The sequence below is a fragment of the Homalodisca vitripennis genome, chromosome 5, assembly GCF_021130785.1.
Source record: "Homalodisca vitripennis isolate AUS2020 chromosome 5, UT_GWSS_2.1, whole genome shotgun sequence".
Classification (NCBI taxonomy): domain Eukaryota; kingdom Metazoa; phylum Arthropoda; class Insecta; order Hemiptera; family Cicadellidae; genus Homalodisca; species Homalodisca vitripennis.
The window spans coordinates 41,258,419-41,402,597 of record NC_060211.1 but is presented as its reverse complement, the minus strand read 5'-3'; the positions used below and the strand labels follow the sequence as shown (position 1 = coordinate 41,402,597).

Here is a 144,179-nt window from a genome sequence, read left to right as displayed (position 1 = left end):
CAACATTCACAGACTACTCCTCCCACCAACCAGTATAACCAGTGTCTCGTCTTCCTCCATAGACATGTGCTGTGTCACCCAAGATCTCAGCGACATCGTCAAGGTCCGGGTCGTAAACGAAGGTATTTCAGACCACAGTGGTCAAATATGTGAGTTAGGGCTAACAATGGTTAGGACTGAACAACAAGTTCCAACAGTATGCCGAACCATCAACTCCAATAACTTAACAAATCTGAAGACTCTACTTGCGAACCAGGATTGGAGGGCCGTCCTAACAAGCGAAGAAGTTGATGAGGCTTTTAATAGCTTTTTGTCAATCATCACGTTAACTCTTAATGCTTCCTGCCCTCTAAAACGGTCTAGGGCAAAGCGACTCAACCCTATTAAACATGTTTTCGACGAGGAAGCTGCTAAACTGAAAGATTCTTTCCTTCGGACCCTTGATATTTATGTCCTAACAGGAAGCAATGAAGACAAGTGGACTGCCAATAATTTGAAGAAGACTTACGATCTAAAACTGAGATCATTGAGGCAAGAGACAACATCCAACTATATTTCCCAATCTAGCTGCAAATCTAAGGCAGTCTGGAAGGTCATAAATAGTGAAAGGTGGTCCAGGAGCCATGATCCCATGGTTACTGATTACGTGATGCTTCAGAATGGCACAAGGATAGATAATCCAGCTGAGCTCGCCAACGTATTTAATATCTACTTCACATCAATTGCTGAAGAAACCTTGAAGAGCAGTCAACAGGACAAGTCAGGAACTGTCAGACCTAGCATGCCCACCATTGCTTTCCCAATGACAGAGCTGGAACCAACGACCGAGAGTGAACTTCGGAGGATCGTCGGTGCAATGAAGAGCAAGACCTCATCAGGACTTGACGAGTACTCTTCTAAGATTGTCAAAACCTGTCTACACGAACTGATGGTGCCTTTGTTTCACATAATAAACCTTAGCCTTGTCATTGGTCGCTTTCCCAGTAGACTGAAAACCGCCAAAGTAATTCCTTTGCACAAGAAAGGAAACAAGCACGAGCTTGGGAGTTTCAGACCAATCTCCCTGGTGTCTACCTTTTCCAAGATCATCGAGAAGGTCGCTCTGGCCAGGATTGAAGATCACCTGAAGAAAAACAACATCGACTTAGAGAACCAACACGGCTTTTCGTAAGAAGAGGTCAACGATGACAGCTCTGGTTGAGTTGGTGGAGAGCATCCTTGAACACCTTGAGGATGGTGATGATATTGTCAGCATCTACCTTGACTTAAGTAAAGCCTTTGATTGTCTCAGTCACGATCTCATTCTGCGCAAACTGGAAAACCTTGGATTTAAAAACGTGGCTTTGTCCTGGTTTGAAAGTTACCTGCGGGGTCGGGACCAACTCGTTGAACTGAGGCAGAAGATCAATGGAACACTTACGGCTGTCAGATCATCTTTACTCCCAGTGACCAGGGGCGTGCCTCAGGGATCCGTCCTTGGCCCGGTCATCTTCATACTTTTCACCTTAGACCTTCCGGCGCACATAGAGAACTTTGCCAAAAACGATAATGTATGCCGATGACACGGTATTGGTGGCAGCCAACAGAAATGTCGAAGAGCTAGAATTGAGGTCATTCATATCCCTCGAGCTTGCCGTCGAATACTGTTCTGGAAATGATCTAGTGTTCAATGAAGGTAAAACCAGACAGCTCATAATGGGCAAGAACAAAGAAGAAGTTGCTGGAATCCCTAACATCGATTCTGTTCAAGCCATTAAACATCTAGGGATTACACTGGATGTCAATCTTAAGTGGGATGAGCACGTCGAGGTCCTCTGCAGGAAGCTGAGAGAGAGAGAGAGAGAGAGAGAGAGAGAGAGAGAGAGAGAGAGAGAGAGAGAGAGAGAGAGAGAGAGAGAGAGAGAGAGAGAGAGAGAGAGAGAGAGAGAGAGAGAGAGAGAGAGAGAGAGAGAGAGAGAGAGAGAGAGAGAGAGAGAGAGAGAGAGAGAGAGAGAGAGAGAGGAGAGAGAGAGAGAGAGAGAGAGAGAGAGAGAGAGAGAGAGAGAGAGAGAGAGAGAGAGAGAGAGAGAGAGAGAGAGACGAGGATCGAAATCGAGAGAGAGAGAGAGAGAGAGAGAGTGAGAGAGAGAGACGTGCTGGGACCGAAGCCCCTCGTTCCCACCTCCACCCCTGACACAAGTCTGTGACTTATTTGCCAGGCCTCTTGCCTTCTCCTCTTCTTTCTTCTCTTCGGGCTTCGGCCACTTAATCCTCTTCTCGACACTCTTGCTTGTGTCTAGCCTAACAGCACGTCTCCCTCATCTCACCGCCCCTGTGCGATGTGAATCATCGGGATATTAATTTATCTCTTCTAAGCTTTCAAACTCTGTTTCCCTCTCTTTTTATCCCAATCCTTCTTGTCGTGGTTCTGAGCTGTTTAATTGTCTCTTCATCGAAGTCAAAGTTGCCTCTTCTCCATTCTAGATGCTTCGATGTCATCACCTGCCTGAGGTCTCTTCTTTCCTCCTCAAACAGTTCACACTCCATGAGCACATGGTTTGCGGTCTCTAGCTCTCCGCACTCACACCTCTCCTCCTCCACCAGGTTAAACCTCTTGAGGTTCGCCTTGAAATTTCCATGACCAGTGACGAACTGTGTCAGGTAATGGTCCATGTCCCACTTCTGCTGCAGTCTCCTTCTGATGTCCGGCATGTATTCGAAGGTTTCCCTACCTTTTTCTTTATTTGGTGTTCACATTCTGCCATACGCCTCTGCCATTCTAATTTCCACCGAAGTCTCTTCTCGCTGCATGCGATCTCGCTGCATTGCTCTCAGCGGCGTCCCTTCCTTTTTCCTTATCCTCCCACCTCTTCACCTTCTCTTTTCTATTTGCAGGTCAATCGGTGTTACTCCTGCCAGCACTCTGATTGCGTCATGTGAGACCGTGTTGTATGCCTTTGCTACCTTCAGTAGAACTCTTCTTTGCATGCTCAGCAATTTCCTCTTCAGTGCAATCTTTTTCGGGCATTTTCCCCCCAGAACTCACAACCGTACAACATCGCCGGCTCTAACGCAACCTTTGTATAGCATCATAAGGTGCCTCCCTGTCATACCCCTATTGGCTCTTGCCTGTCCTGCCAGTTTGGCGTAGACCCCTTTCATTTTCTCGCACACCTCCTCCACATGTTTCTCAAAACTCATCCTCTGTCCTACTACCACTCCTAAGTACTTCATTTCCTTCTTGCAACGTATATATGGGGGGGGGGGGGGGTGGGGGGGGGGGGGGGTGGGGGGGGGGGGGGGTGGGGGGGGGGGGGGGTGGGGGGGGGGGGGGGTGGGGGGGGGGGGGGGTGGGGTCAGGGCCTTGATTCTGAGGGCTCAGGGGTAATAGCGGTTGGTGCTTTTGGAATGTGGTACTAAGGTCAACTGAACGCAAGTTGAATGAATGCGTGTGTGTCCCTTATTATTTATTGTAAATATGTAGAAAGTTACATAAATATAGATTTTTTTTTTTAAGCTACAGAGTCTTTATATGCGTAATGTTAAAATATAGATTTATCATTTTACGTTATACATGTATAAATATATATACTAACAGTTATGTGGTAGAGAGGACTTCATAAAATCTAATCTAACCTCTGTTAAATAATATTTTTCATTTCATTTTGTATTACCTTAACCACTGAATTTAAACTTATGATTGTCTAAGCGGTTACTTCGTAGCAAAAATGTTTAAAAAGAAAGGTAAAGCAAAGAAACATGTTTAAAAATTGCCCATCTGCACATCTGGAGCTCATATATTATGCTATAAATTTTTGAGTGAACCACCAGAAATATAGGATATAAGAACTACCTAAAGGAAGTTGGTCAGTGTGTTAAAGCATTCTTCCAAAGTTAAAAAAAGTGTTGTGCATTTTGATACATGACTGAGTAATTAACCCTTATAAATGATCTAAATAACACAGGAAATGTCCACTTGAACATGCTCCCACAGTTTAATTATCAAAGAAAAACGGACAGTTAGACAATCCACGCCCCACATTTTGGACTAACACAAGTTCGAGACACTCTCAATATGAACTTTCCCTGTCCGCTGGATCGGCAGCCCCTAAGAAAAAGTAAATTTTATTCTGTTTATTGCCCTTAAGCAATCACGAACTTTAGTAATCAATTATAATAATGATAATACCAATTTTTGGGAGTCTTATTTCTTACATGAGCTAACCTTGACCGTAAAAGGAGTCAAATCCTTAGTAAGTTTAGTTAAATTAATACTTCCAAAAGAATACCTTATAGAAATATAAAGCTTTATGGTTTAGTTTTTTTTTTCAATAGTAGCTCGTGTATCACAAGCTTTTGCGAACTTCATATCAATCGCAAATAACGATTGAATAAAATATTCCATTTTTTAGTAAAAATGAGTTATTTTACTATGCAAACCTATTTCACGACCTGACTAAGACGTCCACACTTTAGATCTAAGGTTAGGGATAACGCAGGTTTAAATACTATATGTGATAGTAGCACTTTTTCATTTCGTGCTACTAGCATCATTGACATCGACCTTTATATTGCATAGACTATCTTCTTTATTCTTCTAACAAGATCTTCGAACAGGCCAGAGGCCCTGTAGGACGAGGAGAAATAAAGGGAGCGAATTCATCTTAAATAGTAATTACAATTGGAAAAACTTTAATGGTCTTCTCTGCAACACGTACTATACAGGATTTGTCCTTGCAATTTCTCCCAGGTGGGAACCATTATTGAGCTAGACAACATAACAGTGTGTACAAGGTTTTCCCATTTTAATTAAATCTAAAGCTAAATTTTCTGGAATTGTTTAAAATATATTTTCCCAACTTGAACCGTATGACGATAAACACATGTGGGTGGAGACTTATGAGGTCGTAGTAATAAATACTCGAATTGCAAAGTTTACTTAGAAGATCAATTTCATTAATGAAACTTATACAAGCACCACTTTTAGTTGGTAAATAAAATGTATGCCTTGCCACGTGGCCTTGCCACGTTTGCTGCCCAATTTAGAGTCCAAGAACTAAAAATGTATATCTGGATAGGTGGGCCTAAAATATCCAAATGTTTCTATTGAATTATGCCTACGATAATTTACTTCCCTTCGCAAATATGTAGACTCACAAACCCGAAACCCGGGCGTCGGCGTCTTGGCACGAGACATTGAAGCTGTAGTCCTAAGAAGGGTTATTTCTAGTCGGTAATTACTAGAAGAGGAGTAGAAGTTAATGAAAAGTGTAATCCATCTTGCTCAAATAATAACGTGAGCCTCGCCTAAAACCGAAATTCGCGACGGTATTAGCCATTTAATGAGACAAAAAACTAATCACGACAACGTGCTTCGCCAGAAGGACGACGCCACAAGTTGTATCCATTTCAATCCAGTCATAATAAAAAGAATCTTCAAGGGTGAATTATACTTTACTATTTACAACTTTACTTTACGTTACATTCATTTTTATATGTTTGGCATCAAAGGGCTAATTTAAAAATACGAAAATCTAAAATTTTACTTACGGACATAGCGCGCGAGGAGAAATCGGTCACGTAGTTGGGCTGCTAACGAAGGGTTACAATAAAATATTCATAACGCGTGCCAATTAGGTATTTAGTCCGCCGAATTTACTTCCGGAACATTGGATAAAAAATAATACAAAGTTGTACTGGCTAACTAGGGTGTGAAATCTAGCATTATAAAAAATGGAACAAACTAACGGTAACAAAATTATGACAGGAATGTATAAATAAAAGAGATTGGGATAGTAAATTAACCACAATACACTAATATGCCAAAATCCCTTTCATGTCAACCTAAAGATTGTTAAAAAAATAGTTATCAACAATATAATCTTGATTTTTATTCTAGACACGGTTTCGTACCTGCTTACATATTAATACAATATGTGGTGTTGAACTTGGATGAATCAGTCGGAAAAGGTCTTGAGCAATTTAACATCAAAACTCTCTTCTGACCCCTTGACTGTTAGGACTTATCACATTAAAACCGAGCAAAATCAAGCAGCTCACCTCTGGTTTATCACAAGTGTCAAAGTCCTCTGTGTGCATACGCTGTTAGTCATCCTTTTAGCCCAACAAGGTTAAATATTCTTTTTATTTTGTATAATAATGTATAAATACCAAAGAGATTGAATATAGTTTTTAATTATTATTCCATTTACTCCTAGTATTATGCCCCGTTGTAAAAGTCAATTTTTTTAAATGATAGAATAGCTTCGAAGCAATTTTTGCGAGCACGCACGGTTGAAACTAAATATATCGATTACAAAATTGGTGAATGTTCTTTGCAACTGGGCAGTTGTTGTATAGTAACACTTTAATTTACACCTCCCGACATAGGTTTTCTTGTGTAAAATCAAGCAATAATGGTTTGGGTTTTCATATTAGATTTAAGTATTTGAAACTTAAAAGATAATAAATAAATGCCTAAAACGAGAAAAACTTTTGTTGATGTTTTTCTATTTCTGCGTATTCATTTTTACATAACAATAGTCTTGGCGAACAGCTGATAACCACTCCCTCGTTGGATAATCTTGTTGTTTGACCAAAATCAAAATTTAAACACTGTCTCCTATTAATAAATCACTTAATAATGTTACATACATTGTTTAAGTATTATGGTATTACGCATACCCGTAACCTAATTTTTGTAGTAATCTTCCCCCCTCAATCTTACCAATTAGTTTTATCTTAGGGCTGTGGTTACGAGAAGGGATAGTCCAAATTCAAGACGTTTTAATGTGAGATAAAAACTAGATAAGTCAAACAGAATTCGGCTAGTAGATGCACATCCGACAGTTCCAACCAATTTTAGTCCTCTGGGTTGGACCGTCAGATTGCAGACTGTGAACAAGTGTGGTCTCTGTACGCGAGCAATGTCATTAACCATCAGACATTTGTTTTTAATATCTGATATCATATGCCGTGGGTTAAAAACTTTGATACCAACTGTATCCTTGTATGTATATTATGTTGTTAACACATCCATCCGCGACTGCAGAATTATGTAGCCGACTTTAGGACAGCGGGGAGTAAGTAATGAAGTAGTCCACCGTAGTAAATTGCCTATGCCAGAGATGAAAGTTTGCATATTCGAACCGTGTAACAATGAAATTAGTAAATGATGAATTACAACAAGCCCAAGCACTTTCCTGGTAAACTTGTTCACCACCTTTTATGTAACAAGCTTCTAGTATGAGTTCTTTTTAAAATTATAGACATTTAGGTTTTGGAAATGGAGTATATTATTCAATCCAAGTTGTGTAAGAAATTCTATTTATTGTTATTACAATAAATGTGACTTTATTTAATAAATTTTTGTTGTACTTTTTATTATAAGATAATCTAATGTGGGCATATTGAGGATAAATAAGATTTTGTGTAGTTGCCGCCTGCTGTCGGAAGCCCAAGCTGTATTCACCACGAGGAGGTATGGCGAGCACTTTCAGTCAAGTAACTTTGGAAGAAGGTTAGGACTTCCAATCTCTTCCAGTCAAAGCGGGAAGGGGACAACGCTCCCTTGCGTTTAGGCTGTGTGCCTACCCGAATATCTTTATATCTAATAGTCTACATATCAATACAATTCATACCTTTACCACAAATTTTACACATGTGGTCAGTAATGTGCAGCTCCTAGACATCCATTAAGTGGCACAAACTATATGTCACAGACAAAGAAAGGATCAAGTTTCTTTGAAAAGACAAGCAAGTAATAATAATCAAAGATTTGTTATAATAATCTCAAGAGTTAATTTGTGTATGACCGTTTTAAACAACTAAATAAGAAAAGAAAACTAGCTTTGTTCAATTTCTTCATGAACGTATGATGATTATTTGGTTAGTTTTTGACACTTCTAAATTTTCGTACTCAAAATGTGCATTTACGTACTATGGCAAAACTGCTTAAACTCAAATTAATTCTACTAATATTCACTGAGAATATGAAAAATTTTGCTTCATTTTATCATTTTGGCAAAAATATTTAAACGCAAAATAAAACTATGATTTTGTGTGGTAAGATCTTTAATGATTTGATGATATCACATTTTCTAAGGCTCTGATCCTACTGAAATTACTAGCTGTAGAGACTTCGTCCTGTCGGACCAGGTCTTCCAACGATTCTGTACACTCTTTTAGTTCCCGGAGATCCTGGATATTCTTCCAGGGAGTCCTCTAATCCCCTTCTCCCCTTTCATACCCGGAAAACCTGGTATACCTGGAGGACCCGGAAAACCTGGAAAGCCTTGAATCCCATTTATACCCTGGTAGCCATCCAAACCCCTAAATCCACGAGGACCTTTCGGTCCTGGAGGTCCTGTAACAAAATTAATAAACTTCAATAACTAGAACGATAATCGATCAACTCACTGACATAAAAGGTTAGGGTACTTCCCGAATTTGGTTTGGATTTGAAACTAATAACTGATGAAAGCCAGGTTGCAAGTAGCAAGAAAAGTATCAAATTTCCAACCTTTTCTATTTCAAAGTGGTTATATAAGGTTTTAAAATAACAAAATAAGCACAATGGTCTAAATAGAATACGACGGCGTATATTCCAAATACAAGCTATAATATAGCGAAACAACATTCGAAGTTTAAAATACGCTACTTGGGAATTCTTTTAAAGTATTTGTATGCTCCTCGAAATAATTTGAAAAACTTGAGAAAATCAACAAAATCGGACAGCATATTCAAAATAGGAGGGTCCAAGATATTGGCTAATATATTCTGCAATTCACAACCCACCGTTGCTATTATTTACTTATGTTTGCTGAGTTTAAGTATTTAAAATTGGGTGGCTATATAATAAGATTATACGTTTTACTGAACAATGTCTTTCAATATAAAACTGATATTTTCATATTTTGCTCACTCTAAATTAGCTTCTCCAAACTCAATATACATTGAGTTTACCTGGTATACCTGGATTATTATTACTGGATAATATATATATATTATCTGTAAAATCATATATATATATATATATATGTGTGTGTGTGTGTGTGTGTGTGTGTGTGTGTGTGTGTGTGTGTGTGTGTGTGTGTGTGTGTGTCCTAATAATATAAAAATGTGAAATTGCCTTTGTTTTTTGGTTTTGCTTTCACGCATAAACTATTCAACCGATTGTATTGAAATTAGACAAGGACATTCTTAGAGTCAGTGGGATAAAAAAGGCGTATCCTTATTTCAAAATTTTCAAAACCTAGAAACAAAGGCAATTTCACATTTATATATATATATATATTATTATTAGGATTATAATGATTAGTAGATACAGTTTTGACTAATTGTAACAAAAATAAAATCATTTGTTGCGATGGTTGTAATATGTAAGGTATGACAAAATATCAAAATAATTTTGCAAACACACAATAATCCAAGTAACGTTTAATAATAATAAACATTATTCCATGATGGTCAATTCTGCTCATATATATATATATATATATATATATATATATATATAAGTTGCATTTTGGACGGTTTAAATTTTTTGTTGGCTGAAGGTGTCCTGCGAACCGCAACAAAATTTAAAAAACGCGCTACACGTACATTTAATTTATTATAAAGTCGTCTAACACTCAAGCTTTTAAGTCAAACAGAACATTATTTTAAAGACAAATATGCATCATAACTGACAGCCTTTAAATTTGTGTTTGGCTATTTTATGTACGTATCTGTAATGTGTAGTGTGTAATGTGCAGGCGCTTTGAAAACTAATATCGTCTCAATGTTAGTTGTGACTGCTTAAATTTATAAATCTAAACCAGTTTCGAATCCAATTGAAGATATACAAAAAAGTTTATACAAATCGGTCCCACCATTTAGGAGGGATCCAGTGACATATACACACACACAAGAATTTTCTATATATTATTTATTAATTCATATATATATATTTATTTATTTATTTTTAAAACTAAATTTTTATATCTTTATATCACTTTATGTAACAAAAATTTAAAACTTCTTAGTAAATTTATGAATGCGAGTAACTACTGAAAGCTTTATTAGATGGTTCTTTGTTTACAGTTTGTTATTGCCAATGTAAAAGTTACAAGAATAGTAGGAAATTTGACATTTGTCACCTTTATTTGTTACAAAAAAGCGTAAAACTACTTTTCGAGATTGAAATCTTATCATCTGCTCCACGTGTGAAGTACACACCTTATGAATGAAATACAAATAAACACGTTATGCAAGTTAATCTTGGCAATGGACTGCCAAAATTCAAAATAGCTACTTACTATATAGTCTATATTAAAATAACTAAGTTACACACTTGTAGAATATAGTACCTGTTTTATTAAAAATTTTCAAGTCTTGCGAAGAAGTACAAAAACTTTGTTTCTGATGCAGTTTGGCTAGTAAGTTTTTTTAAGATTTTAGAAAGTTTGAATTTATGCACTTAGAAGATCGACCACTAAACGAGAGAACCAAACTTCTTATCCATATGACTATGGAACTGTTATAGCTATGCACTCAATCTAACTATTTTGAAATTGAGGGTAAAATATAACGTCAAGATGAGGAAAAGGCGAAGGAATCTTCTCGTCGTCCAATTTCTTGAATATCTTTATGGGAGTATTTGAGCAAAAACCCCTACCTTCATTCAGTTCAAAACAAGAATCTGGTGGAGAGGTAAATCCCAATGAGACGGAGTTTTATAATCTTTGTTTGATCAAGCAAAGGTCTTGTACTCACATATAGATGTGCAAAGAAGAAATAAAAAAAAGTTGAATCGGATCTCAATATAGAAAACCTAAAAGTCAGAAATGAAATCATTAAACATTTTACGTATCATGTCAGGATTGTAGGATAAAATTAAAAGGATAGGCAGCAAATATAACGTTAGAACAACTTTTAGAACAGAAACTATTCATTTTAAAAATCTCGTAAAAAACAAAAGTGGCACACAGGACCCAAACATTTGTGTTTACCGTAAAACATATTTTTTAACGCTTAATTACCTATATTTTCTCAGTTTATAAGTAATTTAATGGGAGCGCCGTCGAAACACTAGCTCCCTAAAGCATATTTTATTTAAAACGTATTCCTGTGGATTTATTGACGTGTGTGACTAAAGTAGAACATCAACACACCTGGAATACAAGTCAGGCATACACCATCAGGGCCTCTGGCTTGAAGGGAACTAGGGCAACTTCCATAGAGGTCGTCGTAGCTTTTCTTGTTAATATCGTCATCTGTCAAACACAAAGTTTTTATTAGACGCTCTAATATTTAGTATGAGTCTATCAATCTAGGACTCCCTGTTATGATTAAAATATCTAAAGCGCTATATATTTAGTCATAGCTTAATAAAGAGTTTTATAAGTAAAACGTTTTAAGTAAAAAGTCCACAAACTTCCATGCACGCGATATAAATAAATAAGGATACCTTCCAATAAATATTATAAGGTGAGACGATTATGGTCATGGAGTTTCATTCAAAAGACAAATCACTTACTAAGGATGCTTAGGTATATCTCGCTGTACTAAGGATGACCAGTTGGCACTTCTGTTGGAAATCTACAAGTTTACTGGGTCTGTGAATGTAAGGTGAGGCATTATGGTCATGGAGATTTCATTTCAAAGAAACTATTACTTACTAAGGAATGCTTAGGCAATATCTCACTGTTAAAATAAGCTAAGGATGACCAATTGGCACTTCTGTTGGAATCTACACAAGTTTACTGCTATTTGAATGTAAGGTGAGGAGATTATGGTCATGGAGTTTCATTCAAAAAACTATTACTTACTAAGGATTGCTTAGGTATATCTCACTGTACTAAGGATGACCAGTGTGCACTTCTGTTGGAATCAACAATATTACTGTGTCGGTGAATGTAAGTAGAGGAGATTATGGTCATGGAGATTCATTCAAAAGACTATTACTTTTAACTAAGGATGCTTAGGTATATCTCACTGTACTAAGAATGACCAGTTCGTTCCTGTTGGAACTTACGACTTTCATTTTCAGTTAAGATTAGATAAAAGATATTGAAATGAAGACCCTTTCCATTGAATATACAGCTCATTTAAATGACCATAAGTTTGTTTCTAGCTGTAACGGCTAAGGATTAACAGGACACTTTCATGTTGAAAAAGTACTTTTCAGATCTAATTAAAGTGAAATAGAGAGATCTCTATTTCAATTTAAGGATACATATTGATTTTCCTTGTTGTACTTTACTTTCTTCCACCGCTGAGATCTGATAGAAATATGGCGGGATAAGGTTAGGAAATCAATTCTTTATCCGAATGCTTCTTATTGAAAACTAGCATCAAGATGAGATTGGTCCAGGATTTTTTTTATAATATATGCTCCGCTAAGACAGAAAGTTGAGTTTATTTTTTAATGTAGAGCGTAAAATTAAGTTTTTTCTAACAGCTGAATTGAATTATTCCATGTGACATATATAAATGTATTTTGATAACGTAAAATCTTTTTTCCAATATATTCCGTTTTATATACCAAACCAAATCGAGCTAGTAGAGGATTAAAAACAGTTTTTGCTACGGACTGGAAAAGAGTTTAGATCAGAAGAATTTACTCCTTAAGAAATTCATAATAAAACCATAAATGAATTTGTTTGTGTAGATAAGGCTATAATACATACAGGTTGTTTTAAATGCTTCTTTCCCAATTAGTTAAAGTATCTGTGTAAAAGAATAAGACCACTCATCTTATGAGTCGTATTCAATTAATTATACTAGATAACTAAGTTATATTTCTTTAACAAAAATAAAACTCGTCCATTTTGAGCATATTCTTTTTATAATTTAATTAATCTATATTACCTGTTCTCCGCAGTAACATCTCTCTCAGCCCTCAACGAGGTGTTCCGCGTCAACCTGAAAACTGTACGCCACTTAACCAATAGGTGTTAAAAAACTTCTCCACTGATTAAACTTACAAGCCAAACACAAAATTTTTTATTTTACACTGTATCTGTGTTAGCTACCTCATAACAAAATAAGTATTTTCTCAGCTTGTCACTAAAACTATTTATTTTCTTGGTGTATTAAACAATCGCTATTATTTCGAGAAATAAAACATAAAATTAATGACTGAAAAACCATAAAGAAAACTTCGTTGTAAAAATATATTTTATACAATTTATAACCACTTTCCGGTTTAGGCCCATAGGAGGCCCGGATTGGTGTTGGGAGTGAGAACCCACCACCTCTGGGTACGGACTATTGTGTTCTGTTTATGGTTACACTAGGCACACTACAGTGTGAATGATTATTTTATATGTGACCACATTAATAAATTCAACTAGCCCAGTACCTTTCTGTTGGAAAAAAAAACGGAATGAAACCGTAGAAGAAACAACGTACATACCTAATTTCACTGACATTAGAAAACATAGTCTTATTCATTGTAATAAATAATGAATTCAGTCCCCATATTTATTTATTAGTTTATGTTCATGTTCAAATAGGTCGGTGAGGGCAAAGTTAGTATATAAACTTCAAAATATGAACTTTAATTTGGTAATTGTTTTTATTAGGACAATCTGCATAATCTAGTTGGCAACAGTTTTTCAGAAAAGTCGATATAAAATAAGAATAATGTTAGAAAAATGTTTTGTATTTTTAATAGTACAATTATTAAAACACACTTCAAGATGTATTTATGTATATTTCTACAGAAGATGAATTGCAAAGTTTTTACACTTTTATTCAACTTTGGTTCTATTTTCCAATTCAACACTATCAGCATGTTAGCGAATAATATTCTCTGTATGTGATTGCGTGCATGAATGTAAAAAATACATTGCTTAAATTTAACCACCATGAGTATTACTCGATCTAACCTATAATTAGTATATACTGTATACGCAAACTAGCCATAACATTTTATAAAAAAACTTGACTAATTAATTACCCATGCTCCACCCCAATGGCCTCTCAGGTCGTAGAATTAGTCTGAATTTTGGTTCCAACGTTCAAACTAAAACGTTACATTACTAAAGCGATTTTATTAATCCATTTTTAAGTGTAGCTAGCATGGTGTAAACAAATAGAATAAAAACAAATGATACAAGAATTGCGATAGGTAGAATTATTGTTTAATGGGTTTACTGCTCTGTTGGAAAAGTATAGAGAGTAAAAAGAAGCTTATAATAAGAAAAGAGAGAAGTAGAAGCGTTTACGGTTAGATTAACTTAAAATGCGCTTAATTAAAAACGAATCACAATACTACCACGGATACGACTAAATGCTTATTGTCACCGATACATGTCAGCACGTTTCCGAGAACTGACTCAAACAAATGATAACAACTTACATCACTGATTTAGACACCAATCAAAATAACTTAGCACCCTGGGTTGCATAGGCCTTGTACAAACTTCAAGTCCTCTCCTCGTTCGATCATCAGGGTAGTTTAGTTCTGAAAATGTTCACGAGACTGGGGGTCACAATCTAGGTCGATTGCAGGGGTCTGGAGAGCCTAAGGTCGCTGGGGTGACGAAAAGATACAAGGAGTACTTCGGTACAGCAATCAACCTGTCATATCTTTAACTACTGTGGCCTCTAGTCTTATGAAGGGGTAAGGGGATTAGCTGACATTAGTTCGGATGATCCTAATGAGCTTGGAAAGTACCTCCCTACAGTGACACACAAGAGCAATGGGTTTTGACTTCGATAAACGCTATTTAAAGCGTCCTGCATGAGGTGGTCCCTGCTTTCGACACAATCCCAGCAATCTATCCCAGTTAACCAACGATCGGACTGCGAACCAATCTCACATGGAGTACCACATAAGTCTCTAGTGATTGGACAATTCCTCATACAATCAATACATTAACAATCTGCCGAAATTATTCAATAACCAAACAATCACAATGTACTCAGATGACATTGCCTACAGCCATTTAAGGAAAACATTAGAAAATATCGAAGTTAAACGTAATTTTGTTTTAATATCACACATATTTCAATTCTTATATAACATAGATTTACATTTTAACTTAAAAAATTGTTTTATTGAATTCTCTGACGTTCAAAAGTCAGGTATTTACCCATGCATAAATATTCATAAAGGGAAATTGGTAAGCTAAGGCCCTGGGTGGGGGGGGGGGGGGGTGGGGGGGGGGGGGGGTGGGGGGGGGGGGGGGTGGGGGGGGGGGGGGGTGGGGGGGGGGGGGGGTGGGGGGGGGGGGGGGTTGCTAAAACACAGGCAAGAATTTGAGATTGGGCGATAGTTAGCTTGCAAGGCAAGGATCGTCCTTTTTTGAAGATCGGGATGACTTTGGCCGTCTTCAGGAGGAGACGATTCCAAAGAAAAGTTTATCAGTTTTGTGAGTGGTCTCACTATGTGCCTGAAGCAACGTTTGAGAATCCACAATGACATCCCGCTTGCATCACACGTTTTTTTTTTAGTTCAGCCCTTGTATCACACGTGCTACCTCCCCCTCACACACAGGAGCCAAAGCCAAGGATGCAACTGGTTTAACAGCATCCCCCCGCCGAACCGAGGTTCAGTGAACGCCGAGTTCACTGTAGTAACGGAAGAGAAGTACTTATTTGAATTCGTTTGCTACTTGAGCTTGATTTTCAACAATTTTGTCTTCAATTCCTGATTGCGATTTCTTTGGTGTTTTTGCTCAAATTTATATCTCGAGATAAGTTGTTTATGATTTTCCCAAGCAGTTTTTGAGTAGTTTTTCTCAGTTACCCAAGGCTGTATTTACATCATACGCTTTAGGCTGCTCGTATACATTTTTTATAGATCCTTCGGTAATTTCCTGAAAAAAATTTTGAAATTTTCGTTTTGGATTCCAATAAAAATGTTGTAAAAAAATTTTAGCTTCTCTCGAGACACAAGAATTCCCTTAGTCAACCACGTACCTTTTTGTGGTTTGCGATTGACTTTGGTCCTCCTGAACGGACAAGCAACATCCAGATAATAGTTTAAAACCATCACTGAATGCTGCATACATGTCATCGACACTACCAAACTTGTCTAAAAACTGCCAAGGCTCGACTTCCAAAATCTCATTCAAGTGGTGAATATTTTGAGGCCGAATTGTCCTGGCAACTTTAAATTTAGAATTTTGACTTTCCAGTTTGCACCCATGAACCACGGCCTCCTGCGCATAATAGTCAGAGATTGCAAGTGTTCAAAACAGAGACTGTCAGGTCAGGAATGTTGGCGACGAAATTGACGATGGCAGTACTCGTTGTAGCGGTCACTCGTGTCGGTGAATTCACGGACCAATTTAAATTGAAAGAAATTAGAACATCACGAGGCCCCTGGGTGAGGTAAAGAAAGAAGTAAAATAATTTCTGAGTAAAAATATAATATAATTCATTTTAAATGCAAAATTCCCAGAAAATTGCAAATCTGGTTCAAATACAAATATAGTTTCGTTCTAAATGTAAAATAATTTCTTCAAATTTTGTTTCCTTATCGATTCATTTGATGCTTAATTTTATGAACCCATATCATTTATAGCCTGTTTGAGGTTTTTCAAATAAGTATGTACAATTCTCTGCTGGTGGGATTATTAAAATACGTTGCAATGAAAACCCGAATCTGTTTTATGTTTTCTATTGAAATAAAAGTTGGGACGTCGCGGATTGAAAAAAAGCGAAGGGAAGGAGAAACCGAGCAAAATGAAAACGGTGTTGATGCGATATGGCCTGTCCCGAGAGTGCAATCCTCTCCGAGCTTCTAGATTGACTGAATCTGAGAGAGAATCTTATCACTCCAGTTCCTTCATCGCGTATCAATGTGTTTTCAAGGATGTACATAACTCAGATGAGATCCTCACACAGGCCAGTGGCCCATGAGGACGGACAGAAACAAGGCTTAAAAGGGGAATCGGCCTCTCCTTTTTATGAAAAAAAGAGCAGAATGTTAATATTAAAATTCGGTGTAACAGTGATTTCTTTGCACTGTTGAGTTGTAGTACACTCCCTACCTCACAGGAATATTTATTATCCACACACTGCTATTACACCTAACCAAATGAGCAAGTATGTGAATTTACTATGTGTAGAATATCATAAAAAACATTTTACTGTAAACTTTGGATTTAGCATGAAAGTTAATTTCTTTATTATAAAAGTAATGTCTATGTCTATAATATACAAGAATGAGTTATATGGCGGTCTATATAATAACCATGGAATTTTACCTAACTTCATTGAAGCCTATATTACTCGGTAGGCTGAAACCAATTATCTTTGTCTGCCAGGGGATGTATATAATTTCTTTTTTGAACGGTGTTCTGTCTGTCTTTCTGGCCACATGAAGTCTCCATAATGAAAATTAACCCAAGACTTAAAATGTTGCCTATACCTTAGCGGCGGACTATTACTATATTAAAATACAATTAAATAAGCAATATTTTATAACTTAATTTTCAAAACTAAGGATTAAACTTTATAATAGGATATTCTAAGATCACAACGACAAAAACGAAGAATAGTCTTTTCCAGCTGTGGCATAATGCATTATCTAAATAACACGTCTAACTTTACACATCCCTTTCTCAGACTTATTCTTCTTCTATGGGGTGGCCTATTGTCATGCACACCTCGGAAACACACCGTGAGGCCGACCAGTCTACGGTTTCAGAAGTTATACAAACCACCGAAAACAACCGATCAGGTCCTCCTGGGGAAATTGGGCCACCTTTGTCCAAATAACTAAAGATGCCGTACCGCTTTCCGTGCTGTTGTAGGACTGTCAAAGAGCAGGATCTCAGCATTTTCCTCCTGCTCGTCACAATGGCCAGTTCCGTGAGTGTTGTGTTAAATTTGCCGCTCACAAGAATCACAATGTACCTCTGCGTATAGTAAACGAGCAGGTCGTCCTCAACTACGTTTCTACAGAAGAGGAGAAAAGATGCTACCCTAGGGACAACCCCTCGTAGTACTAGCACTGATGATTGCTTACATGAGTGGTGGTAACCACCCTGTCCTGTGAATAAGGCCCTTATGCAATTACATATTAGACTATCAAAACCACATCTGCAGACCGCATTAAAAATCGCCTGAGGTCCGTGTAATTCCACTTTGTGCTACTCCAACCTCCTTGACCTTTCATATCAGCGTTACATAAAATATGGTAAAGTTTTTTGACTCGTTTCTGGCTCGTTAAAATATGAACCCATCATAACTTGTCCGAAAGCAATCACACCAATAGTATGGTTTTAAGGAAGAAGGAAAATTAAGAAAGATGATTTTAGCCATGACCATTTTATCTAAGTTTTAACTGTTTTCACTACCGGCGGGGCAATAGTGAACCACACGGTACCATGATATATTAGTTTTATCACGTTTAAAAAATAAATGCGCCGTTTACAGTGCATTATAAAATATCAATAACAATAGCCACAAAAGAATTTGACGTTTTTAAAACATTTCACGCGGCAAATAATCACGAGAAACTAGACGGGTCTAGTGTGGACGGATCGATACATTTAAAGACAAACAAAAATGTACTTAATTCATTTAACCAGTAGAAATACAACGCAAACAATAACGAGAACTCAGTATTTATCATTTTCTTAATCACCCAAGAGTCACAGGTCAGAAAATCTTATCTGACTACTGCGATTGCATGGTCTTGACCTGAGATAAAAGACTCATTACTAAGAGCACTCAGTTAGTGGAAGTATCAAGATGTTGGTGCTTGCTTTTACTGTGTGCTACTACTTTCACACGTACAGTCGTATTATGTCAATTGCCCCGCTGGGCCCATGGGCCCTCGGGGGAAGAAGGGAAACCAGGGCGTGTAGGGGAACCAGGAAATCAAGGCAGTGTTGGAGAAAGGGGTATGCTAGGAGATTAGAAGGAATGCCAGGATGGCCAGGTCAAAAAGTGGGATAAAGGTGAAAAAAAGGTGAAAGAAGGAGAAGTACTGCAATTGGAAGAAGGGACTACCGGAGGTTCACAGGAACCTCACGGAGATACAGGATTGCTGGGAGAGGAGGCTTCTGCACGACCGGATGAAGTCCAAGGACCCTCTGTGCAGGTAGGAATTACCAGGAAAGCGAATTGAAGCAAGTTTTTTAATAATTATATCTTATATTCTGTAGTTATTTTTGTAAAGTTATTAATTGGGATTATGTAAGCAGAGATTACTCCATGTTAATTTTAACTCTAATTTATTTAACTATTTTTAGGGAAATATTGCCCTATAAAATAAATGTAAGTTAATAATGCTTATATATATATATATATATATATATCATTATATATATATATTATATCTTATTATATATATATATATATATATATATATATATCTTTTGCTTGTAAGACTATAAAAATTCATTTCAACTTACTAGTCATATTCGTAAAAAAAGTGAATCTACCAGTAATGTTAATAACATTATAAATATGTTGTTTATATACTTATAATGATGTGTCCATCTTGTAAAAAATGGACATGCTTTCCAATGCTGCCTTCAATAGGTCACTTTAAAAATTAACATTTTAATACCAATTTGATCTGTTTAAGAAATAAATAACATCGATACATTTATAATCGATGTAATATTATTATATCGATATAAATAACCGGGTGAATATGGTACCACATTCACCCGGTAAGTGAGAGATTCGGGGTCGAGTCCCGGCGGAGCAACGTACTTTTTGGCGATTCAATGTTTATTGAAATTAAATTCGGCTATTGCCACTTATACAAATTTAATGAATGTAAACAGAAGTCATTTGACAGGTATTTGGTCTTTCGATCATATGATAGTTTGGTTATTTCAACACATATGTGAAAGAAACGGCCAAATACAAAATAAAATGAATCGTAAAAAAGTGAGGGCTCTGTGGTGTAATGGTAGCACATTCACCCGGCAAGTAAGAGACCCGGGTTCGAGTCCCGGCGAAGCAAGAAATTTTTGCGATTCGATGTTTTATTGAAATTTTATATATATATATATATATATATATATATATATATATATATATATATATTTTGCAATAAGTTTGTTTATTGATTTTCAGTTGCAGGACTTGTAAAATGTGTATCAATAAAAATCTAAAACTAATTGTAACGCTACCTCTTGGTGTTTTTTCAGTCACGAGGTTATAGATCAGTTGCAGAGAACAAAAATTCAGGTAAAAATAACTGTTTCAGTTCGCTAAGAATTCGGTTCCCTGAGACCAATAATACAGGTAAAAATAACTTTTAAAATAATAACTGTTACCATTTCCAGAATTTCCATAAGTATTTTTCCGCATGAAAGAAAAACACTGAAATGGCATTAAGGAAGGTATGATTTTTAAACATACAAACAAGTTATTAAAATTAGAGGGTTTTAAAGGTATTTTTACTTGTTATCGCATTAAAAGATTTTTAATGTGTTTAAGAAACTAAGAAAGTATTAAGGTATTTCATTACTTCTTTATTCAGAAAGCATGGTCACTGTACTAGTTTAAGACTCTTGACAATTTCAGTTTGAGTAATTAATAGAGGAGAAGAATCAAAATCGTGTAGATAATAAAAATGTTAATGAGAAAGAGTTCATAATACAAATTTAATGATTAGCGGAAAGAAAGCAGGGTTCGGCAATTTTTATTGTAATTGTTGTAATACAAGGTTAAAAGAGCAATAACCATTCTATCCTTAAAAAGATCAAATTTACCCCCAAACCGCACCTAAAAAATCATTTTGAAACTGTTATAAACAGGAAATTATTTAACAAATCCATCAATGATTAATTTTCAAAAACTTATTTAAATTACTAATTGAATTAGTAAAATTAATTAGTTAAATTAAAAAATAATTTTAACTCTCATCCGAATATTTATGTTTGTACTACGTTTAGTATTGTAACATTAAAGCTTTGATTTAGGAAAATAAAAATGTATCACAATTTTATAGAGACCCCTGCGTTGTCATACATCGGGCCACCAGGGCCTCCCGGCCCCCAGAGGTAACCCGGGCCCCAGAGGTCCCATCGGCGTAACCTGGCGTACCCGGTATGATGGGATTGCAAGGGCGTAGCGGTTTCCCAGGATTACCGGGACTAAAAGGAATTCGTGGTGACCCGGGAGAACCAGGAGATCCCTGGAAGGTAAGAATACTGAACATGAAATAATTTACCACAGTGCATGACATTATTTGCCTCTCAGGGACGTGTACCCATTTATTGCAATAACCATATAGCTGCAATACAGTTACTAACAACAAATTACACAACAAATGTATATTCCTTGAAAATTTTTCACTTTGGGGGGGGGGGGGGGTGGGGGGGGGGGGGGGTGGGGGGGGGGGGGGGTGGGGGGGGGGGGGGGTGGGGGGGGGGGGGGGTGGGGGGGGGGGGGGGTGGGTATTACCCGATTCCAAATGAATACAGTAAAATCTTTCTCGAGATATCTTGCAATTAAGATAAGTAAGTAAGACTAATCATTAGCTAACCGTCGTTTAAAAGTCTTTTAATTAACGAACGCTTTATAAAAATGGGGGGGCTTTAAAAAACGTGTAAATCACTTGATCAGCAAATTTAAGATACTTTGCATAATTCTCTGCTACAAAACTTAAGTCGCGTGATGGATTCGGGGAGCGTTGGTCCCGAATAAAACCTGATAAGAGTTCCAAATCTAGAGGTCTACAGAGGCCGGAAGGAAATCTTCGAGGATAGAAAAAAATTCCAGTATCAAGAAAACCTTTGGCTGGAGTAAGGAAACTCCCAACCGAAAACCCCTATAACAAGTAAATATATGCCCCTGATTATAAGGAAAGTGTTCGTTAAAGTGCAGAAAAGAGAGTGGAAATTAGTCTAGTAGGGAGCCTAAGGAAATTAAATACATAAGCAAATTCAGAAATCGGAAATCTCATGGGCCATAAGTACACCATGAGTTCATAGCGTTGGCCCAAATAAGGGTGGGAAGGACTCATTTAGAGAAGAGAAAACCAATAGACTACAACTTTGTAAACTGACGTTTGCAAGTGACCCAAGAAGAGCTCTTTGATGGACAGGAATCCTAACCCACGAGAAGACTCATGATAACTTGCAATAAGTCTTTGAAACTAGAGTGCATCCAGAGTTTTAAGGAGAATTACTACAAGAAATCATTACTTAGAAGGGTGGGCAGAGGCATTCGGAAGACAGAATTACCTTGGAAACCATGTTGAACCCTGGATGAAGGATATACTCTCCGCGCTTTGGAAAAACCTCAAAAAACACAGTTATGTATGAAAAAAGTATATTTCGATTTTTTTTTTTACACAGGAAAAGTGTGAATCCCATCATATATAATCTAAGTTCTGGTGTGCTAAATCTTGTATTTTATCTCATATTGTAGTTAGTTAAATAACGTTAAATACTCTTTCATTCCAGTTCACTGGAAGGAGAGTTCAGTACAAATCCAACTGGTCACTTTGGAGGAAAACTATTTTTAAATATTACTGCACACCTCCTTTTCATTATTGTGTTTGGATTGCTAAAAATATAAATATTTTTACCTTTGTGGCATGTTATTTTTTCAATATCTTATTCGTAAATAACAATTCATTTAATTAAGTAGAGGCCCTAACTAAAATTACGACTCCTCAGCTCCAACCAAAGTAGCTTAGTACACGTCGATATCTGTGTGTAAATTTGTTTGTTTTGAATAGAACACTGGGCTATTATAGCGCATATCTAACTGTCAAAAATAAACATTTACTAAATTGAGTTTGATTAGGACTCAATCAATACAAAACCGACTAACAATGGTTTTAGTTTGTGTGTGTGTTTTGCCTGTATTTGTAACATATCGTATGTTATAATTGTTTCGTTAGTTAATTTTTGTTATAAATATATTTTTTGGGCTGTGAATTTTTTGTTGTGGTTTGCTGTAAGTGAAATTGTTAATTTTAGCTATACAGCTATTTGCAGTAATATGGAAACACACGCCCCCTGAGAAGCAAATACTGTTATGCACTGGGCCAAATTATTCCATTGTTTGATATTCTCACCTTCTCAGGATCTCCTTGTTCTTCCCGGCTCTCCAGGTTCTTTCTCCCACGTCTCCCTAGGGGGACACTGGCATTCCTGGGAGACCCATGTAACCCTCCCTTCCTCTTCTCTCACTTCGGACCCGGGATAGCCAGGCAAACCGGGCGGGAGAGCCCCTGGGCCCCGGGGGGGGGGGCCCTATAGGTCCGATATGTGGACCAGGCGATAGGGAGTATAGCGGTATGGTACCGATGTGATTATCTTATAAAAATTTATAATACTTTTGTAATTTTATATATTAAAAATATTTAATGCACAATTATGGAAACGTATCCATAAACATTAACATTAGGAAAAAATTAAAAGACAAACTCTTTGAAAACGCTTTTGTGATCCAACCTGCTTTAACAGAAGAAAACCTTTTAAGAGGGGGAACGCCTGACCTGCCTTAAACCTATTTAATTATTATCGAACGAGTTAAAAAAAATACAATTATCCTATTAGTTTATAACTCATGTACGTATCGTTACCCATTAGAAAAAATATATTTTAATTTAAAAGATATAAACCATTAGTATGAAACAGATAATTGGTTTTTGAAACAGTTTATTTAGGAATTTGAGACACCTAAAATCTAAATTTCTGGTGATACAAAACGATGTATCTTTTGAGATATATTTCCTTTTTATAACACTAGTTACAAGTTTTAACTGTTACATGTGCAAAACCGGGGGTGAGCTTGAATAATTAGGCTACCAGTGGTTTAGTTATTGCTAATATTTTCACGTCGTTTATATTTCAGCCATATGCCCGAAAACCAAAATTTCAGCTTTATTTACCCTTTATTTTATTGTACAGTTTTTCTTTAATAGTAAACATTTTTTTTTAATTCACTTCCTGATTGTATAAATTTTTCATCACCCACATGAGTTTTTTTCTTTAATTCATTCAAAATTTTAAATTAGGTATGGTAGTCATACCTCCTGAAATGAGCTTAATAAGGAAGTAAATTTTATACAATTTGTGTTTCCTGAACAATAATTGAAATTTTATTGGGGTATGTAAAACTAAATATTTTTAAGATTTTTATAATTTTTTTTTAATCTATGTTGTATCTGGGAAATTTTAATTACTTTTCGGTTCATTTCTATATACTCTATGTGTACGGACTACTTACAGTATTTTATTTTTGTAACACGATTGTAAATTAGTATTGAAAGTTATTGTTACCTGAAAATTTTTGTTCTCTGCAACTGATCTATAACCTCGTGATCTTGAAAAACACCGAGAGTTAGCGTTAGAGCTCTTCCATTTTAAAACTTCATTTACTACACATTTTACAAATCCTGCCATTGAAAAACAATAACTACAGAGCTATTGAATAAGTTAAATTAAGAAAATAAATAGTTAACATTTTCTCATGCAAACCTGTCTCGCCAGATAGACAAGAATTTAGTTGTTTAACAAATGATTCACATACAATTAGGTAAAAGTTAAATTTACAATAACGAGAACATGTTTTCATTACCCAAAATGTAAATTTTTCCAAATTGAATAAGTTGTGAAAGAACAAAAGTAATTTGTTATTTTAATTAATTATCGTTTTTTTAACGCAAAAATTGAATCTACGAGTAATATTCTACTAACCATTACAATATTGTTATTCAGATTATATTATAAAAAACTTTTTACTGCGATTTGTCGTTTTTTTTAGAAGTTTGAAAATGCTTCTATTGCTGCGCCTTTAAATAGGTAACAAAATCTTTAATTTAAGATATTCAAGTTGGTCTGCCCAAGAAATAGTTACCAAGTGTTGGCCGCAGGTTTTTTTTATTTTTAGAAATTTCATTGTGATTTATTCCAATTCATTAAATGATTTATCACCTTTTTATGGCACACGTATAGTTCACAAACAAGAAACCAAAGAAGAGCAGAAATTACATTAAATTTACGTTAAGTACAACATGATTAAATTATATTAAACTAAAGAGAAATTTATTTCCTGATATAAAAAAATTCCAAAAATAATCATTATAATACTTCGATCGTAGTCATCGAAACCTACCATATAAAATGTATTACCACTTAAATACATTATTAGCAAATTAATATAAACAAGAAATAATCTTCTGCTTCTATAAGAAATACAATAAGAAACGTAGTAATTATTATTAGAGAATGAAGAAATTAAACAAACTCAAGAAAGTTTAAAATTGTGAATAAATAAAAAAAAAATAATAAAAAAAAAAAAAAAATAAAAAAAAAAAAATAATTAAAAAAAAAAAAAAAAAAAAAAAAGACTTGCCCCAATTCGCTTCCCTAGTGGACCTACTGGCCCCCGGGGGTCCTTGGACTCCAACAGGTCCTGCAGGACCCTCCTCTCCCAGCAGTCCTTTATCTCCAGGTGGTCCCGGTGAGACCTCCGGAAGTCCCTTCTTCCAACAGTAATGATTCTCCTATTTTCACCTTTATTCGCCCTTTACCCGCCTTTAGCTCCTCGTATTCCTTTTACTCCTGGTATGCCCATTACCCCATAAGGACCTCTCTCTCTCCTGGTGTCCCCTACAGTGCCTCTATAAACCCTACATCACCTGGAAGGCCCCATGGGCTCCAGCGGGGCACACGACATAATATGATCGTACATGTTAAGTAGATAGAACATAATTAAAGCAGCAACCAACATCATGTTATTTGCACAAACTGAGAGCAGTGAGTAATGAGCATTTTTATCTGAGGTCAATCCAAGACCACAAAGTCGCACCACAACTGATTAAGATGAAGCTGATCCTGTAAATCTTCGGTGGTTAAATAAACAATAAATAGCAGTTACAATTATTGTATTTTTATTTTTTTAAACTAAAAAAGGTACATTCTTTTTGTGCAGACATATATATCGACCCGTCCCTGAGTCAGTAAATAATTTATGTTATCACCTTTTTTGTGATTATTCGTTCTTTATAATACACTGGACAAAAGACCCTATTGAATTTTTTTTTCAAATTCAAAAAAATTCAATTTTAATGAAACTAAGATTATTATGCTATATTTTAGTTCACTTTAGCCTAGCCGAGTAGTGGAAACAGCTGGAAACAACGTAAAGAAAGGTTGAGATCACCTTAATTTCCCTTCTTTTTGAAACTTTACTGATGGCGTAAATTTTACTGATTGCTTTAAGATAAGTTATGGCGGTCTAGAAGGGTCATTATGGTATGATAAAAACTACCGTAAATCTAAAAGAATGCACACACAAGGATGGGCTGGAAACTAATAAAATATATTGAACCACTTCTCAAATCAATAAGTTTTTTTAAAGTTGTAAATCATCAAAAATATATTTATACGTGACGAAGGAGTTTTGGAGTGATAGAGTTCTCTCTCAGGTTCAGTCAATCAAGAATCTCGCACAAGATTGCACTCTTGACTCGCTATAATGCATCAAAATATTTTCTTTTACTTGTTTTTTTTTCATCCCTTGTAACTTGAAGACATCATTGAATCGATCTTGTATTTGTACAAAGTATGTTTAATGCAATTTTCTTGGGTTACGTCAAGTACTTTTCGACATATTCTGCAGACAGTCTACTCTAATACTCTGGTAATCCAATAAAGGGATACGCTCCTTCAACAAATTGGATTAATTTCTTTGCAGAAATTATGTTGCTTGCAAAATTTAAATTCAATATATTATTCAAATCTCGAGATATTCGGCGGAAACCAGTCGTACAGACAAACACCAGAGCATTGGTGCCGGCTATCTAGTGATAGATAAATATACAACATTTTAAGCTTATGGCTCAATTCATGCTCAGATATCTTGCAGAATGTGAGCTATGTAGGCCGATGAGGAAGTCCTCAGACAAATCCTTAGAGGAGCATGCGTCATTATCGAAGTCAATATTACGTATATAGAATATAGAGTTTAAGCCTCATACAGCTTTTCAAGTCTTTATTTCTAGATATTGTGCGTGCAGATAGACAGACATTGAGAAGATACATTTTCCTGCTCTCTGTGATAGGTTCCACGTGGGGTGGGGGGGGGGGGGGGTGGGGGGGGGGGGGGGTGGGGGGGGGGGGGGGTGGGGGGGGGGGGGGGTGGGGGGGGGGGGGGGTGGGGGGGGGGGGGGAAGGTCAATATTATATCCACAGGGCCGTGTTTGAAATTAAATAGGCTTTTGGGATTTGTTTTACGACTCTTGCATTAATTTACTTCGAAACTGAGAAAACATGGCTAATAAAGCGTTAAAATGTAATGCCAGTTGCGTTGTAAATCAATGGTTCAGGAGGGATACAATACAGATTAGTTAGTTGAAAACTGTATGAGATTTTTTAATTATTAATGTACAACCAACCACTTGAAACTATAAAGTTAAAATAAGTAATATGTTTAAAAAAGACGTTTACCATTTAATAACTACCATCTATTGCAAAAAAATTAAACACTAAGTTTCAAGGACTTAAATCTAGCCCCTTCTTCGGGTCTATAAGGAGGGTAAAAATTACCATAAGACATTATAACAACTTAAATATGTAGTAATATACTGCCACTCAAAATTAAATTAATTATAAACTGATACCTGAGTAACTGCTTGAAGTGTAGACTGAATAGAATGAACCATAGCGATTTACAAGAGCCAAAAGCACAAGTACGTCAAATTCGAACTAACGAAGATGAAGCAATGAATAACAACTCATTGTCGGCATTTTCTGTGTAATCGCGGTGCGACATCTGAAGGAGAACAGGAAGGAGATGGTCATGGGGGAGGAGTAAAAGGCAACAGCCTTCAGCTTTATGTTATTCCTTTACTCTAATGTCATGGTAAGTGAACTAACTTTATTTTTTAAATGCGGTAGGTTTCCTAGTTAACCATTTTAAAAATATTAGTAGCCAAAGTAGGCTATCCTTAACCGAAGATTTACTTAGCGGTTAGTCCACTAATGTTATGCATGAATCGTCAATAAGTTTGTGTTTGAAAAAATCTCCTCTCGGTGAAGATGTTTAGACCAGCAGTATTGAGCAATTTTAGACTTTTCTACCTGACATTTTAGGTATTTTCTTTTATTCCCTTTAAACAACTTTGCCTGAGTACAAGCTTGTTGTTCTATGAAAGAGAATTCTTCTTTGGCAGATGTTTGATGGTCCGTTTCAAACCTTAGATATTGACTCGTGTGTTTTCTTACGATAAACTGTTGTCTTATGGACGTCCTTGCAATCCCTGAACGTATATTTGTTTGTAAAAGATAGACTTATAACGGTAAACGTGCAATTTTCTAAAAGGAATATCAGTTAATTTTATAATAAAGTCTCAAATTTCCAGTTTCTGTTATTCACATTATTTATGTTTTTGTCATTAACTACATTTTTACTATCATGATATTATTAACTTTAGAACATACAAAAATATTGTATTAATAGATTATGAACGCACCTAAATTCTTGAATTACTAAAAATATTTCCATAGAGGTTTTCAAGTGTTTAAACGAAACTTTCAGGACATATTCACTAGAGTAATGAGTTTATAGAGGCAACATTAGATTGATAGCAATTATGAACGTATCAGATTTATAGGAGAATGTGGTTTTTTAAGAAATATATAAATGAATTTCATTTCAGTTACATAAACTGATGCAAAATGCTTGAAACCTTAACTCAATACCAGAATATCCAATTTAATATTGCTGAATTATCCTATTTTGAATATACTGTGCTACTTATTTGATTTGCAACAGATTTTCAAACTATTTCGGGGAGTTTACGAATAATTTTTACAACTTATAAATAAAACTCTTTTATTTTAATGTGTTATTTTGTTAATTGAAAACTATTTTTGGGAAAATTCATATGCTAAATTTTTTGCACATAATTTGACATAACACTGGAAGTATAGCTGTTCTATTCAATTTAGATCACTGTTTTACTAAACCTAAAAACGCATTTTCAATTAATAATATTGTAAATTTGAAACGTGTCATGTTAATTTTATCATAGGATTCACCAGTTATTTATTAGTTTCAAATCTACAATACATCTGGAGGTGACCAATCTTATATTTCATTTAGTTGGTTAGTGATCGTTCTGGTTATTCAATTATGACGATTTGAACCCAAAATTTATTGGTTTTGTTGCAGGACCTCCAGGACCGAAAGGTCCTCGTGGTTTTACAGGTTTAGATGGATACTCGGGTATAATGGGGAACAGAGGAGATCCAGGCTTTCCGGGCGCTCCAGGTCCACAAGGTCCTCCAGGTGTGAAAGGGGCAAAAGGGGTCAGAGGACCCCCTGGGAGTGAAACAGGACCAGGCGTCAAGGGAGAGAGAGGAGACCGTGGAGATCCAGGACCTCCGGGACCTGAAGGAGAGTTCGGAAACGTTGGGAGACCCGGCCCGGCAGGACAAAGTCTTTACAGCCACTAATTTAAATGGGAGAAGTCCTCGAAAATATGCTTCTAAACGCTCATTCTTTAAAGATCACACAAAGTCACAATTGTATTTTGCATATAAATATATTGGCCACAATCCAACCAAAACTTTCTTTATTTTGATGAGTATTAGTGTGTAATTTAATTCGAGATTAAGCATTTTTGGTATAATTGGTTAAGTCACAGTTTTATCATGGAAATTCTGAAATGTTAGAAATCAACAAAATACTCACAAAGTTAATGTTCATATAGAAATTGAACAAAATGTTGTATTGTAATTTATTTTCTTTTACATTAAAACAGGTATACGCAAAGTAAGTTTTAGATCATTATAAAAAATCCTTTATTATTATTGTCCGCTAAACTTTTTTAAGAAACTTGTAATGACTCATTTCATACACCCATCTCACATTCATTTCAATACTTAATTTAATTTAGAATTTATTAGTAATAATAATTAAATAATTAAGGAATAATTATTTATAAATTGTCTCAAATCTTAATACAAACAATAATAAATACAAAATTAAATATATCAAAATTCACCTCATTACATATAAAACTCAAAAGTTATAAAGTGAACTAAAGTCAGTGATACAGTGTGCAGGGATGATTGTTGAGTGAAGAGAGCAGAGGTTTAAAAAAGTTGAGAGGAGAGAGGGATCTGGAAGAAGTGAAGCAAGATTATTATTTTAAATAAAGAAACTGGTTACATTTTATTCAGCTGTATTTGATTCAAAAGAAAGGTTAATTTATTAAATTCATATTATCACTGAAGTACAGAGAAGCAGAAGACAGACATTGGGTGAGAAAATTCCTTTTAAATTTAACAGTGATCCATTGGAAGAACATAAAACCCAGGAAAATTCGATTTGGATAACAATTCAAAAATTAATATAATTAAAATTTAACAAAATTATTTTTCAAAATTACAATATCTTTTATTAAAAACAATACATAATATTTCTATTTCATTAAGCCAGTACGACCACCCTTCCCTAAAATTTAAGAGCTGTATTTAAAAATTTACCATTACTGTATCCTCCATCTTGTTTAAAAATTCAAACCTGTATGTCAATTAATTTATCATCATTAAAGTTCACATTTGTATCATACTGAGTTATTTATTATTTCTAGCTATAATCATCAGAATACAAATTAAGTTTAACCATTTATTTAAAGTGTATGTATAGTAGTAGTATATTACAAACTTGATCCTTTCTTTGCCTGTTACGTAGTTTGTTCCACTTAAATTTCAAAGGATGTCTAAGTGTAAAGAATAACAATTTTATTGATATTTAAGCTATTGTATGTAAAGATATTGTACTTACTGTAGTTGCTATAAGCCTAAAAATGAGGAATTACTATCTTGTTTGGTTTTGACTGGAAGATGCTGGAGCAGAGCTAGCCTCTCCTTCTTCCAAGTAGCATGATTGATCGTGCCCGCTATCCCTCTTCATGGTTGAATTTAGCTTAGGATCTCGACAGGACACAGCCTTTATCCACAATCTTACTTACCCGAAATATACTGGAATTAGTTTATCTTATAGCATAAAATTACTAAAAATTCTATTAACATGTTTTAATAAACTGAAATAACAAACAAACAAAACTATCTATGTACTAAGTTTGGTCTGAATATATTCAGAAGTACGTTATCATGTTCAAAATTATTTCCAAAATGTTTTATACTTTGTAAATCCGCTCTCTGAAATCATACGTGATATAAACAAAAGACGTTGAAGCAAACATTATTGTAGATGACCTGAGAATGGCCTTTTTTGCACTATATGAATAACAACCTATATACAGGGTGAGGCAGACCACCCGTACAGTACGTATAGCGGCCAAACAAAACGAGGTAGATTATTCGTTACAACTTAAAACCCCCTATTTACACCCCAAATAATTCGGTGAAACTATTTTGAAATCTCTAAAACTCCCCAAAAGGGTAGTTTTTGGAAACTTTGAAATGTAAAGGTATGTAGAGTTATACCTAATTTTAAAGGTATTTCTTCACCGATTATTTTGATGCAAAAAGTTTGAACCTATCTTGCCGCTTATGTACAGGGTACACCAAAACGTTAAAAAATCAGGGGTTTGTGTGTAACTTTATTGCAACTACCTGCACAAATGTAGAGAGACGATATTTTTATTCAAAACTAATGATGAGACGGCTTATTGAAAAATATCATCAAATGCCACCCTACCCCAAAATTTACACATTTTAAAAATACATATAATTTTGAAATACTTAACAGCCCCAATCTAAAAAAATCAAATAGTAACCTAGGTTGTGTTGTAAATAATTAGAAAGATCTTTAAAAAACAAACATTTTCTACATTTAAAGTTTGTCTCTATCTCCAATGGTTTCAAAACTGTAGTACAAACATAGATTTTTTAATAATTTTACTAAGTTAGTTTGTATTAATATCAAAAACCAATGAAACAAATGGAAAAAAATTTGGACTTTTAAGTTTAATTTGTTTTTAAATAACGTAGTAAAAAACACATCAGGATTTCTATCAGTGTAACATGTTTTAAAAGCAATCTAACTGTGGTATTCATGTATAATCCCAAATACACGAGTTGCCCCTGGAAGAATTTTGGAACCAATTCCCTGGTCTCTTATCTAATCTCTGTTATTATCGTCTCCCTATTCAGTTGTTCTTGTGACCACGTGGTATGAGGTAGATATTAATTTAATTTTTTTTAAAGTGCGTAGTGTAAGTTTTGTTTATTCTAAAATGCCGTTCTGAAATGAGGAGGCATTCCAGATGCTTATGGTTTTAAGTTGTTACGAATAATCTACCTCGTTTCGTTTGACCGCTATACGTACTGTACGGATGGTCTGCCTCACCCTGTATAACCATTTGTTTTTCAAACTGTGAATTTGAAACAATGAGAGAAATCAAAAGGTGACAGAATAAAAGTTGTTTAAAATTACAGTACGTAATATATTTAAGGAATGTGGGAAATTGGTTTAATTAAAACTTTTGCTCGAATGTGAACTCCTGCCATCTTGAATCTGTTTTACTGGTTAAGACTGACTACGAACTCATCCAAGCTATGTGCAACTACTGTCTTTGTAATAAGTTAAGTTTGGATATTTTAAACATTACAGCAGTCATCGTGTTCACAATCTCCATTTGTATCGCACAAGCCCTTACATACATACACACATTTATATTTTATTATATATGAATTTTCGGATTAAGTTGGTTTTGGATTTTGACAAACATACTTTTTACGGAAAAATCTCAAGATCAAATGTATACCTGGCTCTTACAATTTCACTAAAAAATCGCATTAATGTTTATACTTTTGTTTCTAGTTAAGTCATCAAACTTTAAAGATTGTCTACTATCTTCTGGATTTTTAACATTTTCCTATGTTTACAAAATTTTCAAATTACTCAATCAAAACTAATCGAGATTTAATAAACATAAATAACTCTATACTGTCCTGGCAGATTTATTGAGCAGATAAAAGCTATTGTAAGAAGAGTGAACAAATAGTATGAGGTATTTGTTTCTCCAACTGTCTATGTTGATTTATTTCGTCGAACTGGTAATCAGAATTATTCATATATAGTTTAACTTGATATTTTAAAATGTAATACTTATGAATAAATATGTTTTAAGATTCAACTTCCATGTAAGAAAACTCCTGGATAATATAATAGAGCTACTATAATAATAGTTTGACATAGTTAAAATCAACCGTTATACAAGAAAATAATGTAAAAGCAGCGTCAACTGTATACAGAAGGTTAAAGTGGCAATTTTCAGTCTCTTTATCTATTTGTTACCTGTATATAACTATTATTTGGGTATGATGGTTCACTTTAAGTGTATAAAACTAGTAAAATTATAATCTACAGACAAATTTTTGTTTCGTTTTTTAACCGTTTATAAATACTGTCTCTGGTCAATCTCGTTGACCGGTGAGTCGGCCAAACACGCCGCGCCGTGACTCAGTCAGTACACCAGCTCCAAGTAAGTCGGCTACGCCTCAAGCTAGCCCGCCCCGCACAAACGGCTTTTCTAAAGGCCACCAAAACCTTGTTCATTTTCACTTAATAAATAGCTAGAACTTGTAAAAATCGACAAAAACTTATGTGGCTGACGATTTCTTTTAACAAAAACTCCTCTATCCTTCAATCTGTGTGTTATGCAGAGCAAATTGGCTCTTGGCTCAAATTATTTTACTAAGAGGGGACATAAAAAACCTTTCACGAGATTATCACAGTGGTGTCTACCATTGAGCTGTTAGCTGTTGAGTTCTCCTTTTAATAATTAATCTTGCTGTATTGAGCGAATGGTAGGGACTTATTTGGAAGTGATGCAATATTTTAAAATTCGACTAGTGGTTTGATTACATTTTTTAATCATCACTAGTATTCATTTATATCTATAGGTAAAATGAGTAATGAAGCATTACAGCATTAATATTACAGAAGATATTATATTACAATTGAGACTAACACAAACTTATCTCCAAATTTCAATTACTTTGACACTGGTCTAGTAATTAAAGCCAATGTGACAATAGAGTTTGGACGTTTCATAGTAATAAAATAAAAATAGCAATAAATTGCTATTAATAACAGCCAATATTAGTGGTTAATAATAAGTAAGTACTTTTGTAACTGAAGATCTTTCAACCTAGTATTAACTCCTGGTGTTATGGCGACGGCAACCAAAATATGCTGGAATAATGTCCAATTTCATGGAAGATTTAAAATTTAAAAACACGATTCTGGCTCCCAGTTAGTTCAACAAGTACACGAAATGACAGCGCAGACGGTCAGTATGCTACTGAGCCACCCAGGACGTTACTAGGATGCGACAGCAATTTCTGCTTCCCTGATACTCCTCCTGGTCACACATTACGATGCGACTGCTGCGTCTAACCGTTGCTGTTCTCCTGATACTGCTGCTTCTCACTCCGTTCGTGGATCCATACAAGTGCTGCAAATACAAGAAGAAGAAGTATAAAGTGAAGTTTGTGATGGTAGCCTATAAGCCGGTTTACTGCTGTTATAGCACGTACACCTACTACAAGAAGCCCAGCTACAAGAAATCAAAATGGGGATAGAAACTGTAAGCGTAGTAGCATAGAGAATGTTCTCTTATACAGAATAGTAGTAATAGTATACTTAGCTTCATTATTAGCATCATGGTTCAACATTGTACCGTGAACTAGGACGGATTAGTTTGTATCTAAGGTTATAAACATCATTAAAACATTTTAAAGAAAACTAGAAACCATAAGCCAAGACTGCAAAACCAAATTACAAGTTAAATTTAAAAAAAACTACACTTTACAATTCTTAGGTCTATGAAACTATAAATTATCTAATAAAATACACTTATTTAACAGTAGTATATAATGAAATAAAGTTTATTATTCGCTAATTTATTATTGTTTTATTGTATCAATCCAAGACACTCTAAGAATACTTAAAATCATTACTTATGATCCTAATTAAAACTGCATATTATTTATTGATTAGTTTATACACTGTTTGTTTCAACATATGATTAAATTTCAACATCACTGATAACGTTCAGTTAACTGAACTGAAATATTTTATTACAGGAATAATACGATATTCAACGATTTATTGCATTGAAAGTGGTCAACTGGTAGGCTAGACGATTTTCATATGTTCTAGAGAAAATGAAATCATAGTATCACGTAATTTTTAGAATTTACGATCACTACATGAGTTTTGTTGTTTAGTGGGCAATTTTGAAAAATGATTAAATGTGTACATGTCATGTCATATTTTTAAAAAACCATCTTAAAATAGTTTTTATATCTAGAAGATGAGTTACCAGTCTTGTATGTCACAATTAATAATTTTTAACAAAATTAAAATAGGCCTAAACAAATACACAGATGTCCTGTGTATCATGGGTTGGTTATTAAGTTATAGGTTATACTGTTTCCATAACTAAATTCATATTTAGATTCACTAGAATCAATTTCAATAAAAGTTTTCTTTTAGTATGATTAGCCTTAAATGGATTTCGAATCGTTGCTGATTTGTCATTTACCTTGTGCATGGGTTAAAATTGTCTATAAGAATTAGTCCGTTTGCCTACAATATTAATATTATTCGTTCACCCTCTGACAACAGTGTTGTTATCTAGCCAATAAATCTGACCAAAACTGTGTCTAGAGTTACATTTATAAAGCTAGTGCGATTGTTTTGAATGAGTTATTTTTTAATCACGAGTCTTCGTGTCCTCACTAAAGCAGGAAAAAATAGGAAATATGTTTGATGACTCAACTAGAAACAAAAATTATAGACGTTAATGTGGTTATTATGGGGGAATTGTTAGAAGCCAGTTGTAAAGAACCTTGAAATTTTCCCTAAAAGAAATATATGAATGCCCTTATTTTGCCATAGGGTTATTAAAGGGGGTTATTATTAAAGCTATTTAGTGTTCTTATAAAGTGTATTTAGGACATTTATTTAAGTAAGAAAAAGTATGAAAAAAGTATGAAGTTTTTTATATATGAAGTATAAATATATTTTTATTAAAAAACGTTTTATTGAGTATTAATAACACTTTAAAATCGATACACCTCCCATAACTATGCGACTAACATAAGATTGTAAGGGTGCAGAGGTGTACCACTGATCTTATTCGGCTAAAATCAAGATGGTCGACAGTTCTGAAGATGCTTTAGCAATATGCATATGGCTTAAGAGGATATAATGTTTTGCATGAGAATTGTCTTAAAGAAATGATTTTTTTGTCTTGAAGAGCTTTTTCAGAAAAGTTTTATATCCATCCTGCAAGAATTCATATTCCTATCTCTAATTGTTCTCTCCGTGGGCCTTATTTTGGTATTGCCTGAATCACAGCTTTAAATACCTTTAATTCTTTTAAAGTACATTTGTTCAAACCCTCAATGTTGCCCTTTTAATAATGGTGACTATTAAATAAAAAAAAACAACATCCAATCAGAAACCTGTGCCTCCCCTCAAGGTATTATTATTAGTTAACTGTTTGGTTACTCTACAATCAAGTAACCGATCTGAGCTTTGCTATGCTGTATTTACAGTTACTATTTGTCTTGTAACCGGGTTGAGAAAGTCAAACGCAACGTTCGAAACAAGCTGTGTTCGGTTTGTTCTGGCAGCTTATTGTATGCCAACTTGCAACTTCGCCAATCTTCACAGATTAACTAAACGAGCTCGTTATTAATCGTCTCGCAAACAGATGTACGAACCTTCATAAGGACTTCAATCCGATTCTCTAATAATAGTTTAAGAGATGTCACGATTTTTAATTCTATTAATTTAATTCAGGACCCGAAAGGTCTACTTTTAAGTAATGTCCTTGTTTGTTTGTCTGTCCTTTTTCTGTCCTCTGTGCTATATTTATTGATAGAAAGATCCTAGAGACTTGAAACTTGGTTTGGGGATCAAAATGACTAAGGACAGCAAAGTTGCAAGTAAATCAGTAAATAAAAGCCGTAAAGATTCATTACGGTCTCTCGATAATTGCACTGCTAAAGTCCAACGACCATGTAACTACTCGTTGGCAAGGGAGGAATACATATTGGTACATATTTAGTGTAAGAGAAACTTTTCCCTCCCTTATCTCTAAGTCATGTTTTACGTTTTTAAATTTTAATCTACAGAAAAATTAAAAACTAATAAAAAATCGTTAAAAGAGACAGTAGGATTAAGAAATATTGCTGAAGAGAAATTCTCATAGTACTACCATTTCCCGTCCCAAACCCTGTCTGGCGTTTTCAAAAATATACATTAGAAAAGTAACAATTTCTCCATTTATGTACTATATTTATACTTAATTAGTATAATGAATAGCCAAATAAAACCCTTTTGTAATCTATTGTATCTTATAACCCTTTTTTATCTTATTACCATAGACGTGTTTCGGTATTCAACAACCATTAGTGTACATTAACGTCTAAATACATAATTTATTTATTATTTGTAATATATGAAATATTCGAAAACCAAATAATCTTATAATTTGACTACAATTGTCCTATAAAATTTTCATAAATAACCATTTATAAACAACAGGAATTTATAAATATGAATAATTAATACAAAACCTTGAATTTCCTTTGTTCTAGGGTAAATTTCTTTGTTAAATAACGTACGACTATAATTGGTTTTTCCTTTATTTTCCTCGACTTTTATGTTTTATATCTTCGCTCAACTACGACCATTGCGTGATAAATTATTCCATTTTGTTTTTTTTATTTTTAGTTCATCCGAATTTATTTTACCTAGACGTGTACTAAATGTCCCAGCAGTTCTCATCTCGGATTTACACGAGCTAGTGGAACGAAAATAACAAAGCTCGAAAGGAAAAGAATTCCATTATGACAGTATATTTTAAATATTATATTAAAAATGCTGCTGGTAAAAAAATTAAAATTTATCGTTAACTAAAATTTAGTTTGTCTGTAAAAATCTACATACCGAATGAATCATTTTATACCATTTTGTACACTAGAAAATGAGAAAATTTAAAAAATATAAAATACGCTATAGGAAACTACATATATTTTGTGATCAACGAACAAAAGACACCTATTATTTATAGTATTTATTACTAGTCGCCGGGATATTACTAATTATTATTATTATACGTTATTTGTTAGCTAATTGATTTTTGATTAATATTCACACGGGATTAGTTGTTACTGTTTTTTCGTAAGTTATAGAAAAAATTAAATCAAAATCAGTTTGTTAATTTTCTCTATTTTTATACTTTAAACTATTTATTTTTTCACCCTAAACTAAATTATGCGAGTTCATTTTTCAACTCAAAAATAAGGAACATAGTTACATAACATAATTACTGAAATATTGTAAGTTTGAATGGTAGTTGTTAACTATAATTGTAAAAGTTATAACTTCTTACACGTCCATGAAGAAATAATAATGATAACTATAGTGTTGAAACCATGATTCAGTTTATTTTTTGAAAAGTCATTTTTGGACAATATCATCAAAATTTCAGATACATTTATCTGAAGATATTTCCATGATAAACCAACACACAAATAAACAAACTTTCCTTAAAAGAGCTTTTGAGCTGGAACAGTAGTTGTAGCAGATCCTTTTGCTAAGTGCAGAACTCGGGACTGTATCAAAGAAAGATTGAATTATAGTGTGAATTTACTTCAGCTTTGATAATCACTTGCAAGTCAACTTTTCACAAGTGTATTTGAATTTTAGATTGAAATTGTTCCTTCAAATAATTTATTTAAATTTTTCAAGTTCATCCAGTCAAAGTGGCCTTTAGTGCCACCATCACTTTCTTTTTATAAAACTGTGTTTTTTTTGTTATTTTTAAATTTATAGTATAAAAACCAGCAGTATTTTGGTACTCTCAAATCTGTTTTATTGTGAATGCAATCCCCAAAAGAATAGTATACGATTAATAATATTTTGCACCTGGTTATTATGGGTGCATGCACAGGGGTACTTAGGGATAGATGAATGGCAATGAAAACAAGGGAAAATAATCATCGTCTACAAATTCAGTCATTTACTCTATTCTACTGAACATATAGTACAACAGATTTAATAGATGTAATTACATCAATTAAATGTAATGAATACAATCTATATATGTTGAGTGCATGGTTTCATGAGCATTATGTTAAGACTTAAATGTTAGGTCATTTATTTGATTGGCTAAATCAAATCACTTTTAAAATAAATTGATCTAGACATAACTGTATGTACTGTGCTAAAACCAATATACACATCAGTACTATAAGTGGCGTTCTGAAACTGAAAAAGTAAAAAAAGCGTTTTATGCCCTATACTATAAACAAAGTTTTCATTTTAATTCTTTAAGAAATTATTAAGCTGGGCAGAAGTGTTTAATATTCGTATCCGCAATTTTAAAAGGTCGTGTAACAAGACAATCACGGGTTACGTACATTGCTTGCTGACGTACCACGCAGAAACTTTAAATTCCTCTGGTAGACAACAGAGAAATTGTCTCGGCCTACAGAGTGATAGGCTTCACCAACGCACAGCAAACCCCATGGTTGGATACCACCATCATAGAACACATTCTTATGTAGAAATTGATTTTCATGGAAGCTTTAATGCATTACAGATGAAATCTTCATCTGTATGCATTAAAGCTTGCATGAAAATGCATTTGTAAATAAATCGATATCTTGTTACATGGTATATTCACATTTGTATTATATTTGTATTGTATGTAAGTTGATTTACACAATTGTTTTTAAAATTCTATACACCAAATCACCTAAGGTAATGTTATGTGATGGGGTACATGTATTAATATGCCACATTTTAAAATCTTATATGATTCTACTCAGTTTTTACAAGTTTATTTATTCTTCTATATTCTCATTGCCATCATAGTCACATTGTCACAGTCAGCATTGTTTAAAATACCTACTAATGCTCAGCCACATCCTTTAGAGTAAAGTGCACGTTGCAGTCATCGAACTCAGTGTTGAATCTATAGAAATGAAGCTTAACGCAAAATTTCAAGTCTTATGGTCAGTTCGTGTTCGAGTTATCATGCGGACAGTCTGACAGAAATTCGAATTTTCCAGACCACCGAGTAGTGGATAGGGTTCACTAATGACCAATAAAGTAAAAAGTCCAATAAAGTTATATATTTACTTTGCACGAGTGTATTAATTTACTTAAAATCTACCTCTGTTATTATATAATTTTGATGGGATTCAGCTCATAAACTCATAATAACTTTACAAATATTTGAATAAGCAAAGCTAAATTTAAATATCACTATATTTCATTTAACTTATTTAATTCTACCATCGCTGTAATTCCGCATATAAAAGACTTGTGTATCTTTGGATCTTTGATCTCCAATTACAGCACGATGACCGATGACCTCCACGTCCTTGACAGACACGTCCTCCTGTGACCCGCACGAAGGTGACCTCCAACAGGAAACTCAGTTGTTTTCCACTTCGACGACATTTTGCGGTCAATCTTGCGTAAAGCGTTCTTCCCAAGAATTATGTAATAGTTAAGTTTAAAAAGATATGCATCGGGTATCCTTCAGAACTTATGAAAATCCCTATAAGGAAAGTAGCTACCTGTCTGTTAAAATACGTTTTTGAGGTTATGTTTAAATACCGGATGGGCTATAAACCACTCGACACTATCATTTGACTACAGCTCTAAAGCTTATATCTTCATTATTTACTTACCGATATTTATGATTCAGGTATGTATCAAAATGGTAATTAGATGTAGCAACTTTCATTATTCCTTACAAACTGTCATAATATTATTAGTGTTTGCAGTATACATTTTAACCGGGCATGAAACACATCTTATCTTTCGTGTAGAGTTTTGTTGCACCCTGCATGTTTTGTTCATATAATACCCAAATGTACTGACATAGAACAATATTTTGTAGGAAAAGTGTGACTAAATGCACAAATGCAAGGAATAATAATGTAACATTTTATTAATGAATATAAAACAGTTAAAAAGACATCATTAGTTTGCACTTTTGAATCATGTAGTGGCTAACATCAGGATCTTCTACGATATGGATATTGGAGATGATATTCTTTCTTCATGCTGTCTCGAGACCTGTAAAAAACACAACAAGTAAGAATTGTGGTTACGATTTTGATTTTAATGTGAAATCTAATCTAGAAATCATCACATCCACATCACTTCTGCTCAACATCTTGCCATTGTCATGATTACTTCAGGTGTTCTGAACCAGTTAATTCCAAATACTCGTATATTCTTCCTTACTCCAGGTGAGGCTGATCCAGTTATGAACACATGGACTCAGAGACCATTTTTACAGTATGCAGTGTGATTGTGGAAGGAAGTTTCTAGCTATTATAAACCTACTTCCTGCCAATTACAACTTAGTAGTCATTTTCCTGCAACAAACCAGATATGTGAAAGATACATAAATGCAGGCAGAGGTAAGTGGGGCCTAGAACATTCTCTGAAACCACATCAGAATCGTTGATCTTTAAAGATAAGTGGGTTGGAATACTGTCCCATCGAGGTGTCAATATTTGAAAAATTAGTACAGGGCTTTGAGAAGAACAAAATAAAAATGAGGCATATTTCCAAAAATTTTTGATTTTCGTCTGTTTGTGTGTATTTTGTAGAAACCAGTTTTTAGTAAAAACATTCAAGACAGCATATTAATATTTGGTGTACTTATTGTGTGCACCATTAAGTAAAATCACTAAAAATAACACGGTTACGTCATTTTATGTTTCAAAATGGCGATATTGAAACACTGTTGCCAACTTTTGGTAGATAATGAAACGTACTGGTATTCCAACATAGTTTAATATTATTTAGATAAAAGGTCTATTCTTGAAAAATTTTTGTAATTCTACTATCATTAACTTTTGCGGTAAAATTGCTTGGGATTGAATCGAATTTTTTGAGAACGCAGAATAGAGTTAGTAAGATTGAAACTCATGATTAATTATACAATGTAGGAGAGTGCATTCAGTATTTTATTAATAGTATTTAATATTGTAATTGGATCAATGTGGGACACTTTCTCATTTAAAATAAAATGAATCAATATTGCCTTGGTAAATCTTCAAGTATTGTAAAACCAATTCCATATCAAATGTACATAGAATTAAAAAACGTTAACATCAAACATTGCGTGCAAAACGGTAATTTTCATAATAGGCTACCATCTACTATTTACGTTTCCTATCCTCATTTCAAGGAATTTCTCTTGTTCATGACTTGTAAGAAGTAATTTGAGCACCTTTAATCAATTCTTCTGATATGGTTTCATTTACTGACTAGATAGCCTTTTATAGTCTTCCATATAACTTTTATCATGCAAACCAGCGAATTATGAAGTAGATGTTTATGGCTGTTTTAAATGACGCGAGAACGTTGGGAAAAAAGTAAACTTATTTGTTACTCGGGACTATATGTAAGTCGAGACTATTTGTTACTTGGGACTGAAGTGGTAGCGAAACCTATATAGGCAACAGATAGTGAGAAAGTAAAACCGGTGGTATATCTGCTGTCACATCAGGGAATCCCCGTACAGTTAGTTTGTCCATGCCCGGCACAGGAATAAGAGATAACGGGGAATATAATTATAGACAATAATACTTTAGGTTGATACTGCTAATCCAAAAATGGGATAGGAGTATATCAGAGTTCACTAATATACTATGCTTTAGTAGTAGATATGCATCACACAATCTTTCTGAAATACCTCAATTTGTAAGTAACATTGAAAATTAATAATTATTAATAATTATACATGAATAATTGGATGACTTTAACGAAGCCTACCACTTGAGAGGCTAGAACATTTTCATTTTTGTCTGTTTACGTATATGCCAGAACGCACTATACCTCAAACACGAAACAATCTAGACTTGAAATTTTGCATGAAGCTTTAATCTTATACGACCAGTACTAAGTTCGAGGATGGTGGGTGTCACTACATAGGATTTGGCTGAGCGTTAGCGAATATTTTCACATTGGTCATATGGGCAACCATGATGGGATCGAGAAACTTAATTTCTAAACATATTGCGTACAATTATACTTGATTTGAACTTGTGGTATTTTTATTAAGTAGAACAAAAAGATGATAGAGTGGAAAGTAAATGTTAAACGTCGGTGACAAGATTTGATGTAAGTACACTCTCGTGTTGTAGTACCCTAACTACGTCACCGGCACTTTTTTTTATTTAAACGCTGCTAAGGAACCAAACCAAATGAACAAAATTGTGAATGCACCGTTGCAAGATATCCCGAATAATATTTCATCTGTACACTTTAAATTTTGAAGAAACTTCATTTCTACAGACAAGGATGTTTTCAATGATGGTGCATAGCCAACCATGGAATTTGGCTGAGCGTAATTTTTGTGTGACAATTTATTTTCTGTATAATTGTCTGTCTGTCTATCTGCCCGCAGAACATCTCGAGAATTAAACGATTAATTCTCGCCTGTTAAGCGACATCTGGTTTGGCGTACCCGTACTTAGTAATATTATGTAATATTTAAACAATAAAAGAACATTCTCTCCAACAATATTCACAAAATATCTAATTTTGCCATTCTTAACAGAAAAGTTCGCGTGTTTCTTGCTAAAAAGGAACACATTTTGCAGTCACTAATAGACGTTATATATATTTCACTAATATTGGGAATAAACATAACTTTTTATTTAATAGCGGCATTGGGTATAATTTCATCAAAACGCCATCTTGTAACACTCAAAACTCCATTAGAATGTTCAAGAAAATAAAGTCTTCTAGTCTAATATCTTCACTTTTTCCGACTACAGCTGCAATGTTGAGCTAATATGCCCGAGCTTGTGAGTCAACATCAACGTGAAGGGAAGTAAATTTTAAATTTTTATATAATTATTAAGTTCATATGCAACAAAATTCCTATGTAACATTGGAACCAATAGGCCCACACCCATGATATCATTTAGTTCTTTATCACTCCATTTTTCAGCAACGTGGCATTATTTTATTTTTAACATCTAGAAGTGGTGCTTTTATGTTTATTTGCCACAATTGAACATATAAGTAAACTTTGCAAAATCGAGTATTCATTAGTACGACCTCAACGGTATCCAACCCCATGTGTTTCGTACATTCTGTACAGTTTCTTGTTATAGACAATAGTATACGATGATGTTCTGAAACTGCGCTGTAGTTAATAACATATTTCATAGATTAATGACTAACTTTACACATCTATAGCCAGCTTCAATAATATTAAATTTTATAATTCTACTCAATTATAGTCAACAAAAACATTTAGACGATTTTAATAGTGATTATTGTCTCGCTTGGCTCTAGCAACAAAGAAAATGTCCTAAGACTCTCTCCATATCAATAGGTAACATCTTTGGTAGTGTTAATTACACAAGAGATAACTCATCCAATGCTATAAAATGGAGGCACGGAAAATGTGAGCCCTCTGTCAGCGAGAGGCCAGGTATTATATTTTTGAATAGTAACAAAAACAGTTATGTGGCGCAGCCCTAGCGTCGGACCTTAGAACTAACTAAAATAAATCCGAGAGCTCGACACACCTCATCCGTATAATCGATTTGTTTCCTGTTGGAATAATACAATTAAAGGTCATATGTCATCAATGATGTAAAAGTAACTCTAAATTAGTAACCAATATAGCATTTGTATACATTTCTATTCGAAAGAGTTTGTATTCTAAACCATTTAAGTAGGCTATTATTTATCACCATTAGAGGTATAAAAAGAATCAAATGGCTAAATCAATGGTTGTATCTTTACTTTTGTTTAGAGTTATTTGCGTTTCACCTGAAACATGCTTAAAAGTTACAAATTAATGTAGTGTCAACAGGCAAACGTCACTTAATTTATGAACAAACACTCCAATAATTATGAAATTTTATTTTTGTTCATTATAGTATTTTATTCAAACAAGAAGAAGCTGGTAGAATCTAGGCTAACGTTAATTAAGCCCATTGCTGAATTCTAAAAAAATGTAATCAAATTCTTTTAAATTAAACACTGAACATTAATCATGTTTTTGCAGAACACTTAACATCTAGGCGTATAACAAATTCAAATTACCTACATTTATCAAAGTAAAACAGTTACGAATTATAATTGACACGTATTGATGGAGTGGCGAAATCAACACAGTGAGAATCACACAATGTAGGTTTGATGTAGAAAGGTAAGGATGATCAGATACCCACGTAGGACGTTGAGAGGGGGAGAGGTGCAATCCCCAGGGTACAATCCAGCCCGCGAACTGATGTGACTATCGACTTGTGTGATTGCACACATTCTGATATACGTGGCGATATGATATTCTTCTTCTCAGCCTCTCCAGAATCCATTTTACTGGTGTAGGATATTGAATGGTAACATTTCTTTAAACAGTTTTAACAGTGATGTTTTGTGGTTACATAGAATTTCACAACTTAAGGTTAAACTCAATCCCAAACTACAATCTGGCTAATGATTTACTTTCATTCTAAAAGTCTTCGTTATATATGGCACCCAGAATGTAAAACCTCCCTCCATTCCAAGATATTTCTGACATGTGCAAGTACTCCGGACAAGTTTCATTAGCCAGTCTAGTCCGATAAAAAATATTTCAAGATGGTGGCCGTCCTCATTTATAGAAATTACTAACTCACTTATTATACAAACCACAAGAAACGTTTTCATGAAACTTGAATCAACTGTTACAATACAATATTTTTTATATCTTTAAAATTTTAAATATAACCGTTGATGGCTTTAACCTATTAGGCGTTAAATAATAAAACTAAAAGGATTTTAGAATTTTTATGCCATTTAAAAAACTTTTGATCTTATAGATTTGTTGATAACACGTAAGGTGACCGTGCTGGAAAAATAGACACTATTATTATTTATTATGGCAGAAACGAGTTTATAACCAATATTAATTTAGTAAGGGCTTTAAAATAAATTACATTGTTATTTTAAAATATATTTCAATTAATTAAGTTATCTGAATTTATGGGCGTTTAGGTTAGTATCAATGTTCTATAAATTGACCTGCAAAACTAGTACTGTAATTCATTCAAATTGATATTTTTCCGATGACCACCACACCTGTAGTCTTAGAGACGTAGTCTAAGCGTTACGCAACCAGAAAGGACAAAAAGGACACATGTGTGTTTCTACACACGCGATACATAAAAAAAAATAATCGTTTGTTGTCATGCTGCCAAGCTCACTATTTCCGGAAGGTCAAGTGTATCCGAGAACAGAAACAATGATATAGCCACTAACACCTAGGCAACATGATTGGTGTATTTTCCAGAATCACCGAATCTCTACTACATTCTTGTGTGTTATTCAGAAAAGGATAACCAGAAAAGGAAAATGACAATGGTCCTTTAATCTATAGAAGAGACATATTCAAGGGATGATCCAAATTTCTCTGGCTTCAGGACAAGCAAAGATATTGATATTGGTCCTTTGGCGTATGGAAGAGGCACACACCCAGGTGAAGGATCCATATCTCTCATTCTTAAGTGTGAGGAAAATGATGAATAATGGCATTTGATCTATGGAAGAGACATACTCAAGGGAATAATCAGTATCTCTCAAGTCAGAGGTCACGAAAAATGATTGATAATAGTCCTTTGATTGATAGAAGACGGATACTTCAGGGAATGCTTCATATCTTTCAGGCTTGAGGGGAAGGAAATGCTGTAATAGGTTATTGGTGTCAGTAGAATAAAAATGGTTAATGGAATATTTTCAACGACCCTCAAGCTTGAGGTTAAGAGATATTATTGATAATGTTCCTTTAATGTCTATGGAAGAGGCCATGTTCCATATTCCTTATGCTCGAGGACAAACAGCCCTGTTAGATTTCAGTAACGCCTGCTTTAACTGGACGAGGCAGCAACGAATCTTCAATTTCTATTTGGAGGTGGCTGAAGAATTTTATGTCATGTATATCGCTCCTTCAAGGAGCTCACAAAGTCTCCGACCTATCTCTCCTTCCCTAAAACTGTTAAATACCGATCTGGGATTCCCAGTTTTCACTCTCTGTAGAGGAAACAAAATACTTTTCTCCTAAAATTTTATAGAAAGCTCTATAGTTGGGAGAATGTGACTCAAACATGAAAATTGACCAAAAATCCAATTTCGTCACTAAAATCATATCTTATATTCTTAATACTAACGGGCTTTTAAGAACTGCAATGGTTTTTAACCGTAATAACTAAAAAGATAAACTAAAAGTGTGGTACAAATTTTAGTGTTTGAAAACGAAATTTTTTTATACTTATAGTACAATTAGTTTTGATGTAAGTTAACTGGCTATGTCAGTTTGGATTCTGAATATAAAATCATAGTCTCTGTACTGTAATATACAGAAAATTTCTAATTGTTATAAATTAATTTTAGAAATAAAGAACGCAATTTGAAATTTTGATTTTAATCCTAATTTTAGCTATACACAGTTTTCCCGTTTATGGAAATGTACAAACAACAATAAATTGTATTGTATAGGTAAATCATTTTAACGTTACAATTTTATTACTGGACCATTGGAATAGCAGTTGGAACTAAAGTCATAGTATATTAACAAAAAAGTGACAGGAACGCTGCAAGAAAGGAATCAGACAAATGTGAGAGTGATTCTTAGATTGGTGAGTAACCGGTGAATGTTAAAGAACTGAATCAGTAACATTCCAACAGGTAGATCTAATTCCTTGTATTTGAATAGTAGCAATTGTACGTTGCAAGTAAAAACTGAGATTAAAGAGATAATACTGAGATTAGAGAGATGGGAGTGCCGATGGCCGAGTGGTCTAAGACGTTGGACTTTGTGTCTGCGTTAGAGATAGCGCAGGTTCGAATCCTGTCTGTGACCGTTGCACTTTTTATCAGTACCATCGACCTTGTACTGTATCGACTCTCCCCCTTATTCTGTTTGATAAGATCCTCGCACAGGCCAGTGGTCCATGAGGACGGGCAGAATAAGGCATAATAGGAGATCGGCTTTCTCCTTTAAAAAAAAAAAAAAAAAAAAAAAAAAATAAAAAAAAAAAAAAAAAAAAAAAACGATTTCGTGCATTTGACATCGTTATATTTTACAAGATGTATAACAACTTTTAGAGGATTGAAATCTAGCCTTTTCTTCAGGAGAAGAAATAATGTTAATAAAACTATAATAATTATTTCCTCATCTGAAGAAGGGGGTAGATTTCAATCCTCGAAACGTGTTATATATTTTTTAAATATAACGATGGCAAATGTAAACCTATTATCCTTTCAAATTTTCCATCTGAAATAACAAACTTTAAACGAAAAAAAATTAGGCCCTAGGTATAAAAAAGTTTCTTACTGATTATTAACAATATTGTCTCCATAACTCCGAGCTAGGTCAATATTGAGCTGCATGGATGTAACGGTTTGAAGGAGAGTGGATGCCTCTATCATTGTGGTTGCTGGAGGGCCTGTTGAAACCGTCAGGAAACCGGTTGCTGCTGGTGCTCCCTTGTTGCTGATAACTGTTGTCGTGACTGTCACCGTTAATGCTGGAAGGCCTTTCACTGTTATCAGCATAATGGTTACTGCCTACACTCCCGTGTTGCTGATTATTTCCAAAGTCTGTGTTACTCTGCCCACCTCCCGTGGTACCAGGTCTACCCGACCCCCCTTGGTACGGATTTTCCTCGACCAAGGGGCGGCAGTTACCGTCAGAATCCCTCTTCTGGCCCGGGGGGCAGGAGCGCATTGGGGTATCCAACACAACGAAACTGTCCTTGCTGACTCTAGAGGAGAGAATAAAGGTATGGCATAGTAAGAGGGAAAGAGAGGAAAACCAGAAATATAACGAATGAAAAGAAAGCAGACAAAATCGGAAAATCCGAAAGTCGTAAAAGTCTGAGATAAATCTTTGTCGGAAAAAGTAAGTAGCTTTTGTAATCTGAAACATTTATGTGATTTTCGTTCCAACTACATTCCTAGGCTATAAAAACAATTGTTCTCTAGGCTCATAAATAACCGAGTTAAGGTTTTTTTTTAAGTTTGAGTGGTCGCCATTTTGGAACGAAATGGTGTACCAAGCTGCGCAATAGCAGCCAATATATTTATAAGATCAATTTTGGTACTAAGTTTCTAATTATTTGGCCTACAAGCCCCGTTATGTAGCATATAAAAGTTAGGAACGAGGGTAGTTTTGGGCTCTAGGAGCCATGTTCAGTTATTTTAAATATACATTTTTCGTACGTTTTTTCTTGAGGACATTGAATTTATTTACAAAACGTGCTATAACAGAGAGCAACCTTTGTAAAAAATATACCAATTGCTCTATAGGGGAAAGTAAGAAAGTTCGTAATAGAGGAGAGAACTATAACGAGACAAACGAGAAATTTAGGACCAATGACTGGTAGGCGATAACGACCAAACATACCTGGACTGATCTAAACATTGGAAGTTTAAATTTCAATTACCGACAGACACACCAATTACGTGGTTGGTAATCTCTCCATATCCACCGTTAAGTGCAGATTGGTCTGTTATAAAGCAATAATTACATGCCACAAGCATTATTTTTATCCCGGAATCGTAACAACGCAATTCTACACATTTTAACAAAACTGCAACGTGTGTACTTTTATCATCTGATTAAATAATTACGCGGTGACACATTTACGTATAAATAAATTTTTTTGTAAAAATATTGTGAAGTAGCTATTTTAAAGGTAATGGCGTAAAGAGTTGTTCTAAAGCAAGGAAATAAAAAACAGAGAGGTAAAAGTGAAATGATCAGCAAACCTACGAAGAAGATAGGGAGCACAACTTTGGCACTTTAAGGCAGCGAACAAAACCAAACAGAAAATGAACATCACACGACCTTGAACACTGGAATTCGCGGAATTCAACACATCACCAATCACCTTACAAAGCAACCAAACAGTAACTGCGGGTGTACAACCTAGTCGTTCAGTATCTTGCCATAGTTATCTAAAAGAAAATAAATGGGCTGTCGGTGTGCAAATTAGACTACCAAGAACAATGTAGGTTGTGGTTACCCAATTGGCAGTTTTCCTCCTTAGACCTTAGTTATGATTGAATACTAAGTGAGCACGTTTACAGTTTCACGTTTCACCACAATTAATCATTATCAATTGCATCATAAAGTTTATTGTCAGTATTAGTATTTATCAGTATCAACTTTGATATTGGTATGCATATACCTTGAGTAATTGGACATTGTTATTGTTTTAAAATTATGTAATGTGCCTGACCTATTTACAAATGTACAGTTCATTAACAGCCTCGTTTGTAAATGAGAAAATGCGTTTAATATACTTCTATTATCTCGGAATACCGCAAATTAAACAGGAGAGGATTGCTTTTACGAAGTAGAATATAGAGAGTACGATGATATATGAAACATTTTCCTATCCCAAAACTTTTTTGGAGCAAGATATGATTTACAAAACAAAATATCCAAAACGTTAGGAACATTTTGTATTCAAAATTAGCCTATTGCAACCGCTCTCATGATAGCACTTAAGAAAATATTTACATAACTTCACAGAATAAAACCAGCCTTCGAATATATATATATTATATATATATATATATATATATATATATATATATATATATATATATACAGGGTGATTCATGAAGTTCTCCCCCCACTTCTACAGCACATTTTACTAGTAAAAATAATGAAAAAATGTTATATAAACATAGGTCCGAAAACGCTTCGTTAGCGAGTTACAGCTAGCGAAATATTTCGAAAGATTTCGCCTGAATTCCTGGGTAAAGAGTAAAATAAAGCCATACTGAACTTTTGGAAAGGTTAATTAAATATGAAATATCGTGGATTCTTATGTATTTTTACCTGATAAAGCTAATAAAATAGGTTTCAGAACTGTGTCTGTAGTAGTTTATGAGGGATTCAGGGTTAAATGCAAAAAATTGGGGCACGAAACAATGTTTTTTAAGTTTTATGTACAATAACTTTGTTAAATTGGTAATAAATACATAAAATCAACAAACATTAATTGTAGAGAATTTAATTTTGAGAAAATTGATATAATCGAAGTCTAAAATAAAACAAAAATAAAACAGAAATAAGTACCAAAAAATCGATTTTATTCAGTATAATACATTACTAGTTTTAAGCAAAATTAATCAGGTTGGGCCAACCGTACGCACCTTTTTATAATAGATGTTCGAAAATGAGGCCATCATTATCAATACATTTTGCAGCACGTTTGTGTATTGCTTTTGTTGCGTTTCTTAATTTTTCAGGACTTCCCTGTATCTGCACAGCCGAATCCATAATACGGGCAATTAATTCATCACGAGAATTCACTTTTGTCTTGTATACAATGTCTTTCATCCATCTCCAGATGCAATAATCCAATGGAGATAGATCTAGTGATCTTAGTGGCCAAGGGTGAGGCCCTCCACGACCAATCCAGTGTCCAGGAAATTGATGATTTAAGTAAGAAGAAACGGCACGTGAAAAGTGGGGAGGTGCTCCGTCATGCTGGAAGTACAAATTTTGTCTGAGATGTAAGGAACATTCTCTAACAGCTGCGGCAACTCTTCTTGAAGGAAATGCAAATAGAACTCAGCATTTAGGCGTCCAGGTAATATGAAAGGTCCAATCAGCCGATTGTGCAAAAGGCCACACCAGACATTGACGCTAAATCGGTGTTGAAAGTTCTGTTCCACTACCTCATGTGGATTTTCTTCTGCCCATGAGTGTTCATTGTGCAAGTTATTGACACCATCCCGAGTGAATTGTGCCTCATCCGTAAACAAAATACGCTTGTAGAGTTGATTATTAATATTCAAAAAGTTGCAAAACAAAAGCGAAGCGGACCATCCCCTAGCTGTAGATGTTGAACCTTTTGTTCATGGAACGGATAAAATTTATTTCGATTAAGTGACCTCCACACCGTTGACTGCGAAACTCCTATCCGCCTAGAAATACGTCGTGTACTTACACTTGGACTGCGATGAACAGCATTAATAACAATATCATCCTCAAGTTGGACAGCTCGTTCATAATTGGTTCTAGTACTTGGTAGTGATCCTGTTTCCCGAAGAGTACGAAAAGTTCCTGAAATTGTTTTGGTATCTGGAATCCTCCTATTAGGGTAACGTAGTTCATATTCTTCTACAGCAGCTCTAGCATTACCATTACAGTAACCCAAAATAAAAACCATATCAGCGTATTCCTCTGATGTAAATAAGTAAGGCATTTTTTCGCTGAATAAACAATCGAATTATAACTCACAGAAAAATTGCATTTAATAACACGATTCACAGAACCCGATCTCCTGCTGTAGCTTGCAAAACACCACTAATACACAGTTCTAACGTAACAGTACAGAATACCATTGTTGATCAGCTGTTATTCGTGCGTTACCAACTTAGAAATTAATAAAACAAAAAACTGCATTTCGATGATTAGTAAACAATAATGGGAAAATGTTTGCTTCATTTATTTTCGATCATTTGATGTAAATTTTTATTAAAAAAAAAATACAACGTAATAAAACATGATATTTTTATTTACAAACAAATTTATTTAACAGTTAATTTTGTTTTCTCAATTTATCTCATCATTAAGGAACAAACATTTTGTTTTTGTTTTATTTTAACTAAATACCGTACGGTATTTCTTTACAGCTAGTAATGTATTATACTGAATAAAATCGATTTTTTTGTACTTATTTCTATTTTATTTTAGACTTTGATTATATCAATTTTCTCAGAATTAAATTCTCTACAATCAATGTTTGTTGATTTTATGTATTTATTACCAATTTAACAAAGTTATTGTACATCAAACTTAAAAAACATTGTTTCGTGCCCCAATTTTTTGCATTTAACCCTGAATCCCTCAAAAACTACTACAGGTACAGTTCTGAAACCTATTTTATTAGCTTTATCAGGTAAGAATACATAATAATCCACGATATTTCATATTTAATTAACCTTTCCAAAAGTTCAGTATGGCTTTATTTTACTCTTTACCCAGGAATTCAGGCGAAATCTTTCGAAATCTTTCGCTAGCTGTAACTCGCTAACGAAGCGTTTTCGGACCTATGTTTATATAACATTTTTTCATTATTTTTACTATTACAATGTGCTGTAGAAGTGGGGGGAGAACTTCATGAATCACCCTGTATACAGGGTGAGTTTTTTAAAGTGATCCAATAGCTAACTTTTTAATTAAACGACTTAGCACCACACTTTAAATTTGGAATTTGCTCAATTTTAAGTTTCACTCAGGGATACACTTTCAAATTTTTTGAAGTGGCCGCCATTTTCCAATATGGCGGTCAACTTTAAAATCTCTTATGGAACACCCTGTATTTTATGTTGTTTTTAGATTCTACTCAACAAAATAATACATTTTTGCTTTTGAGAGTTTTTCAATATCTCTAATGGTTCAGGAGCTACGTGGACTGGAAGTTTTCATAATTTTTGCCAATATGGCGGCTAACTTTAAAATATTTTATGGAACACCCTGTATTTTATGTTGTTTTTATATTCTACACTACAAAATAAGACATTTTTGCATTTTAGAGTTTTTCTATATCTCTAATGGTTCAGGAGCTACGTGGACTGCAAGTTTTCGGATTTTTTCGGACTGATGATAAAAACTTGCAGTCCACGTAGCTCCTGAACCATTAGAGATATAGAAAAACTCTAAATTCCAAAAATGTCTTATTTTTTTGAGTAGAATCTAAAAACAACATAAAATACAGGGTGTTCCATAAGAGATTTTAAAGTTGACCGCCATATTGGAAAATGGCGGCCATCTTCAAAAAATTTGAAAGTGTATCCCTGAGTGAAACTTAAAATTAAGCAAGTTCCAAATTTAAAGTGTGGTGCTAAGTCGTGTAATTAAAAAGTTAGCTATTGGATCACTTTAAAAAACTCACCCTGTATATATATTCCGGACGTCTTAAGAGTCTCCCCCTTATTAAATTTCTTATGAATAGAGAGTGATTTACTTTCAGGGACGTCTATATGTCCAACTGAGGAGTTTTTTAATGTATCAAAATTTTTAACTCACCCCCCAATTGTTAATCATAGTTACTGATGTGTTTTCATTCTTGTAATAGCTTGGTTTATGATTCGTGTCGTAACTTCTCAAAATAACTAGTGAGTGCTTGTTTTATCTGCCTTACAACAACTTTGAATGTAACTTTAACTGTGGGGTTTTATAAAACAATTAAATATTTAATAGGCCACCAAATTTCGTAGAGTAACATTAGGGACACCTAGTTTGCGGAATTCCTCTTCGTTTTATAATACCTTTAAATGAGGTGTCACTTGCTAGTGCTATTTATTTAAAATTTTTGACTTACTCCAAAAATATCCCATATACCCCGTAAATCACTCCATCTCTATTCATAAGAAACTTTATGGTGGGGAGGTGAGTGGGACTTTTAAGAAACCCGGTATTTATATATTTATGCTATATAACGCGGCCTTTTGAAACGATAATTGTCCCAAAAAAGCTAAGTTCGTTGGTCAGCTTGGTACACCATTTCGTTTCAACATGGCGGTCGTTTAACCTTATAAAATCACAACTCCAGTATTCATGAACCTAGAGAAAAAAGCCCACTGGAATGCAATGTTTTTCTAATCTTACAGTTTTCCAGACATCGAATACATGTAAATCCCATGGGAATAAACTAGTAATATTTCAGCTGTTACAAAATCAATATACTTCTTCCGACTGAGCCGGAAGGAGTACTTAAAATGCCCCAGAGTTGTTGCACTGTTTTAATCTTACTAGTACTACAGCTATTAAGTAAAATGGAATGCAAAAACTTGTACATTTTAAAATTTTCATGAGATGCCCTAGGAAAACTGTTACACATTAACACGATAAGAAAAACTTATGACATTAAAAATCGGCCAAGAAACAACTTTGACATTAATCATGTGAAAAGTTGTGCACAGTATTTAGATTGTGCGAACTATCTATCGTTAATTTATAATTAGAATGTGCAGTGTATACAGGAAAGCAATGCCTTTCAGAACGAGTATACGGGCCTTAGGTCATATTACTCCTATTAGTCAGTTATGTTTCCACATGTAAACAGTCGAGATTTAGCGATATGAATGTTGAGCAATGTGCAGACTGTAACAGGAAAGCAATGCCTTTCAGAACGTGTATACGGGCCTTAGGTCATATTACTCCTATTAGTCAGTTATGTTTCCACATGTGAAACAGTGTTGAGCAATCGGCAGACTGCAACGTGCTAATAATGCCTTTCAGAACGTGTATACGGGCCTTAGGTCATATTACTCCTATTAGTCAGTTATGTTTCCACATGTGAAGTCGAGATGCGATATGAATGTTAATCGGGCAGACTGTGACGTGCTAATAATGCCTTTCAGAACGTGTATACGGGCCTTAGGTCATATTACTCCTATTAGTCAGTTATGTTTCCACATGTAAACAGTTGTGCACAGTATTTAGATTGTGCGAACTATCTATCGTTAATTTATAATTAGAATGTGCAGTGTATTCAACGTGAAAGCAATGCCTTTCAGAACGTGTATACGGGCCTTAGGTCATATTACTCCTATTAGTCAGTTATGTTTCCACATGTAAACAGTTGTGCACAGTATTTAGATTGTGCGAACTATCTATCGTTAATTTATAATTAGAATGGGCAGTGTATACAGTGCTAAGCAATGCCTTTCAGAACGTGTATACGGGCCTTAGGTCATATTACTCCTATTAGTCAGTTATGTTTCCACATGTAAACAGTTGTGCACAGTATTTAGATTGTGCGAACTATCTATCATTAATTTATAATTAGAATGTTCAGTGTATTCAGGAAAGCAATGCCTTTCAGAACGCATATACGGGCCTTAGGTCATATTACTCCTATTAGTCAGTTATGTTTCCACATGTGAAGTCGAGATAGCGATATGAATGTTGAGCAATCGGGCAGACTGCAACGTGCTAATAATAAATGTAATAGAATAAGTTTCGTATTTTTCTACATTCAGTTACTAAAGCTATAACTTGTATTTATCTGTCCGATCATAATTATTTCTTCGATATTAGTGTACGACCTACAAGAAGGAGAACCACTTTATTATCAATTCCAATTCATAAATTGACAATGTTTAATGGATTGTTTACTGGTCAGGCTTGCCACCTTTGGAACTCTCCCCCTGACAGCATTAAAAGTATGGAGGGTCTTGAGTGCTTCGGGGCGAGGGTCAGGGACTTGCTACTGGGGGCCTGTGGGAGTGATAGACGGTAGTACTTGCGCTGTGTGTGGGGCAATTTGTTTAGTGTTTGTGTGTTTTTGTTATTTTTATTTTCTATTTTGCACTGTTAATTTTTTTCTTGATCTTTGATTAAGAATTATATTTACTAAGTTCATAAGTAATTTTATGTAAATGATCAATTTTATTTGCATTATAAAGTGTAATAACTTCAGGTTTTGCAGTGTCCTATTCAATTTTTATATAAGTTTGAGTGGTATAGAGGGCTTGACATCCCTAAATTCGCTTCTTTAATAAAGGCTTTTTTCATTTCACGTAATTCTCATTCCATAGGAAGCAGTAAAGTCTACAAAGTCAATACGTGGTTTTAACAATACAAACTATATGGGATCTAAGTGATTTTCTCCTTCCGGGTCATTTCTCACTTTTGGTTGGTTTAGTATCTGTCATTATCACCTATAATGCGTACAACAAAAATCGATAGTATTAATTATACCTGGACATGCCTGTGCAGTCTAATCATAACCGTGGAGGTCAAAAAGGAAAAGGAAAAGGACGTTTTATTTATCTAGACCAAGTTAGGTATAAGGAACCCTCCCTAACACAACCTGGAGACCAATACTGTTGCAAGTACAGGATTGCTCAGCGGTTTTTTGTTTGGATTTAGGTATGGGGTATAGTGAATAAACAAATGAATAGGGCTAGTTTATTGCAGGGAAATTGTGTAGGAATGGGAGGGGATCCACTATCCATAAATGAGATCTCAGGAGGAGGAGGATCTTCATATCTCAACCCTGAACATCATGTCATTCCGGGAACCCTGCAGACCTTTTAGATTTTTATTCAGGTCTCCTTTTTGCTCTTGACAGCAAAAACATAGACTTCTTCCATTATTATTACCACGTTGATTATAGCAGACGCCTTAAAAGTAAAGTAATGTCTTATTTTACAAGGGTTTTTTATATTTAGGGCTAAGAAGCTCTCTATAACACTTAACACGTGGATCAACGGTTTATGGGTGAATTCCGAACCACTACCACTGGCCGATCAGGCGGACTGCTTGCAAGGACAGGATCGTTCAGCGGTCACCCATCCAAGCGGCAGCCACGCTCGACGTTGCTTAATTCAGTTATCTCGCGATACCCGCCGTACCCGCTAAACTGAGCCATTGGCATAGGTAAGAGTATATTAGAGCAGAAACAGATTGAGAGTAATTAAGATCTCATAGTATAGAGCCGCAGGGTTTTCAAATAGTCGCTTGCAATGAAAACTTTTAAAGGAAGTGTTATAATTTATTGTCCCAGAAAAAGATCTGAAGTTGGGGGCCTGTGCGGATTAGGAAACTGTGAAGGAAACCCCACGTGGTGATAACGGATAACGTGTTCCTACCACACTTTATCAAAGGATCAGGAAGTGGTGATAAAATTTGCAAGATGACGTTATCCGTGTTTACTATCAACGCACCGCAGTTGAACTAGTTTACTGCAGGAAGTGTGAGACCGACCCCTACTAATCTTATTGAAAGATATGGTATCGTTGTTTGTAATTCGATATTACAATTTATTTAACTTAGTATATGATTAAAACTTATTAGTTATAGCAATTTTAATTTAAACAATAAACAAAAATAATTGACTAATATTTGGAAACTTTGAAAATGGTGATGAACATGAGGAAAATATGTGAGGTATTTCTCATAGGTGATGGATTTGTTTAAGAAGCTTCAACAGGAAGGTTTGGTTTCTGGTAACACATGGAGAGAATTCTTTCCTTCATTTCAAAAAAGCGGTTAAAATGTGGGAAAGTTATAAATAGTGTAAGGTTTTTTATATCTAAGTTTAGGCCATAGTTGGTTTTGCTGTTTTTTGACGTTATCGTTAAATTTATGTTTTATAATTGTAATGTACGAGATTCTTATTGTTACGGTAATTTATCATAACTCTTATTGTGTACATTTTTACCTATCGAAGTTGGATAATATACCGTATTGTTTGATAATAGCAATCGAATAATGAGTGTAGGCCGTTTAATAAAGTCTCCCATAATTTCTTTATGAGTTCCCAAATTCTGTCTATACTTCTTTAACTATTGTTCGAAATAAAAACCAGAAAGGCGATCTTTATGGTTGTTTAAACAAGTATTTCTAAGTTTCTAGTTGGGCCAACAGAAATGCTTAAGGGGATATGGCACTGAATATGGTAACTCATTTATTTTTTAAGATAGGCTTTCCAAATTTTCTTCATTTGTTGTGAAGGTTTATTGGCTAAGACTACAAAAATAGATTTTTATTATCTTCATATATTCGGTCAGAATTTTTTTATGAAAGATTTTGTTAATTCATATACTAAATCTATATAACTCAAGTTTTAATAATTGGATTTTAAGGGGAGTTGAACGGTCCATAAGGCCCAATGTTAAAATTAGGTAACTTTATGTACCTTTTTCTCAGAACTCATAACAGTTAGGAAGTTGAAATTTTTACACAAGGTGTAGGATATAATATTGTATTTATACCTCTAAAATCTTTGTAAAATAATTGATACAACTAAAGAAAAAAAATTTTATATTTGTATTATTTTTTTTATTTTTATATTTTAAGATAAAATATTTTTCTAAATGTTTATTTATTGATGAAATTTGATATAACTAGAGCTACATACTTCTAAAAGGCTACTTTATAACCAGTAAAAATTTCATGTGTGTAGCATTTATAGTTTCTGAGAAAAAGGTACATATATATTAAAAACCGGTAATTTTCAAAAAACAGCGGAAAACAAAAAATCAAAATAATTATAAGTTTATATTACCTTTAGAAGCCTAAAGGACAGTAGCTACCATCCATTTCCTCTTCCTCACCTAATAACTGTCTCCTTTTCTTTATTCTTGCTTCCTTAGTCATTGACTCTGCTTTCAGATCTGCCTTCCTCATCCTGACTTCATCGAGGCTCTTCAATGTGCTTACGGTGTATTTGCCACAGTCTTTTATTCCTAACTCCTTTAAAACCTTGATCCTTCCAATGTTACCTTCATTGAATGTTAGAACAGCATCATGAACACCTAATACAAGAGCCTCTCTTCCAACAAACACATTTTTTGGGATTCGGTTCCACACTACATTGTTGAAAGATTCGTTCACGTTCTGGGTTTTACCGTGAAGACATTTTAGTAGATTTAATCTTGACAAATCTCTGTATGTAGGTTTTATTGCTGTCAATACAGCTTGAGGTAGAGAATGTTTGTGATTGTAGGTAATTTCTTCTTCATTTGCAGCCAGCTAAAATAATTACTATATAAAAGGCAAGAACGCAGCGCTCAAAACGCACGAAATTTGTTATGTAGTCGTATATTTGAAAAATCATAGAAGCTCAACGGAAAGCCATTTTTATGTAGGGATTGCAGTAAATTGTTCAGAAAGAATCAAATAATAAAATAAAAAATAAAAGCGAAAAAACATTTTTTTACCGATTTTTGCGTTCAACTCCCCTTAATGAACAACATGTCATTTTATTGGTAAAGATGTCCTCTAAACATTTAGGTAGAATAAATCCCTACACAATCGTATGTATTTTTATAAGCATTTATATGTATTTTCTTATTATAAAATATGTTATTATAAATGCAAAAATTATATATCAATTTGTATTTAACCTATGATTATAATTCTACCTAAATATTTATCTACTCTTATATTTTTTTAGTAATATCAAATTATATGTGGAAAAACATGAAAAACTTGATCTGCAGAAGACGGTCATTGAAAGTTAGGCCTAATACTACATTGTTCATAGAATTATTTATTGTTTTATTTATTATTATTTATATTATTATTTATTATTTATATCAATACTCATTGTTTATTGATATAAAAGGCCAATCAGAAGTCACTTATTTACAAGACTGAAATCATATGTATTTGAATATTGACTTAGAATTCTACAATACAATAACATGGTCAGGCACTTACTTATTATAAAAATGTATTGATGTTTTATAGATTTTACATATAGATGTAAAATAATATTAATGTCACAAAAGCGTAAAAAACCAAAATATTTAGAATTGTTTACCACTAAACCAAATTTAAAATTCTCCAGTACCATATGTTAGGCTTTCTATGTCTTTTTGTGTTCATCTTGTAGTTGTGCAAATTTAATTTTCTTTCTATAATTTAAATATTTAGTCTTTTCCCGACAGTTGCCAATTTGAGGTCTTTTCCTGTCAAAACTCTTCGCTATTTTGGATGTAGCAGAAATCGGGCTGGTGCCTCCTAATTGCTGTATATACTGTTTATACACACGTGTAATATAAAATACACAAACATAAATTAGTTGGATTATAGCATAATGTTGTAGAGCCTTGAACTGAACAGATATTTCGCTAAATGTGGAATTCTGATTTTAGTCCAGTCATAATAAAAGCCCTTTAAAATACGTTTTTTTACTCAGAAACAATGTTTTAATGCATTTTATTGGTTTTAAACTTTATAATGAAAAAAGTAAAAAAATGTTTTAAATATATTTATTTTTTTATTTTTTCTTGACTTTCAGTGCCGAATCCCTGCACTGAAGGCAACAAGCGAAAAGCAAACTTAGAGAAAGAAATACAAGAGATCAAAAGTCTAGAGGGTCTGATCATGAATGCCTAACCCAACAGACCATCATTTTCTGGTTAAATTTAAGTTTTGGGGACAGTTTACAAAAATCCAACGGATACATGATTATCAATAGGAGGCATTGAACTGAGCATTACAATTGCTGGAGTAATCATGAAAAAATAAACAAAATGTTTCAGAAATAAAACAATAGGAACTTCAACAGGAATGTACATTTCAATAATGCATTGGAAAAATTAATTACGGATTGCTTGCCACGAGGAAAATTTCATCATTGTGTAACAGAGAGATAACATTAATGGTTTACTCATATAGACACTCATATTAGAAATGTTGTTTGAGCAGATCATTAATGTTGTTTCTTTGTTACACATTGATGAAGTTTACCTCTATAAAATATGAAAATAAAGCATACCACAGTTTCATTAAAATTATCTTTATTGGATATATCTAAAAGTGTATCTTGTGATTAAAGGATGTTTCTTAAAAATGCAGTCCTCTAAATTAATAAAAAATTTAATAATCCAGAAAATGAATAGGTTATTCAATTTATAAATTATGTATCAAAGTTTCATAAAAAAATTTACTACAACATTTTCGACTAATTTTTTTTATAGTAAAAGATTATTTTCTGGACTCGAAAATATGCACTGATTAAAAATTCTATACAGATGCAATCCCAAGCATAAATTATGTTGTTTAATAAAGAAAGTCATGAAGAGGGGTTATTATTACAGTTTATGTATGTAATTAAAAACAGTTCATGCCATAGTTGTTAACATAAAGTATTTGTTATTCTCGACATTAAAATTTAATTAAACACAACAAAATGTTATTGAATTTATATTAGATAGTAAATGTTTCACCTTTGAATTTACCTGCATGTATTTATAGAATTTGCATTTAATGAGTAACATCACTAAAATTACTGAACTATAATAACGTAAAATAATATGGAATGTAATAACGTGAAATTCGCCCTAAATTCTACCGTTATTCCGATATTTGATCTGGAATCTAATACAGACTCTAATTACTTATCAATGGGTGGCAAAAATATCTCGCACTATAATATACGAGTGGACCTATTATATTATTAGGGCTTCTTTCTCTAAGCCTATGGAATATTAATTGATAACCGTAAACATTGTACGTAGTATAAACGGTTCAAACAAAGTTGCACAATTTTGCTGATCTGCGCGGTGTTTCAACCAGAAACAGCGCCACAATCTTACCTTTATGCAACGGTGGAGATCTCAATACAAAGCACCTCGTACACTTCTTTATTGAGTTCCACTGTAATTTCAGTCCCTTATTTTGTACTACCTACATAATCATTCAGGTATCAATTAAGAACGAATATATGAAACGGATTTCATTAAAATAGGTCTAGGAAGATGATTTGGAAATAACTTCTCCCCTTAACATCAGAACAACGTTATTTTAAACAAAAACTAGGGTCTCAAAAAAACACACTTCATATCAAACTTTTTAGAAGTGTCCATTACTTTGGACGCAATTTGTGAGGTGATTTGTAGCTTCCAGTGGTTTTGTATTTCCGGTTTTATGTTCAAATAAGAAACAGTCTTACTCTTTAATCCAAAATTGGAACGTTAGTCACAAAAAAAGTAGTAGAACTACAATAACCGGAGTTACATTAAATTTCCGCTGGTTTATTTCAGTGGCTGGAATATAAAGCTAATAAAAACAAAACAGTTTTTATGTTAGTAAGAACGTAAAAAGTTCTAGATTTTAGCGCTTTCCAGTCAAACAACTTGGAAATTTATAACTGGGAAACTTTCGGCCCGATTAAAACCAATTTTTATCCAAGACAGATATTGTAAGTCATCTGATTTGGAGTATGGTTGTACATTTTATAGTTTTACGATTATTTGAAAAATAAACTGCTATTAAATTACCATCATTTAATCTTGATTGGTACGCTCAAAAAATTTGGAATTGTTCTCGTCAGAGAGCTCTTACATTTTTTACCTTGGACGTATACTTCTGTTTACTACTATTTAAATTGTTTCATTACTAACAACACATTTTTTTGTGTTTGTTAATTTACAGCGGTCGGCACCAGCCCGTTTGAACTTCCAGAGAGGTGCTAGCTGAAAAAGGAACTGAACGAAAAGTCCGAGTAATTTCTCCCAAGAACCGCGAAACTCCGTGGCATCAGTTACGGAACACCCTGTATAAAAGGAAACGTCTAATTCACCCCCTTGTCACATTCTACTCACCGAGCTACCACACAGGACGACAGCGACCTCCAGCCATTCTGTGATCGGGTGGACATCCGGCCGAGGGGTCCCGCAGGGGCACTTTTATCATGTTCTCTTGAGTCCGCGCGTCGGGGACCTCTAGTTGGACGGGTTCCGGGGTAGGCGCGGACTCGCCGATGCAGATACCGAACAAGCACCACCCCAGAGCGGGGGCGGCGAAGACGAGAACCAGAAGACACCAGAGGAGCGGTCTCATGGCTGTCACTGAGCGATAGTAACAAGGTCGTATCGCAGATAAACCGAAGAATGCTGATTACGTTATCTATAACTCCGAGTTGCCTCACAAAGTTCTTGGTACCATGTGATTGTTTGTGTTGTAAATAAATGACATTGTTTATGAAACATGACTCAAAACTATAAAATGATTTTAAATGAATTATTACTGAAGGAGAGTAGGCCGAATTCCATTATATACACAATAATGTTCAACTTGTATAAACAAGCAACGATCTGAAACAATTTCGTACATTTTTCTTAACTGTAATATCCCTAGTCAATGATGTGTCTTCTTAATTTATACAAGTTTCTGCAAGTCTCAATACTTTGTAATACATTTATTACACCTCTTGTACTTGTTTACGAGTATTACACACCTTAAACTATCTACAGTAGTTCGACTCTTTACTTAGCCTGCATAAATTTAAATACGTTCTCTTGATCTACTCTCGATATTGTCAGAATTTCACTATCTATAGCCAAGAAAAGAGTTAAAACCATTTAATAGAGCCTAGACTACAGCACATTAAAGTTTAAAAATATCTTCTATTCTTGAAAATAGAAACACATAAAGGTTGTGCTTCCGTCAGTATTGCACACTTTGACCACTAGATCGCAGGAGCATCATCGTTTTCTGTTTCTTCCGTTCCTGCGATACCGCAGATACGAGCTTATAAGCCACATACACGGATTGATCATGAACCTCGGAGTGAGAGAGTGGGGGCAGATCCGAGCAGTACCGACAAATACCGAACATACGGCTGATCAGAGCCGAGCAGTACCGACAAACGGCGAACACACGGCTGATCAGAGCCGAGCAGTTCCGACAAACGGCGAACATACGGCTGATCAGAGCCGAGCAGTTCCGAAAAACCCCGAACAAGCGGCTGATCAGAGCCGAGCAGTACCGACAAACCCCGAACAAGCGGCTGATCAGAGCCGAGCAGTACCGACAAACCCGAACATTTGGCTGATCAGCGACCTCAGTTGGGAACGGTAATGATTTCTATTATCTATTACGAAAATTAGTGAGTCGTTTTATATCCGAACATATCTGAAAAAGATATAAATTATGTAAAACGTATACTACATTAATGTTTATTTAATTAATTATATTAGTATTGAACTTTATTTATACCTCCAAAGACACTTGACAAAATGTGAGATAGTGCACAACGAATATACAATGTCATAATTTGCATATTGGCTTAAAACGACGGTACATATATTTTTTATTTCATTGGAAAGCTATTAAAATTAATAGGGCAAAGTAACACATTCTTAAGTGTAACTGCAACATATTTTAACAAAGAGTCCTTAATCGGTAGTACATAAATAATAATTACGCTGCAAAAGCTGTAATAAAGAGTTATCACAGTAGATGTGTTATGAACTAGAAACTAACTGGATTAAAAAAGGAACTTGTGAGCAAATGTTCTCTAAAACATAAATATAGATATGTGACAAAATGAATCACAACTATCTAACGTAAATACCTAGCATAGCACGTGTAGGCCTAATCGTTAATAAATAAAACTTTTTTCTAATTAGATTATAGTAATGTAACTGGCAAATTAAGTTTAAGATCGTATACGAGTATAAGTTTGGTTTACAATATTAAACCACTTTTATGGTCACGTAAAAATATCTATATAAATCTTTAGTCCTAGGAAAATAAATTTGTCCTACTGATCTCCAATGCTGTGAATATTAGTTACGATGTAATATCAAGGTTAAATGAAATAAATGTAATTTTGCTGCATCCTGCATTATTCACCTTGAAAATATAATTTAAATGTACGTACGTATGCTGTACCAAACTATTGAAGGGTGTTTAACTCAGGGTAAAAGCTGAAAACACAGTGGTACATTTTAATAGCTTTGCCAGGTACGGAACTAAATTAAATCCAGAATAGTACGGAGCGAGAGCACGTGGGACTTCTCATTCCACTATTCCAATACACGGGCTATCTGTAGTTGGCAGGAGGGGTCCCTCCATCCCCACTCTTTCTCTCCGAGGTGTATGATCAGTCCATGTAGGTGGCCCACGAGGAGCTCGTTAAAGCAGCTCGCTGGCCTATTCCCTCTACAGTCCTAGTACCGGGAATTAGTTATCTGTCTCACCTGCTCGTTCCTCTCATTCCTTCTGAACCCGAGATCTGGGAGTTTATGTAGGAACAGGGTACTATTTCATATTTTGCATGCGTTCTTTTAGAAATGCATAACAAATATTCTTATTCTCAATAAATCTAGTAGTATGTATTACTGTCTTCATAAAATTGTGAAGTTTATTTATGTTCCAATAAATATACTCTTGTCTTGTTATATATTTATTTTATAAGGTTAAACGTACAAATTGTGTGAAAGAGGCGTGAGTGATACAATGTATGTCTGAATGGTCTATTGTCAGAATGAATGATTAGGTTAGGTAGGACGATTGTGATACAACGTATCCATTGTCTGTTCACAATAAAGTTTATTATTATTATTATTAAATGTAACATAGTGGAATAATTAACTCACGTTTTCCAAAATAAAATAGACAAACCCTCCAATCATATTACATACAGTACTTATTGCAAAAATCTGAAATCCTCATCATCAGACGTTTTATATTGGGCCTGATTATAAAAAAGATCCAAAGTAACTAACTATGGTGCTTATAATTTCTCGTGAAGTGTATCTTAAAGGATTGTGACCATTATGTGTAACAAATTTTACTCAACCCAAATCGATTTCACCACCTTAATGCACCTACCACGCACGTGAAATCATGCACACCACGATACCTACCACGTACGTGAAATCGTGCACACCGCGATACCTACCACGCACGTGAAATCGTGCACACCGCGATACCTACCAGGCACGTGAAATCGTGCACACCGAGATACCTACCACGTATATGAAATCGTGCACACCGCGGTACCTACCACGCACGTGAAATCGTGGACACCGCGATACCTACCACGCATGTGAAATCATGGACACCGCGATACCTACCAAGCACGTGAAATCGTAGACACCGCGATACCCACCAAGCACGTGAAATCGTGGACACCGCGATACCTACCACGCACGTGAAATCGTGCACACCGCGGTACCTACCACGCACGTGAAATCGTGGACACCGCGATACCTACCACGCACGTGAAATCATGGACACCGCGATACCTACCAAGCACGTGAAATCGTGGACACCGCGATACCTACCACGCACGTGAAATCGTGGACACTGCGATACCTACCACGCACGTGAAATCGTGCACACCGCGGTACCTACCACGCACGTGAAATCGTGGACACCGCGATACCTACCACGCACGTGAAATCGTGGACACTGCGATACCTACCACCTACGTGAACTTAACACGGTTCGTAAATATTAAATACCAAAGTTCGAAATATGCATTTAAAATTGAAAATGTTTGCTGAAAATATAGAATGTCATGGCGTTTGGTATTATATACATTTCATTCCACGGAGCGATAGTTATAGTTTATTATAAATAATATCTTAGATTTTACGATGTTTGGAAACAAGCAGACACGGACCTGCTGGTTATCACCAAACCTACAGTTACAATCGCCAGTAGTAGTATACTAATAAAATATTCAAATAAAATATTATGATCTAAAAGTTTATCGATGTACTAGTTTACATTTTGTATTACATCCAAAAAGGAATATTTTATAAATTGAACCAATATTGTTTTGTGAAAATTGCACTTGTAAGCAGAAAATAAATGTTAAAATATTGAAAAATTGGTTGAGTGTACTGATAAGTATTTTCAGAGTCTTGCTAGCGTAGTTAGTGATTTACAGGTTGGGCGTAAGTCTGGATTGACTCCTATGAAAGGAGAACGGTACAAAGAATAATAATGGCGTCTAGTATGACACGTTTGTAGGTAAGTGCGTAACCTATAGATCGTATGGCTGGATTTTTTTTAATCTTCAATGTCGATTTGGGTAGAGTTTTTCAAACTGGAAGGGGATCATTTGACACATAATGTTAAACTGCCTCATTCTCAGGACAGAAAATTATTAAATGAGTTTTAAGATTTCTTTACTTGTGTAAGAATTATGTCCTGTAAAGGTCGTCAGTTAAAAACCGCGATCAATTGGAAAATGGTACTTAAATGTAAGATTATGGATTTTAAAATTGAGGCCTCTGCCCCATAACTCCTAGCAGTAGCGCTCCCATACAGGCATCCCATTGTGTGTCCTCACTTTCGGCTCACTCTGTATAGTCAAATGCAATGAACAAAAATAGCATTACAGTTTAAAAGAAAAGTTGAAGAATACTTACCGTATCTGCAGCTTTCTACATCTACCACGTGAGTCCCTATATTCGCTCGGGCTTGCGCATGGGATGACACGAGCAGATATCATAAAATAGGCGACTTCTACGTCAGGTGAGTCGTCTGTACTGGGAAGGTCAGTGTCTAGGTCAGCCGAGGTAAGATGCGATAACAGAATAACCGCAACGAAAACGTGAACTAACAACCATTTCATATTGACGACTGACTCGAGGAGCAAGATGAGATACGAAAGGTCAGCAGTGCAAACACGATAATGAGTAGTCCTAGTCACGTGGGATTGTTGCGATAATCGTTTCGTAATCGTTTTGTCTCTTTTGTTGCCAGCTGTAGGACTTACTAATTATAGACCAATCTCGTCTTTTGTAACCTTACAATGGCCATTATAGACATATTCGTCTGCGAGAGAGCTAAAAATTTGTGAAAACTGCCACCCAAGCAATAAATACACCAATATTTATTGGAAAACTTATACTCGAGAGTATATAAAACGGAAAACCCAGTATGTGTATAACTTCTAAATTCCAAAAATCCTGCGACATCAACGGAGTTTCAATGTGGATGTTAAAGCATTGCTTCAGGCATTTACTAACACCACTAACAAAATCAATTAACTTTTCATTTCAAACCAGAATCTTTCCATCGAAATTGAAACTGCAAAAGTCATTTCAATGTAAAACAGATGATCCTTTACAAACCAACAACTACCGTCCAATTTCCATTTTGACGGTACTGAGCAAAATTTTTTGAGAAACTTTTCCTGGTACAACAGATTCCTCAAAAGTTTTGATATTCTCAGCCCGACCCAATTTGAATTCAGAGAAAAAGGAGTTCAGTAGACGCTGTAACTAACCTCATAGAACATGTTGTCGATGGGTTGGAGAGGCGTGATCACGTGCTCTGCGTATTTCTCGACCTCTTCAAAGCATTTGACTGTGTGCATCATGAAACACTGTTGCACAAGTTAGAAAGGTTTGATGTACGGGGTCTGCCTTTAAAATGGCTTGGATTAGTGACCGAGATCAGTGTGTGCAGATATCGGGTGCCTTATCCTCAAAAGCAAAGATCACCCATGAATTCCCAAAGGGATCTATCCTTGAGCCAGTTCTTTTTCTTATTTACGTAAACGATCTGAATTCATCGTTCCAGAATGGAAAGGTGGTTCAGTATGCTCACAATACGACTCTCTGTGTTAAAGCCAAAACACTTCAACATTTGGAAATAATTACTTTTTCTGAGTTGAATTCCAGCATTCAATTTTTTTCTGATACCAACCTGAAAACAAATGAATCAAAATGAAATTTCATAAAATTTTCGCTAAGCAAACGAGAATCTGAAACAAGACCTTCAGTATTTGTGGATGATATCCCGCTCAATGAAACGGAATCAACAAAATTCCTAGGAATGTCCCGAGATCGAGGACTAACCTGGGACGTTCACATGATCATGTCTGTGCCAAGGTTGCGTCGGACATTTTTGCCCTTCGCAATTTGGCAAAGCACTGCCCAATTACGGTATTGAAAATGGCCTATTATGGCTTAATGTATCCCCACTTGGGATATGGAATCAGACACTGGAGCTGTTGTGCGTATTACAAGATGGAGTGAGTCTTCAGGCTCCAAAAAAAGCCGTAAGAGTAATCCTGGCCTTAAAGACTAGAGAGTCATGTAGAAACGCGATTAGGGAGCTGCGATTTCTGACTCTGCCCTGTCTCTACATTCTCGAGGTGATCCTTTACTCTGCGTCGAGGTGTGCTTTGGTTCGGAGAGAGGATGTTCACCAACACGAGACGAGAGGCAGAGGCAACTTTCGCTTCCAACAGCACAGGACAAATGCGTTCAGAAACTTACAATCCCAAGTTGGTGTCAGATTGATCAATAGTCTCCCTGAACACCAAACAACAAAATGGAAAACAATTCAAAACTCATTTGAAAACCCTTCCGATTTCGAAAGAAGTTTACTCGATTGGCGAGTTTATGATGGATCGCTGGGATGATTGAAACGAAAAATTCTCAAAAAACAGCAAACAAAATAAATTTTTCGGGCCTGTAAATTGTGTGAAAGAGGCGTGAGTGATATAATGTATGTCTGAATGGTCTAATGTCAGAATGAATGATTAGGTTAGGTAGGACAATTGTGATACAATGTGTACATTGTCTGTTGGTAATACAATTGATTATTATAATTTTTTATAAGTTCATGAATCGATAAAATATTAAATCTGGTCGATTATAAATAAACCTATATAAGGTAGTGTCGAGAGATGTAGGTCACTGATGGGCAGAAAGAAAAACTGCACTTTTATCTTAAAATCAGTAGAGCTGTTCTTTTGACTAAGGGGAACTAATGTGGGCCCTACCAAGTTTCAAGTTTCTACGATTTTTATATCAAGAGTTATCACATAGGCGGACGGACAGACGGAGTTGTTGTCAGATTGATCAATAGTCTCACTGAACGCTCAAACAACAAAATGGAAAACCATTCAAAGCTCAGTTGAAAACCCTTCTGATTTCGAAAGACATGATGAAAAGTGTCATGGAGCTTTTGATAATTTCTATACTTCAGTTGATATAATAGAAAATCTTTTAGAAAAATATGTATTTTCCAACGGGGCTGTACGTGTGCAGCTGTTGGTTTACCGCTTGTTTCTAAAGAGAAGTAAAATTTTAGAAGGCATCATCAATTAAGTTACTCAAAGATTGTATTAGCTATTATGGCCAGTGAGGAGATACCAAGCAAGTGCAAATTTTCCTTTCAGTTTGTTTATGCCAAATAAATTGTGCAGTCTAAGAAAGATCTAAGAACTTGTGAGAAAATATATCTGTAAATTGTCCTAAACCAATTGTAGAGCACACCAAAATGATTGAAGGGATTGATCGGTTCGATCAAAGATCTGTTTTTGAGATGGGGCGGAAATCAAGAAGGTGATGGTTGAGAATATTCTATTTTATAGTGGAGAGCTGTGTTATAATGCGATTATTCTTTATAGTAAAGTTCAGAAAGAATATACAACATCTCAATTATATTTCAGGAATCGTCTCGGCCAGAGACTACAATTTATTTTTGTAATGAAGATCCCTGACGACATTTAATTGTTGACTTAGAACTGTTAATTGTTTGCTATATCGTTCTTCAAGAGACATTCAATAAGAATTCTGCTTTATGCTATACAAAAATTTTTGTTAGACAGATATATTTTATATCGAAATTATTTTAATAGTTTTAAAATTCCAAGGTGTTTTGATTCTCTTTTGAGGTTTTTAAAAATAAATATCAAGGAGTTTTTGATTCTCATCAGCAGTGATAGGGCCCAGTTACTTGACCACAGAGGGACTTAGACTATCTTGACAATTGACTGACGGGATTGTCCCCTCTCCTCTCCTGTCCAAACTAAAGATAGATAATCCGTTTTCACTAAGTAATTATCCTATTTTTATTAATTTGTGTTGACACATTATTTTTATTCGGTTTGTTCAGATTCACTACAACATTGCTAATTATCAGAATTCTTAAGTCATATCCATAAGTTATTCCACCTCAGATAACATCTTTCAATTAAAATGTTATAAAATGAATCCATACACTGTTTAAGTTAAAATTCTAATCCTAAGATTTCAAATCGAGTCTACGCACAGCCCACTAAGGCCCATGTAGACTCTTTTCCCATGTTATTTTTAGTTATACAGAAATTAGGTAGTAAATTAACTGAATCATAAATGCTGTTTTGATTAGGGGACAGCATTTATGATTCAGTAAATATATATATATATATATATATATATATATATATATATATATATATATATATATATAATTATTTAATTTTAACTGTTTAGAATTGTATTTTTTTAACATTATTATATATTGTATTACCATTTGATACCCAAATACTACATTTCTTTTTTTAATATAAAATATTTACTTCTGTTTTCAGTGATTAGTAGAAATAAATGTGATTTGATTTGACATATGCTACAATTGCTCTCAAATTGTTTCCTCTTTTGCCTGTCTAGATTCTTCAATTTTTTTCTTTTCAGTGGAATTTATTTTTATAGGTTTTAGTTTCCTATGGAAGCTTGGGTGAACGAAACCCAGAGAGCTGATGAAATACTTAGCGACACAGTCAGTTAACCGCTAGTTTATCTCTCAGTTGCTGATCTGATCTAAGGGTTAGTCTTAATTTTCTTTTAATATATCAGAGGTAAATTGTTTCAGTAGTTTCAGTTTCGACTTGTATTTGAAGTGGTGGTGTGTTATTATAAGTAATAGGTAATCTGCATTTTCGGTTAAATCTTTCGTCCTGCGCCTGGTATATAAAATTAATTACGTTAGGTGTTTTCAAATTGATTAAAATAATTCTTTATAAAGCACAAAAAAGGTCAAGTGATTGAGCGACATCCAATTTAAAGGGATCTGGGATTCAAATGTAGCACCAGCTGTATAACAGTGGCGTCTAGGCAACATTGTTTTGAAATAAAAGGTAGCCAAGATTTCTTAGATAATGCTATTTCAACTCCAGAACTTATTTAGAAAGAATGAAAGTGGTCAAATATCAGAGCCCGGTCGTTGAAGACCATGGTCGTTTTTCTACACTGTCGAGACCAGTAAATTCATAGTTTCATTTTATACTTTCTGTATTTCACGAGGTTTCCATACTTAATAACATAAAAACAAGTGTGGCGCAGCTTTGATATAGGGGAGACCCAATCGCTTCTAGGTGACCATTAAAGGTAACACAAAAAGGCTGAAAAATGTACTTGGCTAGCTAAGGAAATATTTGATAGGATATAACATGATTTCGGACATTTGTCGTCATATAGGTTATAAAAAATATAACACAACGTTTCGAGGATTGGAACCTATCCTCTTCGTCAGGTGGGGAGGCATTAATACATACAAAAATAAAGAACAGATACAGGTAAAGAAGGGAAAGAAAGGGGTTCAAATATACCTAAAAGCTGCTTGGAGTCCACAATCACAGTGGAGTTGATTTGTACTCGGGATGTGTATCCTGTGCAGTGACAAAGCCTGGACTCCAAGTAGATTTTGGGTATGTTTGAAACCTTTTCTTTCCCTTCTTTACCTCTTTCCGTTCTTTACCTGACGAAGAGGATAGATTCCAGTCCTCGAAACATTGTGTTATATCTTTTACAACTTACAACGATGGCAAATGTCCAAAATCCTGTTATCCTTTCAAACCTTACATCTTCAGTACAAACTTGAAAGAGGAAATAAATAAAATAACGTAGTCTATCACTCGAGTGTATGGAATATTCAATTCTGTCTGTCCGTTTACAGTACAAATCTAAAACTATATGACACTTAGACTTGAAATTTTCCATGAAGCTTCACTTTTGTATAGGGATCTTTTTAAAGGTGGTACATGTCACTCCGTCCAATTTGCCTGAGTATTAGAGAATATTGTTACTTTCGCCTTCTAAGTGACCATGTTGACAAGGAGGAAATCGCAGAATAAATAAATGATGAAAAAAATTCAGCATTCTCATAAGAGATTTTAAGATGCGACATATTAACACATCACAGCACATCCAAAATTATTTCATGGTGATTTGGTGGTGTAAACTTTTTTATTTAAACACTGATATGAAACCAAATTTAATGAACAAAAATGTGAATGTATCATGAGGAAATAAATTTTAACTAAGAAAGGAGGTATATTCCGATTTTGGTGGAAGTCGGTTGTAAAACGAGTAAATTTGGTTGCAAAATGAGTAAACACACACACATCGTGAGTTTACATGTTTATTAAATTTATGTAAACGTTATTGTTCCATTATCATTTATATGCACAGAGCGTCATAACTCACCCAGCCAGGTCTCGAATCCAGTTCCTTCGGTTGCCTGGCGAGTGTGGCTACCATTAAACACACAACAACTCATTCAATGGTTTTCATACTTGACTTTTTCACGAGTACAAGAAAAAAATATAATCAGGAGACCATAGATTTACCAAAAGACTGTTATAAGAATGCATACAATGTTTATAATCTGCAATAGTTCTAATTTGAAGATGCGCAACAAGTCCTTTACCACCATGGTTACAACTAAGATATATTACTTGTTAGGCAGACGTGCTAACATTACTATAAGGAGCCATACTCTTTTTACGTTTACTTACTTTTACATTTGGTCGTTTCTTTCAAATAAGTAAACTTTTGAATACTATATACCTGTCTTGTTGTACTTATACTTAAAAGTCAATAAAAACTTGTTCAGAGAGTGGTTAGTTAATATTCCGCTACTGGATTTGTTTGCTATTCACATATTCATATTTCACAAAAATTGAATAAATTTAACATGTGCGCCAAATTGAAGATAAAATGTTGAAATCTTAATAAATATAAATATTGAATGAAAATAACTCAAAATACAATAATCAACACAATAATCCCTTTTGTTTATCGCTTCAATTAAATTAATGGTTATCCACAAAATACAAATTAATTAAAGAACTCTTATAACTTCATTTTGTCAAGTGAATCAATTGAAACAATTAGGAATAGTCACAAAATGATTAAGATTACAAAACACTCCGTACGAAATATTACAAGTCGAGGGGTAATAAGTACAAGTAAGTAATTAACACATTTTATTTTAATAATATAATATAATCTGCAGGAAAAAATAAGCAATGCAATATGTTTAACTTTTAAAATAAAGGTGACACCATTTCACCTGAAAAAGGGCCTTGAGAATACTCTGTGTTGCAGTTCAACTTTTATTGGGAGTGCTGCAATGTTTGATATGGTCTATTAATGTGGGTAATAACCTCAGGTTTGACTTTAATATTGAATCGCCTGGAGCCATGAGGAGAGTTCATACCCAGGTTGTAAGCTTGTTGTGGATTCTGCGCGCCATTTTGATTATCCACAACTGAAGATTTCTTCTCGGACGGGTTTGGTTGAGTGATGTACTGTCTGTGGGGCCAGACAAAACCACGGGTTTGTGTAATATTGCGTTTGGGTTGAGCTCCTTGGATATTTCTATTCAATATACCAGAGTTGAAACTTGATACCGAAACATTTCTTACCTTATTAATATCGAAATTTCTGCTTTGGAAATTCCTGTTGTGGTTATAGTAGTTGGGTCTCCTGAATTGACTTGCAACACTAGAATTTGAATTTTGGGCTTGAAGATTCCTATAGTTGGTTTGACCGGCATTGGAGTTTCTAAGTGGATTAACTCGTCTAAGTCCATCAGGATTGGGATTGCCCCTAAGAACATGAGCGTCACGGTTGCTTAAGGAACTTCCAGGATGTGACATCCAGGTTCGACTTTCAGGATTGAAGCTTGTCGCCTGAACCTTTCCGGTCTGTACTGGCATCACAACCTTGCTGGCCGAAGATGCTGGATTCTGACGATCCGAAGGTGAGGGTCTGTGGTTGAGGACATGGGCTGGTTGTTGTTGTCTTCTGGCCTGCTGGACTCCAGGTGCCATGTAGTTTGGAATGTACTCCACTCGGACCTCGGGGGAGTGTTGTGGATTAGTGCATCTCGGTTTGCGGACATACAGTCCAGAGTCTGCCTCCACCTCATTTGAATGGCTTGAACTCTGTTTAAAATATTAACGTTCTACATTACAATATCTCACATACACACAGCAAAATATAGGTTTTAATAATGTTATGTACACAATAACAATGAGTTTTTTAACCATTAAAAGTAGAGTAGTACAATAGGGTTTTCTTATCTTATATGTTAAATATTACCTATATTCGTTCATCTTATAAAATGACAAATTATAAATTCGAGTATATGTAGGACCAACTGGACATACAACCGGTGTATTGTAAGATTTCTTAAAGAATTCAAATTTAATATTCTTTTATTTTCAGAAAAGCATTGTATACATTGCAGCTACATTTTATAACTGTATCTAACCCTCTAGCATTGCTAATCAAGGGATAAAATTTGATTAAAAAACGATTATATTAAAAATACTCTACATGAATATTGTTTTACATAAATACATCTACATTAATATTAATTACCTGAATTCAGGAATAAATAATTATTGTAATAATGAATAAGTAAAAATAATTTATACATATTTATATATATTAAACTTATTCCATCTTACAAAACAAAGTACAAAAATTCTTTTTGTTTGAAAATTAAGAAAAAAAAAATTGAAATAAAAAACTATAAAGTTATTAGAAATACAATTGAACATTCTATATTTAATGGAGTGGAAATTCGTTCTCAAAGCCATTGTGAGTGACCTCTGCTTATCTGTGCTTTAAAAAAGAAAGTTGCCTATGGGGTTATCAGTGCTGGGTTGTTTAACTGTAATGATATGTCTAAAAGAATTGGAAGCTAATGTGATGGATCATAAAAATAAACTAGAAGATATTGTTATGTGTTGTATATTGTTTCTTGTTGAATATTTTCATTGTGAAATGAACATGAAAAGAGGAGTGACTCATTTCCTCAGAGCGGGTGGTGGGGTAAAGTACTAGTAAGGTGCTACGTGAATGCGTCACTCTAAAGTTACGGATTGCTGAATGAAAAAAAGAAACAAAGATCAGGTCTTTGTATAAGTTTAACTTTTCGGAACAATCAGCAGAAAAGAAAGAACTGATAAACACTCATCGTGGACCTTAGGAGAGGGTTTGTAACGTATCACCTCCTAATATTAGCATACTGATTAAAAGAACTCATAATTACCCGCGAAATGGACAGATATTTCTCATTGAGCAAATATTCTGATGTGGTTATTGATGAATGTTATTTATAATGCCATGAAACTATACACAAATAACATTAACAACTTTTGGTAAAGAGTTTCTTTTTTACATTACGTAAATAATAATTAAATTAATGTTCTAGTAACAATTTTTCTTTAGTTTAACATTAACATTTTTGTGGTAAACTGTAAATTTGTCTAGATTTTTTGAAGGTATTACAAACAATTTTAATTTGGTTATTTTTCTATCTCAAGATTTGCTTCTCTAAATACATTTACAGTTCAATTTGCGTTTTCCAGTAATTCTCGTTATCATTACTCATGAAAGAACTTAAAAATATCACATAGATGCGCCACATCCTCTGCACTAGCATGACCACTAATTTGGGGAAAGTGCAAGACATTTTCTTTTTGTACTAACAATATTGCTTTGAAGTACTATATAGCCTACTGATTTTAGAATCCGAGTTAAGTTCCAAAGAAATCATTTTTAGTTTGTTAATACAATTTTAGTATACTTCAAGGTGCCTAGAGCGCCTATGATTAACACATAACGACATACAACACTTATTATTGATGCCATAAACTTAATAATACAACCTTTATCTCACCGTTGTGTTGTGGACCTGTCTGTTTCTTATTACCTTGAGTTGTAGAAGATAACCTTTAAATGTTAACTTTTATTTTATCTGACTTAAAAATTAATGTTAGAATTGGGAAAAAATATAAATAACTGTAGTGTAAAAGATTTTGTTTTAACGATCAAAACCCAAACAATTCACGTGGATAAAAAAACCGATACAATGAAAAATTAAAGGACACGAGAAAATGTAACAAAAGAGACAAACGGCACAAACCTTGTGCTCCTATATTTTTAAGGGTCTTCCTCCGACAAGATGAACCTATGCGCCAAATTTTAAATCTCTAGGATCTTTCTATCAAGAGTTCAAAAAGCGACGGACGGAGTGACGAATAGACCGACGGACAGATTGCCATTTGACATTTTTAATTCAAAAATTATAAAAGATCTTCCTTAGACCAAGAGGGTCAATTGTATCAAGTTTCAAGGCCCCAAAACCTGTTTATGAAGAATTTGAACGGACGGACAGACCTTTCGACCCAAAAATATATGTGAGGTTTTTTCCTTGGATCAAGAGGAACCTTCGTGTCAAGTGTTAAGGCCCTAAGACGTTTCTTCTTTTAAGTCGTTGATTTATTTTTATTATACTTCATTGAGGCTTACCTAGGATCAGTATCACTATAACGAGTAATGGTTATGTTGTGATCGGACATGTGACAAATTCATTACTGTTAGGTATTTTATTTTTTATGTGCAGAGTTAGTTTTTTTCAGAGGAAGAAGATTTAAGAAAAATTCAAATTTGTATACCCTTTTTCATTTAAAATTGCAAATATTTTACTTTAATTCGAATAGTGTGTATATTTTACAATATTTTACTAACAACAAGAACAACTTATATTGTGTGATGTCACCTACTAAACATATCCGCAATAAATAAAATCTTGAAATTAAAGATTGATTTAGGGATAATTATTTAGTTTTGATTAGGTAGAAAAATAAAATTGTATGTGTTCGAATGTCTTGAGCTCAAAATAAGAAAGTAACACTTTCATTTGCTGTATTTACAATCGATGTATTTGACAATTAATATTCTTGGTACTTCTTTATATTTCTGGACACTTCCGTTGAATGCTTGGACTGCAAACACATGTTCAAAATTTTAAATGCAATTCAAACTTATAGAGCTGAATGTTAGCAGTTATTTTTCTTTAGAAGTTGTTACTTAGCTTCTGTTATTAAAATTTGCATATTTGAGTCCTTTCTTATACAGAATTTGCCATATTGGTATAAGGCACCTCTAACATTTATGATGGACGTAGAATAATGATGAAATATAATTTAAGAACTTGTTTAATGTATGTTACTTTAAAATGATTTTAAATAATCAAGGATCAATTATAATACATCGTCCTGGATTACGTTTTGAGCATTGCTCTGAAATTTGCTGGTAAAAGAGGGTTCATTGGTTGTAAAAAACACCGAAATAGAATATGAGCACAATATAAAGGTATATATGTATATGTATAAAGGTAATATTCTAAAATGTTCTCCACTCCAAATAACTGGAGTCTAGATGGAGTAATGACACCAAGACTTGATGTTATAAATATTTATTCAGTAAGCAGTTTGTATAAAAACTCCTTACTAATTACTGAATACATATTTATAAAATAAAATCTAAATTAATTTGAATAAAAATATAAAATAAATTAGTATATAATTAGGGATTACTTTCCACTCCTACAACGATTGGGATTATTAGGATCGGAGGACATGTTTGAATTATTTTACAGCCCATGTGTATGCCCAAAGAAGTTGAAACTTTGTAAACAACTTTATCATATATGCCAGTACATATATTTATAAGATAATAACACATTATATGAATTTTCTTCATACAAAATAAAAATTAGATGTTTGGCTAATATATTGCTTATTACAAAAATTAAAATTTATCTAATATTATATGTTGCTTTAATTGCAAGCAATATTTCCTTTAATTGGATACGTGTTATTAGTTGCGTTAATGTCTTCTGGAATTATTATTACATTTCTAAAACATGTTTTTATTTACCAGGGGTTTTTGTATATATCGAACGGTTTTCGGGATATTGATTACTTATAAACCCCATAAGAATTGTTATATCATAGTGAACTGGCGATATAAGGCTGAAACAAGGAAACAAGGTCAAATTTGGTACAAAAATTGATCTTATAAATATCTTACTAAGTTCATTGTCCAACTTGATACGGCATTTCCGTATTAACATTGAACAGCCATTGAAACCTTAACAATTTACAAGCCCTTTATTCATGAACCTTAATAAAAATAAAAGAGTATTCTTGAATGCTTGTTACTTTCCTAAACTTTTGATGTGAACAAAATTTTGTATCTCAACCAGTTTTCAAGATACTTAATACATGGTAATCAATGAGAAATCAATTATAAATATTTTAGTTGTCACAAAATTTACCCACTTCTTCTGACTGACAAATCCAAAAGTACGATTTTTATTCACGAATGACTTAAGTTTATCTGAAAAATGTAAAACTGAGATCCGCTTGTAAATAAAGGTATTGTGTCTCTTCACTGTAGCATACCTCAGTTATACATTCGTATAATCCTTTGCATAATATCCTGACATATTATTTTAATGTAAACCCCTGATAGAGCACTGTGTTACTACAATGCAGCCCAGTTTGCTAACGTTGAGCATCAATTGTATAAGTTCCAAACATTTGTTATCCATTTACCTTTTTTAATGATAATTTGAAATATCTTCAGGCGAAACAAATTTTCATATATTTCATAGCCATATATATATATATATATATATATATATATATATATATATATATATATATATATATATATATACAATTAATTTCATAGCCAATTAATAACAAATTAAATTGTCTGGTTTTGTTACGTATAATATACATACTCATATTTTAGTAACAGAATAATAATCTGCAAACGAAATTTCGTATAACTCCTTAAAAATAATTTGATCTCTATACTTTACTTTTACATTATTTACTGAACCAATTAATTTTAATGAGTGAGCGAGAGAAGGTTAAGTGATTTATACTGTAATATTTTACTAAACAAGTTAATTTTTTTTAAGTTTACAATTTTATCATAACAATAGTTTCATTAAAACTCTATAAAATCAAGATCAAGTAAAAACTAAGTGAATTTTAAACCTAATATTATTTAATAAACCCAATTCATTGTAATGAGTGAGCGAGAAAAAGTTAAATGATTTATACTAGTATTTTACTAAATTAAGTTAATTATTTCCAAATTTATAATTTTTATCATCATCATAGTTTCATTAAAAATCAAAATCAACTGAAAAATTAGTAGAATTTTGTATTTAAAACTTTACCTCAAAATATAAAATTATTATTTTGTACAAAATAACGTATTTCAACAATTAAATATTATATTTACTATAGTATTTGAAAATGAAGACACTTACCCCTAACTGTGCAGTAGATTCTCCACTTACACCAGTACAAAAAAGAAGGAGGGATAAGAAAATTTGAAAACTGAACTTCATTCTCTCAACTGAAGCCTACCCACAAGAGCAAACAAAGAATCGATACTGCTACACTTGTTCGCGGTGTTAAGGTAAAACTGGACAAATGTAATTGCTCATAGATGATAAGAACCAGGCATGCACGTAATCCCTTGCAAACAATAGGTAATCAAAAAGCACCGATTGCAATCCACAATTAACAATTCCAATAAATTCTAACAGTTAACCACTGATTCGTAAAAGAGAAACATTTGAATCGCAGTGACTGGTGATATATTGGTTTGAAAAGAAAAATCTGGAACATAAGTGAATGAATCATAATATGAGTAATACTAAGCGCAATCGGCACACATTCAAAATAAAATAGAATTCATTACACCGTATCTTTTTAACAATAATTGTTAATATATTATTTAATATTCTGTTGATGGTTGGTATACCAAATATTCTTAATGCTGGATACTGGAAGATATTTCAGCCTCCTGATTGGTATAATATTTAATATAGTGTCTGATGTGCTTTTTCTCTCTTTTAAGCCTTAGCTCCAGTTATATAGGCTTCGATGAACACTGGTTTATTTTCGAATTTCACACACTGTTTCGTGTCTATACATTATTGGCCCTCCCCGGGATTTGAACCCGTGATCAATCACTGTTCAATACTAAAGCTGAATATTTATTATTTACTTTTGTGTCTTATAAGTTAACATAAAAAATGAATAAAATAGCTGGGTTTCTTTAGATACAGAAGAAAACTATAAACATACAACAACCGATAAAAACATCTGGTAATAAATGCAGGTTATTACAATGAACACATGAGTAATACTATGCTAAATATTATATTATCATTTCCCCCAGATTTGTTCTGTGTCATAGTCCTGCAGGTACAGTGATGGTATTCGGAAACGCCACGATCGGGGACTATAAATTATTTTGAGGTAAAGAATGTCTATGTTTTGATGAATAGTAATCGTATTTGAATCACCTGTGGAAGGTTGTGAATTTATCTCCGTGGCATGATCCGGTGATCCATGTATGTCAAGATTTGCTTCATCATCAGTTGAATAACTGACTGGATTTTGATTTTCATGTGATCCAGGTTCTGGTGCTGGAACTAGATCTCTGGTTGATACTGCTTTCTCTCGACCGTCCGAGAATATAACGTGTGCATAGTCAGCCAGGATTCGCTTGGTTCACCTTCTTCTACTAAAGAATCAAATTTGTTGGATCGGTGTGATTCCTAATAAGGACAGGACCATATAGGGAAAGCCAGTTTGGAACTTAATTACCATAATGAGATCTCCTGGGATGCTTTGACATAATTTTTTGTGCCACTGATCCATTTTAGAATGATTTAAGGTATAAAACAGTGTTTCGGGGCTTAGATCTGAGATCATGAAACAGTTTTACAAGCATCAATGATGTTACTTAAACTTATATTCTACTTTTCGTAATTTTGAGTGAATAGTTAAACGAAGAAGCAAAACTTGAACTATTTTTAGATTTTTAGTGTTGAGGAATCCTAAAGTCGGTGTTCGTAGTGCTTTTAGTAAATGAGTAATACAATAAAGCCCTAAAATGATTTTAATATAGAATTAGGGCTATTTGAGGTACACTTTATTTCCTATGTTTGCAATTATGTTTAAATTCATAACATTCAAATTTTATAGAAGAACAAAACCAAACTTTCAATACTCTTACTAAATGAATTATTTCTAATATAGTTTTGACATAGTTTTATAATAAAACACGTACACCTCACTGCAGTTAAATTACTTTTAAAAATGTTAGTTTATACCTGTAAATTATAATTTAATAGTGTACGTATTAAGAGTTTGCAGCGTTTAACATGAAACTCAATTGAGTTTTCAAGTTATTTCCCTGTAAAATGGAGAATGTGAATGAAAATGAAATGGAATTACAATCTTTGCAATACCTTTTAATTTTAAAAAAATAAGAGAAACATTTTATAGGTAACTATGTCAGATTGGTAAATAATGTGAGACTGTAGAAACATAACAATGACAAGCCACACACTACCATACGCTACAACTATCAAGAAGTAATCAGAAATGGAGTTACGTTTAATTTATAACTCGCGCTAGTACACAGGGAGCTTATCAAGTTATTCTCCTTGACCACAAGGTGCTTATCAAAATAATCCCCTTGACCACATGGTGATTATCAAGCTAATCACCTTGACCACATGATTATTATCAAATTAATCCCCTTAATTACATAGTGTTTACCAAGATAATTCCCATGACCACATAATGCTTACCAAGTTAATCCCCTTGACCAATGTTTTTGTCAAGTTATTCTCCTTGATCACACGGTGCTTACCAAGTTAATCCCCTCGACTACATGGTTCTCATCAAGTTAATCCCCTTGACCACATGGTGCTTATCAAGTTATTCTCCTTGATCACACGGTATTTATCAAGCTAATCCCCTTGACCACATGGTGATTTTCAAAATAATCCCCTTGACCTTATGGTTCTTATAGAGTTAATCCTCTTGACCACATGGTTCTTATCAAGTTATTCTCCTTGATCACACGGTATTTATCAAGCTAATCCCCTTGACCACATGGTGATTACCAAGCTAATCACCTTGACCACATGATTATTATCAAATTAATCCCCTAAATCACATAGTGTTTACCAAGATAATCTCCATGGCCACATAATGCTTACCAAGTTAATCCCCTTGACAACATTTTTTATCAAGTTATTCTCCTTGATCACACGGTGCTTACCAAGTTAATCCCCTCGACCACATAGGTCTTATCAAGTTAATCCCCTTGACCACATAATGCTTACCAAGTAAATCCCCTTAACCACATGTTTGTTAGCAAGTTATTCTCCTTGATAACACGGTGTTTATCAAGTTAATCCCCTTTACCACATGGTGCTTATCAAGTTAATCCCCTCGGCCAAATGTTTCTTATTAAGTTAATCCCCTTGACCATATCATGCTTATCAAGTTAATACCCTTTAGCACATGGTGCTTAACAAGTTATTCCTCTTGACCACATAATGCTTACCAAGGTAATCCCCTCCACCACATGGTGCTTATCAAGTTAATCCCTTTAACCATATATTGCTTATCAAGTTTATCCCCGTGACCACATAATGCTTATCAAGTTAATCCTCTTGACCACATGGTTCTTATCAAGTTATTCTCCTTGATCACACTGTGCTTATCAAGTTAATCGCTTTAGCTACATGATTATTACCAAGTTCATCCCCTTCACAACATGATGCTTATCAAGTAAATCCCCTTGACCACATGATTCTTATCAAGTTAATACCCTTTAACCACATAGTGCTTACCAAGTTTATCCCCATGACCACTTAATGCTTATTAAGTTAGTCCTCTTGACCTTATAGATTTTATCAAGTTATTCCCCTGAATAAGTATATTTTCTTAGCTAATATCTCAAGAGCTTGTTAACCAAAACGTTTAGCTATAGTGTGGGTCCCAATATACCAACATATGGTGCTATAAAACTGGAAATTATAAAATATGTGTAGTCATGTTATTTTCTAGACCCCGTCATAGATACTTACTGAAAAATCGCCATATACATGGCGAATAATTTCTTTTAATAGCATAGGTTAGACCCATAACCTTTTTAATAAATGGGTACATTCGTTTAAAATAACCAAACTGAAAATGATTTACCTGAACCAATGATGGTCAATAATAACCAATAGGCTAATTGCATTACGTGCATTAAGCAGATTACCTTTTAACATGCAATAAAAATCTCACTACCCACGTATCATGTTTATAGATGGCACTTGTTTTAGCTGATATGGAAAAGGCTTTCGTTTAAAAACAAAATTCACTTAACATATAATCATAAATTCAAAGAGTAATTTAATTATTGGATAAGTTAAAATTAGACGTCATTTGAGGTTCAGAAATATTTTCTAATTTTTATCAATTTATCAATAATATCCCTTCAAAAACTTGCAGCAGTAAAATTACGCGGCTATTATTTATTTTACTTCTTGAGAAGCTGGCACATGTATAAAATATAATTATTTTTTGTCACTTAAAGTTATTGAATGAACTTGCGTATGTACATAAAAAAGGAAAAACCCAATCCAACGTATTAAGTTTAAAAATCTTTAAAAATCTAAACATGGTTTATTTATTACAAATTTGAAAATGCGCGGTTTTATCCCTCAATGAATAGCCTAATTTCATATATTTTAGTAAAAAAAGAAGGCAGGTGATCAATCCTTTTTCCATTAAGACTTAAGCCCAATACATTTAGAATTTATTACCGAAAAGAATAATACTACGGCTGTTCAAATCTTGCAGGTCACAAGGATGAAGTCTCGATCCTGAGTGCCAGATGCAGTTACAATAACATTCGAAGTAAACTGTCTTTCTCTTATCGTAAATTTCCATTAACAACTTCGAGCAATAACTCTGCACAATTTCTGCCTATTTTCGAAAGTAGACAAATAAACTTATAAGTTTTTTTAGTAGGTAGGTAGGTGTCATTTGGGGACTCAATTGGCGGGAAAAAACTAACAATCAAACCAAAATATCTATTTACATTAAGATTTTTCAAATGAAAAAGTGTTACTGTACATACATATAACTAAAATCTTAAAACTATATACCCATAATTGGTAAAAACATTTATCCTAAACAAAGATGCTGACAGTCATATAAATGTGGCGTAAAAACAAGTCAAAATACAAATTTAATAGTTCAGTAATTTGTTTTACTACTATGATTAACAAAATTTTGAACAAGTATAAAAAACTTTGTGTAGATCTTCAGTTACATAATAATTACTAGTTTAAATTCACAGAGTGCATTTAACTGAAAGTATACATATTCTGAAGTTCTAAACAATTGAAAACAAACCAAAAAAAGCATTTATGTATTTTTTATGAGTACAGGTTACGTACAGTTCAAGTAATATAAGTGAACAGTCAATACATGATTAAGATTATTCCATACTTAATTTACATCCTCCATACAGTACATGAACTAATCATTAACGACATCTCTTATTCTGGCGGAGAGGTTTTCACCTTAGGTATGCTAATCGGTTTATCATATACTGATGTAGCCCTTAAATCTGCCTTCAGTCTTATGATTCAGCACAGCTTAAATAATATTGTTTATGAATATATTTTCTACTGACTTTAAAGTATGTGGTATAATTTGAAGCTTGTATGAGTTAGGTTAAAAATACCACCCACATTTATATCAAATTTAATTGTTGACAAACATGAAAAAACGAATTTGTATAACTTCTTACAAAAAGAAAAAAGTGTCTTTTACTTCCCTGTTTTAATTTGATGAAAAGTCCTTTAGAATACCATCACATCCAGATTGAGGAGTATCCAAGGACTGGAGTTCTTCTGAAGAATCGCCCGTTAGAAGTTTCGGTCTTTTCAGGGATGTCTCAGTTGTCTGCACTAGAAGAATCAATTAAACCTGTCGTTGGAACTATAAAATTGTACAATGTTCTTCTTTAGGACCCACGTTTTTAGACACATTTTCATTGTAGAGTACCGGCCTGCAGATGCCTAAGAAATCCCGAGCTTGTCCGTTTAGACATTTCTTCACCGGTCCATCCAGCGTATGCCTCTTCCTGAGTAACAAGCGCTGGGGTTCTCCTGAGGGATAGCTCGTGGAAGTTTGGGATGTTATAGAGATGTCCCGGTCGTCTTTACCAGAAGAATCAATTGAATCAGTCGTTGAAAACTTTTCAGCACTATTTGATTCTGATATTTCGCTATTATCTTCATCACGATCCATGCTTTTGGGCGCACTTTTCTTGTAGATTACCGATCTGCAGATGCCCAAGAAATCCAAAGCTTGACCTTTTAGACTTTTGAACACCGGTCCTTCCAGGATATGCCTCTTCCTGCGTGCCGAGAGCTGGGGTTCATCTATGGGGTCACTCGTGGAAGTTTGAGTGGTTCCAGAGATGTCACGGTCATCTTTACCAGAAGAATCATTTAAATCAGTCGTTGGAATTTGTTCAGCACTATTATACTCAGATATTTTGCTATTATGTTCTTCAGGATTAATGTTTTTGGAAACCATTTTATTGTACATTATCGGCCTGCATTTGCCCAAGAGGTCCCGAGCTTGACCTTTGGGACATTGCAACTCCCGAACATCCGCGATATTCCTTTTCCTTCGTATCAAGCTTTGGGGTTCTTCACCCCTGTTTGACATTGTTATTTCACAATTATCTTCAGCAGGATCCATATCTGCGGGCACATGTTCGGCATTTTCGACTTCCTGTATTTCTACGGCACAATATAACTGATCCATAATGTTCCTTAATGTATGAAATCACAGCCAAAACAAAAATCTGCGTGCTTCTAACTTACTAGTTGTTGCATTAAGTGTAGGATAATTAGTGATGATGGTGTGGCTAAAGCAACAGCACAGATAAGGCGGCCCAGCGAGATAATATCAGTTGAAATGTAACTCATTCGTTCATAGATGCCGAATTTGTTGGAAATTCTTGTAGTTAAATTTTATAGATCGATTAAACTAATATAATTTTAGGATTTTAACTATAAAACAACACAAGTGGGTTGATCTGTTCGGATGGAGATATATCTTGTATATTGGAAAAAGTAAATACTAATAGTCGTTGCACAATTACAATTTATATTAACACTAGCACTTACACAATTTGCTGACGAATGATTGGAACGGCTTTAGACACATCCTTTTTAAGTCTTATACATATGTTGTGAGCCTAGCCTACAACGATGTTTAAGTTAGTTGATAACTCGGACCTGATGAGTTCCACATCAGCGAGTCAACAACTCAAGGGTCAGAAACAAGGGTTATAAATACCATCTCCGTGCACTGAGTCAACATCAATAACGTTCTATAATTAGCGGCCATGTAGCAGGGTGACCGTGGAAGAATGCCAATTAGGCTGATGATCAGCTAGCTAGTTGTCGGTGACAAGGATTTCTGTTTTGTGAAAGAGTCTAGTAAGAGTAGTTACTAATTATTAACTTTTGACTTTAAACATGTTGATTTGTGAAGTGTATAAAAGTAATTAAACGATTACTCGATTACTGTAGTGTAATCGTTACTTGAATTTTTATGCTTTACACTCCGAATAACCGGCTCCCCAGCCAAGCTCCCAAACATCCATTCCACCTCCAACAAATTTTAGCACTGTGGTTAGCAATGGCGATTAAGTTTAAAGACCAGTGTTTTGGTACTCTGAAAAATATTTCAATGCCAAATAATCTTTAACCATATTTCTTTGCAATTTATTTGTTATTCTCTGAATTTAATTGTATAGCTCGAACCATTTTAGTAAGATTTGATATATTTTAGACCTATGTGGAGGTACCCTAAAGTCAAAGTACGTAGCTTTTTTGTAAAAGCAGTTATGAAGTAATACGATGAAGCCAGATGATTTTGAAACAGGAGTAAGCCTATTTGAGGTACATATTATTTCAGTGTCGAAGTAAACTTTAACACAACCGTATATAGTAGTAGTTTTTACGTAACAGATTATTAAAATACAAACAACCAAAATATTTTTTATAATTATGTTTAAGATTACTATAAGGACACGTTCCTTTTTCGCGGACCATCTGACTCCTTTTTTTTTGTTTATACCTTCGACATTTGTTTTTAAAAGTATAAGTATTTGTCAACCTGGAGCAATATATATTGTATACCTTTGTTTTTCAAACTCTTTTCAATATATTTTCTTATTTCCTTAGATCAGTCGAGGAATGATATCAATTACCATATAACTATTCAGTGTCGTATCAATCATCAGAACAAAACGGACAAACTGCCCCTGGGATATTTTTTTTCTGTAAAATCTTATTCTTTGTATTTGATGTACTTTCTGTGAACCCAGTTTCAATGGTCATACGTTCGCGTCAGTAGCTCGGTACCTGACACTGTAGTAATCAAACGAATGGGTTCGTTTTCATGGTCCAGGGCATAAATACTCCGTTTTTAATATTCCAGCTCATATTTATAATGCCGTCCCAAAATGTAAAAACAAGCTAATTTCAAAAAGTTTTGAAATTACGCACAAGAATTTTTGATCATTTAATTGAATTTAATAAAAAATTATTAGTACAGAAATCTTTGACATACTGAAAAGAAAATCACAAACGTTTTAACCAATTAGCCTAATTTTATGTCATCTTATGCAGTGTGCCTATACTTTACACTGAAGTGATTTTCCAAAGCATTTTCAAGGCATAAGGCAGCATATATATAGAATAATATATAGTAATAAAAATCAGACGATATTAAGTTTGATTGAAATTAACTGCCTGTGCAACACACGTGTGTTTTAGTAATCAGGTATTTTAGAAAAAAAACTTTCATGAGTTGAAACCTGAAACTTGAAAGGCTGTTGTGCAGAACTGTATAATTGGATGCATTTTAAATTTAAAAAAGACACACCTAGAATGTTAAAATTTTTTATTAATGCCACATATGTATCAAACGTATATGTATAAGATCTCTGGAAATTGATTGTAATGCAGAATTGACAAAGCCTTTTAAATAATACATGTTTTGTTACATCAGATCCCAATTATGTACTCCTTCAAAATATATTTATTTTTCATCTTGTAATACAAAATTAAATGGATCATACCCAGTTATTAATCATGTAACAACTTATTCGATATGTGTGAGACATGGGATTATCGTCTACTGATTAGAGAGAACTCTGAACTGTATAATTACTGTGTAAATTCTAATCATGACTTTTTGAAAGCTGTTTCCATTTTGACATTACACGTTTTAAATAAGTACAAATGAACGTGGTATTTAGTTTGCATGTTAAAAAACCGAGACCCTAACTGTAAATGTTGAAAAAAGTCTGAAGTTGAATTAATTTCAGGCAACAAGAATTAACGAAGGTTTGTGAAAATTTAAGTAATCTTAGAAAGTTATCTCAATTTGAGGTAAGAATACTTATTACATAAATATACATAGTACTACTCTGACATAGTATACTAATCCGAAATGCTTACAGTCACATAAATGGGGCTTAGTAAAAAATCCCAAAGCAACAGCCTTTTGCTTCAGTAAATTTGTATACTTCTGGTAATAACGAAAGTTTTAACAACTATAAGAAAATTTGAGTATATATGCAGTTGCAAAACATTACTAATTTTAATTATGAAACTATACAGGGATTGCATTAATCTATAATTGTATCTATTCTACCTATCTTAAACAAGAAATTGTTTATAGATATATTTTCTACTGACTTACTTCTAAATATTTGGTATACCTAGAAACTTGCAAGATTTGGGTTAAAAATACCATCCACATTTCTATAATAAAATACAATAATTTTATTTCTTTACGAAAAAAATAATGCACTTTTTAAAGAAAATAGTGTCTTTTACTTCCCTGTTTTGATTTTTCTGTAATGTCCATCAGAATACAGGCCTGCAGTTGCCCAAGAAATCCCGAGCTTGTCCTTCTGGGCAGTCAAACAGCGGTGCATCCAGGATATGCCTCTTGTTGCGTGTCGAGCGACAGGGTTCTTCTATGGACTCGCTCGTGTCAGAGTTGTCTTGGTCCGTAGGATGACTGTCATCTTCGCCAGAACAATCAGTTTCATCAGCAGTTGCCGATTCTTCACTACTATTTGACACTGTTATTTCACCATTAACTTCAGCAGGATCCATATTTACGGGCACGTGTTCGGTATCTTCGACTTCCGGTATGTCTACGGCACAGTCTAACTGATCCATCCTCAGTGTCCTTGTTCCTCAGTGTCTTGTCTTGAAATCACAACAAAAACTCTAATCTGCGTCCTTCTAACCTACCAGATGTTGCTTTAAGTGTTGGATTAGAAGTGAAGGTGGTGTGACAGAAACGACAGCTCTCTTCTTATCGTATCAATGATGAGATAAAGTGTCCCAGCCTATTCTCGGAGTAAACAAACTTATCTTTTATCACGATTACCACAAGATTTCAATTCTTAGGAATTTATTGTATCAGATTTAATAGACCACTCGTTTATTAGATGCTGAATTTGTTGGAAGTTCTTGAATTAAATTGTCATAGAACGATTAAACTAATATAACTTTAGGATTTTTACGATACAAGTGGGCTGGTCTGATGCGGATGGATATATATCTATAATATTGGAAATAATAAATATTAACATTACGTTGCTCACTTAAATTTATATTATTAGTGGCACTTACTAAACTTCCTTCCGAATAATAGGAACGTCTAAGACACAGTATTTCTAAATGGTATATAGATATTGTGGGCCAAGTCTATATTAATGTCTTAAGTAAATTAAGATAACTCGAACCAGACGAGTGACACATCAGTGAGTCAACAACTCAAAGATCAGATACAATCTCCCAAACACTCCCTCTACCTACCGAACCATCCTTGGCACTGTAGTCAGTCACTGTACAAAACACTTCAGTAATACCGATTTGGACTCGGAGACCTGTGGTTGGTGCCCTGAAAAGTTTACGTACTAAATACTAAATCAAATGTCTCTGAAACACTCCTCGCATTTAGTTGAATTGCTTCAACGCTATCAGTAGCACTTGAATAATTTCCGTACTGTTGTCCGTAGGTTTCTTAGTGAGAGCAGTTATGAAATAATACGTTAATGGCCTAAGATGATTTTGAGATAGGATTAGGGCTTTTTAAAAACATATTATTTTAGTTTTTAAGTCAACTTTAATCACAATCGTTTATAGTAGATTTTATTTGACAGAAGTATTTAAATATGAAAAACCACAATAATGTCATTGAATAGGGTTCTCAATTAAAAACCCTATTATTATTAACAATAATATTAACAATAATATTTCAATTATGTTAAGTTTCTAAAAGGACACATGCCTGTTTCGCGGGCCAACTCACTCCTCGTCTTTGTTTGTGCCTTCGGTATGCGTTATTAGAAAGTATAAATTTCTGTACATCAGGTGAAATATACAATGTCCTTGAGTTTCAATCTTTGTGTAATATATCGTCTTAATTCCTTGGTTCAGTACAGGAATTATTGTTTATCAATTTTCTTATAAACCAATTAATAAAAAAGGAGTACCTGCCCCTTCGGTAGGTTTTATATGTATAAAGAAATTTTCTTTGTATTTTTTTGTGATGAAAGTTATTCCCTTGGCACATGGAATAACCTAATTGTACCATGGACACATGGATGTAATGGTATATATTATTTTAGTATTTAAGTAAACTTTAAACACAATTGTTTATAGTATATTTTACGTGACAGAAGTACCAAAATCTAAACAAACTCAATAATTTCTTTGTAGAGAGGTCTTAATATAAAAAAACTACAATAATATTTCAATTATGTTAAGTTTCTACAAGGACACATGCCAGTTTCGCGGGACATCTGACTCCTCGTCTTTGTTTATACCTTCGGTGTGCATTATTAGAAAGTATGAATATCTGTACATCTGACAACCAGATTAAAATCAAAACTAATAATTTGCTTTGCTTTATGCCAAATAAGATACAGTTTATTTAATGTTTACAGAACTTCTTAATAAAATAGAAATAACATTTCAATCACTATTAAACGAAACCGTACTTTGGATTTAAATAGGAATAAATTAAACAATGTATCTGACAAATATAAAAATTTGTAGCAACTGTTCAATTATCATTACATTCCATAAATCTGCTCTCTAATGGCCTTTAAATGATATACATAAAATATTTCCGAAATATTACATACTATAAACTACACACGGCTGAACACTACCAGTTTACAAATTCATCTCTGCACAATGTCTAAGATTTAAATATGCAGCCTATTAGTTTTTGTGTGTTTTTATTGACTTATTTTATTTTAATAAATTAGAATGAAATTTTATTTGTTATTATTTATCCACGGTTAAATTATTCAGTTAACTCCCACCTGTACTGCCAAGAATGTTTTAGTCACTTAAACCCCGCCAATCCGGTCCATTCAAACATTCAAAATTCTTTCTTACACAGTACTGATTTGCCTAAACATCTCTTTCTTAGGCTTGACAGAATCGAGCAAACTGCCACAAAATGGAATACATTCTCTATTTCGTTTAAGTTACATAGTGAACATTCAAAATTTGCGCACGTCAGCCAAGGTTTTATGCGCACGGTCAGGAAAGCCCCACCGTTAGTTGGAGGTCAAGGCTAACATACTGCGAGTTATAACGAGAGGTGCGCGCCTGGCCCTCGCACAATATCCGTCAAGAGCCCCGCCCCCCTCCAATACACCCAACAACCGACCTTGCAACACAGCTGATTCTGTTACAATCTATTGATATGTTATGTTTACGTCCTATCAATTTCCAAGTTTTGCAAAAACACGATTTTTTTGACTATTAATTTAAATAACTGCTTAGGGAGTCTATTGTCGTCCAAACTATTCAAATTAAGCAAGTAATTAATTTTACTTTTTAACGTAAATAAGTGTAATTTTTCAATGCCGGTCTCCAAGTGAAGATCGTAATTTGGTGTACTTCTCGGGATTCTAAATAATTTCTTAATAAAGAATATTTGGACCGATTCAACAGAACCCATTTCGCTGCAACCCCACACCTATGAGCCATAACACAGAATAGATCTTATGACTGTATTAAAATACTTAAACTCTAATCTAAGAGACATTGTTTGAACTGATGAAACTATTCCAAACGAAATTGATCGCTAATTTTGTCAATTTTACTTAATGATGTAGATACTGTTAACATGATAGTGAGGTAGAAAATGTAATACCTAGATATTTATGACTGTTGACTACTTCCACCCGCTTTCCAACAAACCACCCCTTTTCGTCCTGTCCTAATTTCCACCCTTTTCTAAAAACTCTATTTTTGGATTTTTTTCTAATTTACAGTAAGATTCCATAATTTATAGTTTCCAAAGTTATTGACCATAGGTTGCAGTACTGTACTTGTGGGTGCCAGTAGAACTACGCCATCGGCGTACATTAAAGTGCTTACTCGAATCCCTTCAAACTTACACCCACCCCCTAAAACTTCAGGTAAACCATTGATAAAAAGAAAGAACATCAGTGGGCTAAGTATACAACCCTGCATTAAGCCCACCGACGTTTCGAAGCTGTTCGTAATACCATCTCTAGTCCACTCTCCATCTCTAGTCCACTCTCCATCTCTAGTACCGTCATAGTAATTCTTCAAAACATTTAACACCTGAGTTGACATACCTAAACAAGATATTTTACACACTAACACACACACACACACACACACACACACACACACACACACACACACACACACACACACACACCCACACACAATATCTTAGATCAGTTTTAAAAGAAAACTACAATTGTTTACTGTACAACATTTCGTTGTAATTACAACTTTGTCAAGTACACTTGTAAAACATACACAGAATAATATATATATATATATATATATATATATATATATATATATATATATATATATATATATTATAATATTATTAATAATAATATATATATATTATTAGCAGAAAGACAGCTAAGTGATAGTTCTACGTACAAACAAATTGATGAAGAACTAACATCAGCATTTAACCAAGAAATCCGTGAATACCTTACTCAAGAGGCTGCTAATGAGGATCTTTCAGATGATATGCTAAATCTTCTTGTCCCAAAAGCACCAAGAACACAAATTTTCTACCATTTACGAAAAATACATTAACCATCGAGACCACCTCCTGGCAGACCTATCGTGGCAAGCATCGGTTCTCCTACAGAGCGAATCTCAGCATTCGTCGACAACCTGCAACCCCTGGTGAGAAATCTTCCATCCTACATCAAAAACACCGGACACTTTTTATCAAGACTCAAGGATGTTCACCAGCTACTTCCTGATGAGACGATTCTTGTAACGATAGGTGTAGAATCGCTTTACACTAACATTCCACATCAAGGTGGTCTGGAAGCCGCCACACATTTTCTTGAAAGAAGGCCAAATAATACTAAACCTTCAACAAACTTTCTAACCTCACTCATTAATTTAATTTATGAATAATTTCAAATTCATGGATCAGAACTATCTCCAAATTAAAGGAACGGCGATGGGTACTCGAATGGCCCCATCATACGCCAACCTTTTTATGGGATTTGTAGAACAAAATTTTCTTAAAACTCAAAATTTCCTTCCTTTATTGTGGCTAAGATTTATAGATGACATTTGTGTAGTCTGAAATCATGGGTTAGACAAACTTCATCATTTCATTGATAGTTTAAATAAATTTGCATGTATTAACTTTAATTGGAATATTAATCACAAAATCGTCACTTTTTTGAATGTTGAAGTTTTTCTAGAAAATCGTATTTTAAAAACCAAAATACATGTTAAGGGTACTAATAAAATGAATTACTTACATTACAGTAGCTGCCATCCAAATCATGTAAAAAAGTCCATACCAAAAAGTCTTTCCCTTAGAGCCAAATCCTTATGTACAAACGCTTCAGATTTCAAAATTTACAAAAGCAAACTTACTAAAGCTCTTTCTAACAGGGGATACCCTAAAAAACATTTTAACCGGCAGCTCAGACAACCAAAAAAGGCTACAAATATTCCAAATCGCTTCCAAAATGATCCTAAATTTATAACAAAATTTTATCCTGGTTTGTACAAATTCAATAGAGTTATGAAAATTGGCTATGAAATTTAAAAAAACTTGCCCTTAACTGAGAAATTATTGTCCAGGCCACCTAGAATATTATTTAAGAGACCTAAAAATTTGAAGAATATGCTTGTAAGGCCCAAAATTCATGTTGGAAAAATTATGAAAATTTATCTTTTGGCTGTGAACTTTGTAATAAACCACGTTGTGGTATTTGCAAAATTATTGATAAGACCGATCAATTCCAAAGTAGCGTCACTAAAAAAACTTATCCAATAGCTGGTAAATTGGACTGTACCTCCAACAATTCAATTTACCAGCTAACCTGTAGGTTTTGTCCCAAGGACTACATTGGGCAAACCTCAAATTCTTTGCGGGTAAGAATGACCGGTCACCGTTTTTCTATCAATCACAAAGACGACCAAAAACCAGTAGCCTTACACGCTATTCACCATAACAAAAGCTTTGAGGATTGTTACTTTTTATGAAAGTCATTTGAAAGGTATTTGGTCTTCCGATTATATGTTAGTTTGCTTATTTAAACGCATATGTGACAGATACGGCCAAATACAAAATAATTGAATCGGAAAAAGTAAGCGCTCTGTGGTGTAATGGTAGCAGAGTCACCCGGCAAGTGAGAGATCCGGGTTCGACTCCCGGCGGAGCAAGTACTTTTTGTGATTCAATGTTTATTGAAATTAAATAAGGCTATTGCCATTTATACAATTTAATGTACATACATATATATATATATATATATATATATATATATATATATATATATATAAGAGAATTTCTATGAAACATATCGAACGCAGATGAAAAATCCACGAAAAAGTATTACAATTTTTATTTTTAATTGAAATATGTAAATTGATCATTGTCGTTAAATTAAATATGTTATCCATGGTGGAATAGTTTTTTTCTGAAACTCACTTGACATTCCGTAAGTGTATTTCGAGTCAACAGCCAGTGCTGTAATCTATTGTTAATAAGACTAAAAATAATTTACTTATCGTGTCGATGAATGACAAGCCCCTTTAGTTTGGTACCACATTAAAGTCGCCCTTTTTGAGCGGAGGAAAAGTACTAGATTTTTTATACGAACTCGGTATTGTTCCATTTTGATAAATATTATTAAAAATAATAACTAGCTTATTCAAAAATAGATCTATGGGGTTCCAAAGAACTGAAAAGGTATCCTGTCGTATCCCGGTACCTTGCCGTTTTTGACTTTCTTTAAAACTGATTTTATTTAATTTAAACTAAAATTTGTGTTCAATGCGTTATTTAATATTAGTAGTTCGGCATAAACAATATTGTGATGGGTGAAAGGAGGATTCAACAGGCTGTTAAAATAATCAGGCCATTATTCTGTATTTATATTTCCAACGCGTAGTACTTTCCAAGTAGGCCTCTTTTTGAAAGTATTTATAGCTTTCCAGCAGCGTCTTGTATATAATATTTGATTTAAGTCAAACAATAATATTGATATAAAATTAATTTTTTTCTATTTATATAATAGTTTTAAAATATTCTGATTTTGCTTGTGGTGAATCAGTTTTCCGAAACAGATTTAGTAGTTTAAACATTATTGCGTTGTGAAAGACATTGAAAATAGAACCACGGCTGCTTGTTTTAAAAAACTTTGTACTCTTACTTTGTTTGCTAGGTTTAAATGAGGCTGAATTAATAATACTGTTCGTTATTTTGTTAACATCGCTTTGAGTGTTGCCCGAAGCTGAAAATTACAGATCGGCTGGTCAAGTTTGACACCATAATGGTGGCTGTCTTCAGCCGTCCATGGCAGATTTGGTAGCAACGAAAACAAAATTCCCCCTCCCCCCGGTGTATCCAGTAACAGGTTCGCCAACATTACAATAAAAGTTTACCGTGACTTAATAAAAGATGGTCAGAGCCCAGTTCAGTTAACTCCTCAAAGTCAACAACAACTTCCAAGCACGCTATATAAGCCGCAACAATACCAATTACGAGATTTTCTGTTTTACCTATAAAATAATATGAACTCACCCTCCCTGTTGCCTCCGGAACTACAAGACTCGAATCATCAAACAATTCCAACAACTGCCTCCCTTTTGAATCTAACAATTGTTTTTTGAGATTCTTTTATGAGTTAAGTTATAATTGAGGCCCTCTAATATCATTTCCTCAAAATAATATTATTCCGTTCCGTTCCAATCCGCCCATTTAAATATCCTACAACAACTATTTATTTATTTGCATCTCGGTAAGAAACTGTTTTAGAATTTCAAACTCGGTTTCCCACTCATTAAAATTTATGTACGAAGAAAAGATGTTGATTTGTGGATCCTCTCTTAAACCTAATTTGGCTTCGACTAAACTGAAATTATTAAGTATTTTTAAGGAAAGACACTTAGTAACTTGTGAAATATTATTATTAAAAAACAACACCCCCTATAGCCCATTCAAAAGCTGCAGATCTTGTGGCAGAGATGAATGTAAAAGTTAATAAATAAGCTTGAAAATAAGGTTATTGCCTTTATCCGTAACAAGTTCCAACAAAAATATTATGTCATAGCTGTTAAATTAATTCTGTAAAATGAACATGGTTAATTTTAGACTTTAAACCACAAATATTATAACTTAATACTTTTATAATAGTCTTACTTCCATTTCCTTGGATAACACTCATTACTCCTCGCCCGTCCGATGGATGATTGGCAGGACTCCCTCAACCAGACACAAAGGGTTCATCATCCTCACAAGGAAATTGGGTCCCGTTTATGACTAACCAGTCCCGATACATCCGTCTGGTCAAATGGCGCTTATTAAGTTGTTCACCTGGACACATGAATAAATGAACGAATCTTTTTATTCACCACTGTACAAGTGTTGAAACAGAAAGATATGACAATTCTCAAATAAAACAATGGATGCTTATCAACATGTATTTCTTATCAATTAATTCCCTTGTACACCTGGTGATTACCAAGTTATCCAACTGGACACCAGGATAACCTGGATTCCCTCGATACATGACGTGATAATATCTCAAGAGTTATAATTCTGTTAACCACAAAGTTTAGCCATTGTGTGGGTCCCCACTATACAAACATATTTACAGTTTTTACAGGGCATATTTGCAAAAACTTAGAGTTACCATGAGATCCCGTCATGTAAAATAATAGTTTTACATGCTTACTGTAAGATCGCCATGTAAAAATTAATAAATTCTGTCTATAGCATTTGTGAGACCCATAACCTTTCAAATAAGTGGGCATATTCTGTATTAATCTGAACCAATGATGGTCAGTATAACCCGTAAGCTGATAGCTTTACGTGATTTAGAGCTTTTAACTTGCTCTACATATCATGAATATAGTAGGCACTTCATTTAGCCTAATTTTGAAAAGGATTTTGTTTAAAACCAAGGTTTTCTTAGACATATAATTATATATTTGTAAAGCAATTCAATGATACTATAATTAAAAATACTTCATCATTCGTGGCTACGAAATCAATTCAGATTTTGATATAAGTATTTCCTCATTAACAATACCCCTTCAATAATATATAATAAATTGACATTTCATGTGTGATAATTAAAATTACATGACTATTATTTTATTTCGCCTTGAGAATATACAGGGTAAGGTAAACATATGGAATTTAATTTTCTTTTTATTGCCAAAATGTATTATTTGAAACTATCTATATAAATCCAATACATGAGTAAAATAAAAAAAACAACAATAAAAACAACGGTATTAGGTTTATTAAGTTAAAAAATAATATCTGTGAGTTATTTTATACAACAAATAGCCTAATTTCTTATATTATAGTAGTAAATATGTAATAAATGCTTTCTTCATCAAAATACAATAAAAGTACGGATAAAGCCACACGTTAATTCAAAATTAATTAATTTATCTTGTAATATAAAGGTAAATGGATCATAAGACGTTTTTAATTAGATAATAACGTATTTGATATTCCTTAGATATGGTGTTATTCTATAACTGAATGGAGAGGATCCTGAACTGTATAGTTAATCTGTAAACCCTACTCCACGTTAAACATGATTTTGTGACATGTGTCTATTCTAACATTGAGCTTTTTAAAATTAGTAAAAACTAAAACAGAACTTGGTTTGAATATTCAAAGTAAGCAAAACTACAACAACAATATAAATATCTCCCATCAACCTTTTTATTGTGAAGTGAACACTGGAAGTATGAAAAAATATTAAGACGCCAAATGAATAAACGTGAAGAAGGTGAAATAACAGAATAAGACAATAAATACATACAACTAAAAACAGTAGGAATGTTGGAACTAGTTATAGATAAGAAGAATTTACGAATATATGTCAAATTTAAGTGGCCTTTGAAAATAATCTCCATTTTTGGTAACAATACAAAAATAAATATAACGTAATTTTTATTTTTTTACCCTGCAATGCTGACAGCATATAAATAGGGTGTAAGAATACAGTTCAAATAAAATAAATCTAACAATGATTCAGTACTTTTGTCTACTCCTAGAAGTTAAAAAAGTTTCAACAACTATAAGAATATTTTAGTACATTCGCAGTTACAAAATAATTACTAGTTTTAATTCTTTACCAATCCAAAATGTGCATATAACTACCATACAAGGTGACAGTTATATAGTATATAAGTACATATCCTAGGACTACTTTATAACTTTTAAAAGACAAGAGATATCACGACCAAATTTGGCATACCTTTACTGGTAATAGTGAGCTACCTTTACGTGTATATGGTGATCAGATGTCACCTTTCGGGAACGACTCGTCGGGAGCGTAGAAAATCTTTAATAACAGCCTATGTTAAGTTGTACACCAATTTAAAACTGTAGTTGAACAGAAAACAATTCCGAAAATCGTACTTCAAAAGGTACGCTTACATAAGAAATAACTAATACTGTATCTGTTACAAGTTGAAGGGAATAGTTATTACAGTTAACTAATTTCAAAGTAGGTGTTCACAGTTCCCCCCTGGTTGTTTGCAACGTGCTAAGCGTAATCAGGAATATCTGCTGCTAAGACAAGTACACTGATAAGTGAAAGTTCTGTAGTGGGACTGTTAGGGTTTCTCATCCACCGGTCTTCCCACAATGGCTTGTTATCTCCTGATGGAATGTTGTGATATTAATATGAATAGAATTGGTCAAAGCCGAATACTTTTGGACGATATTGTATTCTCAGATAATCAACTACGTTGAATGTAAATGTTAGCAAGCATAACTGCAGGTTATGGGATAATGATAATCCACACTTGATGTTAGTGTCTCACAAAAAACATCACCAAAAACTTCAAGTTTTGGACGGTATAAAAAGTAACTTAATTATAGGACCATTTTTAGTTGCTGGAAATTTCAAATAAGTCTATATATGCTCTAAAATGAGATAGTTCCTGTTCTACAAGCTAGTCTAAGTGCTAACACCCAAACGCGTTCTTTCCAACAAGACGAAGCACCACTACATTATGGTGTTTAAGTGAGATAATACTTAGATACAATATTCCCGCACGCCAAATGGAATAAAAGTGAAGCAATATATGAAGCTAACAATATATACAAGCAACAGAGAAAATTCTAAAAGTTGACCTAATTTTAGGTAATAGGAATTGCAGAATGTATGTGAAAAATTAAGTAATTTTAGAAAGTTAATTTTAGATTTAAAAGTTAGTGGTAAAAAGTAGAAACATATTTTTGCACAAATATTTGTATCCTAAACTAACACTTGATGTTAGTATCTCACACAAAATATCCCCAAAACTTCAAGTATAAAATGAAACTCAATTATAGGACCATTTTTCATTGATGGAAATTAAATTTCAAGTATCAAGATATGCTCCGAAATAAGATAGTTCCGGTTAGTCTTGGCGCTGACTTTCAAATGTGTTTATTCCAACAACCACTTTTCGATGTTCAGTTTGACGCAATACTTGATACAATATTCCCACACCAGTGGATTTGAAAATGATCAGTTTGATGTTAGTGTCTCACACAAAACATACCCAAAAACTTCAAGTATAAAATGAAACTCAATTATAGGACCATTTTTAATTGATGGAAATTAAATTTCCAAGTATCAAGATATGCTCCAAAATGATATAATTCCGGTTAGTCTTGGCGCTGACTTTCAAATGTGTTTATTCCAACAACCACTTTTCGATGTTCAGTTTGACGCAATACTTGATACAATATTCCCACACCAGTGGATTTGAAAATGATCAGTAAAACGTCGCTAGACGGCCGGAGGTGAACATTTTGAACGCCTACTTTGAAGTTAGCTCGTTCAAACGAGTATTCTCTTCAACTTGTAACAAGGTGTAGTATTAGTTCTTTCTTATGTACAATGTATTAAACATTTTTTAAACTTTAAGCAACAATTACATCCGACTGGATCATCGTATTGAAGCCCGGTTTGCGGCATTAGGTTCAGTTCAACAAGACCTGTAAAATAACTCATAGGCTGTTATTATAAATTTTCTAGTAACCTCTGAGGGTCGTACTCTAAAGGTGACATCCGATCACCATGTAACAGGAAAGAAGCTTACTAATACCAATAACGCTATGCTACACTTAGTTGTGATATCTCTTGTCGTTTGAAAGGTATAAGACGACCTTTAGCTTAATTGTAACTCTGTATATATCTGTGATTTACTAGAAACCCGACATGGGTTTTTTTAATTATGTAATATTCCGTATATTTTTGCGATACTCTTCGTAGAAAATCCATAGAAACTTGTAACTCGCTACATAGGTTTATCTTAAAATTCAACAAAGGCTGTTATTATAGATTTTTCCTAATCTCCCAAAAGGTGATATCTTATCACAACATCCACAGAAAAGTAGCTTTACTATTAAAAATAACGGTTTGCCAAATTTGGTTGTGATATCTCTTGTCGTTTTAAAGTTATAAAGTCGTCCTAAAACTTAAACGTCATCCTATATAGTGATGGAAAATTATAGTATAAACTTTTATCGTAGATGGTAGCAGTGACGAATTATAGCAATTAGTTTACAAAGTTGAATCTTAAAGCTAATCTTAATCATCAAGGGAACATGCTTCCTTTTTTTGTAATAGATATACAATACTTAGGTATATAAAAATTGATATAATTCCTAGACTGAACAAAGTAAAAAGGAGTATAGAAACCAGGCATTGGGAAACAAGAAAATTCTGTGTATCGTTTACAGATATTCATACTTTCGAAACACTAATAGCGAGGAAATAAACAGGTGGAGCTAGCTGGGTGGCCCGCAAAGTAAGCATAGATTCTCTTTTATGGAATGAAACAGAATGTATCATTTTGAATCAAATTCTGAACTTAATTTACTAGTTATAAATGTAACGGATGTTAAATTGTGCAACACTTACTTTTTTTAAATCTATGCAACATTATGGTCTAAATATAAGATTAATTTCTTTTGTTTCTCCATTGAATTTAACTTCACTGCAATAGTATACTTAGCCTTCATACATTGTTTATCGTGGGGAAAATACTCACACTAGCGTCGAAAATATAATGAATTATAACCAGAAGTGCTCTAAAAAGAAATAATAATAGATATTCGCAATTTCTCTTAACTGTGAACTATGGGCACGTATTAAACAGTTTTACATCACAAGTACTTTCACCAAGAAAGCTACAGTTTTCGACTTTATGCTTCCTCCACATTGCTCTAAAATAATTCAGGCATTACTGAAATTGTTTTAGGTGATGAAAATTAGTCTGCAGTGTAATTAATCAATGTTGGCTTATAAGGTCGAGCAGAAGTTTGGGGACTTCGCTGGTGTGGGGATGGTTCTGGACGTGAAGAATAAGAATTCAGATCTAACGGTTCAACTGAAGTGAATATTCAAGTTAATGCAAAAGTTAATAGTTCTAATTGCTTTAACTAGCCTCTTTCACATTAGAGAAAGCCCTGTCACCGACGGCTAGCTGATCGTCAGCTTGGGTGGTATTCTCCCAAGGTCGCCCAGAAACCTGGGCGCTAATATATAATGTTTTCGGTGTTGCCTCAGTACACGGTGATGGTGTTTGTGACCCTTGTGTCTGACTCTTGCTGATGTGTAAGTCACCTGGTCCAAGTTATCTTAACTAATCTAAAAATCGATGTAGGCTAGGTACCCAACGTGTATAATATTTAGAGTGGATGTGACTAAGAAGATACTATTATTCGGCAGGAAATTTCGAAGTGTTTATTATTCAAAAGAAACGACAAATATCTACATCCGAAACAGCAGATCCATTTTTTTTCATTTATTGCAAACATCCTAATGTAATATTACTTTAATCATTGTATGAAATTTACCTTCAAGAATGTCACACTGATTCACGGTCTCTGAACAGGCCACTACACCTAATACTATGACTAAACATTTAGATTTTGTAGTAATCAAGATAAGATAAGTTTGTTTATCCGGAAAAGCTGAGTCGCTTTACGTCGCCATCAATACGATAAGAAGTTTGGTATCGTCTCTGTGACACAATCACCACTTCTAATTCTACCCTCAATTCAACAACTGTACGTTAGAAGGACACAGATTACTGTTTTTTCTAAGAGTTCAAGCCTCTAAGGAACATTATAGATCAAATTCTCAGTGCGGAGAAGACACAGGAAATCGTAAATACCGAAAATGTCCGGAAATATTAACCCTGAAGAAGTTTCCAGCGGAAGCTCAGTGTCAAATAGTGTTGTAGAATGTTCTACAAATGATTTAAATGGTTCTTCTCGTACATATGCAAGTCAGTCCATAGGCCAAGACAACTTTGGAACGACCGAAACATCCACGAGCGAATGTCCTGAAGAACCCCAGGTCTTGGTACGGAGGAGGAGGCATATCCTGGATGCACCGCTGTTTGACTGCCCAGAAGGACAAGCTCGGGATTTCTTGGGCAACTGTAGGCCTGTAATCTGATGGACACTTCAACAAATAACACAGGGAAGTAAAAGACACTTTTTGTAAAAAGCTATACAGTGAATTTGGTTTTGTTCATTCGTAAATTAATAAAGCTATTGTGTTATATTATAAATTTGTGGACGGTATTTTTACTCTCACTCTCTTCAAACTCGAGATAAAAGTGCATTCAAAAATTTTCAAACCTTTTAACTCAGGATCTAATTTATTAGATTTAAGACGTAGGTTGCCTTCTACTCTTCTTATGAGGTTTGTAAAAGCAAAATCTTGTTGAATAGGTGTAAAGTCAAACGAGCTACTTTAGGTAATTGTGGATTGGATAGAATTTAGGTACTAAGTTACCTTGTAATAAAGACAAACTTTGTTGTAACATGTCGTTTAGTATAGGTTTAGGTGTAGAAACCTATTATCAATAGTACATCTGTTCCGTCATCTATTTTATTGTAATCGATTAATGAATCAATTTCAACCTGCATATTCTGATATCGATTCCAATAATCTTCTATTATTTTAACTTTTGCCTTATACTTATTTATTTTTATCCAGCAATATCTTTCATAAATTATCCCTCTAAATTAGATATAATTTTGAGTAGCTTTCGTGGTTCATCCCTTATGAATTCATAATTATTACATCTAACTTAAATGTTTACATAAAACATTTTTTTAAACATATAGCGGTCAGTTGATTCTCAAATAAATAATATAGATCAAAATCATAAATATAAAAATGTGCTTAAAGGCACATTAGCTATCCATTCAAAATTTTTGGAAAGTGGAAAGGAAAGGCATTCTCTCAAGGTCGTCCAGGGTCTTGGCCACCAGTTATTGTTGAACGTAATCAGTGAAGACTCGGTATATGGTGTTTCTGAGCCTTGTGTTTGACATTTAACATTAAACTTCTAAGTATACCGTTAATGTCAATAGAAAATACATCCAGAAATAATGTCGCTTAAGTTGTACAGAAATCATGACACTGAATATAAATGTATGAACTTCATCAGTAGAAGATGTTAAGATGATTATACCATTTCACCCCTCCTCCGATGTATCGGTTTTCGCTAGTGGTTAGGTCATGTACTGTATGCAGAGTATAAATTAAGTATGGAATAATCTCAATGACGTATTGAGGTTAAACTATATTATTTGATTTTGACATAATTTATACTTATAGTAAGGTAAATAATTGACACTGTTTTGAGTGGCTTGTTTAACATTATTTGGAGTTTTGGAATATACACGACAGTAGTTAAATTTATTCTTTGAATAGGTCAAGATTTAAAACTAGTGATTATATGGTAATTGAATATCTACTCAAAGTTTCTTATAGTTGTTCGAAATTTTTGTTAATCCTAGTAGTAATTAAAATTTACTATGGCTGTCAGCATTTCAGTTTAGGATACAAATATTTATGTAATAAGTATATTTCACTACTTACTAATAAGGGTTATCTTTCTAAGATTACTTAAATTTTCACATACATTCTGAAATTCCTGTTGCCTAAAATTAGTTAAACTTTTCTCAGTTAGATATATTTATTGATATCTTCTTATATTTTTCACGATTATTCAATTTGGCGTCTTAATATTTTTGACTTTTATAGTGTTCAATTCGCAATAGAAAATATGATAATAGATACATGTCGTGTGTAGCTAGGTTCCCTCTTTTTTTAACATGCAAACTATATACCGTGTTAGTTTTTACTTATTTTAAAATGATAAATGTCAAATAAGTATTTGATATATTAAACAGCTTTTACAAAGTCATGATTAGCTGGAGTAGAGTGTACATAGTAATTATATAGTTTAGAATCCTCTCTGATCGGGTAGATGATAACCCCATATCTCACGCATATCAAGTAAGTTGTTATCTGATTAATACTGGGTATTATATATGTAATTTTGTATTGAAAATTGAAAAAGTTTGAAGTAGCACATCGTGTCCGTACTTTTAATGTCATTGTAACTGCGTCTGGCACTCAGGATCTGCAAATCTGTGATTGAATATCAACTCTGCATTGCAAAAAATGAAATTTTAGCTTTCCTGTAAATTTAAAAATTGCTATTATCAAGGTATTTTCCTGAGCTTTTCACATACATATTTGGCGTCAATCAAAAGCTCTTAAATTCTAGGTGTGCCTTTTGTTGATTTTAAATGCTTTCGATTATAGGATTCTCCACTATAGGCTTTCAAATTTCCAATGATAATCTCATGGAAGTATTCCTTTTTGTGTAAAATACATCTTTATTGAAACACACGTGTGTTGCCCAGGCAGTTATTTTCAATAAAACTTAATGATCTGATTGTTAATTTCAATTAAATGCCGACATTTCGGGTAACAATTTAGTCTTAGCATAGTTTTTACAAATTTTTAGCGACAAGAGATATCAAAACCAAATCTGCCATACCGTTACTGGTAACAGTAATTTAGCTTTCTGTTTACATGGTGATCGGGTGTCACTTTTAGGGAAGGACCCGTCGACGGCAGGAAGAAAATCGTTAATAAGAACCTACGTTAAGTTATATATCAATTTTATGCTATATTTGAACAAAACCCAGTGTCTCAAATAGGACTTCCAGCTGGAAGAAATTGCTGTTTGAAATTTTAAAAACATTAAAAACGTTGTAGATGAGAAATAATTAATTCTGCACCTGTTAAAAGTTGAAGGTAATACTTACTTGAATGAACTAATTTCAAAGTAGGTGTTCAAAAGTTTCTCCTCCGGTTACCCGGCAATATGCTAACCAGCTATAACCGGCTAGCTAATGCATTTTTAATATATTATCGAAGAATATCTTGAGCTTCCTGTGCTATCCTATGTCTGAGTTTGATCAGATCTGTAGGCTGAATTTGATCAACTTTGGCAAGTGGAGTTAGGCCGTGGCCCCTTAATTGCTTCACGTCTTCCAATCCACCGGTGTGGGAATATTGTATCTGAGTATTACCTCACGTAAACGCCATAGTTTGGCGGTGCTTTGTCTTGCTTGAAAAAACGTGTTTGGATGTTAGCGCCAAGACTAGCACGTAGAACAGGAACTATCTCATTTTGAAACACATTTTGGTACTGGTAGGCTTTTAAATTTCCGTCAAAGAAAAATAGTCCTATAATTGAATTTCGTTTTATAACTACCCAAAGTTGAAGTTTTTTGGGAATGTTGTGTGTGACACTTTAACACATAGTGTGGTTTAACATCATCATCCATATACCGGTAGTTATACCTGTTAATATTGCCATTCAACGTAAAATTTAACTCATCTGAGAATACAATATCGTCCGAAAGTATTTGGCTTTGGACAATTCTATTCATAATAATTTCACAAAATTCCATCAGGAGATAACAGGTCATTGTGGAGAAGTCCATTAGATGGGAAACCCTAACAGGCCCACAACTTTCACTTACTTCTTTCAGCAGCAGGTATTTATGATTACGCTTACTACACTACCAGACTGCCGGAGGGAAACATTTTGAAAGCATACTTTGAAATGAGTTCATTCAAATAAGTATTCCCTTCAACTTGTAACAGGCGTAGCATTAATTATTTATTATTTACGCGTACAATGTATTAATCAATTTTATAACTAAAACAGCAATTATTTCCGTCTGGATCATCCTTTTGAAGTACGATTTTCGGAATTTTTTACATCTAAGTAGCCCTTTAAAATTATGTAAAAGTCATCATAGGTCATTACACTGTTCTTGTAATCTCCGACGGGCCATCCTCCAAAGGTGACATCCGGTCCTCATATGTACACAGTAAAGTAGCTTACTATTACCATTAGCAGTATGCCAAATTTGGTTGTGATATCTCTAGTCGTTTGAAAGGTATAAGTCGTCCTTTGACTTAATTGTCACCTTGTATACGAGATACTTACATGTGATTTACTAAGAACCTAACATGCGTTTTTCGTTTTTCTTTTAAATTGTGTACTATTCCATACGGCTATGGATAATTCTTCAAAGAAAAGGCATAGGAACTTGCAACTTTGTACATATGTTCATATTAGACCAAGAAAATGCTGTGTTGATTTTCAGTTTAAAAGTTAAAAAGTAGCAAAGGTACAAGGGAAAAGATAATGTTAGTTCGATAAAGACTTGCCTTCTGTTTTTCCGGACCCTTTTTAATTAGTGATGCCCCTTTCAAAAGATAAGGACATTACGGTATTCGAAGATACCTTAGCTTCATCTCAGAAAAGACAAATTAAGTTTACAGATATATCAAAATCTATGAATAACTTACCCAATACCACAGCAATAAATGGAATTCGTTAAAAGAAAAATAACAGTTCTACCACAGCACATATGTGTGTATTCAAAAGACAATTAAAATCATTTTTCAATTTTAAAATATTCTCTAAAGCTAGAAATGAAAACACACTTAATTCAGATTCTAAAGTTAGATATTCTAAACAATATGAAATTGAACCTTCAAAAATAACTTTGGAAGATTCCCAAAACACAGTTGGAGTACCATGCTTCAATATAAATAGAGGTAAAACGTACAGTTCTGTAAATGTTCTATTCAAGAACAACTCTCAATTTTCAAGTACAATGAACTCTTCTTCTAGTACACTTCATACAATTCCTTCTTCTGAAGGATGTAGTCAAGTAAATGGGGAGCTCAGTGTAGTTTCTAATACTGATTCAAATATTTGCAGTTTACCAAAGAAGCTGAATAAAATAGTCAAAAAATCAGAAACCTTTGTGGACAGACCTAGAGACAAAACTTACCCTACAAAGAGCGCAGTGGGTATTTTAAAAACTATTTTATCTGACAAATTTTGTGACATCAATAAAGACGAAATAAAAATTATAGAAAAGAATTCTGGAAAATTAGACCAAAATTACAAGAAGGAAACATTTACAAAATCTAAAAAAATAATATTTTGTTTTACTTTCTAGATTATTTTAAAGAGAAAAATAACATTGTAAATTAATTTGTTATATCGGTTTATTCTATCATATAATCAACCATTCCATAGTTGTAACGTTCACAAGCATAGTCATTTTAGGTAGAAGCATCCTAGCGAATCCGTTATTATTAGTTAAAGTAGTTTGTAATAGAGTCAAAGAGCTTCAAAAACAAATTTTTATGCATTTCTTAAGAAAAATCTATTATTTGCTGTAACATAATATTATGACCTTGTTAAACTAGCCCACATGGTATGTTTATATTAGTCTTCACATTATTAGTCTAAGTTACGACTATTTACGTGTAAAACTTTCATATCAAGTACGTTTTTCATTATTTTATCCATCTAATTTTACAGCTAAACTTCAAGTCTTTCATCCACATATCAATCTGCTTTTGTGATCAAGTCTTGACGTCTATCGGTTTATCTCATCAAATCCGAATGCATCTTACATAAAATTTGTCCTCATAACGAGTTTTCTTCACTTCAGTGTTGAGACATTAAGAAAGTGTGGGCTTGTTAAAGACTATAATATGTATGTCTGGGTGTTGTCTGAAGTCAGGTTTAAGCACCATTTCAGCATTAAGCTCAAGAAAGCTTGAAGAAAATTCATCTAAACTAACCATCGGTTTTTGCTCAGAGACATTATAAATTATGTTTCCGAACATTTAAGATCTATATTGAACCTAAAACAGGTAACATATATTAGAACAAAACCTAATCTCAACACTCAATTCTGTTTCAGTGCTTCAAAACTTCCTTGGCTCAAAAAAAAAACAATGATTCCCTTCTTGGTTGTTATATATACTACTTGCTATTTCCTCCTCGAGTTTTTTTTTTACTATTCTGTTATTTGTTTCCTTCTCGGTTCGTTGTTCCATATACTACTTGCGATTTACATTTCGTGTTGTTTACTTTTCTGTTAGTTGTTCCCTTTTCGAGTCGCTTTTCTCTCTTAGATTCGTAGTTCCCTCCTCGAGTTGTTATTTTCTCTTTAGTTCTATAGTCTAGTTGTTATTCGCTCCTTGAATAATTGTTCTTACTTCGTTTCTTTGTTCTTTCTTCGAGTCATTGTATTTCCCTTCGGTTCGCTGTTCTCTCTTTTAGTTTCTTGTACACTTCTCGAGTTTTTATTTCTAGACTAACTGGAAAGCGTAACAACGCTGTTTCTTGTCTTGATCATATGTTTGTAAGGAATTCTAGATATATATAATTTAATTATACTGTGTAAATGTATCTTTAACAGATCACTATGGCATAAAGTTATAATTATTTCATGTACATCATATTAATAACAATAGTAGCTGCTTTATAAAAGTCTTAGATCCTAAATGCTGCGCAGGCAATTAATGTTGGCTAACCAGGGGATAGGGTTTTAGTAAGGATGATTTAAAAACACGTTTGAATTAATTTTATAGTATATTTAATGAATGTAGAGAAGTCTCCTTTTCTCTAAATAAATAGTAAAAATAAAAAAGACACGAACGGGTCTCAGATAATCTTGTCATCTTGATAATTCGGATAAATTATTTATTAAAAACTGTTTCTAGAGACAGGAGCAATGCAGTGTTAGGAGAGGAATACAAAAGTCTGCAATAGCATCTAAAAGTATAAGCCAGGCAAAGATAGATTATTTTTCAAGTATGGTTGATAAGGCGGATGGTAACTCAAAAAAATATTGAGATAATGTACCAAATATTGTAAAACAGAAAAGAACTTGTTGACCAAATTAATGTTAATTTAAGATTTATTGTAGGTAAAGGGGAATAACCATAAGATTACCGATATGTTTAATGGTTTCTTTACAAATATGAAATTATTATTGTCCACCTTAAGTTCAAATTAATTTTACTGTGACTTACTTTTAGGGGATCAGAATAATTATGATTGTCTTTATTCTCAACTTGAGTTAAAAAGTGAATAAGTATTTGATACTATTAAAAAATGAAAAATAAACCTAGTTGTGGTATTTATGGGTTGAATTATATTGACTATCAAGGAAAATATTGATGTGTTTTGTCCCTTAGTTTATAATATTAATAGAAAATCTTTTACTCGGGGTTTGGCTTGATTATTTCATAGTGGCTTCTGTGATCCCTGTCTTTAAAGTCTGATGATCCGTCCGAGATGTCATCATACCGTCTGATCTCAGTCATTAATACCATATTTAAGATATTTGAGACAATAATTAAAAACAAGTTAATGGATTATATCAACTGTAATTGATTATTTTCTGAACATCAATATGGGTTTCTCCAAGGAAGAGGACAGACTTAGCACTTATCTAAAATATAACTTACTCTAAGGATAAACGTAAATTAACAATAGCAGTTTATCTTAATATTCAAAAGGCCTTTGATACTTTAGATATCAATATTATATTAATTAATAAGCTTAGAGTTTACGGTATAGACGGGACTGCTCTGGATTGGACATCATTTTGTACCCAAAGAAAACAAATTGTTAAAATTAACGATGTATACAGTGATATTTTGGAGTTATTACATGGAAAGCTCAGGTGGTGTGCTTGGTCTATTTTTCTTTGTGGTATATTATTATTACTATTATAACGCTGTGGCAGACTAGATGAAGTTGTGTTCTCATTGTCTCATCACGTACACGATTGAGTGCACTACGTTTCTGAGACTATCTCAGATCACAGTGGAGCAGCTGAGTTTTCTACACATAACGTAGAGCAAATGGTTGAAAGGGTTTATTCAATAAGAGTGTTAAGTTCAGCTCCAGTTCACATTCCAGTTATTGCAGCATCTGAAGTCTAACGCTGTGACAGATTTTACTCCTGGAATCTGGAATCAACATCCATCTGAAGAGATCCAAAACAGTCGGCTACGAAGAAGCTCAAAAAATTCTAAGGAGCTGAACTTAACATTCTTAGAACATATCAAGTATTTGATCCTACAACTTTAATGATTTATTTATATCGTCGAACTAGTAAGCAACATTGTTTATATGTAGCTCTGCTTGATATTTCAAACTTAATACTTATGAATGAATATGTTTTATGATTTAACTTCCATCTAATCAAACTCCAGAGTAACATATTACAGGTACTATAATAATAGTTCGACACAATTAAAATCAACCGCCAGAGACATAAATAATACGTTAACAAGGTATGACGATATTAATATTATTGAAGGTATTATATTTCAATAGAATCACAACAAACCTATCTCCTATTTTCAATTACTGTTACATCGTTCTAGTAATTAAAACCGATGTGACAATAGTGTTTGGATGTTTCATATTATAAAAGAAAATTAGCGACTAATACATAGCGATTAATAGTTGATATTAGTCACCAATAATAAGTAAGTGTTCGTGATAGTTATTTACTTTATAAATTAAAAGTCTCACGATTGTATTCAGTTTGTTTACAAATTTATTTATTCTGCTACTTTTTCTTCGCCATCATCGTAACCCGATGTAAAAATATTCGCTAACGATCATCCAAATCCCGTGGACTGACATGCATCATTATAGAACTCAGTGCTACCTATTCAGTACAGTATATATTGATGATGCTTCATCCAAGATTTTGTCTTTAGATAAGTTTTTTTCGGTTTTTTTCTTTTAATACCGTATGGTCAGACAGACAAAAATAACATTTCCCAGGCTCCCGAGTGATAGGCTTTGCTAATGCTCAGTCAATTACCCCCAGAATTGAAAATGTCATATTTAAGAAGAGAGCTAAAACCAAATTCGAACTTTGTTAATAAGCGTTAAATAAGCGTATATATATATATATATATATATATATATATATATATATATATATATACTCGGCCTTGTTCAACCCCTCAATGGTGGTCATCATCATCTGGTAGAACGTTCTTTTTTTAACACTTTGATCCTTCACAACTAAATATCTTCTTTTCACAAGTTTTATGGATCTCTAAGCAATCTTAGTTGCAGCAATTATTAATTTTAGAGAAAATCACGATACTAAAATACTGATAGCACTTTATTATACAAATGACGGGTTGCTCACAATCGTTTACAAATCTCACTCATTCATGATGCTGAGGGCCCCGAAAGACAGCCTGCAGTTGCCCCTCCAATCCCGTCGCTGTCCAGGTGGGCAGGGGCGGAGTGGGGCATCGATGATGTTCCCGAGGGTGCCGTTCTTTGCTGGCTTCCTAGCGTGATCCACATGGGGCGACCTCCTCTCTCCCCTTGCAGACTCCAGGACGCCGCCAGCCACCGAGCCCAACAGGACCAGGAACAGGAAGATTGTGGCTAGCCGGGCTGTTTTCGTGCAGGCCATTGCGTAACCTCTGCCCGTCGCTGTGTGGTACGTACTGAGGTGACATGCCAGACTTGGGCGAAAATAGAGAATAATCTAATCTATTAATTAACTCAGGCTAAACGTCATTAGATAGAGGATTTACCGTAATCTCCAAATAGCAAACGGATTAGCGCTACTGAGAAACACTAAGTTTGCTTAATACTTTAATAATAATCATAACTGCAGTCATGTGTTATAATATCTTCACTACGGTCATACGGAATTGGTGGTTGTTTTATCTTTACCAGATTGAGATAAGCTTTGTGAAGAATAAACCTCACTTCCCAAGTATCTTAAAACCAAATTATAGTAATGTTTCCAGAAATCAGTCTTGCAGTTATATTGATGGATTGTTTTTTTTTTTAACGAATCGATTGTTTGCTTTGTATTACTTAAAGCCAATCATCTAAAATCATGGTATGGTTGAAGGAGCGATAGTGTTCAATTCACTCCAACAGTGAGATCTAAGCGAATATGCATCTTGTCAGGGTGACCCGTTATATAGCTTTGAGTATCTACTACAAAGATGAGATATATTGACTATTATTGTTGTGCAATTAGTTAAGCAAATTTAGAACTCATAAATCACTATAATTCCCTTGGGGTTTAAACGTTCTTCGTCAAAACTAAGTTCTAACGAACACTAACCTAATACAGTATTTATATTTGACTTGGATGAGTACGAAAGACAACCTTATTCTACAAACAGTTTATAGCTGGTGGAGTGTGTGCGAAGCTGATTTCAAACATTCATAATATGAATAGGAGAAAGATAAAATGTTTCTAGAAATTTGTAAACTATTTAAACAATAGCTATATCTGGTCAGGTTTCCATATAGAGACATACCAAATTTTGAGTAATTTGTTATTGAATTATTAATTTACCAACAATTGAATGAACGGCTTGGATCGTGCACCTTTCCACATTAATTAGAGAAATTAAAAACCATGCGTTTACTTTGCAGACCTGTGAATTTATGAGGAACTGATATGTTTATATATTTCAATGGTACCTTGATGTATATGAAACGTTCAATTTTTGTACTATATGTTTTTACTTTATTATATAACCCGCTTAACAATGATGAGTAGATAAAATATATAGTTATAATATATAAATAAAGTATAATAAGCGACAGCGTAGCCTATAATACGACTATTTGTCTCATAATTAAATCAGGATTTAACACTTCTTCCATAGCTATATCTTTCAACAACAGTAAGACTAAGTTTCGAAAACTAGTCACTGATATCCTCTTCAAGTGTCAAATCTAAACACAAGTATAAGCATGCATAAAACTACATCAGTTCAGAAATAGTACTGCCCTTATTATATCAATCGTCTCGCCATCAGTAAAAAAGTTATTTTCTGTGTTTATGAAATATTTTATTCCAATATGTCGGAGAGTAATTAATTTATCAACAACTGAATGAACAGCTTAGGTCATTTACCTTTTCATATTAATTAGAAAAATTGAAAACAGTGTGCGCTTTCTTTGTAGGCCTTTGCATTTCTGAGGTAATGATACATATTTCATGTATCTTTCATTATCAAATGATATATATTTCAATAGCACCTTTTTGTATAAAAAATATTTAAATCTTTTACTATATGGGATTTTACTTTGTTTTATAACCTGCTTGACAATGAAATGAAAAATATCTTTATTAGAGGCGAAAACTTTTTAAAGTCCTCTCTACCTCATAAAAAATAAACTGATACACTCACATGTTTTATATATATATATAATATATATATATATATATATATATATACATTATATATATATATATATACACGCACACATTCATAACTAAACATTATTTTATTTATTTACATCATATATTAAAAGAACCTTAGCTTAAAAAACAAGTATCAATAATTAATGTAACTTTATCCATATTTATAATATTACTAGCTCACTCGGTAAACTTTGTTTTGCCATATAAATTCTTATTAGTATGTGCGAATGTGGAGTATGAGTAGAAGAAGCATGGAGCGCTTTAAACGACGACGGAATATAAAAATTGCAAAACATTAAACATTCATATTTTCTCATTTCATTTAATTTATTCTTTATAGATAATTATCATATATAATGATACATATGATAATATTACTAATTACAACAACATAAATCCCTGAATGGATTCTACAATATTTTTTTGCTAGACAATCCTTAGCTAACACAAACTGATCAATACGAGGGAAAGCTTTCACTACAATTGCTCAAAGAGAGGATTAGAAACCTGAAAGTTTGGAAACTGAGAAAAACGTTTGTTTCAAAGCACTACTAGAATTATCACTATAGAATATTTGATATGTTCCATTTCTTTATTTTGCTATTAAATATAAACTGGACCTGTATAATAGGACGTTTACTGTTCCATTGATCATTTAACAACTTTAAAGACCAACAACGCAGTGTTAATACACGTGCAGTGGTGGTGATGAAAGAGAATGACGAATATCACAACACACTATGAAACTGAATCTTCTACTAGTAAAGATATTTTATTTGAAAATATCTTGCTTGTGAAAGGTTGCATTTCTTTAAATACATACATGGAGTACTTAAATTTTGTCTAATTTCACTTTACTTCCGGAAATTAGATCGCTAAGCGGGATATCGCGGCGGCACATGTACTTTACGATTGGGACAGTCCCAAACTTCTTAGGACGTATGGCTACGAAGCATATATACCTATCCACTTGCTATAGGCCTGAGTTATCGTATTCACTATTATTAAAACATGGTTTTGTTAATTCGGGTTGGGATTTCTATCAATTTGTAATTTCAGTGGAACTCTTGCAGGCAACATTTCCAGTAAAAACTCTGTTTTTAAATGTCACGTCAGTGGGAAGATAAGAGGCACAGAGTTTGTTATTGTACCTCAAGAGCGAGATAAGGCACACTTCGCGAGATAAGCATTATCTCAAACACAATAGCTTATGCATTTGCGCTGAATTTCTTATCAAATGACTAATCCTGTGATTACTCACCTAGTCTTGCTTATCGCACTATTAAAGAATAATTACTTCTGAGTCAATTCCAATTTATAGTTTCTGGTTACAATAGTTAAACTTACTATCCAATGACTGAACAATCGATGGTTATAAAACAGTTTGATAAATTGTATATTGTTACTCACATAGTTTTAATGCTTATCAGACGCAGTTATTCGTACCTACACAATTAGAACTTTTTTGTATATGGCAGTAAATTACATAAGTTCGTTAATAAATTCGTTGATTTGGAAATTTAAACTTAACGAGAGTTATATTGATTCCATTAATTAAGTAAATTTTGAAGGTCTGAGTCTAAGAAAATATCGTAGTTGATTAAATACTTGTATCAACATCACAAATGAATAAAATTATATTTGCAATTTCTTGCTTATTTATAATAACAAGGTAGCTGTAGGCTTCCCGAAACGTGAAAATAAAATTTCTTGCAAAATTTAAAGACTTAATCATAATAATCAGTTAGTTCACGAGATATCGTGCAAACATACAATCAAACAGATAGAAATGATGAGTAGAGAGATAGGCCACGTTGATGCTTATTACAATTTTCTATTTATTTTATCTGCCCATAATATTATTTTTGTTTGCAGTTTCTGCCTGACGATTTTGGAATGCTTTACCTGTAAACGTCAGAGAAATAAGTGCGCTCGCTTTGTGGCGGAGGTCAGGGTCTTGATGCTGGGAGCTCAGGGGGTATAGCGGTTGGCGGCTTTGCAATGTGGTACTTAGGGCAATAGAATTCAAGTTGAATGAATGCGTGTGTGTCTTGTTATCGTATATAAACAATTCTCTTGTTACAACGTTAGTTACCTTACTACTCCGAAACGGCTTTACCAATATTTACCAAATTTTAAATCCATATTCAGTAGGTCTAAGAATCGGCCACTATCTATTTCTTTATACCCCGAAGAGTTCAGGGTGGTCCACTAATTAAATTTAGAAAGTTACAGTTTTCAAAGTGCCTGCATATTGGAAACTGAAAATACGAGACAGTTACGTATTTGTACAGCCAAACACTATTTGAAGGCGCTAAGTTAAGATGTATATTTCTGTTCAAAATAAATTATCTATGGTTGAACTTAAAGCTTGAATTTTATACCACTTTATAATAAAATACATGTACGTGCATCTTTTTTAATTTTGTTGTTTTTCGCAAAACACCTCAGAATAAAAAAAATTGTAATCCTATAATTCAATTTTTAAATATAACCACTAATTACTATTATTATGTAATTTTAATTATTCATTAAACGTTACTTCAGTTATTGCGTGTCTGTAAAATTAACTTGGAACGTTTAAAATTTTAAACTATATTCGGTCTGTTTAGTAACCTCAATATATTTCACATATTAAAATAATTCTATTAGTGCTTTAAAACAAACGTTTTTCTCAGTTTCCAAACTTTCAGGTTTCTAATCCTCTCTTTGGGAAATTGTAGTGAAAGGTTTCCCACGTATTGATCCAATTTTAAAATCGCCTATCCAACAAAACTATTAGCTATAACAGAAATATATAAATATCATGGTTTTGTTGTCTACAAAATCAAACCTTTACGCAGAAAATCAACACTGTACTGTAAAAGTCTAATTTCAATTATAATATTCGAACTTACGCTACTTTTAATCTGAGCTCAGAGTGAAATTATTCTGCAAGATAATAGGATTTCGGACATTTGCAATCGCGATATGTTGCAAAATGTATAATATAACCTTTCGAGGATTGATATGTGTCATCTTCGTCAAGTGGGATGATAGTATATAATCATATTATCCTTTCAAAACTTCCATCGTCAATAACAAATATTGATTCTCTTATTCTACTACTACGTATTGATCAACCATTCTGCTTGGCGTATGGCATGTAAATATGATCACTTCTAGTCAAACCACAATATAGTTGTGAATGTTGAGTTAAGCTCCACTGCATCATCCTCTCACTCGAGCGTCTGAAATATTGCGCTTCAGACTTGACTTCTGGAATATGAAATCCTACTTTTGAATTCTTGAAATTGTTCAAGACAATCACATTGAAAAAACCCTTCTCACCATAGCTATGTTATGAGTGCAATAAACTTAATCGGTAATATTTCTGTTTTTACATTTCTACGTAATTCTAAACATTTGGTACAATATTTCGTTTTCTACCGCTATGTAATCAAAATATTCTTACAAACACAAACATCCCAAATTTGACTTTGTAAACTGTTGTCTAAAACGGCTATTTTTTAACTCCCGCTAAACGGTTATATTTACATGGAGACAGTTATTCTAAATGATTATATATTTATTTCAGTTTATAATAGCATATTGCCTTGAAAGACATGGATATTTTGGATTAGCGCGTTTCACCTTAATGCCTAATGAACAATTTTAAACCTCAATTACTTTTAGGTGTTTTTTTAAGGGCAGGATTAATATTCATCTACAAGGTTTTAATTCTTTGATAACTTTTAATTTCTTAGAAAAATGTTTAACCTTTTTTTCTTTCGTCGTTTACAATTTGTAAAGTACACATTTTATAACAAAATAAAAATTATTTTGGATTTTCAATGGTTATTGATCATATCTTTAAATTGATCCTTCAAAGATGTTTCTATCTGTCCACAGGACCTTTCGAAGATGAATTGAGCAGAGTTAGTTTCTACCCTCTAAGAAGCCTGTTACACGTCAGATGTGGAGTACCCCTACTTTGTTTAAATTATTATTGATGTTTGTGGTAATTATTTTAAACAACATTTAAAGTTGTTGTTATTGGTTGGTAAAAGCTAGCAGACTTATTGTGTGACCTGTAGTATTTAGTGCAGTTTATAATAATTAGTAGAGTAGACACGTGAAATGTTTGGATTCTTTTCATAAGCGTGTCACAACGCTTTGATTATTTTAACCGAAATTTTAGATATGTATTAGGCTAGTTATCCTCCTGAGGGAGGCAGAGATTATATATCCCAAAATGTAGTGTTAATAATCCTTTATCACAAAATAAAGTTGATTTTTTAAAATAATCTTGCCTCCTACACTAATCTTCCATCGTCAACAAGGAATTGAAGTGAGAATTGGCGATCAAAATATATTGGGTTGTTACACAAAGCCGTAAACTATCACTTTTCCTCTCTGAAAATAGATTAAAAATATAAAAAACTGACTATTTGAGGAAATAATTAATTCATGGATACATTTACCTGTTACTTAAGCAGTTTTTAATTTAAGTTTTAGTACGAAATGTCGTGCAAAAGTATCGCATAGTTTTACACAATTCGTAAAATGTATTGCACGTTTTTCAGACTTTGACTCATTTGATCTGACTAGTATAAACATTTTTTTGGTTGAGCGTTAGCGAAGCCTATCACTTGTGGGACTGGGAAAAATGTACTTCCTGTCTGACTGTCAACACGATGTCTTGAGAATGAACTATAGACTTTGTGTATTTCCATATACGGAACATAGAGTTTGAGTACATGTTACTCTATTTGAGATTTGGCTGAGTTTTACATTGATCTTACGGGTAACCACGATGGCAACGAAAATCGCATAATATAAACAAACTACATTTTAACATGTAGCCTAATGACACGAGCTATAGACTCGAAATTTTGTGTACAACCTCAGCGAACCTAGTTTTGCGATACGTGGTGTAGCGTACTTATCATATAAAAACATATGATTAGTTCGGTCCTATATTGTCGAGTCATTTTTTAATCGTATATTTTAATTCTTCACCAGTTTTGTCTTTCGTTATTAAATGTTCTTAGCTTTTACACCCTTGTATATTTTTACATTTCGTAGCAGATAAAAATTATTGTTATATGGACTGCATCGTTTCGGTGAATAAGTGGGAAATATACAGTTTACATTTTTATATATAACTGAGGATTAAGAGCAAGGATTTGTGAAGATATAAGATATTACGAAAGTAAAATGTTCAATATTACATCGCAGGTGCCGCGTTGAAAAGGAAAAGAAACCCTGTAAGTAACCAATTACTTGGCTTCGGCAAGGATTCTCTGATACCCTGAGATTCGATAATTAGGTACACTTTACTTCGAAATTTTCATCATTAATTGAGGAGGGTTTATTTTGAATTAGATTTTAAATATTACAATAAAATAAAAATATACCAACAAAATAACTGACGGGAAAAGTTAGATAAGACCGTAATAAAACCTATCTACTTTTGAATTATCGTTTCAAGTTTCTTTAAAAACGAGTATTTCGATAACGAAAACTTTGGATTATTATAAGGCAAGAATAAAGTTCTCGTCGAGACTAGTGGTGAGTCTAAGTATTATAATCTACCACCAAATATAAATCATAAATATTTCCATCGCAATTTTGTCGTAGTAAAACGTAATGTGACATCAAATAAAGGCACAAAATCTCTTCTGAGGGTCTCTTTTGAACAAGTATTAAATAATGACTAGAAATTTATTTGTATATAGTCTCGTAACTGTTCATACTGTAAATACTACTACCGTTTAATACTAACTATCACACAAAAAATATTGCTTATGCAATTCAATTCAGGTGACCGACGAAACAAGCATGTGTCTTTTTATAAATTTAAACATAATTGTAAATATTATTGGAGTTGTTTAGATTTTTGTATTCAATCACGTAAAAACTACTATAAACGATTGCGTTGAAAGTTTACTTCAACACAGAAATAATATATACCTCAAGTGGGCCTACTCCTCTCTCAAAATCGTCTTAGTGATTCAACGCATTACTCTATAACTACTTTCACTAAGAAAGCTACTAACGTCGTACTACGTACTATCGTACGGATATAATTCAAGTGTTATTGATATCGTTGGAGCAATTGAATTAAATACATAACGCGTTTCAGAGAAATTTGATTTAGTACTCGTATATAGTTGTTAATGACATTTGTTTCAGGCCACTGAAAACTGGTCTCCAAACTTGAAGTCTAAATAAAAAATTGTCTATGAAGTGAATTGAGTAGTGGCTAACTACAGTGCCATGGTTGGTTGTATTATCGAGTGGGTGTTTGTGAGCTTTATTTGTGTGGTGATGGTTCGGAGCATACTTAATAAAGATTGAAGTCTCAAAATTCAACTAGAATAATCGTTAAATTATATTAACATAAAATAATTGTCACACAATGAACATGGTCAAAAGCAAAAGGTTTCAGTTTGTAATTATTCTTTCATGAAACAGGAAGCCCTGTCACCGACAACTAGCTAATCGTCAACTTGGGTGGTATTCCCTGAAGGTCGTCCAGCTACATAGGCACTAATTGTAGAACGTTATCGGTGTTGACTCGGTACACGGTGATGGTATTTGTGACCCTTGAGTTGCTGACTCGCTGATGCGTAACTCATCTTGTTTGAGTTATCTTAACTAACTTAAACATTGGTATAGGCTAGGCTCACAACATACGTATGCCATCACATAAAATAAGAAGTGTGCTGTTGCCGCTGTCACACCATCTTCACTACTTGTCCCTCACTGAACACTACAGCTGGCAGGTTAGGAGGACGAAGATTTCTCTTTAGGGTGTGATTTCAAGAAACATGGATAAATTGGATAGTGCGGAAGAAATACAGGAAGTCGAGAATATTGAAAATGCATCTGGAAATATGGATCCTGAAGAAAATAATAGTAAAGTGTCAGTGTCAAATGGTGTAGATGTTCAAACAACTGATTTAGTTGATTCTTCTGGTGTACATGAAATTCAGTTCGCGGAACAAGACAACTATGGAACGACCGAAACTTCCATGGCTGATTCGGCAGAAGAATTCCAGCGATCAGAAGGCGAGAAGAGGGATACCATAGGTAACGGAAGAACAAAAAGGCTTATTGTATCAGATGGACCGAAGATAAAATGTCCAAAAGGAACAGCTCGGGACTTCTTGAGCATCTGCAAGAAGGTAATCTACAGTAACAATGTGTCCAAAAATATGAATCCTGAACGAGAAAAATATAATATAAACGAAATGGCAGTATCAAATAGTGGTGAAGAATTTTCAACGTCTGAATCTATTGATTCTTTTGGTGAAGATGACCGAGACAACTCTGGAACGATTCAAACTTCCACGAACGTTTCTCCTGAAGAACCCTAGCTCTTGGTATGGAAGAAGTGGAGTATCCTGGGTGTGCCGATCTAGCAATGTCCAGAAGGTCAGGACCTGAATTTCTGTAGCAAATGTAGACCGCGTTCTGATGGACTTTTCTACGAATTAAAACAGGAAGGTAAAAGACACTTTTTAATTTTTTTAAGAAGTTGTAAAGTGATGTTTATTCGCACACTAAAAAAGTTATTGTGCTGTTTTATAAAAATTACGTTGTAAATTACGTATAGAATACTCTTTAATGATGTATTGACGGTTCAATATACAATTTTATCTGGAGGTAATTTATGTTCATAACTCGATTGTTAATTTCCATCACTTTAATTTCAATTATTTTGAAATTTCTGATACGTATAATAGTACTTAAATAACAAATTTTTTTCTTTGAAGATTTGGACTACAGCCGATGTTTATGACTGCCAGCATTTCAGTATAGTATAAACATATTTATGTAATGTGTATTTTACCACTAGTGGAGGTAACTTTCTAAGATACTTAAATTTTTGCAACGATTTGTAAATTACTCTGTTTAAAATTATTCTTCTTTCTGAATTTTTTCAGTTACACGTATTTATCTTTAGAAATTTCGTTATTTGTTTTTTATTTGCCGTCTTAATATTTTTCCGTTCTTCCAGTGTTTACTTCAGAATAAAAAAGTTGAAGAGAGAAAAATTTAGTTTGTAGCTAGATACCCCTTTTTACTTATTTTAAAGAGTTAAATCATAAAATTAAAACAGATTTCACAAAATCTTCTGTATTCAGAGACGATAATACAGTACCATATCTCAGTTATATAGTATAAGTTATTATTTGATTAAAAATATTGTATGATCCATGTACTTTTTTATTACAAAATAAACAATAAATTAATTTTGAAGTTACATGGTGTTGTCTGTACTTTTATTGTTATTTTAACTGAATCTGGCACTTAGGTTCGAGATTTCATCTCCTTGATCCACAAACTATGGACGAGCCATATTATTATTATTCAATTCTCTGTAATAAATTATGAAATGTAAAAGTTATAAATCTTAATGAAAAAAGCTTTAACTGCCTTCTTTATTACTACAATAAATGAAATTAGATTATTCATTGGTGGAAAAAACCACATAGTTTTCATGTTTAATAAATAAACCATATTTTAATTCGTGTTATTGAAAATTGTGAGTAATGCAATACAATTTCGTTTTACCATGTACACAGGTAAGTTCAAACAATACCTTTAAAAGGCCAAATAAATATTATTCTATACGTTTCCCTTATTCTGTTCATTCTATAAGAATAACCAAATTATTATGTTACATAATATGTTACTTAAAAATTAACATATCAAAAAGTTATAGTGAGTTTATTTTGAAATAAATAACATAGAACCAAATCATAAATATAAACCAATTCGTATGTTATCATAATATGAAAATAGAAACATATGCTTAAAACACATCAAACACATTAACCATGGTCTTGTTTACAGCACATTTTTATATTATTGGGTCAGGATAATAACATAACTAAACTTTTTCAAATTTTCCCTTTCATATTAAAAAAAAAACAAGTAAAGAATGTCTTATTTTACCAGGCGAAGTTAGGGCTAAGAAGCCCTCTCTAACACTTAACCTGGGGACCAACGGCTTAAAGGTGACTTCCGAACCACCACCATTGGCCGGGCAGGCGGGCCGCTTGCAAGGACAGGATCGCTCAGCAGTCACCTGTCCAAGCAGGAGCCACGCTCGGCGTATTAACATATGCTGGTAGAATTGGGAACCACATAATGCCTAAATGATGTGGTTAACAGATTTGGTAAGCGTCTTCAGGGAAATAACTTCATAATCACCACGTTTCCAGGGGAATAACTTGAGAAGCACCATGTGGTTCCAGGGGTATAACTTGATGAGCTGGCAGCCACACAGTGCAGACATATTATCAATCATCTCTGATAGCTTACCATCATGAGTTGTACAGTTTGCAACGAGCTGTTTCCAGAAGAAGACGAGTGTGATATATAATCGGTATGTAATTATAGTTTACATTTCGTATGTGCCGAAATTATGGAGTCGACCTAGAATGGGAAGTGCTAGACGTGAGTCATGGACTTGTAAAACGTATGGGGCTAAGGCTAAGATACGTATAAAGTTAAATCAACAGATACAAACTGAGTTCCTTGAGAAATGAAGTTACTAATAAAACAGTAGTTTCAATGTCATGATAATATTTGAAATACAGATATTTCTGAATTTCCAGACTAAAGGAGGAAAAATGTAATCTTTAATTGAAAATTTCTGCATGTAGAGTCCAAATTGAAAATTTAGAGTACTACAACAAAATAATAACAGATTGATAGTCTCCAAGAAAGTTTTAATGCAAGCAACTGGAGGTCGTTCAGAAGTTATCCGATACTTTTAGTGCTGCTAATCAATTCGACAGAGGTGTCACAGTATTCATAAAAAGCGTGAAAATGGAACTAAGCCTATAATCTTAAAATTTAGGAATAGTCAGACTCGTGACACATTTTTGAAAAACCGTAAAACAGTAAATCCCAATTCTAAAACGTTTTATTAGAAAACTCAGGCTAAGAAGTATCAATGTGAACAAACATCTAAACCATTCAACAATAATATTCTGTTTCACGCAATTAGTGTAATATAGTGGGATAATGGGTTTTGTAAGGGTAGGGCAAGAAATAATTTCCGTCAGAGCCTTTGAAGGATAGAATAAAATACGCGTCAGGTCTTTGGATGGTCTGACAAAGAAGACTTGGCTTAAAGATTAACTAAAATATTTAATGTAGTTAATTTTTGTCTTATGCATGAATGGAAATTTAGATGAAGCTGCAATGGTATAAGAGTTATCCACTTAAATATTCTAAGTTTGTATATGGATTTTAAAGAAATTGTAATATATTTAAACAGCTTGCCTCAACAGCATGATAAAACTGTATTTTCGGAGGTTTGGATGGACTTTGTCCTGCACTGCACTCTCCGCCTTATTCTACTGTCCTCAGCTGATATTGTTCAAGTCATATTCAACATTGCCTAAATTAATTCGCTTTTGGATATTTCTCCTATTGAAATTTATCGACACTATAAATGTTTGTGTAAGCAGTTTAAAATGACTTTGAAAATATACTCACTTATAATTCCAAAATTATTTTTAGTGACTTGAATATATGCATTTACAAATTTAGTAGTTACAGTAGAGATTATCTAAATTTCTTATCAACTTATGGTTTAATAAGTTACATAGATTCTCAAACTAGATTATTCAGTCTTTCTGCCACCTGTCTTGACCACGTTTTCATAGGAAACTCAAGAAATTTGGATTTGAATTGCAGCATTTTAGAGCTGGATATAACTGACTTTTATGGAGTAGAAATATGTCTGTATGTAGTAAAAAATAGAGATGAGAATTATTTTATTCGAGCTCTGGATACTAAAACTTTACGTAGGCAGCTAACGAGTTATTAACGAGGATGTAAAAAACAGTGTACCTGAAATTTACAACATATTTAATGAATTTTGTGAGACTTGTTGTGTTATCTAAAAAATAATAGTAAAAATAAATAAATAAATCCATGGATTTCTTATACATTTTGTAGCATAGGTTAATTATAAAAACCATATAAGCGATTTTCTAAAAATACAAATAATTTAGTATTACAAAACGAGTACAGAACATTTACCAATATTGTTGCCAGAAAGATAAGAAAGCTAAAATAGATTCTCTGAGCTTCAATATTTGGTTTCTCCCAAACAAAGGAAAATATATCACGGTTAAAAACATCACTAATATAACATAGTCCAGGAACGAAGGCAAATATATATGGGCAGTTTATTTAGATTTTTGAAAGGCAATTGACACATTGGATCTGAGTATATTAATACATAAAGGTAAGAAATATAGTATAGGTGGAACTGCTCTTATATGCTTAACACAATTTTGTTCAAGTGAAAAACAAACAGTAAAGATAAATAATAAAAACAGTATCTACTATTACACTATTTCTTTGCCTACTATCATGGAGATAGTGGACCTGTTCAACAAGTAAATCTTGCCCATTAAGCAAACTAGGCGGCCACCGAGGACTCAACATGGTGGTTTTGGTACCTGACTTAGGCGTGTCACAAGGCTTAGGTAATATTTGTTTATTTTTAACCTAGTTTGTACTTATGTATTAGGTTAGTTATTACCTGAAGAAGAGATGAGATTGCAGATCTCGAAACGTAGTGTTACTGAATTTTTGTTTCACAGGAAAAATCCTCTTTCCTTCACCATCCCTACTATTGTCCCCCACTATTGATTGATATAACTTGTATTCAGTCAGTGGATCATTCAACTCATCAGACTAGTTTTAAGGTTTGTATCTACAATGTATAGTTTTTATTACCGGTATCTTACGTACTATGATTAGCGAGCAATCCATAATCAAGAAAACTCGCTAGTCAACTGCCTCCGCACATCTGAGGCTTCTTTTTTTTAACACAGAGCTAAAATTGGATAGGAAATAGGTACTTGCTGTAATACAAAAACCGTTCACTCTAGAAAGTATTTCAATGCTACATGATTTGTTAAAAGTCACAGTTTTTCGTGATATGATAATTAAAGTAAATTCCAAAAGTATAACACCATGTACTTCAAGAGACTTTACTCCTAGAGCTGGGCAAGATAACAAAACATCTGAATGTACATATAATCATCCTGAATACAATATTCCATCAGTAATAATACCGTTGATTTCAAAAGACTTTCTCTTCGGTTTAAAATACAGAGTTTCTAATTACCCAACGTGCTCGAAACTCTTTGACTGTGTCTATCTTTAAGGTTGAATTATGAATTTCAAAAGGTGGCATAAGTAAGTTACAAGAATATGTTTCAAATCAAGATAAAAGGTTTATTCTAATCAACAACAAAACATAAATTGATACAACAAACAAACAAACTGACAAAAAATTGTTGAGTGAAAATGTATCAGACACAAGCAGTAATTATTACACAGAATTATATTTTGCACACAAAAAGCACAAATCTAGTACAACATTCTCAAGGAATCTTTTATTTCATCATGTTTGTGCACTACAAGTCCACGGACACGTTTATGAGAGGAACTGAATTATTGCCTCCAGTTGCGATGACAAGGTGTTCTGTCAATCAAACGAAGAAATGCAAGGTGAGATAGAAGACTAACAAAAAGCAGACGGAGACCAGGAAGTGCAAGGTTACACAGATAAGCCGACTTCCGGGATCGAGGGCATTCACACATATTATGGCAATATTAAGGCCCAGAAACCATCCAAATGTTTGATGACATATGTCTAACCTATAACTTTGCAAAAGAAAATATTGAGCAGTCTAGTATTACATAATTATTACTAACTGTATTACTATTGTTATTACTATAATAATAGCTGGCTGTCATTTGTTGGTATATTAATTAATTACTATTCAACTATTACATAACTTTTTACAAAACCCTACTTATTATCCATAACACGTGGTTACTTTTCTTAAAAACAGCTAAAAAATCTTTTTTTATCTCAATCTTTATATTATAATACCGTCTATTTCGTGCACGAGTATAGTACCTACAAATTATAAAATAATTGGTAAAATATTTAGTGTTCATAATAAGATGAGTTCAGTAAAATATAGTTATTTAAGTTTTTTAATTATTTTAAATACAAATATATTTGTCATGATTAATTTTTATAAAAGGAGATATTTCAAATAAATTTTCATAAGCGGTAGAAATAACATAAATATTTTCTTTCGGTAAGAATACTACTTCTAGTAGTAAGCATAAAAGTAAAACTTAAATCATAATTTAAACATAATATTTACGAACTGCATGTATAGTAGCAAACATTAATTAGTATTATTGTACGTTACATTTATTTATGTGAGATCAAAATCAACAGTCTCCCGTCCTCTCCCTAAACTAAAATCGTTCGTAAGGTGATTGGAGATTTAATAATTGCATAAAAATATGGAAGTAAAATATGAAGAGGGGAAATTGCTAGAGTTTCTTTGGCGAATCAATTAAGGTCTTTGATCTTACAGAGGTCAGAGCCGGATCAGTTTCTGATCAAAGTAACTTATTGGATCTTTAAGCTCGAGGGAAAGATGTATTTTTCAATTATTAATCAATAACCACTTTTCTTATTTGTGTCAGGGAGTCGATTTAAAAATAAATTAAAATTCATACTTAATGTAAAACTAAATGATTCGGTATTGTACTGTGTAAAATATTTGGAGAATGACCACGTTTTACATAGTCAAATAATGATTTAGAAGGTCTTAGTTTCGGCTCATGTTAGTTAAGCCTTTACGCAAAATTAAAAGGAAATATTTTTCATTTACAATTTGAATATAAGTCACACACACACACACACACACACACACACACACACACACACACACACACACACACACACACACCCCTCTTCCCTATGTTTGCCTGTCTAATCGCACGATATCACGAAATATAGACATAAGGTGCTGCTTGAGGCTTAATTTTTATGTAGGTAATATCGAGGTCAATGGTGATGCACGTCCCACTAACGGAGTTGGCTGTGCATTAGCATAGTCTACTTTCCCCAGGATATTTCGAAAACGATTTGAACTATAAATTTAAAATCTTGTTACTTCTTTCACTAGAGACCTGGCTGGCATTATTCCTTTGTGTTTGTTCTTATGAATGTTTACCTCAGAATATCTCGAGAATTAAATGGGATATTGTATATACATTTTGTGAGCAATAATATTTCTGCATAGGAAAAATCTAATTATATGATGGTACATGTACCTTTATTGGATTGTCAGAGCGTTAGGGTAGCCTGTGTGCGGAATATCTCTAGTATGTTGATTTTAATCCAGGATGTATTGATTTGTTTAGCGGTCCTCCAGGACCAAAAGTTCCTTGTGGTTTTACGGGTTTTGATGGATACTCGGGTATAAAGGAGAGCAGAGGAGATCCAGGTTTTCCTGGTGCTTAAGGTCCGCAAGGTCCTCCAGGTATGAAAGGGGCAGAGAGGACCCCCTGGAAGTGAAAACGGACCAGGCGTCAAGGGAGAGAGAGGAGACCGTAGAGATCCAGGACCTCCAGGACCTGAAGGAGAGTTCGGAAACGTTGGGAGATCCGGCCCGTCAGGACAAAGTCTTTACAGCCAGTAATTTCAATGGGACAGAAGACCTCAAAAATATGATACGTTTAACTCATTAGGGATCACAGAAATTGACAGTTTCATTTTGCATATATATATTTAGGTTACAATCCAACAAATATTTCATCTTTTTAATGAATAGCTGTAGTATGTAATTAAATTGAAGTTCAAGCGTTTTTAATAACCATATAAGTTGATGATCATAGAGCGATTTAAAAGAGGTGTTGGGTTATAACGCCTGTTCTTATTTAGTCATTATATATAAATTAAATATTCAGATTATTATACAAAATCCTTAATAATATTTTAATATACTATATTTCTCAAAGGAACTACATCCTAGAAACTAGATTCCACTTAAACTACGGAATCTTAGAAGTAAAAACTTAACCGACACAAGTGTAAGTTTTTCCAAAAGAGTATAGAATATTCAAGATAGACTAACTTGGGACTTCACAAGACGGAATTATAAACAGCATATATCCAATTGATTTAAGTAAACTGAGAACTTTTCAAGTACTAGCTAACTACTCAAATAAGTTTATTAATGATCTAGTTTCTAAACTATTTCCACTACATGAACTATTACAAAAGAGTAAACCTTTTATCTAGACTACGAAGTGTAAAAAAGCTTCAATAAAATAAAATAGTTAGTGGCAATGGATCACACTTACCTCTTGTTTTGGCGACTGACGCAGTTCTATCTCATAGATATAGAAATGGTATTGAAAGACAGTAAGTTTTGCTTAGTGTACCTTAACATTATATGAACGTAAATGTAATCAAATTAACAAAAAAGGAACGGATATTTATTTTGAACTAAAATTCTTCTCTTATTGAAGGAATTTTAGTAACGGCTAACAAATAATTGGTATCCATTCTTAATCCCAAGATACATCTATCACCAATATCGGCTAAATGCACATTTAATTATGTACTCTTCCGCTCAGCACTGAAACACCGATAAGTTTCGCTTCGCGAACCTTAACACCATGTGAACGTAAATCCAATAAAGTTAACAAAGAAACGAGTATTTACCGGGGACTGAAGTTCTTCCCCTATTGCTATGGAAGGAAGTTCATTCTAATAATGGATCACAAACCATTGGAATCCATTTCTCTTCCCAAAAAAATGTCTACCATCAATATCGGCAGCAAGGATATTGGATCATGCACTCTTCCGCTCAGGTTTCAATTAAATACAGTACAGAAGATCAGATTAACACTATAACGCGACTTTATCTCGTTTCCCTGTCGAATATAGTTCAAAGTCCATGGATAACAGCACTTCAACTCCAATCTTTAATGTTGATAGTAAAATGATTGCTGAAGAAACTTCTGAAGATATGTATGTATTTACCATCCAGTTTTAGAAGCTCTAAACTGGCAAATCTATAGGTTTTGATATCATGTCAGTGAGCTAGGACTCGCTACACGGGAGTATATTAAAAGGCTGGAGGATACTTCAACAGCAAGTTATGAATGTATTGTACTTAGGATATCTTAGCATTGTGCTAATGAAAGCTCTAAATAGAAGTCACTGTACACAGAAGAATTTTGAGAAAGACATAAAAGGCGTTGCAAAGGTCTTTTAAATTGTGTTGTCTTAGACAAAATTAATCAGCTAGGAAAATCATTCATCTTTGGCAGACTCCAAACGATCCATGGGACAGCATTCACATAGATATTTTGGGAGATAATAGTGGTCAATACAATTTTAGTGTAGTGGAAGCTTTTTTATAAGTGTGCCTGAGTAATATCAACAAGGATTACATCGACAGATTGGTGTGTTAATGAATTGTAAAATCTGTTTAATACCTTTGGAGCTGTATTAATCTCAGATAATGGTGTCAAATTTACTTCACACTTTTTTAAGCAATTCCTGAAGTAAATGGCGTAATTCACAAAAATACTACCCCTCAACATCCATCATCATGAGGAGAGATTCGTGCAAACGATTAAGAATTCATTGGGTGCTATGGAGAATGTGAGAGGAAACACTGAAACGAACCCGTACTATTTATTTATGCGACTAAGGTAGGCTGTAATCTCGACTGGTTCAACATCATTCCAACTGATGTTTGGCAGACCTGTCAGAACTCATCTTGGACTGTTACACTAACGAGAAGAACATACAGAGAATAACGTAACATTTTCTGGCAGATATTTTAAAATTGGCGACAGAGTACAAGCTAGAGATTATAGCACTGCGAAATCAAAATGGGAATTTTGAAAAATTCATAGGAAGAGTAAGAATCTTATATTCAAAATCAGAATGGATAATGGAGTTATCTGGCGTGCACATCTAAATCAAATGCGACACTGCAAAATGAATAAAAAAGTTAGGATAGGAGGGTTGATTCCTTTAAAAACATGTGCATTTTTCTAATACGATAATATATGTTTAATTAATTTCAAAATCAAATAGTAAAATTTTTATTTTTAGAGTGTTTGTTTTAAAAATTACTTAAAGAATCCCAATAAGAAAGGATCTTGTACAATGTATGGTAATATATCTTATATTTATGATTGTATTCTTTGTAGAATTAAAAATATGAGAATAAACTTAACACATAAGTTTTCAATGTGTTTTATGTAAACTTTAAAGTAAGATATAATAATTTTCGTTTTTCTCTCGAATATACAGATTGAGGGAAATTTACGGACTATAATTATTTGTTGGTCACCTAATGGCATTGTACCAACTTACCAATGCACACGAAACAATAATAAACAACAGTAATCCAGCGTACTGAATTTTCTAAAAAACTAATAAAATATGGTTTCTTTATAAAAAAAGAAAACTATCTGGATTTTTCCAACAATGCAGAACCTAATTTAGTAGATTGTAGCAATAAAACAGGTAAGCATTGTTTTTTAAATTAAGACTTAAAAGTTGTATGTATCATTATTTATTGCAGAGAATTGCATAACAATATGGCCGTTCTTAGTTTTCAGACATGGAGATGACATCTCGAATCTGAGTGCCAGATGCGGTTACAGTAACAATAAAAGTACAGAAAACCCCATTTGCTACTTCAAATGTATTTATTTATGTAATATAAAGAGTAAATTATTTATAACATGTTTTTTTATAAAATAATGAATGATACAATATACCTGAGATATGGGATTGATATATCTGAATAAATAGAATCCTGAACTGTATAAATACTGTGTATATCCTGCTCCAAGCCAATCATGATTTTGTGAAAGTTGTAATTTTATCATTTAACTTATTGAAATGAGTGAAAACGGGCAAAATTAGCTACAAACAACAAGTATCGTTCTTCAAGTTTTCTATTCTGAAGTGAACACTGGAAGAAAGAAAAATATTAAGACAGAAAATAACATACAAATGAAGAAACATAGGAAGATAACAACAAATACGTACAACTGAAAAAAGACTGAAAGTTTAATTGATTTCAGGCAAGAGAAGTTTACAAATTTTTGTGAAAATCTAAGTAACCTTAGACAGTTATCCCCATTAGTGTTAAAAATACAGATTGCATTACTATTTTTATACTACATCGAAATGCTAAAAGTCATACAAATGAGGCGTAGTCAAAATATTCAAAGAAAAAAGCTGGATGGTTTAGTAATTTTGTACTCCTAGTGATAACAAAAATTTTAAAAATATGAGATTTGAGTAGTTATTAAGTTTTATTCTTGACTTATTCAGAGATTGAATTGAACTGCAACTGTAATTATCCAAAATTTGAAATAATTTAAATCAAAGTTATTGCAATTATAAATTGTGTTATGAACATGTCCAGATCAAATAGCATAGTTGAACCGTAAGTACATCATTAAGATCATTCCATACTTAATTTACACCCTGAATACAGTACATAACTGACAACAATCGAAATCTGGTAGGTACCTCGACGAAGAGGTGGAATGGTCTACTTATTGTAGGACTCTCTAATGATTAAGTTCATAAATCTTTCTCAAGGTCACGATTTCTGCTTAAACAAGACTTTTATGGATATATTTCCTACTGGCGTTAAGGTATTTGATAAGCTTAAAAGCTTGTAAGAGTAAAGTTAACAATACTGTCCACATTAAAAAAACAGCACAGTAACTTTATTAGTGTACGAATAAACATCACTTTACTGCTTTAAAAAAAAAAATAAAAATGTGTCGTTTACTTCCCTGTTTTAGTTTGTTGAAAAGTCCGTCAGAGCACGTCTACCTTTGCCACAAATATTCTGATCCTGACCTCCTGGAAATTGCTACACCGGCGCTCCAGGATACTCCACTTCTTCCGTACCAAGAGCTCTTCAGGAGAACAACTCTCGTGGAAGTTTGGGTCGTTCGAGAGTTGTTTTAGTTTTTGTCCTGCAGATACCCAAGGGATCCCGAGCTTATCCTTCTGGACATTTTATCTTCGGTGCATCTGCCACATTAGACCTTTTCGTTTTCCCGGAACCTGTGGGTTAACCTATGATATCCCTCTTCTCGCCTTCTGAGTGCCGGAATTCTGTAGAATCAGTCGTGGAAGTTTTGGTCGTTCCAGAGTTGTCTTGTTCCGCGAACTGATTTTCACGTACACCATAAGAATTAACTAAATCAGTTGTTTGAAAATCGTCACCATTTGACACTTGTATTATTATTATTACTATTATTTTCTTCAGGATCCATATTTCCAGACGCATTTTCAATATTCTCAACTTCCTGTATTTCTTCCGCACAATTAATACATGTTTCTTGAAATCACACGCAAAAGAGAAATCTTCGTCCTTCTAACCTGCCATCTGTAGTATTCAGTGAGGGACAAGTAGAGATGGTTTGACAGCGGCAACAGCACACTTCTTATTTTATGTGATGGTATACATATGCTGTGACCCTAGCCTATACCAATGTTTAAGTTAGTTACGATAACTCGGACCAGATGAGTTACACATCAGCGAGTCAGCAACTCAAGGGTCAGACGCAATGGTCACAAATACCACCACCGTGTTCCGAGTCAACAGCGATAACGTTCTATAACTAGTGGCCATGTAGCTGTACGACCTTGGGGGAATATCACCCGATCTGATGACGTGCTAGTCGTCGGCAAAAGGGCTTTCTGTTTTGTGAAAGAGTAATTACGAACTAAAACCTTTTGCTTTTGATAATTTTTATTAAGTACGCTCCGAACCATCACCACGCAAATAAAGCTCACAAACACCCACTCGATATTCCAAACAACCATGGCACTACTCAATAAACTACAATTAATGGTGATTTGAACATCAAGTTTGGAGACCAGTGTTTTGGAGGCCTGAAACAAATGCCACAATACCAACTAAATACTAAATCACATTTCTCTGATATACTTCATGTATTTAATTGAATAGCTTCAACGATATTAGTGGCTCTTGAATTATTTTGACCAATGTCGAGAAACCCTACAGTTTTTAGAAAGAAGTAGTCTTATTTGAGATACATATTATTTCAGTGTTCAAGTAAACTCTTAACGCAATCGTTTATAGTAATTTTACGCGTTAAAAGTAGAAATATCTGATCAGTAATATTTTCATTTATGTTTAAGTTCCTAAAGATACACAAACATGCCTGTTTCGTCGACGATTTTGTATCAGTATTCGTTCTGAATAAGTATAAAAATATATGTACACCTGCTAACAGATACATTGCATACCCTTGAGTTTCAATCTTTGTTCAATATATCATCTTAATTCCTTGAATCAATTCAGGAATTACTGTATATCAATTTTCATATAAACCAATTAATAAAAAAGGAGTACCTGCCCCTTTGGTAGCTTTTTTATGCTTAAAGAAATTTTCTTTGTATTTTTTTTAATGGTTGTTTTAAGTATTTTATCTTAATATTCTAGATGTAAGATTAGGTACAGAATCTTTGGAAGACAGTGCGACGACTTATCAGACCAGTAAAGTAGGAACGAAATAATATTTCACACATTGCAATAGTCTTTGATATCGATATCGTATATTTTAGGTTATCTTGTCCTTAACACTCTGGCACACACGTCTACCCTCACATCAACCCCGTGGCTCTTGTATTATCAGTTAATTATCTAATCTTGATTTGTGCATTATTTATAATATTAGTAGTTAGATACCCGCCTCACAAAGTCAAGATAGACAAGGCCGAGCCTCATAGTCGGTAATATACCTCCTCATAGCCGGTATTACCTTTTGGGCCGACTCTTGCTCAACTTAAATCTAATTTAGAAGTACGGACATTCTTCTTTTTGGGTCATTTACGTCGATATTATTGTAGTGTTAACATATACTATTTATTACATATTCATTTAAGACATCCAACGGTTTTAAACTTTACGCAGTCATTTCGGTATCGAACACCTCAAGTTCAACAACCCCTTCTCTCTCTCTCTCTCTCTCTCTCTCTCTCTCTCCTCTCTCTCTCTCTCCTCTCTCTCTCTCTCTCTCTCTCTCCTCTCTCCTCTCTCTCTCTCTCTCTCTCTCTCTCTCTCCTCTCTCTCTCTCTCTCTCTCTCTCTCCTCTCTCTCTCTCTCTCTCTCTCTCTCTCTCTCTCTCTCTCTCCTCTCTCTCTCTCTCTCTCTCTCTCTCTCTCTCTCTCTCTCTCTCTCTCTCCTCTCTCTCTCTCTCCTCTCTCTCTCTCTCTCTCTCTCTCCTCTCTCTCTCTCTCTCCTCTCTCTCTCTCTCTCTCTCTCTCCTCTCTCTCTCTCTCTCTCTCTCTCTCTCTCTCTTCCTCTCTCTCTCTCTCTCTCTCTCTCTCTCTCTCTCTCTCTCTCTCTCTCTCTCTCTCCTCTCTCTCTCTCTCTCCTCTCTCTCTCTCTCTCTCTCTCTCCTCCTCTCTCCTCTCTCTCTCCTCTCTCTCTCTCTCTCTCTCTCTCTCTCTCCTCTCTCTCTCTCTCCTCTCTCTCTCTCTCTCTCTCTCTCTCTCTCTCTCTCTTCTCTCTCTCTCTCTCTCCTCTCTCTCTCTCTCTCTCTCTCTCTCTCTCTCTCTCTCTCTCTCCTCTCTCTCTCTCTCTCTCTCTCTCTCTCTCTCTCTCTCTCCTCTCTCTCTCTCTCTCTCTCTCTCTCCTCTCTCTCTCTCTCTCCTCTCTCTCTCTCTCTCTCCTCTCTCTCTCTCTCTCCTCTCTCTCTCTCTCTCTCTCTCTCTCTCTCTCTCTCTCTCTCTCTCTCTCTCCTCTCTCTCTCTCTCTCTCTCTCTCCTCTCTCTCTCTCTCTCTCTCTCTCTCTCTCTCTCTCTCTCTCTCTCTCTCTCTCTCCTCTCTCTCTCTCTCTCTCTCTCTCTCTCTCTCTCTCCTCTCTCTCTCTCTCCTCTCTCCTCTCTCTCTCTCTCTCTCTCTCTCTCTCTCTCTCTCTCTCTCTCTGACTCTGGGAGAATACAAAGTTAGATCATCTAATTGTGTAGATAAAACGCCTAATAAAATATTATAAGAGGTAATGGTAAAATCTTTTAGTTTACAGTTTAAAGTTGCAACAGGATTTGTTCTGTATTTAAAAATAAGGTTTTTTCAATACCCGTTGAATATAAGATTCTTACATCCTATTAACAAAATAGACCCTCAGAAGAGATTTTGTGAGTTTAATTGACGTCATTTTACTTTTTAATACGACAAAATTGTGATGGAAATAGTTAGGATTTATATTTGGTGGTAGATTATAACACTTAGACTCACCACTAGTCTCGATGCGAACTTTATTCTTGCCTTATAATAATCCAAATTTTTCGTTATCGTACTACTCGTTTTTAAAGAAACTTGAAACGATAATTGAAAGGTTACGGTCTTATCTAACTTGTCCCGTCAGTTATTGTGTAAGTATATTTTCATTTTATTGTAATATTTAAAATCTAATACAAAATAAACCTTTCTCAATTAATGATGAAAATGTAGCAGTAAGGTGTATCTAATTATCGAATCTCAGGGTATCAGCGAATCCTTGCCGAAGCCAAGTAATTGGTTACTTACAGGGTTTCTTTCCTTTTCAACGCGGCACCTGCGATGTGAGATTGAACATTTTACTTTCGTAATATCTTATATCTTCACGAATCCTTGCTCTTAATCCTCAGTTTTATAAATATATTTTTCCACTTATTCACAGAAACGATGGAGTCCATATAAAAGTATTTTTTATCTGCTAGGTATTTCGTCGAAGATTTCGTCAAATCGCTTGTGTATATGCATCAACAATTTCCTAACAAATAACTGTCGTATGTCAAAAACTTTTAAGCTGTCAAAAACGGCATTTGTAGAGTATCGCCTATTTACTCTTAGAGCTGCTTTAACTATTGCCTTTTGTGTAACTAATAACGGTTGTAGAATTGTTTTGTACACTCCACCATATGCTATCAGTCCATTTTCTAAAATAGACTGTACATACGCGCAATAGGTCATTCTAATTTCCTGTAAATTTAAAAAGTGACTAATTTGTCTAAATGCATAAATAAACTTTCTAAGTTTTTTATTTAAATAATCTATATGTTCTGTCCAGCTTAGCTTGCGATCAAAAAAAACACCCAGATATTTATAACTCATCACACTTTCAATTTCCTCACAATTACACGTTGTGTTGTCGAAATTTCCATAACTATGCAGTTTAATGTTTTGGATAGGTATGTCTCCTCTGTCTCTTAATGATATCGGCAGGAATTTTGTTTTTTAAACATTAAGTGTGAGTAGGTTGTAGTCTAGCCATTTTTTAACAGACTCAATATCTTTGGTGGCCTTGCCTATGACTTCCTCCCAACTCAAATAATATCGCTGGTTCATCGGCAAAGAGATAAAGCTTACCCGTTATATTTATTTTAGCAAGGTTATTCGCGTATATGAGGAATAATGTGGGGCCGAGCGTACTCCCTTGAATGACGCCGTAATCTATGGTCAGACAGGAAGTACACTTTTCCCAGTCCCACAAGTGATAGGCTTCGCTGACGCTCAGCCAATAGAGTGTTTATAATAGTCAGATCAAATTACTCAAATTCTAAACAAAATATTCGTGGAATAAATCTGTGCTTAACGTACAATGCATTTTACGAATTGTATAAGAAGATGTGATTTTTTTTAACGGCATCTCGTATTAAAAAGTAAAAATTAAAAACTGCTCAAGCAACAGTTGAATGTATTTAGTCATATTTTTATATTTTTAATCTATTTGAGAGGAAAAGTGATAGTTAGAGCTTTGTGTAACAACCCAATATATTTTTATCGCCAATTCTCACTTCAATTACTTGTTGACGATTAGTGTAGGAGGCAAGATTATTTAAAAAAATCTACTTTATTTTGCGATAAAGAATTATTAACACTACATTTTGGGATATATAGTCTCTGCCTCCCTCAGGTGGATAACTAGCCTAACACATATCTAAAATTTCGGTTAAAATAATCAAAGCGTTGTGACACGCTTATGACAAGAATCCAAACAAACATTTCACTATCTACTCTACTAATTATTATAAACTGCACTAAATATTACAGGTCACACAATAATTCTGCGTGATTTTACCTACCAATAACAACAACTTTAAATGTTGTTTAAAATAATTACCACAAACATCAATAATCATTAAAACAAAGTAGCACATCTGTCGTGTAACAGGCTTCTTAGAGGGTAGAAGCTAACTCTGCTCATTTCATCTTCGAGAGGTCCTGTGGACAGATAAAAACATCTTTAAAGTATCAATTTAAAGATAAGATAAATAACCATTGAAAATATAAAAAAAATTTAATTTTGTTATAAAATGTGTACGTTACAAATTATAAACGACGAAAGAAGAAAAGGTTAAACATTTTTCTCAGAAATTAAAAGTTATCAAAGAATTAAAACCTTGTAGGTGAATATGAATCATCCTGCCCTTAAAAAAAAAATACCTAAAAGTAATTGAGGTTTAACATTGTTCATTAGGCATCAAGGTGAAACGTGGTAATCGAAAATATCCATGTCTTTCAAGGCAATATGCTATTATAAACTGAAATAAATACATAATAATTTTTAATAACTATTTCCATGTAAATATAACCGTTTAGCGGGAGTTAAAAAATAGCCGTTTTAGACAACAGCTTACAAAGTCAAATTTAGGATGTTTGTGTTTGTAAGAATATTTTGATTACATAGCGGTAGAAAACGAAACATTCTACCAAATGCTTAGAATTACGTAGAAATTTAAAACAGAAATAATACCGATTAAGTTTATTGTACACATAACATAGCTATGGTGATAAGGGTTTATTCAATGTGATTGTCTTGAACAATTTCAAAAATTCTAAAGTAGGATTTCATATTTCAGGAGTCAAGTCTGAAGTGCCATATTTCAGACGCTGGATTGAGAGGATGATGAAGTGGAGCTTAACTCAACATTCACAACTATATTGTGGTTTGACTAGGAGTGATCATATTTACATGCCATACGCCAAGCAGAATGGTTGATCAATACGTAGTAGTAGAATAAGAGAATCAATATTTGTTATTGGGGGGTGGAAGTTTTGAAAGGATAATATGATTATCTACTATCATCCCACTTGACGAAGATGACAAATTTCAATCCTCGAAACGTTGTATTATACATTTTGCAACATATCGCGATAGCAAATGTCCGAAATCCTATTATCTTGCAGAATAATTGCACTCTGAGCTTAGATTAACAGTAGCGTAAGTTCGAATATTGTAATTTAAATTAGACTTTTACAGTACAGTGTTGATTTTCTGCGAAACGGGTTGATTTCGTAGACAACAAAACCATGATATTTATATATTTTATATTATATATTTATATATTTCTGTTATAATTAATGGTTATGTTGGACAGGCGATTTTAAAATTGGATCAATACGAGAGAAACCTTTTACTAAAATTGCCCAAAGAGAGAATTAGAAACCTGAAAGTTTGGGAACCGAGAAAAGACATTTGTTTTAAAGCTCTACTAGAATTATCTTATGAAATATATTGAGGTTGAAGGTTGAGGTTATATATTAAGGAAATATATAACTAAACAGACCGAATATTGTTGAGGATTTGAAATGTTCCATTCCTTTGATTCTCTATTAAATATAAACTGGACCTGTATAATAGGGCATTTACTGTTCCATTGATCATTTAACAACTTTAAAAGACCAACGACACAGTGTTAAAACACGTGCAGTGTTGGTGGTGGAAGAGAATGACGAATATTACACAATCTATGAAACTGAACCTTCTACCAGTAAAGATATTTTATTTGGAAACATTTTGCTTGTGAAAGGTTGCATTTCTTTAAATACATACATGGAGTACTTAAATTTTGTCTAATTTCACTTTACTTCCGGAAATTAGATCGTTTAGCGGGATATCGCGGCGGCACATGTACTTTACGATTGGGACAGTCCCAAACTTCTCAGGACGTATGGATACGAAGCATATAACCTATCCACTTGCTACAAGTGATCGTATTCACTATTATTAAAAAGCATGGTTTTTTTACTTCAGGTTGGGATTTCTATCAGTTTGTAATTTCAGTGGAACTCTTGAAGGCAACATTTCCAGTAACAACTCTGTTTTTAATTGTCACGTCAGTAGGGAGATAAGAGACGCAACGTTTCTTGTGTACCTCAAGAGCGAAATAAGGCACACTTCGCTAGATAAGCATTATCTCAAACACAATAGCTTATGCATTTTGCGCTGAATTTCTTATCAAATGACTAATCCTGTGATTACTCACCTAGTCTTGCTTATCGCACTATTAAAGAATAATTACTTCTGAGTCAATTCCAGTTAATAGTTTCTGATTACAATAGTTAAACTTACTATCCAATAACTGAACAATCGATGGTTATAAAACAGTTTGATAAACTGTCTATTGTTACTCACATATATAATGCTTATCAGACGCAGTTATTCGTATCTACACAATTAGAAATTTTTTGTATATGGCAGTAAATTACATAAGTTCGTTAATAAATTCGTTAATTTGGAAATTTAAACTTAACGAGAGTTATATTGATTTCATTAATTAAGTAAATTTTGAAGGTCTGAGTCTAAGAAAATATTTGATTAAATACTTGTATCAACATCACAAATGAATAAAATTATATTTGCAATTTATTGCTTATTTATAATAACAAGGTAGCTGTAGGCTTCCCGAAACGTGAAAATAAAAGTTCTTGCAATTTAAAGACTTATAATCAGTTAGTTCACGAGATATCGTGCAAACACACAATCAAACAGATAGAAATGATGAGTAGAGTGATAGGCCACGTTGATGCTTATTACAATTTTCTATTTATTTTATCTGCCCATAATATTATTTTTGTTTACAGTTTCTGCCTGACGATTTTGGAATGCTTTACCTGTAAACGTCAGAGAAATAAGTGCGCTCGCTTTGTGGCGGAGGTCAGGGTCTTGATGCTGGGAGCTCAGGGGGTATAGCGGTTGGCGGCTTTGCAGTGTGGTACTTAGGGCAATAGAATTCAAGTTGAATGAATGCGTGTGTGTCTTGTTATCTTATAAAAACAATTCTCTTGTCACAATGTTAGTTACCTTACTCCTCCGAAACGGCTTTACCAATTTTTATCAAATTTTAAATCCATATTCAGTAGGTCTGAGAATCGGCCACTATCTATTTCTTTATACTCCGAAGAGTTCAGGGTGGTCCACCAATTAAATTTAGAAAGTTACAGTTTTCAAAGTGCCTGCATATTGGAAACTGCAAATACGAGACAGCTACGTATTTGTATAGCCAAACACTATTTGAAGGCGCTAAGTTAAGATGTTATTTGTGTTTAAAATAAATTATCTATGGTTGAACTTAAAGCTTGAATTTTATACCACTTTATAATAAAGTACATGTACGTGCATCTTTTTTAATTTTGTTGTTTTTCGCAAAACACCTCAGAATAAAAAAAAATTGTAATCCTATAATTCAATTTTTATATATAAGCACTAATTACTATTATTATGTAATTTTAATTATTCATTAAACGTTACTTCAGTTATTGTGTGTCTGTAAAATTAACTTGGAACGTTAAAAATTTTAAACTATTTTCGGTCTGTTTAGTAACCTCAATATATTTCACATATTAAGATAATTCTATTAGTGCTTTAAAACAAACGTTTTTCTCAGTTTCCAAACTTTCAGGTTTCTAATCCTCTCTTTGGGAAATTGTAGTGAAAGGTTTCCCACGTATTGATCCAATTTTAAAATCGCCTATCCAACAAAACTATTAGCTATAACAGAAATATATAAATATCATGGGTTTGTTCTCTACGAAACCAACCCTTTACGCAGAAAATCAACACTGTAGTGTAAACGTCTAATTTAAATTATAATATTCGAACTTACGCTACTTTTAGTTTGAGCTCAGAGTGCAATTATTCTGCAAGATAATAGGATTTCGGACATTTGCTATCGCGATAAGTTGCAAAATGTATAATATAACGTTTCGAGGATTGATATGTGTCATCTTCGTCAAGTGGGATGATAGTAGATAATCATATTATCCTTTCAAAACTTCCATCGTCAATAACAAATATTGATTCTTTTATTCTACTACTACGTATTGATCAACCATTCTGCTTGGCGTATGCCATGTAAATATGATCACTCCTAGTCAAACCACAATATAGTTGTGAATGTTGAGTTAAGCTCCACTGCATCATCCTCTCACTCGAGCGTCTGAAATATTGCGCTTCAGACTTGACTCCTGGAATATGAAATCCTACTTTTGAATTCTTGAAATTGTTCAAGACAATCACATTGAAAAAACCCTTCTCACCATAGCTATGTTATGTGCACAATAAACTTAATCGGTATTATTTCTGTTTTTAAATTTCTTCGTAATTCTAAACATTTGGTAGAATATTTCGTTTTCTACCGCTATGTAATCAAAATATTCTTACAAACACAAAAATCCCAAATTTGGCTTTGCAAGCTGTTGTTTAAAACGGCTATTTTTTAACTCCCGCTAAACGGTTATATTGGAGTTAAAACATTGGGAACATGGAGACAGTTATTCTAAATGATTATATATTTATTTCAGTTTATAATAGCATATTGCCTTGAAAGACATGGATATTTTGGATTAGCGCGTTTCACCTTAATGCTTAATGAACAATGTTAAACCTCAATTACTTTTAGGTATTTTTTAAGGGCAGGATTAATATTCATCTACAAGGTTTTAATTATTTGATAACTTTTAATTTCTGAGAAAAATGTTTAACCTTACTTTCTTTCGTCGTTTATAGTTTGTAAAGTACATATTTTATAACAAAATCAAAAATTATTTTGGATTTTCAATGGTTATTTATCATATCTTTAAATTGATACTTCAAAGATGTTTCTATCTGTCCACAGGACCTCTCGAAGATGAATTGAGCAGAGTTAGTTTCTACCCTCTAAGAAGCCTGTTACACGTTAGATGTGGAGTACCCCTACTTTGTTTAAATTATTATTGATGTTTGTGGTAATTATTATAAACAACATTTAAAGTTGTTGTTATTGGTTGGTAAAAGCTAGCAGACTTATTGTGTGACCTGTAGTATTTAGTGCAGTTTATAATAATTAGTAGAGTAGACACGTGAAATGTTTGGATTCTTTTCATAAGCGTGTCACAACGCTTTGATTATTTTAACCGAAATTTTAGATACGTGTTAGGCTAGTTATTCACCTGAGGGAGGCAGAGACTATATATCCCAAAATGTAGTGTTAATAATTCTTTATCGTAAAATAAAGTATATTTT

General features: G+C 33.7%; 4 protein-coding genes and 1 long non-coding RNA gene across 6 annotated transcripts; 1 reads left to right on the top strand and 4 right to left on the bottom strand.

Annotated features, from left to right (window-relative positions):
- Positions 1–8,034: 8,034 nt before the first annotated feature.
- Positions 8,035–11,613, bottom strand: LOC124362070. Its single transcript, XR_006922425.1, has 2 exons — positions 11,133–11,613; positions 8,035–8,344 (listed from the first exon to the last, which is right to left on the bottom strand). It is a non-coding gene; the product is annotated as an uncharacterized LOC124362070 (long non-coding RNA).
- A 15,910-nt stretch (positions 11,614–27,523) lies between these two features.
- On the top strand, positions 27,524–29,685 carry LOC124362069 (ficolin-2-like). Its single transcript, XM_046816240.1, has 2 exons — positions 27,524–27,771; positions 29,083–29,685. Exon 2 carries the CDS (start codon positions 29,142–29,144, stop codon positions 29,364–29,366), a length of 225 nt encoding a protein of 74 aa, XP_046672196.1. The 5' UTR covers positions 27,524–27,771; positions 29,083–29,141; the 3' UTR covers positions 29,367–29,685.
- An 11,170-nt stretch (positions 29,686–40,855) lies between these two features.
- Positions 40,856–63,916, bottom strand: LOC124363437. The gene is made up of 3 exons (XM_046818686.1): positions 63,887–63,916; positions 63,031–63,362; positions 40,856–41,001 (listed from the first exon to the last, which is right to left on the bottom strand). The coding sequence occupies exons 1-3, from the start codon at positions 63,914–63,916 to the stop codon at positions 40,941–40,943; spliced, it is 423 nt and encodes a 140-aa protein (XP_046674642.1). The 3' UTR covers positions 40,856–40,940.
- Positions 48,280–50,360, bottom strand: LOC124362068. The gene is made up of 2 exons (XM_046816239.1): positions 49,711–50,360; positions 48,280–48,704 (listed from the first exon to the last, which is right to left on the bottom strand). The coding sequence occupies exons 1-2, from the start codon at positions 49,779–49,781 to the stop codon at positions 48,314–48,316; spliced, it is 462 nt and encodes a 153-aa protein (XP_046672195.1). The 5' UTR covers positions 49,782–50,360; the 3' UTR covers positions 48,280–48,313.
- Positions 63,917–74,203: 10,287 nt separating the features above from the next.
- On the bottom strand, positions 74,204–97,936 carry LOC124362066. 2 transcript variants are annotated; one of them, XM_046816238.1, is made up of 2 exons: positions 97,731–97,936; positions 74,204–75,179 (listed from the first exon to the last, which is right to left on the bottom strand). In XM_046816238.1, the coding sequence occupies exons 1-2, from the start codon at positions 97,734–97,736 to the stop codon at positions 74,346–74,348; spliced, it is 840 nt and encodes a 279-aa protein (XP_046672194.1). In that variant the 5' UTR covers positions 97,737–97,936; the 3' UTR covers positions 74,204–74,345. The 2 variants fall into 2 exon arrangements, with proteins under 2 accessions (XP_046672194.1, XP_046672193.1); XM_046816237.1 differs by lacking the exon at positions 97,731–97,936 and adding an exon at positions 80,381–80,543.
- Positions 97,937–144,179: the final 46,243 nt, after the last annotated feature.

Coding starts and splice junctions, on each gene's coding strand:
- LOC124362069 (XM_046816240.1), top strand. CDS start 29,142: ATGGGGAACAGAGGAGATCCAGGCTTTCCGGGCGCTCCAGGTCCACAA.
- LOC124362068 (XM_046816239.1), bottom strand. CDS start 49,781: ATGTTCATTTTCTGTTTGGTTTTGTTCGCTGCCTTAAAGTGCCAAAGT. Junction 48,705..49,710: donor GCTCCCTATCTTCTTCGTAG/GTTTGCTGATCA, acceptor TCTCTCCTCTAG/AGTCAGCAAGGACAGTTTCG.
- LOC124363437 (XM_046818686.1), bottom strand. CDS start 63,916: ATGATGCTCCTGCGATCTAGTGGTCAAAGT. Junction 63,363..63,886: donor TGCGATCTAGTGGTCAAAGT/GTGCAATACTGA, acceptor CATGGTACCAAG/AACTTTGTGAGGCAACTCGG. Junction 41,002..63,030: donor TCGTCCTGTGTGGTAGCTCG/GTGAGTAGAATG, acceptor TGTTTTTTACAG/GTCTCGAGACAGCATGAAGA.
- LOC124362066 (XM_046816237.1), bottom strand. CDS start 80,461: ATGAAGTTCAGTTTTCAAATTTTCTTATCCCTCCTTCTTTTTTGTACT. Junction 75,180..80,380: donor AATCTACTGCACAGTTAGGG/GTAAGTGTCTTC, acceptor TATTTTAAACAG/AGTTCAAGCCATTCAAATGA.